Source organism: Ixodes scapularis, unplaced genomic scaffold (genome assembly GCF_016920785.2).
Source record: "Ixodes scapularis isolate PalLabHiFi unplaced genomic scaffold, ASM1692078v2 PGA_scaffold4__175_contigs__length_147842914, whole genome shotgun sequence".
Taxonomy (NCBI): Eukaryota; Metazoa; Arthropoda; class Arachnida; order Ixodida; family Ixodidae; genus Ixodes; species Ixodes scapularis.
The window spans coordinates 122,763,170-122,888,283 of record NW_024609879.1 but is presented as its reverse complement, the minus strand read 5'-3'; the positions used below and the strand labels follow the sequence as shown (position 1 = coordinate 122,888,283).

At 46.8% G+C, this 125,114-nt stretch overlaps 1 protein-coding gene across 1 annotated transcript; it reads left to right on the top strand.

Moving 5' to 3' along the window:
• Positions 1-42,107: 42,107 nt before the first annotated feature.
• LOC8032717 (anoctamin-4) lies at positions 42,108-106,720 on the top strand. Its single transcript, XM_042293697.1, has 21 exons — positions 42,108-42,473; positions 43,010-43,108; positions 44,057-44,134; positions 56,336-56,493; positions 78,282-78,416; positions 79,456-79,561; positions 80,348-80,408; positions 82,047-82,129; positions 82,937-82,999; positions 84,872-84,946; positions 85,987-86,145; positions 86,890-86,926; positions 87,023-87,134; positions 88,362-88,416; positions 89,770-89,864; positions 95,576-95,724; positions 96,304-96,456; positions 99,113-99,165; positions 100,998-101,182; positions 102,217-102,322; positions 106,523-106,720. Exons 1-21 carry the CDS (start codon positions 42,108-42,110, stop codon positions 106,718-106,720), a joined length of 2,526 nt encoding a protein of 841 aa, XP_042149631.1.
• Positions 106,721-125,114: the final 18,394 nt, after the last annotated feature.

Below are 125,114 nucleotides of genomic sequence, written 5' to 3'. Positions count from 1 at the left end.
GCGAAATCGGCGAAATTCGGGTAATTGCGGAAATTAAGTCGTTTACAATATGCAAGTATTGTAAAATAAAAGCTCTTCCACGTGTCTTGTCAGTGCAAAGGAGTGAAATGAAGAAGTCGTTTCAACTCAGCGTGAAGTATTTATTGCGAAAAGGGGGACTTCGTCAGTTTGGGGAAATTTCTTTTTGTAACTAATAACTATTGTGAAAATGTATTTGAAAAAGGTCCAAATATACACAATAAAGGGTCTGTACGTGTCATCTGCAGTGTTCATGAATTTTTGTGTTGAATTGTGAAGGCACATGAATTTTAAGAAATACGACGATTTTTCTTTAAGCTTTTAAAATGTTTTTAAGATGTTTGGATGTTGGGTTACTAATGATAATTTAATCATCCGGTATTTTATAAGAGTATAGTTCTCCATTATTTTCTTATATAAATTTCACAAAACTTCTGAGGAAACCGATTCGTTCGTCCAAAGTTTGTTCAATCCCGAAATTTCTGCCATTTTTGTAAAATGGCAGAAAATCGCGTGTATTCTCTACGGGGCTTGGAGGAGCGCTCCCTCTTAAGGTGACGCTCATACTGAAAACGACAACATGACGTATATCTCAGGCGTGAGCGGGGTACAATGTTACGCATGTTATGTGCCCCCTTCCCACTAGCTTGTGGCTTACTTAGAGGTCAATAACATGGGTCAACATGGCTCAGAAGTCTCAGCACCATGTTGCGGGGAACACACATCATAACGTATCTGCTTTGGCGCTCTTTTATGGGCTGTCATTTGATGTCACGTGTGACCAAAAGCTATGAAAAAATTTGCACGGCCATCTCATTCAGGCATCTCAAGAAGAAAATTTGGACATGATATGAACAAATTTTTCTAAATTATCATTATCAGTTGTTAAGCGCACACTTTGAAGAGAAAGGTAAGTTGTTTGAAAACGGTATTATTTGAAAATATCCAGATTTAGAAATTAAGAAAATAAAAAAAAAAAAAAAACATCTCTGAGGTCAGGTGTGTATGTGGTGACGTTAACAACCCCGAATAAAACTTCGGTAATCATTAACTCATTATTAATAAAAAAAACATGGAGTATTTTGCAATTTTCAAACGTCCTCTTATGTATTCTTCATGGCATCTTCAAGACTGAGATTTTGTCCCGACACGCCAACTGACTGTGTGTTAATATTGAAAGAGGCTAGACTCGTAATTATTTCTGATCATTGTTGTGAAAAGAAAAAAAAAAAAGAAAACCAATTAAAACAGATTCTTTCGGGCTTCTTGCTGAGATAACATTTCGCTTAGCCCACTTGTAGGAGATCAAGTGTTGTGAACTCACAAAGAGCTTTTCAATGTATCGTTATTTTTCTTTTCTTCAGGCGCTCTCGTATAGGCGCCCCTCCCTTTCCCACCCCTCTCCGCAACCTTGTTCAAGGCAGATCTCTGATTGGACCACGCTGCTATCGACCCGTTTTGGTGGTTCACCGCAAGTCCACCAGATGTCGCTCATGGTGGCGGCGGCAGCACCACCTAGAGAGCATTGATTTAAAAGAAGGAGCAACTCAAACCACGGACGTCTCTTGGGCGGACTAATTGCTAGTGCGCATGCGCACGTCGCCGGGCGGCGAGGAGGATAGCGGGCGGAGATGATAACAGACGATTTACACTTTCGCCTCCTCGCATCTCCTACTGCAAAAGCAATTCTAAACCACGTGACGCCTATCGAGCAGTTGGAGACACTCTTCAGTCTAGGCGCTCCAGGGCCCCAACAAAAAGCCGCCTGTTGAGTCCCGAGAAGCGTTGTGACCGCTTGTCTGCGCAGCGTCTGGTAACGTCTCTTCGCGCAGCGGGACTCGTGAAGTGAACCGGTGCATGGTGACACCTTCGTTTAAAGCGAAATCTACGAACTACTGTCCTAGTTATGTAATGGGACAGTTCGAAATATTCTTTCGGGCTAATTAGTTCTTGGAGGTGACTGCATTTTTGCGGCTAGTTGATTTTGGGTGCGGAGGAAGTGACTCGAGGTGGTGTTCAAGTGATTACGTGAAATAGCGTTCCTCGCTGCAGCTGATCCCTGAAATCGGCGCGACGTCTCCAAGGAGTGGTGTTGTGTTCCGCGTTTGGTGAAAAATGTGAAGATTCGATTCTGTGCAAGGCAGTGTTTCTAAACGATCGTATTTCTATACATGAAATAAGGTGTGATCGCGCATTTTATGTGGAATAGGTTTCGAGTTTCTGTCCACGTTTAGTTCCGGATCTGCTAAAGGATTTGTTTTGAGTAGACAGTAACCTTTTTCATTTTAACGCGGAACTTACGGTTGAACATTTGTACAGTTAAGTTTCTAGCCTAGACAAAAAAGAAAACAGAAAGAGAAGGAAAAACCTTTGTTCCTTTAACATTGCAATCTAATAGCGTGCTGAATTTACAGCAGCGATTTAACAAACAAACTTTCATTCGTAAAAAAAAAGTAAGGGCGAAGGGTTAATCGAAGTAAATTAAATGTTTTCATTTTGAAAGAAATGTGTCAGGTTTTGAAATATTAACATGTTTGGACGCATGTGGATTCGGCAATTGTACAACCCTTCTCGCAAGCCATTTGTAAGCCAGGCGAGCTCGCTAGGCACGCCCCACAACACCGTAAAACATTAATCCCTCTTTCAAGATTCATTCGGAACCGCCACCGCCACAAACGACCAGCCGCTTCATCTGACGCGCGTTTCAGTAGTGAGTGTTTTAGCGTTAATAAGCGCCTATACCTTTTACCGGGCATTACAACCCCCCCCCCCCCCAAACACACACACATACACAATATATTATGAGCGCATTGTATCGAACAGGACAGCGAATATGACAGACTGCGCTCTGCTACTATGAAAGCTTGCCGCCCAAAAAGATCAATTTACGAGTCTTACCTAGCGAAATCGCAAGAGCTTTGGAGGTAACTAGGCTCCTTGGAAAGTTGTAGCACGTGAAATCACACGAGTTAATAGCCGAAGAGTCTCGCGCCTCGTGCTCTTGTGGTGAAGGAAGTTGGCCTTGCGTTCCATTTTTCATAAAGACAGCTTTCAGGCGTCTTCGTTATGGACGGAAAGCATTCCGAGCCTTCAAGAGATAGCAACACCAAGACCTCAAGTAACCTAGAAAAGAAACCAAAATACCCCTCGCGTCTCATAGGTGAGCTCATCCTTTGAAACCTTTCGATTTTCTTTCCTTTCTTTTTTTTCTTTTTTTCGCTTCGCGTAGAACAAAGGATCTTAATCTGCAGCGCTCGATGCAAACATTAAAACCAGTTTCGGCTATTGGGGTTATCCGACCAGACAGTACACGTGCCCGAATGAGTCTCCTCAGCAAATGATGTTCGGGTTGATACGATGATCATGAAGCCGAGGATTCTGTCTTTTAGGTCACAAGCGACGCTGATGATATCTCGAGAAATGTTCGACGTAAGCTAGGTATAATGAAGAACGAGGCATTTTCTTATCACTAGAGTCATCTTGATGGCTACTTCACTTTCCTTGGCACGATGACCGCAATGAAGTTTGCGAAAATACCCATGAATACAAATGTTAATGACTTGAGTCCTGACAGATTGTGAAAGCTTTTAAAATAGAACTTCATGCATTTAAAAATGGTTCGTGAGCGAGTTATGTGTCACACAGTGAAATATGTAGTGTTGGTTTTAATATGAATCACTTGATTAAGAGGCAAACGCAGTTGGTGATACATGAATGCGGCCAAGCCCAGTGGGAAATTTGAACGGCTTTGCTGAGTACTTCACGTAAGTTAAGGACAACGGGATTCAGGAAGATTTAAAGCCATTTAGTTGTAAATATATGTAGGAGATTTCGGCGTCGAATTTAGTTCAGTCTCGTGGAACGTTTCGCATACGAAGAGGGGACTGCTAAATACTGAAATTCAGGATTTTTATGAACAATCGTCATAGTTCTTCGTAGTGTATTATGAAAAACAAAGTATTAGTGTCAATTAGAGATAAATTAATTTTAAAATTAATCCGATTCAGCGACGTGAACGTCGGTGAAATGACAATACAAATGCTCTAAAAACACAAAACTCTGAACTACAAAACATTCATCGTGAGATGGCGGGCGTCCTGAAACAGAGGCTCGGATGACGCACAGCGTAGGCACATGTGAAAATCACCACATCAGGTCTATGATTGGATGTCAGGGATACAAGCGTGGGACTTGCGATAGGTCTAACTTAAGATACGTAAAACATGTGAGTTTTCTGAAGTTGGGACAGCAGTGGACCCGATGAACTGAACGTGAGCCTCCAGGTAACGTTCACCAAACAGACCAACGAAGCAGAACTGTTCAACAAACCACGCCAACTGAAATTCGGTCGACGAAAGATTCATACCCTCACGACAAGGGCAATTCCGCTATCGACTGTCTGAGCCAGACTGGGACCAAGATCCGAGATATCGTGGTATAGGAACCTGAGATCGGCTTTGAGAAATGTTCCTCTATACCAATACGACTGACGAAACAGGACTTTTTAACAAACCACGAAAACTGGAATATGGCAGACGAAAGATTCACATCCTCACGACGAGTACAGTTTCGCCATCGGCAGTCTAAACCAGACTGGGACCAAGGCGCAAAGCATGGAGGTTTAAGAACTTTGGATCGGCGTTGAGAAATATCTCCATACCAATACGACTGACGAGGCAGGACTCTCATACAGACAACCCAAACTGGAACATGGTGGACCAACGATGCACACCTTCCCGACCCGTGCAATGACGATATCGACAGCTTGAATCATACAGGGACCAAGGTCCAAGACAGTGAGGCCTAAGATATTCAGATCGGCGTTAAGAAATAGTGCTCCAGGTTGGGGAGGGCTCACCTGAGCCACCCGACAAAACAGTGGATCTGTCGCGTCGTGAGACCACGAGGCCCGTGGCGTTGCGACCGGAGCCGCGACCGCCGGGCCTGGTGAGTGAGGACCAGTCCGCGGAGGCTACGGACGAAGACCTGGAGGGACCTGAGGATCCCATGTCCCTCAACGTGGTCAACTCCATCTCGTTCCTACTAGGTCAGGCCTGATTTCATTATTTTTTTATATATTTTTTTTAAGATACGCCCTACAGTCGCTGACAGAATGAAAACAGCAGGAAGTGTCTTTCGAGCGGCCGGCCTCCAGCACGTGGCGCATACCTTCTCCCGAGCTTTGGATGCGCGCCCGCGCTCGAGATGCACGGAACGCCGAAGCGTTGCCGAAGGCATAAAGCTCGCGCTGAAGGCGGGACAAGTGAAGCTCCTCCCTGCCGTTCTCAGCTTGTCAATGACTATAGTCACCAAACTTAGATCGGATATATTTCTTATCAGTGAGGTCGAGTGTCTTGCGAGATCCTCCTACGGCATCTTTGATTAATGGAAAATCACTTGTCAATTAAATATAGTCGGATGGAAGTCATTCCATCATGAAATGAGTCAAGTTGGTTCTCACCAGATGTACAGCAAGGTTGATTATACGTAGATCAAACGCGTCCTGTACAGTGTGAGGTATATGGCGACACTAGTGCATGCCGTAGATGAGAATTTAGCCGGTGCAGTACGGTTGCAAAGTGGCGTCTTTAACGTGCATCACGACCACCACCGGAACGAGACTCATTCGGATAGAAACGGGCGGAGGTTGGGGTAGTGCTCAGGATACATGTTTTGTGTAGAGCGAGGTCTCTATGCTCCTGTCATCAGTTGGCGACGTCACTGCATTCTTCTCTCTTATCCCCGTCACGTCCGGTTGGTCACTACCAACTGAGTGGGAACCAGCATCACGCGTCCCTGTCCGAGTCTAATCGGTGTTACCCTATCCTGCTTTATTATATTCTCCCCTGCCAGTTGTACTGTCGTATTGGACCGGCTTTCTTGCGATAATACATTTTTCTCTTTCACTGTCTTCTTCACATACTGTTTATTTCATTGTTTGCTGCCTTGTTCTACGTTCTAAGTTCCTGTGTCCGTCAAGTCCTTAGACTGTTGTGCCCCGAACAATGAATTGCATTCTACAATTCCGTGCTACCCCAAAAGCAACAACTACGCTTTTCGACCTGATCTTCTTTAGCTAACATGCCACCTTCTAGTACAAATGAATTGAGTTAGGCATTATCACAATCGTATAAGTTTGTTCAATTTTTGGATCTATTCTTGTTCACTTCATTGATGACGTCATTCTCAGTTCACCGTGCACCCACGGTGATCGCGCCTTTTGGGCAGGATGCAACTGTTCTGTCATTTTTACCGTGCTTTTTGTTGCTCCTGCGTCAGCCCAACCATCGATTAATTGCTTATTTTGTTATTTCGTTCCTCTCTGTTATGCTACTGCTATGCTACGAGCAAATTCGATAGCCCGAGGAACGAGTGGTTATGTCGCTTCGATGCTTACCTATAGCACTCGCGCCACCTGTACAAGTGGTGAAGATGGTACCGACCTACTGAATCTAGTGCAGAACCCAGGTATTCCGGGCTCAATCCCTGCTTTGTTTGTTTCGATCCAGATGAACACCATCCCGGCGTGCGTTTGTCTAACACTATACTGCTTGACGCACGTTAAAGATTGCAAGCTAGCAGTCGTACTGCAGCGGCTATATTGAACCAGCGTGACCAAAGGGACCATCCTCCCGCCATCTAAACATTAAAGTAAAATATTTTTGGTGCCTTATTTCGCGCCTTTTTAAGCAACCGATATGCCCGTGGTATGAAATAAACCCTACGGCAAGAAATGCAGCAATGAATTCTTTTCGCGCTTAGCGACATGTTCATCATGAATGGTTTTCATCTCTTCGGAACAAGTGCTTAAAATACGTCATACTTCAACAAAAAAACGTTGTCGTTCAAACAAGCCATGAGTGCAGTTGAAACTGGCGGGAAGAACTTGAAAACGAACGTCCTATAGCTAGAAGCCTCCGAGTGTGAGTTGATACTTCGCCGAGATCGAGTCAGCTTCTCCAGAGCCCGAATAAGCTGTGCTCACTGACAGGTTAAAAAAAATAAACGCAAGGCGTGTTTTTTTTTTTTTTTTTAGGTTTATGCTCATTGTTTTGCGATTGGTTGTTCGGCTTTTTTGATTGGCCGATGCTGCAATCTTATTGGCTGCTGGGCGATAATGAGGGGCTCGGGCACCGCCACGCCCTTTGTTCCTCGCATTGTCAAGTGACTATACGGAGAGCCAGTGCTCTGGAAAGGCGCGTGTCGCGCGTCGGAACGTTAGGAGGGTCACGCCTATCAGTAGTACACAACGAGAATACGATGACGAGGCCGCCAAGCGACCGCCGTCACTGGCTGAGACCGGGGGGTCAAAGGCACGTGGGCGCAACTGGAAGGTAAACAAACACACGAGGCGCCAGGAGCAGACTAACTTGCAGGCCGTATATAACTTGCGAATTGGTACTCGATTGTCATCCTAAGGCTTCAGAGAGGCTTCGTATCAAATCAATTTGTGTTGTTATTTTTCATAAAAATCTTCAGCCTTTTTTTAAGTAATGGAAGCACTTCATTCTGTTGCCGTTATTATTTATGCCACCAAGCAACGTTGCGACGCCGCACGTGTCACCCCTTGTTTGCAACACAGTATAATCAACTGGGCGGGATGCACATTTTTGAGCATACGATATATAGAGTCGTTTGTCACCTAGCAACACCGCGGCCAGAGGCGTTGCTGGTCGTACCGGGCTCATTTCAAAACACCTTCTACTCTTACTCGCGAATCGAAGTAATTCACTTTTTGAGTTGAGATTGTTTCATGACGCGTACCTGGCGCGGCGTTGGAACCTGAAGCGGAAAGGAGAAATGCGTTCATCAGCTCGTCACGCCATTCGTGGCACGCGACGCGATGGGGTCCTGCCGTCGGGAGTGGATATTCTTGTATAGTGTGAAGCCCAAAGCGGAGGACTGAGAGAAACAAAAGTAGCGATCAATATTCGATTTTGTTTAGAGATGAAGGCTATACATCTGCGTGGAAAAGCGTTGGACACCTCCGTAAGTGAGAGACGGTCTGAAGCAGGGCTGGCTAACGGATCACCGATGTGGCACATGTCCCGTGCTGAAGACGTTTGTGAGTAGGAAGTCTTCTTCCTACGTCGGACAGTCAAAGAGAGTACCACGGGTGTTTCCACTGCATGCTATTCGATCATCTTGAGTGACTCTAGGGTGTTGCTTGCGCTGGGGAAAGCTCCTATTTGCTTGAAGGACAAGGCACTTTGCAGGCCTCGTCATTCACTTGGCTCCTTACCGCATCGATGGCAGTCTTTGTGAGGACGTGGACTCACATACACTTTTCTAGGGTGTGTGTTGTGTACGGCTGCGGCAGACTCACGTCTCCCCTGAAGTTGGAAACGCCGTTTGCAAGCGCCCTCTCAATTTTGTTTCTCGATATTGGGAAGGAGATCGAACTATAAGAGGCGCTTTATCGAGCTTGTTGTCCTGTCAACTCAGTGTTTATTAATACCCGTGTCCCACTAGAGCGATAGACGGAGATAAAAGACAGCGACAAGCCTCAAACCCATGCAGCATGCTCGCGATGGTACCTTTGGCAGGCGTTTAGTCGTTCGGTGCTCGTGAAGTACGTAAACACGAGCGATTGCAAGCTTGCCAAAGATACCCTCGCGTGCATGATACTGGTGTTTGATCATAGCCTCCTTTATTCCACAAAGCCTTTCAAATCACGAAAGACTGGTTTGAGGCTTGTCGTTGTCTTTTGTTTCTGTATGTCGCTCTAGTGGGACACGGGCATAACACGGCACGACAGGGAAAATGAGCCTTGCTTAGCACGGTCTTGGCACGAGGGCTTTGCTCTGACCAGTGCTTTGGTCGCACAAGGATTGGCCTTCGGATCGTCATCTTCGATTTCTCGTATCAAAAACAAACAAGAAAATGCGGTTTGTTGTCTCCACAGCTGAAGCGTACCGCTACAGACGTGACTGTTCGATCTTCTTTCCAAGCGCCGATGGTGGCGTGGTAAAAACAATTTAAAAGAAAGCTTACCTAGTTAAGGGAAGGGAAAGAGCACTTTAGAAGCCGTTGATGAAATTGTATTGGCGATGCATGTCCTATAGCAGTGCCTGTAGTAATCTACAGCTCGAGGTGCAACACCACCGTTTCATGCCGTTTTTTCTTTTTCTTGACGGTTTTTAACTTTCTTACTATGTCTTGTACTGTCATATGGATGATTTCAAATTTAAAAGCCGTCATTTAGCTGTTCTTTAGTGTCGCAATATTACGCTTATCCTCAGCTGTTAGTTTATTATTTATTTTTTTAGTAGACCATAGTATCATATATTGAACTTCTTTCTGCTCCCGAATTTTAAAGTTCCAAAGTCCACGATAATTTATATAAACGGTCCGTTAAAGATTTATAAATAAAAATAAAATAAAAAGAAATGAATTACACAAAATGCATAAATTGGAAAAAAAAAAGTGCTATTACCCCCCCCCCCCCCCCCCCCCCCCCCCTCAGCCAGTGAGGTTGGGGCATCAGCCAATAGACGTATTGCTAAATTGCCCAACTAAGCATCAAGGACAACCCAATGCGCCAAAGACGCGTTTGGGAACACTTTTTTTTTTAATTTCTTTGCGTCTACAGACCAACTAAACTCTCTGACGTCACACCACTGCGGTGGCGCTGCCTTCGGCACTGCGCATGCGCAGTTCCTTCGCCCCACGCGAATCTGGTTTCTGCGCACGCGCAGTGCAGGATTGGGCAAACGCGGATTTGTTTGCAAACAGTGTGTTGGTGTATTACAGAGAAGCCCGCGAGACACGCACACCACTTCCTGTGTAAAAAAAGAAAAAGAAAAACAAGCTTAGTATTTGCGCAAATAATTATCAGATTTCCTTCAATGCATACAGCCTTGGAGTTTACCTTAACGTCCCAAGAAATGTTCTAAAGCGAAGTTTGTATAGTAAATCATGTTTGAAGTGCAATTTATAAATACAAAAGCACGTTGTCTGCGAAAATAAATGGATCACGTAGAGATAAATACCACATCTATATTGGTAATTCCACCCGCGGAGATGGGATCTCAAAAGGACATTATCGAAGTAAAGACTTTATGTAGATTGAATGTATCGATTTAACGGAGTCGTTATTTTTCCAAAGCCATAACGCTTTATATGAGGAAAAGAACATGTGGACAGTTTATATTCTACGTTGCAAGCTCCTGATAAGTCTATCTTGGAGAACATGCTATTTCCTAAATTTAAAATTTGAATGTAAGTTTTCGTCTTTGGTGTCAATACCCGAGTGTTTTAGAGCCAATACTGCGCCACTACAATGGGAATAAAAGTAGCCGTATTTCGAGACAGGCAAATTTTTCGTTGTATAAACATTCGTACAACCTATTTTCTGTGCACGTAAGATCTGACAAAAAATAATAATAAAAAAAAAAAGATTGATAAAGCGAAAGCAGTTTTAGTGCCTGGGTTCACGAGAACTTTACACGAATGGGTTTAACACGTAAGAAAAACCACGTGGCTAAAAAAGAAAAGTACATCTGCGTATCACAAGATTGTACTATGTATGAAACACAAGACCATAGCGAATAATTTGGGCGTAGAAAGTTTTTTTTTTTTCTTTTCTTCAATAGAGCAGTGCTCCACATTTGGCTAGTCCTTTTATAAATGTCCAACCAAGGTCGCACGTTAGACCATCTCGATCATTTATTTTTGTTTATATCGCAGAATGCGCATATAGATAAGTGCTCAATTTCGGACTCAACCGTTTCTATTAGTGGAGTAGACACCGCGAGTCTTCGATTTTTGTTTTGCGCCCCCAATCGGTGGCACACTCCGCGCAGACGACTTGCGCGTTCGAACCCGGCATTGATTCCAACCTGGAGTCGATATACGGTCTCGGACTGTCTCTTTTTTACACCACAAATCGACTAATTGGAGGACGCGATCATCGACGTACCGACTCGGGCGAAAGCCGTTTTCGTGAAGGTCGACATCTCTTATTTTTATTATTATCGTACCGCGAGAACTAGTTCCATCGCTGTTTGTTTGGATGCCTCGAACCTCGGAGCACCTCTCGCCAACGTGTCTTTTGTAACACTGTCACACATACGAGAATATCGTTTGAAATGTTTATGACCGAAGTACGACGGCTGCATAACTCTGTTTCACTTTACGTCTGACCAGGCACCATATATAGTCCGAATGCAGCCGATGCTACGCTTCGAAAGAGCCAATCAAATCCGGAGTGCAAGTTCGTCTGCTTCTTTTAGAGGGGTTGTGGTGGCGTCAGAACGCCGAGCTTTGATTGGCTCTGATTGAAGGATAGTGGGTAGACTTCAATGTATAGCTGCCTCGACGTCTACCCACTATCTTTCAGTCGGAGCCAGTCAGAGTTCGGCGTGTCTGACGTCACCACAACCCCTGCAAAATAAGCAGACGAACTTGCGCTCCGCATAGCGTCAAAAATGCATCGTCATGGCGCTCGTTGTCTTTGTACAGATTTGAAGCGCCACCGCAAATAAACTAATCACGCACCGAAAAAAAAAAAGCTGGCAGATTTGCGGCGCTATCTTTGTGCGGGACTGGTTTCGTTGGTGACAGCAAACCAACGAGGTTGAGGGGCTTAGAGTGATAAGCGGGTATCCCGTTTACCAGGGAAAAGTGACCCCCCCTTGACTGCCGCCATATTGTATAATTTTGACCACTAGACACGTGACCGTACCAAATCCTGAGGATTTCACGCAAAACTGAGCCGAGATTTGTATTGCGATCGCTGTGTAAAACATGATAAGTTATTTTTTTAAAGTATTGTTAGCCCCACAGATCAGTGTCTAACTGCGATAAAAACCAGAGATACAGCACCGCGGCTGACGGCATCTAGCGGAGGCATTGCGAAGCTGCCCGAGATTTTGTCGTAAAAGCACCTTTTGGACTTAAAACAAACGAAACATAGCTTACCTCGTCGGTACTGTTTTTAAAGATCAATATGCAATTATTTGCGCTCAGTACTTCGTTAAAATCTAAACGTAAAACTATAAGGTCGCGTGTCTAGTGGTCAAAAATGTGCGACATGGCGGCGGCCAATTGGGGGTCACTTTCAGACTCGGCAGCCGGTTTATCGCTCCAAGGCCCTCTACCTCTTTGCAGCGAACGCACGGAGAGAGAATGAGCGCCGTGACGGTGCAGTTTTACCGCTGTTTGTTTGGCTCCATCAGATTGTAGCGACGGCTGAGGTCGAACTGAAAGCGAAACAAGGTAGAGTCATCATAAGAAAAAAATGGAAGACGTTTACGATTCTCCGTAATGACGAGTTAGAGCGCAGCTCTTGAGGAGGGGGGGAAGGTACGGAGTGGAGGGTATGCCCGTGTGACGTCACGAGGGTGACGTCACACGTGACGTTACCCTCGTGACATCACTCGTGATCCTCATGACCCTCATGACGTCAGTCGTGACCCTCGTGACGTCACGTATGACATCATTATGGGAAACGTCCTGGAATGCAACGCGCGCTTACGCCGACTGCGACGGTGACGACGACGCCGGTCAACCCGGAAACGGGGGCCTAATAGCTGTGCTCTAAACAAAGAAGAAGAATTGTGCAGGAGGACGAGAAAGATGAAAGCCGTGTCGTCTGCGCGTGTGTCTTTCGTCTATCTACCACATGAGCGAGTCATCCGACAAGTTCAACGTCTTCAGTTTGGTCAGGATCCTATATTTTAGTCGCAAACAACTTAAGAATTGCGGGGCGTGGCGAATCCCGCGCATTTTGTTAACTCTTCCTGGCAGGTTATATTGCCACGGGCGTCGGCGAGCAAGCACGTCCGTGGCCGAGTGGTTACCGCGTTCACTGTCGCGCGGAATGTGTAGGTTCGATTCCAGTCAGCGGACTGTCCTTTTATTTATTCCTTCAACTTGGTCTTCTCGTAAGAACGAGAACATTCTCGTATGATCAACCTCCCAGTGTTCTAAGCACCGAAAGTTCTACACCGAATGGTCCAGAAACCTACGAGGGTACATAAGGGACTCCGCAAGGCGAGCGGAGTCAGTCTCGCCCCTGCGCTCGATCCTGCTGTTTCGCCGACATCGACGCCCGCGACGCTCTACTGTTTTCTTCTGTTCCGTTTTTGTTTTGGGCACAAGTTCGCCCCATTAAACGTTTAGTTTCTTCAGTTATCTTCGCCTCATCAATTGTCATTCGTGACAATATTATATCTGAATCGGCCGATTAGAAGTCCCGGAAACGAATGGACCTTTTTTCAAAAGTCAACAGAGCAACGTTAGAGGTGGTCATTGCCATTGTCTTTTTATGCTTGGGTTAGGTGGCGCAAGCTACCACCTGTTACGAAGGGTATAGCCATCAACATCCAGTCATTCATTGGACATGAAGCGCGTGATTAGATCCGAGTCTTCCCCGAACGCTGACGCATCGCTCGTGTCCAATACATGCTCAGAGTGTGTGAGCAAGCAATGGCGGACAGGCGTTGGCGCATAGTTTCGAAAAGGGTCTATTACGAAGCGAGAGGCCTAGGCTTGACCATAGCCTCCTCTATACTGACAGCCCCTGGTAGATCAACACGAGACGCGGCTGCCGAAAGTGAAAAGGTTGAGCGTCAGACAAGAGGCATGTAACGGGCGACTCGCTGCGGCGAGACGCCGAAACACACTTCTCCCGAACGATGGAATGTCCGCTCGTGCTTCTCGTGTTCCTCTCGCTACAGCTTCTTTTCTCGTCCGGTTTGAAAACCATGTTTCGGGTCCTCGCCGTTGCAAAAGCTGTGCGCTGAGTGCAGGCTCCCCGAGAAATGCTCTGTGCTACCAGGTCTTAGCTCTCCAAATCTGCGACCCGGCACTCTATTGCCCCGTCATCGAACTGCCAGGCTTTGTGAGCATACCTTGGCAAACCTCACTCATGAGGGCCCTCACTCACCCTCACTCACCCTCATCTTCACAGGTGAGGTGAGGGTGAGTGAGTTTCTGAACCAGGAAAATTCATGAGTGTGAGGGTGAGTGAGGGCCGTGAGGGCTGTGAGGGCTGCGAGGGCGGTGAGGGCCGTGAGGGCTGTGAGGGCGGTGAGGGCCATGAGGGCGGTGAGGGCCGTGAGGGCCGTGACGCGGTGAGGGCCGTGAGGGCCATGAGGGCCATGAGGGCGGTAAGGTGTATGAGGGCCATGAGTGCGTGAGGGGCGTGAGGGCGGTGAGTGGCGTGAGGGCCATGAGTGCGTGGGTGGTGTGAGGGCGGTGAGTGCGCGAGGGGTGTGAGGGCCATGAGTGCTTGACGGCAGTGAGTGGCATGAGAGGCGTGAGGGCCGTTAGGGCGGTGAGTGCATGAGGTGTGTGTGGGGGCCATGAGTGCGTGAGGGCAGTGAGTGCGTGAGGCCCCCTTCAGATCGAGCATCTTTCTCTAGCTTCCCCTAGATCGACACGAATTGCTGAGATCGGGTCCGGCTTGAAATAAGCAAGACACTCGGAGCAATTCGAATACGTTTGAAGCCGCTGCATCCAATCAGGGATGCAAAATTTTCACGTGATACCTCGTGTCAGTGATGATGACACCGAAAGACTTGGTTCTAGTTTGAAATTGATTGTTTTTTGGAAATAAACTGTTTTAGAAAAATGCATTAGTATTCTTAACGAGATTTAAATGCATAAAAACACGTTTATAACGCGTAATTGTGTCTAAATAGTGCAAGAAAAATAAAATTTTATGATGCGTGTGATCGCGGGCGGCCCGTGTTGCTGGTGTTGCGACGTAAAGTTTCTGGGCGAGATTGCCCCTTCTGAAGCTGGTCTGAGCGGCGTGAGGGCAATGAGTGCCTGAGGGGTATGAGGGCCGCAAGGACGGTGAGGGGAGTGAGGGCGGTGAGTAGCGTGAGGGCGGTGAGTGGCGTGAGGGCGGTGAGGGCCGTGAGGGCGGTGAGGGCCGTGAGGGCGGTGAGGGCGGTGAGTGGCGTGAGGGCTATGAGTGTGTGAGGGCGGTGAGGGCCGTGAGGGCAGTGAGGGGCGGTGAGTGGCGTGAGGGCGGTGAGTGGCGTGAGGGCCATGAGTGAGTGAGGGGCGTGAGGGCGGTGAGGGGCGTGAGGGCCGTGAGGGCGGTGAGTGCGTGAGGGCCGTGAGGTTCAGTGAGGGTGAGTGAAGGGCTGAAAGTGAGTGTGACTGTGAGGGTGAGTGAGGGGCTGAAGGTGAGTGTAGCTGTGAGGGTGAGGGTGAGTGAGGGGCTTAGGTGAGTGTGGCTGTGAGGGTGAGGGTGAGTGAGGGCGACCTAAAATGCCGACCTCTGTTTGTGAGTATAGAGGCGTTTCTCGAGCGGACAGTGACAATGGCCCTGTCGACATAGCCGACATAGCCCAATGAATTTATTCTGGGCCGCGCACGCACGCACGCACGCACGCACGCACGCACGCACGCACACACACACACACACACACATATATGTATATATAGACACACACACACACACACACACACATATATATATATATATATATATATAAGTGAAAGATGCGTACTGTAGGAGTTACTAATTCGAAGTTTATTACGGTGTTTCGAGCGGGGTCCGCTCTTCATCAGGTTCGAAACGTCCGATTAGACTATCGAAGTTTGTTTGAACCTCGGTGGCTTTTTACTTATATGCGAACGCCTCGGCTCCTCACAACTTGATATATATATATATATATATATATATATATATATATATATATATATATATATATATATATATATATATATATATATATATATATATATTTGTGTGTGTGTGTGTCTTGACAGCCCGGAATAAATTCATCGGTCTATGTCAGCTATGTTGACAGGGCTATTGTCACTGTCAGCTCGAGAAACGCAGCTTTTGTTTGCAGGTGCGACATTATCATCACCTGAAGGTTCGCAACTCGAATGTTTTTATATGACACTATTCTGTATCCTCGTTATAGGCCTTCCTTTGTGAAGGTAATTCCCTATCCAAAACGAGCTCAGGATCTCAAAATATCGAGAGCTTGACACCATTCAATTGCTGCCTATTTCGGAGAACCACCAGAGTATGCGCAACGTTCATCGATTATTGGAAACATGCCTTTGTCCACAAAAAGAAACCGGATCAATGTACCATGAAATATTAAATGTTCATTTTCTCTTTTGAACGTTGTTTTATCATACGTCGCAGGGTGAACTATCATTTGTCTTATTCTTTTCATAAGGGCGATTGATCCTATGTCTGTAAAGGACCAAATGAGCAGGCTTCTCATGGTCGCCAAATCTCTCTTGGAATTAATAGCGGCACGATATTGATTGATATTGATATTTATTTTTAGCTCGGGAGAGCCGCGGCCCTACGCAAAAGCAAGTTGCCCAACGCATTCGGCATGTTTCATTACCCGATCATTTCGATGGCGGTGCGTCATTTTGTTTGCCGCCGTGATCTAACGCAAGCGGTATATGAATACCAAACACCTCATAAATGTTGTGACTGCAGCTTGGCTAATGAATACGGTAATTTATTTCAGGCCTTCATTATTAATAATAAAATAAAGAGACGGGTAAAACCACTCGTTAGGGTTTTGGCGCACTGCTGTAACCGTTAAGTGGATAAAACAGAACGTGTTACTAGGCAAAAAAGTTGAACAATTAATACATTTAGTATGCTGCTACAATTTTCGTTAAACTACGGTCGCAGCTGAAGGAACGTTCACTGTCTCTTTCCGCATGACGATGTCGTGGGGGCGCAAGAAGGAAATGCCCGTGGCTCGGAGTCCCGGTAGAGGCAAATGTGCAGTCCCCCCGCGCCGCCATCTCCGAGGCGCATATGCAGATTTCCGTGGGATTCTTCTTTGAACTCTTCGTGTCGCGCGAGAGAGTCGCGTGAACTGCCCGTGCCACAAAGCACACGAACTCGACCGCTCGGCCGCTGTATAGGGAGTATTCACTGGCGGCCATAGCTGTGTGCGCGAATGCTGAGCACGTGCTGATGGCGAGCTTCCACAGTTCTTTTGTAACGTGCATTCCGCACCATCAAGAGTGCCGGTCTTAGCAGCCTATTGATGTGAGCTCGTTGGGAGCATGCGGTCTAAACAGCACCCACAAACATGGCGTCCAGTGAATACTCCATATAGAGCAATGAGCGAAGATTCTTGAATCACGGCTGCCGGAGCAGCCGTGATTGTGCGTGATGTTTCGATCATGATCATGCAGAAAGATGCGAGAAACGAATGTGCCGCTCAACTCTGTTATGCTCGGACAGTGTTTGACCGCTCGAACGGCAGACTCCCGGCCCTTGGCGCCTGGCGTACGGATTATGTCGATCGTTCGGCTAGTCGCACTCTTCCACCACGATTTTGGATGACCGTCATTGAAAGAAACATCACGTGCACCATATTTTCAATCTCCGAGAGTTACTCCGATGCACTTATTAAGTTTGTTCTCGCGACCACCGCCACGGTAATATTTCCGGTTTCTGGTTGGCCAGATTCGAGTTTGTAAAGACGCCCTGGAACACGCCCAGTCCGCTTTCGGCCAAAGGCGACCTCCTGATTTGTCTCCTATACTTCCGAATGAATTGCCAAACTCTTTACATATACGGCTCTGAGGCTTCTTGGGCGCGAGCCATTATAGACTTCATCTGGTCGAATGCGTCACAGCGTTCGTCGTGCTTTGCGTTCTCACCTGTCGTACAACTGCTTCAAACTTAGAAAAACACTCTGCGCTGCACTAAGCATGATGAAACGTCATGCAGACAGCAGTGACTGGTTCTCCCATGGGCTTTGCGCGAAAGTGGGCGCTCCATTTTTTTTTTTCTGAGTGTTGAAGTCTTTGGTTTTGTAAGAAAAAGGTTTCGGTTACAGAATAGACTGATCTCACCAGGCAGTTTGGTTACGCCACCGCTACCGCAACGCATCGAGAGAAATTTAGTCTTTCTCCACGTGGGACACCCTCGCTGGAGCTCTGCTCAAGCAGGGCACGAGCCGTCCTCTGCACGGCAGCCTACCCCCTGAAAATTAAAGTTATGGCGGCGTCACGGATGCTCTGAACGCGCAGAACTAGAACCACTAAATGAGATGCGCTTAGAGTATCGGCACTCCGCTCCCCGACATTGATTTGGGTGCCGCCATTTTGGTGCTTATGCAGAGCAGACGCGACTGCCGATCGTCATGATTTAAAAGTGCGACTTCCTCCGCATTAGATTAGGTGTTAGGAAGCTCATATAATATTGCTTTGCTTTGTCCCGAACTGTTTAAACATTTGTGGAGGACGGAAAAGCGTTTCTTGGGATTTAAGATAAAGCTTCAGATAGCTGGCAACCATGATATGAAGACACAATACGAGCAAGTGTCGTTACTCTGAAGCGTAGGTTATTTATTGACGCTATGCATAACGTTAGGAAGATACCTGCGGCGAGATGCTTCCGTTCGAGCGCGGAAAGAAAACACGCTTTTCCGACTATGAGAAGTTGCTCGCCTGAGGATCGACTACTGGAAATTGAAGAGCGCTTTGAATTTCTTATGAACTCATGGACTGGCGTCGGAAAGTTATGTCTCGATCGGACCCCAACAAGGTATGCTTTCGATACGCCTGTATTCAAGTGTATTGTTTTGCAAAAAATAAAGGAGCGTGTAGCAGGGTTCATAATTGACGAAAACGACAACAAACAGGTGACCGTTACCATAAAAAGCTACATATAAGAAGAGCAAAACCAATTTTAAAAAAGCAAAAAACGAGTGGCTCTGCTGTTATTAAAATTAATGAGTTAGCAAAGGCTACGTTTCATCACGAATGTAATAAAAACAAAGTGGGAAACGAAGTTTGCACATTTACACAAATCTCAGTCTTAACTATGCAACAATAACAGCAAAACCGGCAAAAAAAAAATCAAATAACGCCAACAGCGACACAGTTACTGAAGTCCCGGCAGCTTCCGAGGAACAGCCGTGTTCCCATTTAGGATTTCTGAAGAAGAACAAAATCGGAGAAAACGACGGGGGTCAGTGGCCAATCGCCCTGTCTGTTGGGCACGCTGCCACAACCATGAAACTAGATTCTGAAAATGAACGTGGAGGGCAATCTCGCGCTGCAGAAGCCAGGACCCTGGGTTCAAAGCCCACCCGTGCCCGTTTCGATCTGGAGGAGCATCGTATCGGCGTGCGGTCCTGTATCACTACTGCGTGATGCACGTTAAAGACCCCAGGCTAAATTTACCATCTAGAGCTCAGAGACTCGTCACCCGTCGAGTCAGTCCAAGTTCTAGGCTGTATAAACATACGCACAACCCAATTTTTGTTTCTTTCTGAAAGTGACTGCAGGGTTTTTGACTAAGTTCGAGAATTCCAGATGATGACCCTTGCACTCTTGTTGCAGAGTGTAGGCAAACTGCTTCAGGGTCCCAGCGAAGTTAGGCAAATAACGGGTGTTGACTCCGGCTCTCTCGGTTCAGGGCACCAACCAAGAACTTTACAGTCCCCATTACAATTTAGGGCTTACAGGTGGTGACTGTAGCATTTTATTTTGAGGGAAGCACCAAGCCCCTCATGGTTTCAAAGGAAAGTTATAGAACTGCGGTTAATTTGGTGGTTTTTGTTTCAGGGCAGAAACACAGTCGGGAACTCTCCAGTCGGCCCTCGAGTGCCTCGGACCTGACGAACCCCGTTGTCGGCGACATCACCACCCCTCGACGCAACGTGAGTATAATTGCGCTTCTATTAGGCGGCCTACGGTCACGGACGGCTTAAGAAACGTTGAGCTTGGTGAAGTTTAAAGTATCGGATCATCGATTATAAGCGATGATAATATACTTGAAACTCTTAGAAATGCCACCCGTTAATGTTTTTAGCGAACCGCGCTGGTATACGTGCTCAGGAACTTGAGTGAGTAAAGGCTTCCGAATGCAATTTTTTAAGTACATAACCTCTTACGAGATTGAAAGTGACACGTCTGCGTGATCTTGGACACCTGTAGTAGCGCGTGAATAAGCATTGAGGGCCCATTCATGCAGTAGCGTTTGACTATACATTACTAACGGTATACGTTGAGATTTGACTACGTGTTACCACGCGAACCAAGCAATGCAACGCTTTGTTGCCATGGTAACCCGCGTTCGTGCCTCGACGTGAGCCAACGGAGCGTAGTCAAACGACGAGGAGCTACAAGGAGAGCAACTGCGGGAGAGGAGGATACGGGGAAGTGTGGGGATGCCAGACTGCCGAGCTGTAACCGGAACGATTAGAGGGTAGACGCAAAGCTATGTGGAGCGCAAGTTCGTCTGCTTCGTTTGCATGAGTTGTGGTGACGTCAGAACGCCGAGCTCTGATTGAGGGATAGTGTGTAGACCTTAAGGCAGCTTGATTTGAGGTCTACACACAATTTTTCAATGAGAGCCAATCAGAGCGCAGCGTTCTGACGTCACCAGAACCCATGCAAAAGAAGCAGACGAACTTGCGCTCCGCATGGCTATTAATAATAATAATAATAATAGCTTTATTTACCATGTATAAGCATGGTGGGGGCTGAGGAAAAAAGCTGTCCTAGCAGCTTGACTGATCCTCAGCACCCCCTCAGGTACAGTGCGCCTCAAACTTAACGCCGCCACGAGATGGTTCGGTTTCTTCACTTTATGAGTTATTCCTGAACATAGCAGTCAAAATGGTTGGTGAGGACTTGCGTCCCCGATGAAAACTTAACCAGGGGAAGGTATTCCAGCAGCTGCAGCGATCAATTCATGTTTCGGTAGCATGCAATAAAATTGAATGGATCAATATTTGCGAAACCGAGTGGCGGCGTTAAGTTTGAGGGGCACTGTACATACAGTGGCGAGAAAGACATTTAAAAGAACACAAGAAATTATATAAAAATACAAGGTACTTTCATCAACAATGAGCAACAGACAACTCTCAGCAATACATCAAACAAGAGTAACACTTGCCGATAAAAGAAATCGGGAAGTTGTACACAAGAGAGGGAAAACTATCCAAAATATTCTAAGATGCTTCTACACAATATATATACATGGCATACATACACATATGTAAACACATATATATATATGCACATACACATACACATACATACACACACATGCATACAAACACACACATATATATTATGCACACGTACATTCGCGTACAGATTTTGTTTTACTCATTGCCCCCTGAATGCGTTCAGGAACGCAAAACGCCGGATGCCGGCGTTTGGCGTTCGGACGCGTTCGAAGAGTAAGCGGAGAAAATGCAAGCTGGCCTTTGCGTGTATACCCACTAATCCTTCCAATCAGAACTCGGCGCTGTCCCGTCTCCTCCTTTCCCTCAGTGTTTCTCCGTTTTGACTTAACGAGCCTTGAGCCGAGGATAGCAGAAAGCCAATTGTATAGTCCTTGAACCTCGGCGTTCTCGATGGCGAACTTGAAACACACCTGCACATCAACGCCGGACCAAATAACCAGCAAGCCTGCGATGAACACAGCCGTTTAAAGACGCGATTAGAAACTGCTAAATGCATCATAAAAAATAAAAAAAAAGAATAAACCAGAGTGCAGACATCATCTTTTGGCTTGTATGGTGGTCCTGTCACGTCGGTCATACAACGACTGTCTGCAAAAATGTACGACACGTACATATATGCACGAAGCAAAAACATGCTCCAAACATGCTTGAGGCGTTTGCTCAGACAATTCTTGTCATCATGACTGCATCAAACACCGTGTCTTTTGGACGATGTTTGAGAGCTGCGACTACGGCTTTATAGGGTTCGTCACATTGTGCACTTGTCAATCCCCTGTCCGTGCACATGCGCAGAGCACAATGGGACCGGGGAAACGAAAGAAGCCGTCCAATTTATCGCACTCCCCGGGGAGATCGCTGCACCTGCACCTTTTCCGGGATGTCAGGCGTACGGTCTATACGACTCGGCGATGCCGTAAAGAAGAGAACGGCCGCTTGCCTTGTCTTTGTTTTTGCTCGGCCCCTTCTCCACTCATCTGCCTTTTTTTTCTGCTTGTGTTTCAATGAGGTCTTTGTGCCGTTGTTAATGTTGTTGTTGTCGTGGCCTCCAGTTGGACTCGACTGGTGTGAGATCTGTAGCCTCGTTCGGCATGAGTCGGCAGTTTCGTCCATGGCGTTCTGGAATGCGGTGTTCGAGTGTGACTCCCTCGACGATCTGTCGCTCGGAAAATGCAGCGCGGTTCCCGAAGTGTCCGATCCTGTGAGATTTATATTTGTTTTTCTTTTTTTCTCGGGTCTTTAATGTGTCTATAGTTGAACGAGACAGAGTTTGTTGCAATGGTGCTCTGGGTGTATCTGCACAGTTACCCCGTAGTAACCGACAGCGGATAAGCGAGGCATGGCGTGTGCTTCTCATTTCAATATTGCTTCACAGCAGACGAGATCGCAGTATAAGTCGATCAACGCAGAAGAAACAAATTAACGAATCAAGAAACGCGAAGATAAATGACCCATGCCTTGCTTTTTCTAAAGTTTTCATTGACATGTAAATGGGACCAAGGTTTAGCAACTGTTTTGCGTCAAATAGATGTACTGTTATGTACATCGAGATGAGGGATAAGTTAAGACATAGTTCACCCTTCGCGTAGGCGAAGTTTGAGCTTGCTAAGATTAGTCAAGCCCATATGGTAAGGGGCACTTGACAGGCCCCGCAGGGGAATATCATAGTTTTTCAGGACAACTCTCTGTAGTTTCTCCGAAGAGACACCGAGAGCCCGAGTTCAGCTTTAGTTGGCGCTGAAGTACGGGCTCCAACACCTTTGACCTCTGCTGCACTGCCTCAGAAAGTGAACCACGAGTTGAGCTCTTCTCCATTTCACTCTCTACGAAGCGGAAGTTCGTCTGCTTCGTTTCTAGGGGTTGTGGTGACGTCAGAACTCCGAGCTCTGATTGGTTCCGAACGAAGGATAGTGGTTAGATCTCTAAAGCAGCTTGATTTGAGGTCTATCCACTATCCTTCGAGCAGAGCCAATCAGAGCTCGACGTGCTTGTGACGTCACCATAACCCCTGAGCAAGAAGCAGACGAATTGCTTTCCGCATAGGTACGGGTGTAGACCGACGTTGCTAGGCCGATTAGGCCAATGAAGCGGCGTCGAAAAGGCTACGTCAACACTCTCGCCGTCGTCAGTTGCGCATGTGCGGTTCTTTTTTTAATCTAATGATGTTTGCAGGTTGTTTCAGCATTATCAAATTTTCTGGCCTTCTTTTACTGGCCTTCGCATTTTCGCTTTTGTTCTTGGAAACATGAAGATTGACTGATTGATTGATTAGGTCTCTCAGAGAAACGTCCGATGCCGCCGAGAAACTTCTAGTGGTGTTTTTGTTTTTATCACACCCAGCAAGAGCGTTTGTTTTCTTTATGATGAAAGTAGGTTTTTGGATTTGCGGGAAACTAGAGCGCATTCCCAATGGGGATTGCTCAAGGGACAGGACCTTGTGCTGATGGGGAAGTGAGTGCTTAAGAAGTGACAAAAAGTTTTAGACAGGTGGTAGAGATTTAAAAATATTAAGCATATGTTTTTGCTTTTATTTCTGTCTGGTTATAAACCTCTTTTGGAGTAAAAATTAATTGAATGCTCAAAAATGACGTCGAAGCTAGTGTGTTAAACTTTTTTCCTATCAGAACTTTTATGTTCCTGTAATTTATCTGGTGGACGTTTCGAGATCCGCTCCGCGGCGCTATCATCGAATGACGATGATCAAAAGTTTGGGCGTTGGGCATTCGTTGCCCTGGAACTAAAACCAAACAGTAGCCTCCGACTGACCTGCGCTGAAGCTTTGAACAAAAACTGGAGCCCTCATTAAAGGAATACTTTAGCGACATTTGAAATATACCCGTCGTGTTCAGAAATAGGCTGAATATGATCCACAATGTCCGTAAATGACAATCGCACGTTTGTATCTTCGCTTGGTGGCTGTATTTCTAGTTATAAACGGCCCACTCTGACAAGTGCTTGGAGGGCAGCCAGCGGAGAGCATGTGAAATCCGCCACAATCGTGACGTAGATTATCTCGGGATAAGCAAAGCTGCGGCGAGGCTGACGTCGAGAGGATGTCCTAGCCGTTCCAGCCACCGAAGCGGCCGAAGCACGCCAGCTATCGGGCCACCGGAAGTAACGCCCAAACTGTTTTTGTACGAATTTTGTGACAGGTTAATCTTCTAAAAACTTGGAGGGACAATAGCGACGTCTAGGACACACAAAAGAGAGTTTTGGGGAGAGGGGAGTCCCTTCTTCCTTTCTTCTCTCGTAGTGGCCAGAGGCGAGACAGTTATCGTCACTACATGTCAAGGTTCCTAGACGGCCATTACAAACGAGGCGTTAGTGACATCCACCAGATGTTCTATGCCGATCGTTTAATTGGCTTTAAAATTCCTTTTCGTGTCTTTTTCAACAAGAGATTGATGTGTCTGATGTGATACTGCTCCCTTCAACACGAATAGACCAAAAAATAGGCGCCGAAAATTTGTTGTAGTACGCCTTTAACAACGAAATTTCGGCGCTTATTTTTTTTGTCTAGATGTGTTCAAAAGAGCAGCATCACATCGAACACACCAATATCTTGTCCAATATCAACGAAATTCGAAATATACACGTCGTGTTCAAAAATAGGTTGAATATGACCCACAATATCCGTAAATGACTTTCGCACGTTGGTATTTTGAGCCTAGTGGCTGTATTTTTCGTACGGCCACTCTCAGCGCCAGAGTGGCCGAGTGGTTTCTACTGCCAAAAAAAGTCATAACACGCCCCTCATTTGCACCGCCCTCTGGGCAATGCGAGAGGCTTATACTTCGTTTCATCATGTTTGGGTGCAGTCGAAGCTGCGAACGGATACAGCTACGATAGTACTACCAAAAGCGCGAGTTGCTCGGCGTTTTCTGTACACAAATGGTTTAGTGACGATAAAATAGCGTCAAATGCATCACGAACACTAAGGCGTTGCGCTTTTGAGGCTGTTTTATTGGTTCGATCGGCTTGTAGAGTCGACTGCACCAGGACTTAGGGTGAAACAAAGCATAACGGTACAGTCCGCTGAAAAACCGTTCCAAGAAAAATCATAAAAAAGCGCCGCTCGCTGCTTCAGTGCCCTATAAAAACAATAATATTGTATTTCTTTCAAAATGTTTGTCCATTTTTATTCAGCATGTGTAAGTAACGTGGAAGGACTGAGTGACATAGCCAAACTGCGACCTTAAAATATTCTATTTTTCTCGCCAGGAACGCTCTTCAAACCTTGAGGTCTACAGATCTATAGGGTCCAATTTAAACAACGGCAGAATCGCCCTAAACGCTCCAACTAATATTCGCAAACAACAAACACCGACTAAAAAAAGAAAGTAAAAAAAGATCGACGCCGGAAGTCTGAGTGCATCCGTGCCGATCGCCCTTGAACCGAGAGTTTCAGTCGATAAGAAGGCCGCATATGCATTAGTGCCTCCAATGACGTCACCAAAATCGGGCAAAAGGCATCGTCATGGCAACAAACACACGAGGGCACGGGAAGAATCTCCATTTGCCCACGAAGAGTGTCGTGCCAACATCTGGGCCGGAAATTTCGGCTGCCGTCGTAAGCGATATGAGGGATTTGGCGTAAGGGGAAAATATTTGTCATGGATAATGGGCTCGGTTCGATCATGACCGCCGCTATTACCCTAATGACCTCCCTATAATCTTGCGCGGAACCCACGAAGAAACGTCGATACAATATCCACGGAAGGGCGGAGGGCGTCCCTCTTGGCAGATGCCTGTTTCTGCCTGTGGAACTGTTAGCGACTTTTGTGGAATCGACAGTCGGCTAGAACAAAAAGCTGCTTATGTAGGTGTGCTCACCGGTACGCATGGTCGACTCAAAATCCTGGCAGCGCCTGGTGGTAAAAACACGCAGCCGCAGTAGCAGGTTCGCAAAACTCCTGCTGGAAATCAAGCACATGTGGTCCCGCTCTTCGACTCCGGGGCGCGCTTGAAGACAATTCGAACTTAAATTGCTTTGAGGACATATATATATATATATATACGCCCTCTGGTAGAAGGAACGCTAGACTATGCGCTATTTGTATTACTGATATGTTGTAAAAAAGCTGAATGCCCCTCGTGGTAGGTCTTTCGATGGCGCCAAGTGGATGACCTCTATTTAAGGCATTTTTATTTCAACGTAATGTCGGTGAGCGCGTAGCTTTGAGCATTTATTGGCAGATCGGTAGCTGCCTCTCACACGATGCAGAATCCGAGTTGATTTGGCAACCACGCATGTATATCAGCTCGTGTTTATGATGTCAAGCCATCGTAGTGGCTCGGGTTCATGGGCAGATGCTTCGCTCTTGGTAAGTGGGATACTGCGAATACACAGGATCCGAACAATATTCAAACGGACTTGTTTTAGAATACTGGGATGCTGCACATACCCGGCATCCAAAGGGGCTTGTTTTGAATTCATATTTGTTGTATAGAGATTTAAAACAGCGGAAAGTACTACAGGGGAGTTTGATGTCTCCATTGTGAATTGGCGATGTAACCACTTCAGAACGACTGCTAATTTGGGGTCATTCACGTGCATCAAGCAGTGCTGATTACACTATAGTGCACATCGGTGTGATGCTCACCCTTATTGTGACGAGCGGCATTGCAAAAGACATACTTATAAGCAACGAACACGCCCATGGTGATTAGACGCCATAGTCCTAACTCTAACGGTGTCATGGTCATCAAAGTTGTTCGACTGTGCATGCGTAGTCAAAACATAAAAAAAGAAAAAAACATCGGCCTCGAAGATGGCAACTGTCGGACCGGCAGTTTTCTACTTGTAGGTAATTCTTGTTCCATCAGCTTGTTCCACTATAGCTTGTTCTGTCAGGGCTGCCAACCTGGAATCACCAGTGTGGTAGCCGATGTTCTGCTTCAGCTTCAGAAAGCACAAGGGCTGGCTTCATAAAATCAGCGTGGCTGGCTTGATAGAATCAGCGTGGCTGGCTTGATAGAATCAGCGTCTTAGCTAAGACTGTGTAAAAGGGAGCCTGCCAAGTCTGGGGGGTGCAGGCGTTTGAGACTGATCTTCACTTGCCACTTCGCTTGTGGGTTAACATTGGCAGTGCTTTCTCTACAGAGTCTTAGCGACGAGTCCGTTTACAGTATATGAACTTCTTGTGACATCATCGCGTCATGCTGGTAGTCATTCCCAGTTATTCTCAGAGGGAAAAACAAATTGAATGGTGGGAACTCTGGGCTTCCGAAGGTACGCGCTTAACAGCAAGGACACCGCAATGACCGATGATGTAGCGTCGGTGCAAGTTACGTATAGCGAGCCGGCCCAGGAAGTGTTTTTTTTTTTTTTTTTTAGGTTTTGTTTTACCGGCTTATACCGCCTACGTATTTTGTACGGTCAGTCCCTGTGAAAAATTGACACAGGTATGACGTACCCAGCGGAAGCACCCACTTGCACGCTGTCCGTGCCACGGCCCACGGCACGTCAGCGAGACGCGCCATAGAAATCTATGCGCGCGAAGCCGGATCGGTAAACACCGAGGAATAAAAAGAACAGCACCGACGGCTTCGGGGACGTGAGAGGACATCACTGGGGGCCTCATTGATGTCGGAGTGTCACGCGACGAGGAAACGTTTGTAACGATCGACGCCCCCTGGACCGCTTCAAAGATGGAATGCTGGGAGAGCTGGTACTTTCCGCTGTCCGTCGCCGGCGGGAGTCGTGATATCAAGTGGGGCGGTTTCGGTGAGATGTTCAATGAATTCAGTGTTTATTTGATGAGTTGGAGAGTTTGGTCCCATATCGGTAAAACCGGCTCCTTCTAATCAAGTAAGGTACAATATGAATGGTATAGTTTTCTTCTGGTTTGGGTCGCGTGAAATGACGATTTTGAACGGAGACTCTTGACACCCAGAACAATATCTCGATTAACCTGCCAAGGGCTGAGCACGACTTGCCATATAAGGCATCCGGAAGAACGCGGGATGCGATCTCGCAGGCGCGAGATTGCTTGCGATCTTCGCTGGCAATCTGACGGCTTTGGGATGTATTCCTGTGTGTAGGCTCTCAAGGATTTATAGCTCGCTTTTCACAATGTGCAACAACTTAGGAGCACTCACTGAAACTCGGCCAACGGAAATCAACCACACAAACCTGATCCTCAGTTCGTTATAAATAAACAGAAGCAAGTAGGCAGAACCTACATCCTGACGGCTAATGAAGCGGTCGTGCGACCCTGCGTGCCTACATCAAAATTGGTGCATGTTTATCCGTGCTTTCTCACTCAACACCAATACAAAAAAAAAAAAGAAAAAAATACAAAGCGCGGAGGTGGAAACATAGCACATGGTGGACAACCTAATTGAAGTACAAAAACGTTTAGCCCTTCCACTCTGGTGAAGAAGGAAGACCGGGGAAGCTGTACTATGGTGGCAATGAAGTAATGACCGGCCGAAAGTCGGCAAGCCAGAGTGGAAAGGCTCGAAAGGTTGCCGCCATCGCTCATAGATGGCGGTAGCTGTCCAAAGTTCTGTGTCATCATTTTTTGCTGACGGACATGACCCTGGGTAAACTATCCCCCCTCGCACCCCCTCTCCCATTCCTGCATCCTTATACCCTTCCCCTTCACGACAAGGCATGAAACCGGTCGCGTCGTACCCCTTCTAAATATGAATGAAACGTATCCAACGACAACAACTGTTAACAGCTACGCTGTAAAAAACACGCGACTGCTTAAAAGCAAGTGTTCTCGCGTGATTGATGTCGTCGAAATGAACTTTTGAAAGGAAGTGTCTTTTCAATCGGGCGAAAAAAGTACGCCAAAGCTCCGATGGGACATTTCAGCTTGCCGCGTCCCACAGCGTACATTCTCACCTATTTTAATTGGTGAACTGATCTAACGTAACAATAAAAAATAAAATGCAATGAAGAGCGCTAGCTCAAAAGAAAAACAATATAGCTAACTAGCCTGAGTTTTCATTGCGAAGATCCGGAAAAGGCGGCGGTAGTGCAGCTCGCCGCTGGCCGCACTCGCTCCTCGCTTTCGTCGCCGTTCTGGGCGCTTCTGCGTACCGATTCCTACTTAACATATCCAAAGAAGTAACTTTAGATGCTCAGAAATTCGTAAGTAACCCGGCAGCAGAGGGAGGTGGCTCGAATTAATAGGGTTCAACGCCCGCACACGCTGCCATAGCAGTCGTGGTGCTGCGTCGACTGCTAGCTACAAACCGGAAGTGAATATTACCCAGGTTGCTTTGCGGCCGCTGCCAAGCGCCGGTCATCTGTCGTTCTTTTCGGCTTGTCGCTTTGCATGCCGGGCCTCTTTTGTGACCCGTCGTGTCGTTCGGTGGGCAAAGTATATTCGTGTGCAGTCAACTTCCCTCAGCCACTTGATGGTGTTCCACCCAGGGTTCAATCCACAGGACTTCAAAAATATTGGCTCGTGCTTCGCTACCACCATTGAATGAAAGAACAGCATCTAATGTCGCCATTTTGTCGTTCAAAAACACGGGCGCTTGAATGTAACACGTGTAAACAATGGGCACAGCCTCTTGGGATTGTTTTGGTTGAAAAAGAAGTTTTGCAATAGTTACAAGATAATCTTTAAGATGTAGTTAATTGCTAACAGGTTTTTAAATCTGGTGTTAATTTTTATTGTTGAAAACTTTATCGTAAACATGGAGCCTATTCCAAAAAGGTGCGTGTTCACGGGCTATACTTGCTTTCGGGAAAAATGTTTTTCAGCCTGAAACGTAACTTTCCAAGGAAAGTGTGACAATAAAATATGCGCAGAGATAAATAAACTTTTCAAAATGCAAAAAAAAAAGAAAATCGATTTTTTTAAACATTTTTTTTTGCCTTGTGTTCTTAAAGGAGCGATGCAACAATATTTGTACTTTGCGCAAAAACCGCTTAAAACGGATCCCTAACGTTAATGAGCTATGAAACACGCGTTCGTATTTCACCCCACGCAATAGAAGTCCCAGAAAAAAATTTAAGAAAAACGAGCAGCGTTCACCCCCTCAACTCGCAGTCAGAACAAGCGGCCACGTGATCTGGAACCGATTATATGCCGCCAGTGTTGATCATAGCCACGCGCTGGGGTTGGCAAAGCGCAGGACACGCGCTGAGTTCCAGACATTGTTATGGCTCGGCTGTTGTCGTCGTTGCAGCGATTGGACGCGGGTCACAACCCGAATGCTTCTCGAGCTAGCAATTATCACGAGCCCAAGTCGAGTGCCCACGCAATGCTCGGGTCTAATCTATGAACCGCATTCAAATATCGTCACTTGGGTGTACTGCGATCCCCACGTCACGTCATCAAATTTTGCAAAGGAGAGATTGAATGAAAATGATCGCTTTAGTCCTTGAAATTGCACCGCAACAAAGGAGTTTCTTGGCCAATGGCGTTGCGTGTGAGTATCCTTGAGTCCCAGGTGTGCCAGTAAGCTCGTGTAGAGAGAAAAACATTCCAATTAAATATCGTTGCACAGCTCCTTTAAGGCCCGTTCACGCTCTTGCGACTGAGTACGATTGAGAGAGATGAGATCTCTTAAAACTTCTAAAATGTTTTTAGAATGAGGGAACACACTGGCATTGTGGCGCCATCTATGCGGTGACCCTGGAACTGCATTTCACAAGAGCGAAGGTTTTGCGGGATTTCCGAGGTCAAATGTGCGTAATACCCATAGAAAGGCTCGTTTATAACATTGACAAAAGTTTTTCAAGCCAAAAAAAAAAAGAAAAGATAATGCGCGAGAAATAAAAAAAAAAAAAAATATACCGGACCGCCGAGTTTACACTGCTTTCCAATAGATGGCGCCAGTGTGTTCTCTGGTTTAAGAAGTTTTAAGGAATCCAGGTTTAAAGGGCAACTCCGCTTCACTTTTGATTTTGAAAAAGCAATACAGTCCTCTTCAGTATCGCCTAGGAAGACCACGCGTCAAATATTACGACGCAGTTCTGTCTAAATGTTTCTTAAACGGTCCGGCAAACTTTGCAACTCGCCAAGTTGCCGAAATCGGCTGACTCGAGCGGGCGAATTCAGTCGCAACCAACAGCGCAGTCAAGGCTACGGCATGGGCGGAGCCAACATTGAGCTAAACGTCATCATCATGGCCCCCTTTTGCATGTTTTTACTTCTCCGATCGAGCGTAGCGCATGACGTCAGCAACGTTGACTCTCGGCGCTCAGCGGTGTCCACGTGATTGGCGCACGCGCCTGCGCAGCGCGCTTCTTGGGAGCAGACCAATCGCCCGCCGTGGTCCCGCCGTTACCGCCGTCTTCCGCGTCACAACCACCATCGTCGTCTCACCGTTTGCGATTATTGTCTCGGAGTTTCGTCCACACTATAGACACCACGTGCGCAGAGTCGCTGACTTATGCCGCAGTTGTGCAAACGTCGTCGAATGCCGTAGACACCAAAACGTGGCGAAGGGTGCGGTGCAGACGACACTCGCGCCTGCCGCACGCCCGCCCGCCCCCATCCCGCCCGTCGTTGGGCCGAGGTTCACGTGACATCTCGTACCACGTGATGGCCATGTACTTGGCGGCCCGAGGCCAATGTTGCCGGACGGAGCCGAAGTTTCGGTTTTGATCTCCGTTCGTGTTTAAAATCATATTTAAAAATATATATCTCATTTGATGAAAATAATCCCTGGAGAAGGGGAACAAGGGGGACAGAGGACAAACACAAATCTCCAAACACAGCTAGGTTAACGAGAAAAGAGTCAAAGTATAGGCTAGCTGGTTGAGGTCAACCATTTCGTCGTTTACCCTGAGACTGGGTTTTTTTTTTGAAGAGCAGAAGTAACAGAAAAAACAGACAGGTCTCAATGCAATTAATTGCAAAGGTGCAAGCGAGCTGGACAAGAATGATGAAAATAATCCCTGGAGAAGGGGAACAAGAGGGACAAAGGACAAACACAAATCTCCAAACACAGCTAGGTGACTGGTGCGCGACCAGTCACCTAGCTGCTGCATTCTAATTATAACCTTCAAATTGCAAGGTTCACCCTTGCTGGTGTTAGACTGGTGGTGGCTGATATAATCCGTTTGCTCTACAGACGTGTTGGGAGAGCGCTCCACCTGTAATGGAGAGGTCCCGGGTTCGATACCCGGACCAGGCGGATTTTTTTCGGTCGCGCAACAGTCACCTAGCTGTGTTTGGAGATTTGTGTTTGTCCTCTGTCCCCCTTGTTCCGCTTCTCCAGGGATTATTTTCATCATTCTTGTCCAGCTCGCTTGCACCTTTGCAGTTAATTGCATTCTAAATTTTTTCATTTAATTTATTTCCACCTTAAAGGCCCAGTCAGGGCATTACATAAGGGGGGGGGGGGCAGTACGACACAATAAATCAACATATAAACGCAATAAAATACAATAATATGCAGTCAGGAAAAATTGGAGTAGAAATTATACATGATGAAAACAAAAGACAACACTCACAATACATGGGTTTGAAGCGTATTCAGGAACGCTGTCGCGTCGCTAATGGTGACTATCGACGATGGCAACTGATTCCATTCGGATCTGGCGAGAGGAAGAAGGGATTCGTTAAAAGCTTTGGACTTACCAGAAATGTGTTTGATGGCACAGGAGTTATTTAGACGAGACGACATTCTTTCTGGGGGTGATAATAAGGAGTCCCTGAGGTCTGGGCAGTGGTAGTAAATTTTGTGAAGGAGGCAGAGTCGAGAAACTTTCCTTCGTAGGAGCAGAGGCGTCAGTCCGAGTTGATTTTTCAAAGAAGACACACTGGTGAAATGATCGTATGATGATAGGATGAAACGAGCGGCTCTGTTTTGCACTGCTTCTAATGTATTGATAAGGTATGCTTGATGGGGGTTCCAAATTGCAGCGGCATACTCTAATTTAGGGCGAATATACGTTTCGAAGGCTAATTCCCGGACATGTGCGGGTGCATCTCTTAGGTTTCGTCTCATGAATCCGAGGGTCCTGGATGCTTCTGCAGAGATGGCTTCAATATGAGTTTTCCAAGTGAGGGAGGATGTTAGTCTGATACCGAGATATTTGTACATGGGAACAGCTTCAATCACATCGCTGTCAATGGAATATTGATATGTTAACAAGGACTGTTTTCTAGTGAATTGAACTAATTTGCACTTAGCTTTATTGAGCGTCATCAACCATTTACCACACCAGTGGCTAACCTCCTTAAGATCATTCTGAAGCTGGTGGCTGTCGTTAACCGATGAGATCTTGTTATATATGACACAATCATCGGCAAAAAGCCGTATTTTAGAGGAAATGTTACATGGAAGATCGTTAATGAATATTAAGAAGAGCAGAGGGCCGACGACGGAGCCTTGCGGAACGCCTGACGTAACGCTCGTTAGACTTGATTCAGGATCGTTAATGGCTTTGTATTGAACACGAGGTGCGAGAAAGTTTCTAATCCAGGAGAGTACTAAGGGGTCTAAATGCAGGGACGATAACTTGGAAAAAAGACGGCGATGCGGAACACGATCGAAGGCTTTTGAAAAGTCCAAAAATATGGCATCTGTCTGTACATGAGAGTTAAGGTTAGTATGTAACTCATGAACAAATTCGCACAACTGAGTCTCGCAAGAGTAGCCCTTGCGGAAGCCATGCTGTTGTCTAAAAAGAAAACTGTAAATAAATATATCCCATTTTTCGCGAAGCAAATGACGTAGTGTCTTTTACTAGGGCTTTTTCATTCGAAATCACTCATTATCCCGAAATCTTCGGAATTGAGTGGAGTTGCCCTTTAAGAGGTCGCAAGAGTGTGAACGGGCCTTTAAGATAAAGCTTCGGACAACTGGCAACGGTGGTTTTGAGCAACACGATGGCTCAAGTGTTTATTTCCACTAAATAAACTCAAGTGAAGTTTATTTAGTGGCTCTAGGCACTCATAGAGCCACTCGATATGGCAGCGTAGCTGCCAGAGTAGCGCCACGCTTTTCCCTGTGCCGCCTCTCACCGCGATTGGTCACACGCGGTACCATAGCAACGAGCTGAGCTGGCTCGGTTTCCGTAGCAACCAAGTGACGACTCGTCACGTGACCTCTCGAGAGCCTTGATGTCATCGGTTAGATGGCAGCGCCCAGAGCTCGTGGATGCGAGTTTGTTCGGTTCGGGGAGTCGTGATGTGCCGCAGCTTGCCGACGATTTAGGGCTTCTTCGTGCTTTCTGACGTAGGTATAACGTGAAGATCTGAAAGAATGATACTTTATACCCTTTCTGTGCAAGGTCGCTTTGGATATTAGCAGGTGTGCGACAGCATTAGTAATATCGCCTTAGCGGTGCTCGGGTTTCCGGACGTGTTTGAGGATCGATAAGACATTTAGCATGCAATTTTCGCATTCTCTTAACTTTATTTGAACGTTGGAGTGTCTGAGAATCGATGCGAAATCTATGCGTCGCATGTTGGGGCTTGGGAAATTTGTTTTTGCCTCAGATAACCGCATGATCACAAAATTTTACCGAGGAAGCTCCTGCGATGTTTACGTTTTGTACTAATCAACCAGGGAACCTGGGTTCAATCCCCACCCCTGCCCGTTTCGATCTGGATGAGCATCGTACCGGCCTGCGGTTGTGTATCACTACTGCGTGGTGCACGCTAAAGACCTATAGACCCCAGGCTAGTGGTTAAACTGCATTGGCTAAATTGCTCATCTACAGCGAGTCACTCGTCGCAACTTTGAAATGGCTGACCAACTACACGCTGTATAAATATTCACACAACTCTTAAGTATACTAATCAACAATTTTACGATATGCGCAGCGCAAGCTCGTCTGCTTCTTTTAGTAGGGGTTGTGGTGACGTCAGAACGCCGAGCTCTGATTGGTTCTGAATAAAGAATAGTGGGTAGGCCTCAAGGCAGCTTGCTTTTAGGTCTACCCACTATCCTGCAATCGGAGCCACTCAGACCTCGGCGTTCTGACGTCACCACAACCCTTGCAAAAAGAAGCAGACGAACTTGCGCTCCACATAGCTTTTAGGATAAAATTTTCGCATTTTTCGGGCTTCCTTTGAAAGTCTGAATTTCTGAGAATCATAACGAGAGGTATGCGTCGCGTGTAGGACCTAGGGGAAATTTTTTTCAGCCCCGGGTCACCGAATAATCACAGCATTTTTTAGCGAGGAAGCTCCTGCGATCTTGAACTTTTTTTACTAATCGCCAATTTTACGAATTGGCATTTCTGAAGGTTTTGATATAACTTGCTTTAGTTGCAATAGCTTGCATTTGATCGCAGTGCTTTTTGGTTTGTTTTTGAAGTGTAAAACTGGCGTTTGATCAAGTGACGTGTATGAAATGTCCTGCTATATAACAATACATCAACACATACTTCTAAACTTAGATGTTCAGAGGTGTGTTCGTCTTTGTAATTAACAAGTTACAGAAGTATTTATTTCTTACGAGTGTAATATTTATTTCTGTAGCTGGGCCCGTTTTGTGCTCTTTAATGTCAGTGTGTTATGCCATTATCATCATGTATGTATGGTTCTAAATATCCTCTTTGCAATGCCTACAAAGGCCAAAATGACGTCAGCCGACCCCAACTCACGCATTGGACACGAAAACTGCATCGCTCGGATGTATGCACTCGTCAGCAATCAATTCGTCCATAGATATTTGAATTCGCGTTCCTGGCCAAAGAGTGTCCTGACAAAGTTATCACTTGCGAATGCCAAGTTCTACGGTGTGCTTAAAAAGCACGGTGAAAGCTTCGGGTCATCGCACCGGTGCCCTAGCATGTCACGACTGCGTGATTTCACAGTTCTCTTTTGAGTTGAGGATCACAGGTAAAGAAGAAAAAGTTTAAAAATAATTTCGTGGCCCCTTTAGCACGGATATGTGTGCTACACCAGATAAAAATATTGACTTTTGAATGCCGGTAAACTTCCGAACAACCATTTGGCCTGTCGGCAAGAACACCTCATATCCGGCGTCCGTCTCTTTTGATGGCGTCAACAATTCCCTAGAGACCACCATGCCGTCCTTCTTGGTTGAACCCCGTCGACGTCGCTCCTCACCAGTCGGTGAGAAAATCTCATCTTGAAGGGATGTTCGGGTCTTGAAGAAGTATGATGCTAAACATATACTCGCTCACTATGGTGGAGTCGAGCAGCAGTCATGTCCCGAGCCAATCGTCCTGTCGTGGCCGGCGTAATCGGATTTTGTTCCATCGGAGCGAAGTCCGAAAGTACTAGGACGGTACGTTCGTCCCACGAAGCGGCCGCCATCCCGGCGGCGCCGAAAACCACTTGCCTTCTCCGTGCACATACGATACCATAGCAGCTCTCGTCGCCCGACAGTTCCCGGGCTGCAAATCGTCTCACTTTTCAGAAAAAGCAGGCACCGTTCCTCCAGAGGTTCTTGCCGTACAAAAATTGGCTTGCTTTTTATGTTTATACAGCCTTGATGGAGATGCGCCTCAACGGGTAATCGGTCGACATCTGGCCATTTTGTCTCACACTTTTATTTTTATTTTTTTGTTCAGAAGCGCGTGAAAGAACGCGTCTCTGCACGCGCTCGTGGCGCTGACTGTGCTGCGGCGACATTTTGTTTTCGTCGATTTCTTTGTATTTTACCCGTGAGCACGTGCTGTCGGCATCGGGTACTACAAAGGGTGGCATCACCCTAGACAGAAGGACATTGAGGCACCCTAACCCGGGGTTTTTAACGTGCATCACGCAGTAGTGATCACACGAACGCGTGCCGGTACGAAACTCATCCAGATCGAAACGGGCGGGGGCGGCGGGGATCGAACCCAGGAGGTTCCCAGCGCAAGCTTTCGCTCCACGCTCCGAGCTGAGACGCGTTAGCCCACTCGGCCACTTCCTCCCCTTCTTTAATAAAGTTCTCTGTTCTGTTCTATCCGGTGTTCTATTCTTCTATTCGGATAGAACAGCGCTCTGTTCTATCCGGTGTGTCTCTTCCTTTTTGTCCTTTTGCGCTGTGTATTTGTCATTATGTATAATCCTCCCCTTCTTGCCGTACCGCGATGCCAAGCGTCTTATACCAGGCCCGTTTGCTCGAAGCGCTAACCGCGGCTAAAGTTAGCCGCAGTACCTAGGAGAGGGATTTTGAAGTCATGTGACTGGCTCGGTAGGGATGCGGGGAAACATGGGCGGCGTCCAAGCGAGTGAGCGCCGCTCGCTTTGGAAATAATATGTCGTAGCTGCGATATTGGGCGCGTTAGTCAGCAACGAATGGTGCAGGAGGCTTTCGCTTCGCTTTACCTCACTTAAACCGCAAAGCATAGGCAATGACATCGCCGCATTTTTTGGATAGTCTTTCGATTCTGGGCATTTGTAAGCCTAAATGAACGCGATAATTGTCGGCATGGCAACGTCTTTATCAAGGGGCTTTAGGCGGGTATGGACACGAGCGCAGCTATGCGGCAGTGAATGGCAGCGCGTCACTTCTTTTCGCAGCTTGTCAACTTCTCCGATCCAGTAACGGTTTTCCTAGGGTGCCTTCATGTGCGCTTTGCTTAGGGTGGAGACATCTGGCCATTTTGTTTCCCCTTTTACATTTATTTTTGTTCAGAAGCGCGTGAAAGAGCGTGTCCCTGCACGCGTCTGTGGCGCTGATTGTGCTATGGCGACATTTTGTTTTCATCGATTTCTTCGTATTTTCCCCGTGAGCGCGTGCTGTCGGCATCGGGTACTACAAAGGGTGGCATCACTCTAAACAGAAGGTCCTTGAGGCACCCTAGTTTCTCCAGCCCTAAATAACACTGTACCTCAATTAGAGTGTAGTAGAAGGAACGATTGGGGCGACCTGAGTGGCTATTTAGGTACCTCCACATGTGGAAAAAACCGGCTAATCCAACCCACTTTGCTTGTAGCGCCCTCTCGGGCACTGCGAGCGAAGCGGTTCGGATTAGCCGGTTTTTATGAAAAACGCGTAGCGTTCCAACGCAAAGATCGCTCCACAAGCGGCGGCGCCGAAAAAAAGCTTCGATCGTCTCACTCAGCCCTTTCTAGTACACTCTACGAAGGTGGCGCTGCGGTCGAAGTGGCTTGGGTCCACCTGATCGCTTTCCACATTTTGAGGTGCAACTGATAACATGAGCGGAGCCTCTAGCTCGTCCCACTCGTTCCTTCTAGTACACTCTACCTCAATTCTCTTGTGGGGTGCCATTTTGATGGGGAACAAGCGTCCATGCTTCCACGAGGTGGAAGGATGTCAAGTCCCTTTATAAAATTGACACTTCGCGTGAATTTTATTTTATCAGTGGGCTTCAGAAGCGCATGCTTATTTTCGCAACCACAACCGCTTGACTATGCGATCAAAGTCAAGCGATTGTTCTGTAGACGCTTTAAACTCGCGCCAGACTGAACCGCCACTGCCGACCTTCTCTTGTCTTACCGAGATGCGAAGCCACTGAAGCGGACGTTGACGAGCCTCCACAAAGTTGTTTGGGCGAAACCAGCTGAACATACAAATATCAACCGCCCATACAAATGAGGGGAGAAATTAATTGCTCATTAAACCCAAATTTACATTACCAACTAGCTCAACTTTTCCCCGTCGTAAGTTATCCTCAACAAAGGCTTATGCTATGGAGGACACAGTAGCACATAAAGTGGTAATAAGGGGAACCAAAAACTGAAGGTGGTTATGGTGGAGCCTACGCACAGCTACCTGAGAGCGTCTATATGGTTTATTTTATAACTTTTTCTTTATTGATTGATTGGTAGAACCACTGAACGATTGATGAAGACGAAAACTTTGCAGTCGTTTCGCTTGTCTTGGTATTTGGATATTTGGAACCACATAAAAAAAGTGCTGATGTAAAAAGTTTAGAAATGTATTTGATATGGCTTAATTCCTAATCCCCGTCGCACGCTGAAGAACACGTCAGTACAAAAAAGAACGACAAAAATAAAGCTGAAATTAAAAAAAATTTGTTGAAATCGTCGTTTCGTGAGGCTCTAGTGGTGAACGCGTGCACACACCACGAATGCCGGCACGAGCGCCGGCACGAGCCTCTCGCTTGATGGTGCACACTCAAAATCTCGTCAGATTGTTCTTCAGTTCGAGGCCATTGTGAAATTTTCAAGCGACCCGGTGGTTCCGAGTAGCGCGCAGTGACAGAGACGCCGGCCGTGACGAGCCTCGCCGCCCGGGGAAGGCATGGACATCCGTCCGGTAGTCACGACTCCCAGGACCGAGAGTAGTTCATCTGACTCGGCCACTCTGAGCCTGCACGAGTCGCCCTCCCAAGTCGGGCGGGTGAGTGCCAGCTGCCTGAAACCCTCGGTTGATCCAATGCAAGTTCGTCTGCTTCTTTCTGATTGAAGGATAGTGCGTAAACCCCAAAGCAAGCTGCCTTGAGGTAGACCCACAATCCTGCAATCGGAGCCAATCAGATATCGACGTCCTGACGCCGACACAACCCCTGCAAAAGAAGCAGACGAACTTCCGCTCCGCATACCATTTATAATTAAAAAAAAGACAAAAGAAAACATGGCCTGCGCCTTTACTCCCCTCCCCCAAAACGTCGCCACTACCGGATGCACGCAGCGCCGTCTATAGCTTGCCTCAGAGTCGTGACCACCAGCGCGTCTTGCAGCGTCTCACAGGGAGCGCGACGCTAGCGCTTGGCGACGCCAAAACAGACGTGTCTGCCTCTTTGCGGCGTCTCTCGTTGAACTTCAGCGTTTTTGCCGCTTGGGGCAGACCCACAAACGATGACGTCACGAGCAGGCCTTGTCTTTTAGGTGCAGTTTTGCCGTTGCAACGATAGGCCTGACAGCCTAAGACACGCGCAGCATGGTGTCGGGTTCCAAGCATCTTATTATTGTCGCTCCGCATGATTCCCATAAGGTTAGAGAGTTTTTAGTGGATCGTTCCTGTATATCCTCCGATAACGAAACCCGATACTCTGTCGACAACGCGTACGCATGCATCGTACCCTCATAGGATAGCGTTGAATCGGCGATGTCGGGTCAATCTACTAAAACTCTCTAGTAGCCGTTGTGAACACACCGAGGACCAAATCACAAAGAAATAAAGCGTGAACACGATAAGCCACAAAATGCGGATCCTTTAAGTTGTCAGTTGACTGTGGTGACTCCAGCGAAATCGACAGCACCTAGCGGCTAAAACAGACAGCTGTGGCGGCAGGCTTGCTTGCCAGCCTTCTCAAGCGAATCAGATATCCTAGTCCCCTGACGGTCGAAAGACGAAGCCGTGAAAGCAAGTTCAAAAACACGCACAAAAAATACTTTTAGTTTTTCCACTTTGGTCGCGAGGGAAGACCAGCGAAGCTGTACTGTGGTGGGAATAAAGTAATGACAGGCCGCAAGTCGGCAAAGCCAGAGTGGAAAGTCGGGAAAGGTTGCCACCATCTATGAGTGACGGCGGCAACCAGACAACCGGCCAGCCGGTTGTCTCGTTGCCGCCGTCACTCATGAATGGCGGTAGCTGTCCAGAGTTTGTTGTAGTAGTGTTATCCTTCTTCTGCGTATAGCGCGATACTGTCACGCGGTACTGTAACACCTCGATATGACTTGCGGAAAGTGTACCGTGCTCGTCTATCATCATGTGACCGGACATCTATCACCCCTCGATATGACTTGCGGAATGTGTACCGTGCTTGTCTCTTATCATGTGATCGGACATCTATCACCCCTCGATATGACTTGCGGGAAGTGTACCGTGCTCGTCTATTATCATGTGACTGGACCTCCGTATATATTGGATTGCTTGAATAAACTGGGGCTTTCTTGGGCCTGTCCGTCCTGGCCTGCGGCTGGAAGTCTTCTATTCATCCCGGTAGAAAACACGACATGGGTGTCAGGAGAGGGGTTAGATACCTGCCATTCCTTGTGGTCCGTCGCCCAGTTTCTGTCGTGGCTGTCGTCCAAGGGTAACCAGGCATGCCCGGCGACGAAGACAAGGTTTTGTTCCAGCCTGGACCTTTTCCGGTACAGCCGCCGCCGAGCTTCAACTTCGAAAAAAACGTCGGAATGACCTGCTTGCATGGGTTCAGGACTTCGACGATTACCGGTTCGCCTCTGGACTGTACGAGCAGACAGAGGAAGCTCAGGTACGGACCCTACTGTACACCATGGGACGGCAGGCGCGCAAGATATTCCAGCCCTTCAACCTGTCGGAAGAAGACTCGAACAAATACACCGTTGTCAAGCAAAAGTTTGACGACTACTTTGTCGCCGCACGCAACCTGGTTTATGAAAGCGCGTGCTTCCATCGTCGTCGTCAGGAACCAGGCGAGACGGTGGACCAGTTTGCCACAGCCCTACATGTGCTGGCAGACCGGTGCGACTACGGCGAAGTAGAAGAGCGGATGGTTCGCGGCCGCTCCGTTGTGGGCCTACGCGACGCCAAGCTCTCCGAGGCTCTTCAGATGGATTCGACGCTGTCACTGGCAAGCGCCCTTGTGAAGTCACGTATGAAAGTGTGCAGCGACATTAAAAGGAACTTCGCAGCGGTCCCTCCTGTCTATGCGACGCGATCTGGCCGGGTAGTACGCCAGCCTGAGCGGTACGGAATTTCTGAATGCACCGTACTTGGTTCTTGTCTGTTTTGAACTCGGCGTGTTCGATTGATTCATGTTGGTTGTGAATGCTGCGTTGTTGTGTGAGAGTGGATCCTCGAATATTGTCAATGCCACGTGTTGACCTTTTGATTTTTTTTTTTTTTATTGTTCGGGGACGATTCCCTGTTTGATGGAAACTCTGCCTCTCACTCGAAAAAAGGGGGATGTAGTGTTATCGTTCTTCTGCGTATAGCGTGATACTGTCATGCGGTACTGTAACACCTCGATATGACGTGCGGAAAGTGTACAGTGCTCGTCATAGCATCATGTTACCGGACATATATCACCCCTCGATATGACTTGCGGAAAGTGTATCGTGCTTGTCTATTATCATGTGACCGGACCTATTTATATATTGGATTGCTGGAATAAACTGGGGCTTTTTTGGGCCTGTCCGTCCTGGCCTGCGGCTGGAAGTCTTCCGCTCATTTCGGTAGAAAACACGACGGTTGGCATCATTTGTTTGCAGGACGGACACTATACTGGGGAAACTAGCCCTTAACGACTCCGTTGTCAAATTGCCAATGGCCACGCACCTTCAAGGTTGCGCCATTAGCCGTGAAGAACAGCGACGAATGAAACGCAAAGCAAGAGATGTGGACGTAATGGCGCTTGCGCTTCCTAAGCTGCCGACAACAATAGCTCGTGCGTATGTTATTCGAGGGTTGATGTTGTTTGCCGTCCTGCAGAGTCCCAGCGTCGTCAACCATGGGTCCGAGTCCGTGGCCCAGGATGCCGAGGGCGCCACGGACCAGACCAGTGGCCCGGCTCGTCACGTGGGCGTGGTGGCTCCCCGGTTGGCAAGAGACGACCATTTACGCACGTTGTACTTCGAGGACGGCCGCAGGCGCATCGACTTCGTGCTTGCCTACGAGAAAGACGACGACGATCCAGACGCCGAGCGACTCCGCAAGGTCTTCGAGGACAACCTTCTCACCGAGGGACTTGACCTGGAGCTCGAAGATGCCCACGTGCGTTTGCTTGCTGGCACACTGAGCGCTGTCCTGAAACGTCCGCGAGTAAACCCTAGACGAATGTGTGGACCTTCCTTTACAACTCGAAACAGCCAATCGATGTGAACAACACAAAGATCCATGCGAGTGCCAGAAAATTTGAATACGATTACACTATAGACCTGCGATGTGCGCAGGAACGCTGACGCTGTGCACGGCGTTGGACTTGTTTAATGTCCAGGTGCACAGCCCATTTTCAAAATCTAATTTATTTTGAGTTCGTCATGGAAAGTGAACTCACATTTTTAGAGTGCGACTCTCTGAAATAAACGTATTTACACTTCCCTGCAATGCCCTTGGATCGAGAGTAAATGACCTCTCTTTGGTCTGCATAGGAAGAGGAGTGCCATTGGTATTGCTCTAATCGACAAGTTTCAACGACTTCGACATGCGCCATGTCTTATGTCACGGCAATAAAATCGAAGAGCTTCTAGACACAAAAATGAAAGGTTGGATTCATGTGTGAAACATACGGCTTTGTATTTGCCTCACAGAACTCCCGGGATGGCGAGACCTACTTCCTCAAGATACACGTCCCCTGGGAAGTCCTTACAAAGTACGCCGAGATGCTGCACCTTCGGATGCCCATCAAAGTAAGAGATCTTGCAAATAAAATCGAAGCAAAGCAAAGCGGTTTATTTTTTATTATTGATAATGCAAATTGAGGAGCTTTGCCCTTCGGCAGTTTCACGAGTCTACAGTTTCCGTTTCAGCATCATCTCAGTAACAACATGGTGTATAGAAGCACTTGGATTTCCAGTTGAATCGAATTGATACAGACAAACGGGTCTTTGACAGGTCTGTTAGGTGTCTGTCCTATACTTGTTATAACTCAATGTTGCCGGAAGGGCGACAAAATACACCAGAGGAGCAGTCGAGGGCATGCTGCAGATCGCCGTGATCCTGGTGGGTGGTTTTGACAAGCGACAGCGTAGCAAACGAACGGGCGTCGGTGTCGCCGGCGTCACTGCGTCCCAACCCGTGGGTACCGGAGTTTCCGTCGACTGGTCGGCTGCAGTGCTTGCTAGAACTAAACAGGCGTCGGCTGTATTCACCTCCGCTGCAGTGCCACCTCCAGGATCGCGATGATCTGCAACGTTGCTCAACTGAGACGTCACAAGGCGGAGAATGAGGGGGGAATATGAAGACGTAGTAAGCACGCCAGTCGAAGATGCGTTCGAGGCGAATGCGGAGCGCGAGTCCGTCTGCTTCTTGCGGTGGCGTCAGAACGCCAAGCTCTGATTGGCTCTGATTTGAAGGATAGTTGGTGGACCTCAATGCTAGATACCTTGAGGTCAACTTACTGTTATGCAGATGCATAACAGTAAGTTCAGCGAGTTCGTGCAGCGAGTTCGCCTGCAAGAAGCAGACGAACTCGCGCTCGGCATACCACATAAAAGACAAGGCCTGCGCATGATGTCATCGTTAGTAGCAGACGAAACTTCGCCACTTTGGGTTGTCTGCTTACGAGGCTGCATCAACAGCCAGTTACATTGTGAAACGCTTGTACTGTCTAAAGCTTTTTTTTTGGTTTCTTTCAGAAAAGGGATCCGACAATGGATTTTCCTGTTGTCACCGTGACTAAAGGAGAGAAGCCCGTCCTACCCGATGTCAAACAGGTGAGTTTGCAGGGACGCAGTTTCCTCGACATAGAATGTTCGGTCTTATAGTGTGACAATCGCGTGTTCGGTTTTATGGTGTAACAATGGCGAGATGAGTAGCTCTTTTTTCCCGTGTTCCCATTAGATTCGCAGGAGCCGGTCGACTATAAACCATTACTATCTTTCATTTCGCTCTCGATGACTTCCACTTTGCTGTATGTTTGAAAGAAGCTTTGGCTAAGTCACCTATAAATCTTAGAGGAACCCGAGACCGAGGACGTGCAAAGACAGAGAGTCAAGTGTTGTCTTTTTTGAAAATGAACAACCACCAGCTAGCTTGCTTTTTAAGCATGACTTTAGTGACTTATGTGCTCTATTTGAGTTACTGTTTAAACTGGATTGTCGGTGGGCTTGCGATAACGCTCGTTATAATCGGGTTGTTATGCCTAATGACCCTGCGTAAAGCTCTGCAAAGTAACACATAAGATTAGCTTATGACGCGCTTGGACATGTGAAATGCCATTCAATTGTGAAGCTAGCGCTTGATGGGGTTGATGGCATGTGGTTTGCTCGTGTTGGTCGCACCCTAGAAGAGAGCAGGGAGGAGGGCTAGGTTGGAGGGATTAAAAAACGGAGAAGGGGCCGGGGGTGGGGGAGGGGGGCGTAAAGGCTGGTTCACACAGCACCGTTTTCTTTTGTTTTCTTATATTAAGTGTTACTCAACCGAAACATTCATGTCTCAAATGTCGCGAAATAAAATTTTTTTTTTTTTTTGTATTTGCGTTGTTGTAGCAATTTTGCTGGAAGTCACGGCACGCTCTAAGCCCCGCCCACAGATCAGTGGGCCGCCTATTACTACTGGATTGGCTTGGTTGCTCGGTTGAACACGCTAAGAGATCTAGTGTCTCCCTTTCACGACATCCGGCACGTCTGGTCTGGGCACCGCTTGCTAGTCGTGCGAGCAGACGCGCGGCAGCCACTGGCATCGTCTGCCTATTTCACCACCGTCCATCGTCGTCTGCAGTGTCCGTGCATAGCCTTCTCTATACTCACAAAGCCTGGCAGTTCGGCAACGGAACCATACTGTGCCCGGTCGCAGATTTGGAGCGCGAGGATCTGGTAGCACAGAGCATTTCTCGGGAACCTGGACGCCAGCGCACAGTTTTGGCGGCGGCGTGGACCCGAATCCTGGGTTTCAAATCCGACTAGAAAGGAAGCGGTAGCGCGAAGAACGCGAAGAGCACGAGCGGACATTCCATCACTCGGGGGAGGCGCGTTTCGGCGTCTCGCCGCCGCGGGGCGCCCGTCACGTGGCTCTCCTCTCATCCGTTGTCTGCCGCTCTATACCTTTAAACTTCGGCGGCCGCTTCTCGTGGCGATCTGCCAGGCTTTGTCAGTATGGAGGAGGCTATAGTTCATGAAACGCGAACACGAAAGCTGCGCTTCGGCGTCCGTTCTCGCCTCCGTCCGTTCGCTATTCCACCACCGACTAAAAACGTCGGCAACGGTTGCAAGACGCGTACATGAAAGGGGCGTTCTAGCGTTTCATCATTCACGAGCCCTGGTCCAATATATAAGCGTCTGTCAGCGTCTGTCGATGTGTGGTAAAATGCGACAGAGAGGACTAAGAAAAATATGCAAAATGAACAGCAGTCCTTCCAAATCTTCTGTTGTTGTTATTTTTTCGCATGGCATCCGCGAGCAAGGTCAGTGAGCGTCATGAAGCACAACTAAAACGCGACCTAAAATATTCGCATCGGCAGGCCAGGTGCTCTGCAAAACGTAGAGTTACTTTTCTTTCGAAGCAGAATGACAGAAACAAACCGTGACAACCTTGATGCGATCCGAACGCCCGAATGCCTCCAGCCAAATCTCTCGCAAATTCTTACCTGTGCAGGCATCTTCTCGGTATTAAAACCAAGCTTGCAATCACAATGGTCGCACAATTCGCAGAGCAGCGGGGCCGCTTTTACGGGAACCCATATCTTTATTCAGCATCAACACGCTCAAAGGAACAAATCAAGCCTGATCAAACCAACACAGTTAAACTGGGACGCAAGGTTTAGGCCAATTCCGCTACGAACCCAAGCACCCGCTCACCAGCGCTTCCGAAGGCTTTTAATTGAGACAGATGTTTGCTGCAAACTAAACCGGTTGAAAATATCTTCGTCGAAACACCTCAGTGAATGCAGAACGACTCGCACTCATTACAATAGACGAGCTCGACGAGTCGCTCTCGTTGATCATTTTACAGACGCCGGCAGCCATGTTTTTTATCGTTTGAAACCGAAGCAGAAAGGCTGTCTCGGGATATGTTTGAATACAATAATGACTCTATCTAGATTACTTGTTTCTCAAACATAAAATATTCTCGATTAAAATACTATAATATCCTGTAGAGACGCTTTTACAACCAGCCTTTCATACATTAATCATATCTTCAGCCAATGAGAGATGTAAGCACTTTGTAAGCACGGGGCGGGCATAGCGGGCTGTGACCTCCACATTCTGCAATTAAATTGCGTCTAATGGCGTAAACATTGCTCTAAAACGTTTTTAGTGAAAAAAAAAATTAAAGCCAATAATTTTCTTTTTAAGTCTTTCTTCAACAACTGGCCTACTTAACTTTTTTATAGGGAAGGCACTGCGAAATTGTATTTTTAACAGGCGATTTGCATTAAAATGAGACGACACAATTTATTTGACTTTCCGCTGTCATATCTTGCTCTAAATCAGGACTTCTGGTCTGCGTCCCACTGACGTGCAGACACCGAAGTTCATGGAATGCTTGCAGAATTCCCATTGTTTTCATCCTTCCTGCCACTACCCATCAAACTATCGCACAATTCTTTAAAATCGGAAAGGCTGAAGGATTCGTTGTCGCACATGCCTGAGCATTAATCCCTTTTAAAAAGAAAATTTTGTATCCCTTTGTAGGCTAAAGCGGACCTCCGTGCCAAATCTATGTTGTTTTAGCGTAAACGCTCACAAGCGATTGCTTTTTTTTTTTTTTTTTTTTGCTAAACGGCGCGTTTTATTTTTTGTTTTTTTAAAGGAGGAATACAAACGAGCAATTTATCCAAGTTCGATGAAGCAACAGGCGTGATTTTGCCACCTGTTAGAGAGCGTACTAAACAAGCACCGAAACCGAAGCGCGAGTCACTCTCGTGGTCGGGCTTTATATGGTCCGTAAAGGGTGGCACGAGTGACACTTCTTATTAGCAGGCAAGGGGTTAAGCTGGGAGGCACTAATACACCCTTCACCCCCCTACCTCTTCCTCTTGAACACGGGGGATGTTTTTAGGGGAGTGATGTGCTTGACGTCAGTGATCCGCGGAACCAGCGAGGCTCACTCCTTGACTTTAGCATTCACACGAACGACGGTCGCATTCTTGGTCGCATTCTCGGCAACAGGGATCGATGTGTGCTGACGAAAGTAGGAAAATGGAAGCGTACGGGAAGCAGCGACACGCGATTACAGTGGCAGCAACGTACTTAGGTGCCGAAAAAGACAAACCGCATCCCAATAAAACAAACAAACAAACAAAAAATATATGTTTTTGAATGGGCCGAGGTGAGACACAAAGAACTTGGAATCGAGAACAATGTGTGTGAGGAGCGGCTTGACGACGGCAATGATGAATATCGAAGACTCTTTCTGGTGTCTCGCGGACGACATGCGCAACAGCGCAAGCCGCAATAAGTTAGGCCATCCAGATGCCACCCCTGGTATCCCGCTGAGCGAATCGGTAGAATTGCCGGACATGCGAAGAAAAATACCGCCAATTGCGAAGAGATTCCACTCCAAAGCGGGTTGTTAGTGCCGCCCGAGCAAAAAGCTCCCCCATCCCCCTGGGATGTCTCGGTCAGCGCAACTCACTCTCAAAAAAAAAAAAAAAAAAAAAAGGGTTGTGCGTTTACTTTTCCGCAGAACTCTCGGAGAGCCAAGAACCACAGCTTACGGAGACAGCTCAGCGAATGACGATGCCAAAACATGTTTAGACCAAAAAGAGGCAGTCTGAGTTATGACATTAAGCAATGCAAGCGTGACGTTTTCGCATTGCTTAATGTCACAACTCAGACGACGTTTTTTGATCTAAACATATGTTTCGGCATCGTCATTCGCTGAGCTGCCTCCGTAAGTTGTGGTGATTGGCTCTCCGAGTGTTGTGCGGGGAAGTAAACGAACGTTTTTTTTTTTTTTTTAGAGTGTTTGCGCAAAGGCGCGACGTTGTTACCACCTGATGAGTATACCCCGGGGAGGAAAGCGAGGAATTTTCCCTCTGTGTGAATACCCCTTTTCCCCCTTAGGTGCGACCAACACGGGCAAGCGAGGTCTATTGACGGCTGCCACTCGAATCTACGGCTTTAAAACGGACGGTGAACTCGGTGCATCTTTGCTTGACTTGCTACAATCTGAGGGTACATTCTGGAGCTGTGCTTGCCTAAGGAATTCAATGTAAACCCTTTGGTGCTAATTCGCAACGGCAATCAAGACTAACACAATGTTGTCATAAGTTCGTTACCAAAACACGCATAATGGCGCCGCTTTCAATTGTGCTTCTGTTTACCGTCATTCTGACGTAGGTTGAAACAAAACATAATAGTCTTTGACTTCTAACCGGTATATTACTCGATATTATTTTCAAATGAAAGGCACAGAGACCGCTTGTTTATTACCTTTATCACCAAGATAAGGCCAACACTGTACCGCATCGGGGCTGTTTATAAAACACGAAAGTAGACACGTATACAGGATGTGCACCTATACTTACTGATAGGATGAGGACGGCAGGGATGTGTCTCAGTTGTCCCGTCTCCAGCCTCAAGCTTCCTAACTTCGACAACACTTGCGCGCCTGGCGGGCTTCGAGCGTGTATGCGCAGTCAAAGCACGCTATTGAAAGCGTGCGTCAAGACAGTGGCGCCACGGTGCAAAAGCATCTCGCATTGAACACGACCAGACTGGGGTAGACATCCTCTGTGGTAGTCAACCTTAGCTTCCAAGTAATGTCAACTAAACACTAACCTTTTTTTTTTTTTTTTTTTCACTCGAGGTTTAGAAAGGAAGAACACAGATCCCCTTTATGCACCGGCGAAAACCGCCGCAATCGTTTTATTAGGGAGTTTTCGTAGACCGCGTTTCTCCCTCCGCTAAGCCCCTCCGCTACCCGGAACTCCACAGCCAAAGACATCGGCGCGCAGGCGCAGTGGCGATTCCGCGCTCCACTTTGCAGAGCGGCTGCACGAAAACGATCTACTAAAACTCCCTAATACCTGCACGTCTACTCGATCCGCCAGCGAGCGAAGAGCAATCTGGAAAATAAGAGGAGCGAGAAATACTTTTACGTTGGTTTTATCAATTATTGGATCTGATGGACATCGTCTTGAAGTGATTTCCGGACAGTCGAACTCGCCAACGCTTCGCAGAGGCATTAGGGAGTTTTAGGGAACCGTTTTTGCATATCCCATACGGTATACGATGGGCCCTCTGGTACGAACTGCGCATGCGCGAGTCTTCTGCAGTAGCGCATGCGCAGCGCGTACCGGAGGGCCCATCGTATACCGTATGGGATATGCAAAAAACGGTTCCCTAAAACTCTCTATTATCCGGCGCGTGCTTTGCAGTCGTTGCCGCTTACAACTGCGAAGACACACGATTGAACACGAGCTCCGAGAAACTTGTGCGACTCGAGCGGCGTGAAAACGCATACAGGGCAACGCTGGACCCCGGAAGATACGTTTTCGGATTTCAAGGTGCCAAACCTTTACTTCGGAGCGAGATCATGCAACATGGCCGCGTCATGGCCGCAAACGCTGCCAAGACGCTGCGCGGTATACTATATGGTGCCTGGAGCGCGCCTTCGACTGGTGTGTTTAGCGTCGTATGCTGCCCGTACACCAAAAGGGGTTCCAAAGTGGCAACAAATGACGTCACAGAAGCCGGAATATTCTGCTTTTCTATGTCGCGATCCTGGCGGTTGGTCGTAGAAATGCTAACAAGAAGCTGCGAGTAGCGCACACGAACGCGAGTGTCGCTATCGTCACGGCGTCCCAACCCCTGGTTGTCGAAGATTCCGCGGACTGGCACACTGGAGAGCGACCCGGAGCAGGCATCTGCCACATACACCACGGCTGTTGGGACTCCTCCAGGATCGCGACTGGCGACTTCATGACGCTTCCATGACTTCATTAAACGGAAATCGAGGAACCACTTTTTTGGACGCGGTAAACACACCAGTTGGAGACGCGTTCCAGGCACCATAGCGGTACTGCAGGCTCGTTAGAACTTAGAAAAGGTACGAACGGGTTTAGCTTTACTACGCGACGCAACGCGGCGCTGTCGTTGGTGGCGCTGCCAATTTACTTCCAAGGCAGAGCGGCTCGCCCCCTTTAGGTGTCGCAGGCTGCCAATGGTCATTAGGCGCATTAAGCCCGTGCTCCTTTACTCCTACTCAACGCCCCGAGTTTCGACCTCCAAGCGCGGCAACTAAACGGAGCACAGCGTACAGGAGCGCGAGACACCGAAACTATTGTTGAACCGCATGAGCCACCTCCGATCGCACTGTCATGACGAACCTGGCATCTCATGAATACGGGTAGCAGAAGCCGAAATAATTTCAAAGACAAATTAATGAAGGCCTCTGTGGGACGGCAAAGTCTGAAAAAAGAAAAAAAAAAAGACAATGAATACGGTGATTTTAGAAAGTTTCTACAAACGTTTTGATATTCGGGAAAGGTTTGAAGATTCGCTTCGAGCACATACGCGGAAACTTACCTTGACGGATCTATTTATTAATGCAACAGCATTAACTGTCCGATGGAGCGAGCTGACGTCATCAGTTTGAAGCGCGAAAACGGCACCTAGTTCCCCCGATCCTTCGGTTCCATTGGCTGGCGCGCGTCGACGGGGCTCCCATTGGCTGCTGAGCTCGTCAGTTTCCACGACCTTTCACACCATGGCGCTGCGTGTCTATCAGCGCGCCGTTCACACGGAGCGTTCAAGGTCAGCGTGCCCAGGGCAGAACGCACGCTGTCCGGCGACGAAAAGTACGCAGCAGACGGCAAAGGGAGCGGACAAGCAGACGACAAAGGGAGCGTACGAGCGGCTTGCATGCTTTCGCATTCACGACTCATAAGAAGTGCTTAGGCGTACCTCGAGCTTTTTGACCATGCATGCTGTTCTGATTTAGAAGAAAGGCAGCACTCTTGAACTCGCTCGTCAACGCAGGAAACTGTCAAACTTGTCAGATGTTCCATGGTTCCGTCTTTTAGTGCGAGACGGAACCCGTCGATGTGCCACGCCGATACCGGCACACCACCGTCCAATAGATAGCACGTCAATTCGTTTTCATTCGAGATGCATGGATAAACCTTTTTCGAAACGCAATCTGATGTTGCGCCTTTCCGATCGATTTATGTTTATTCGCTCGACGAAACATTCAAAAAAGGGCAGCGGTCCAACGGTCCTCTGATCTCGACAACTTTTTTTTTTTTTTTTTTGCTCTGTGCTATCGGCACTCGACCGTTTGATAGATGAATTCGTTTTCGGTCGAGATGCAGGAGAAAACCTTTTCCGAAGCGCTAACTGATGTTTCGGCCTTCAAATAAAATTGTTTTATTTGATGTATTAAGCCCGTTCAACTAAAAAAGGGGCGGCGGACCACTGCGCCCTTCGTCTCAACAACGTTTCTGTCAGCGCAGCCATCTTGTTTGTGAACCTGACGTCACGGAGCGCGAAGAATTCGCTCGAGCTCCGAAAGATACTCGGTGCACGAAGAGCGCGCTCGAGTGTGAGTGTCCGGTGGCGCTCCTGTCGGTTTAGTGAAGAGAGCGTCAAATTCTCGCGCTCCGGAGCACTGGCTTAAAGACCGGCGACCAGTTCGCGCTTTACACTTTTCCCTTCCTTCCTCCTCTCCCCCTTCTACCCTATCCACCGGTACCTGTTTTCTCCTCCGCCATTGTGAATAGATCTTCTGCCTTGCAGGATTTCGAGTCTGGTCGTCGGCGTCTAACGCGCCCATTGACAACTTGAAAGACGACGGGCGTTGCTCATTATGTTCATGCTCCGTGATTTGCTCGTCGGCGTTCTTAATGGATAATGCTGCAATCTCATTGGCTGCTCAGCGTTAATAAAATGACCGGAACTCGCCTCGCCCGGCGTTTCTTAAATTGTCGGTGACTGTTGAAGGCCACGGGGGCTTGTCGCCGCGTGGGAAGTCAACTTCCACCTGCTCGTGGTGCGCCCCTCCAGCTTGTACGCTGCAACGGAGGCCCTAGCGATTATCCCTCTACTGAGGGGTGGCCCCCTGACAGGGGCCTGCCGTTGGGAGGGGGGGGCAAAGCGAATATCACTAAGGCGACGGTTGTCGACGCAGGGATGCCCCCGACCGTCGTCGACCCACTGCTGTTGCCCTTGAGTGCCCCTTTGTGGGGTTGGGCTGGTGTCGAGCTCTGCGGGGTCCTATCTCCCTGTCGGTCTTTCCCGGGCTGTTTCTTGGTGTGTCCCAATTTTTTCTAAGTACAGTTCCCAATCTGCTTTTTGGTGAAATTGCCACTTCATCCAGGGATCCAATTTATTTATATCGAATAGGCTTTAAATCGGGTGTGCCCATTGAGGTGGTACCGATCGTGGCAATTTTTATTTTTCAATATTTTTACAAGCCTCACCTTACCAATCTGTTGAAGGCCACGAGCTCGTGCTGGAACCGGGGCTTCCGGAAGAGCCGCCCTGCCTTTCTCATCTTGTCGAAGACCATACGGTGTGCAAGTTCGTCTGCATCTTGTTCAGGGGGTTGCAGGGACGTCATTACGTCGGCTTCGATGGGCTCTGATGGAAGGATACTGGGTAGACTTCAATGCTAGATGTCGTGATGTTTTCCCAACTAACCTTCGAGTCGGAGCCCATCGGGGCTCGGCGTTCTGTGGCCACCGCAAACCCCGCGCAAGAAGCAGACGAACTTGCGCTCCACCTAGTCTAAATACCGACTAGTTTAGCCTAGCCGGACTTCTGACGTCCCTAGGGGACAATGTTGCCGACCAAAAGGTATCCTTTGTCAGGCACAAAGACCGCGGTACATGTTCGTATAGACGATTAGTGTTCGTGTCACATTATGTAGACAGGAGTGCCTGGAATAGGGCCCAATGTGTTTTGCTCCTGTTTCGACCGCTGCTCAGCCTTCCTCTGCTGTGAGCTTGCGGCGGCCCAGAAATACGGTGGCTTGGGTACGTTCGCTACTTATCTGCTCGCTGGCTGACGTCCTTTCCTTGATTTGCATGCTCTCTTGGATGGCCCCGCATGAGCCGAGTCCTGTAGGATGACTCCCTGGTTTTTATTTTCAAACCCCTTCTTGTTTTGTGCGCATCGTAGCTCTTTTTTGTGTTTTTTGCTCCCTCTCAATTGCTCTATACTCTAAAACCTCTGAAGCGCCTTCTTTGCCAAAAAGCTATCGGGAGAGGCAATTGTTGTTACCTGAGGAAGGAGCTCAGATAACAAAGCTTAAAGAACAACTAAGATAAAAAAAAAGACGTTGACAACTTCCTGTAACGCCGAATTGGAGCGCAGCTCTTAAGGAGGAGGACGAGGGAGAGGGGAGGGTACTGAGGGGAGGGTATGCCCCTCCTCATCCGTACTGTCTCCTCCTCCCGTCCTCCTCCCTCCTCATCTCCTCCTCCTCCCTCTTCTGCTCCTCTTCATCCATGCTCCTCTTCTTTTCCCTTCTACTCCCTCCCTTCCTTCCCTCCTCCTCCCTCCTCCTTCGTTCTCCTCATTTTCCCCTCCCCCTCCTCCTTCACTCCTCCTCCCCACGCGTTGCACCATGGGACGTTTCCCATAAAGCAACGCGTGACGTGACGTATCGTGACGTCAAGTGACCCTCGTGACGTCACTTGTGACATCACAAGTCTCGCGCATTGCATTATGGGACATTTCCCATAATACACCGCGCGGTTACGCCGAAGCCGCTCAAGCCGGAAACGGGCGCCTAAGAGCTGCGCTCTAAAAAAACCTGCGCTGGCCCAGAACATGGTGAATCGTCATGATCTGTGTTGCAGCGCAGACTGCTTTCTTAGGCGTAAACATAATTTCAGTCACGTCGGTAGCTGAGCTATCTCAGTAAACTGCAACGACTCGCTCTCTCAAATGCTTTGCGGGAAAGCAGACGCTGCTGACTTCTTAAAGTTATATATGTGTTGTCTTAAACATTATGCATTAAAATAGGCTGATGACTCGTTGCCCCACGCTTTGTTTTATAGTGCTTGTGCTACTCCACGATAAGTAGGTTTAGTGGTCGCACACACGAATGTCATCAACACGTCGTGCCGGCCACGTCACGATGTGTATAGGCTGCCTTTATAAATAATGGCTCAACAAACCTGCGTGACATTAGTGGGGTGATTCAAAATTCCATAAATTACCCCCAAAACTACCGAAGCAGTTGTAATTGTATTTTAACAAAAAGTGCATCTAGTCACGTTGCTCTATAAACTAGAATTAGCAAAGACTAATTCTTCTTGTTAAATCCTTACAAAATTACTGTCGGGTATCTATTTGCCATTTTTACTACCACCCTAACATATTATTTAAAAATATATTTCCCATGAAAAGGCTTAATTACTTTTAATATTTAGCGGATAATACAAATAATGATCATTATAGTCTACAGTCTAACTTCAGCGTGTTTCTTGTTAATATCTGCCGTAAGTTACAAAAAAAGGAAAAAAAAAAAAACCCTACCAGCTATCATTAGAAGGATTCTCCAATAAATACAAAAATATATACCTCAAAACTAAGGTGCAACCTTACGATAAACGTGATCTTGTACGTAGTAAATTATCACCCACTGGTTATAATTAGTTAAGGGTGAACCGCCAATGATAGCTAGTGTGTCAGCTAGTTTATTATGACTTAGGAGACGCGTTTTTAGCCAATACGCTGTTTTCTCAACAACCAAAAGGTGATGTAATGCATCCATGCCAGATTACTTCGTTCAGTAAACATTCATCCGCCATGCACGGGACCAACGCAATCTTTTTATGAGGAACTATCTGTTCGCTGTCGCGAAATGTCATCAAAGAACAACAAAGGACAGCCCTCTGGGATCAGATTGGTTAACAGCAGAGCGTCATCGTTTGCGCTGGTGCATTTGTATAATCAGCACATTGGTCTAAGTCATAACGTACTGACGTTTCAAGTAGGAATAAGAAGACACTTAAAAATGCGTCTTGTATGGGTCGCACTAAACAGAGCTGTTTCTTAGTTGCGAATTCTCGTAAAGCTAATCAATGGCTAAAAAAAAGCTAGAAAGTGTGTGTGTGTGGGGGTGGGGAGTCATGTGCAGAACTTTCTGAGCTGCATTACATTTGCTAACAAAGTAAAAAATGTAATATATACTTTACACGTTCGCTAGTTGTCTCTGAGTGTTGTATTTTTTTTTTTTCAGTTAGTATGTGTACATTTTACATAGCAAAACATTGAGGCTTTCCTAAAACTCCCTATTGAATTTGCGGGTCAATTTGCAAACTGCCAACGGAATTCCGAAATCTATACTTCGTTTCACCAACGCTGCGAGGCGATGAGCCCGACCAAGCCGTGCCAAAAGTGTGCAATGTCACGGCGTTCGTCTTTTTGCTCCGCATGCGCCATCATCAACTAAGCCAGTGGAGCGCAGTGAACGTGCAATGACATTGTACTTTCACAATGTCTGCTCGCGTTTGTGACAGACCCTTTAAAAAAAGCGCTATCTAACAGTCGTCGCGTCAATTACCCAAGTAGCCATTATTCGGGCACGTACTCTGATCTCGTATTGAACACGAGGGTGACGTCAGCGTTCGGCGAAGACTCGGATCCAATCACGCGATTTGTGCCCGAGAAATGGCGACCGCCAATGTTGCTCGATGAAGTTTCGAAAAGGGGTCTATTGTGTTTGCCTTCTAGCCTTCGATTTGCCTTCTGACTTATGGTGAAACACGGTATAGACCATTTCAATAATTACCTTCTGCAAGCTGCCATCTTTGTCTGCTGGGCTGCGAAGCACGTTCTGCACATGCGTACTAGCGTTCTTAGACGGCATATCACACGTCGCGCACGCGTCCGCAGCCTGGTGACTCAGAATTTTCCGCCCGGTTGACAACTTCTGGAAAGGAGCATAAAAAACTCTGGAGAAACTCAGCTCGCTGGAGTGCCATTCATCGCGTGACTCGCGGCGACGCACCCATGCAGCTGGAAAAGGACTTCGCCGCCAACGGAGCGGACCACACCTTGACTAAGCTACAGAAGCTATGGGAGAAGTTGTGGACTCCGTTTCCGTACGACCGGAAGCTGATCCCCGACGACACCTTGTTCTACAGCGCCGAGTTCACCAGGCAACGGGAGCAAAGGTGAGTGTCTCCTCGTGAAATCTTTGCTTGCCGTTTTTCGTTTGGTACTCGACCTGCGACATGTATCGAGGAAAGCCTCGGGCATTTGATGAGAAAAGCCGAGTCTTTCCGGTCGCCTGAAGTCGCCATTATTCAGATTACCAGGACACCGGTGGCTGCTTTATGACACCTTGCGAATAGACTGATCTCACCAGCCAGTTTGACTACGCCACCGCTGCCGCAATGCATCGAGGAATCTTTAGTCTTTCTGCGCGTGAGACAACCTCGCTGGAGCTTTCCGCGTGCAGGGCACGAACAGTCTCGTGCACTGCCGATTGCCTCCTGTGAACTAAAGTTATGGCTGCCTCGCTCATGCTCCGAACGCTTGGTGAGATCGGCCTATTGTTTTTCGGCGATTTTGGTCGACTATAGGGTCAACGACAGCTTAAGAAACTAGGTGTGTGTCAAGTCCCGAGCATCTGATTATCTCTCCGCAGCCAATGAGAATGCTGCATTCACTGCTTAGAACTCCGAAGAACCAATCACGTAGCAAGAATCATAGTAGACCAAGCCCACCGTCTTTTAAGTTGTCGCTGACTTTATACGCATTTTGAAATCAGCGAACTGCGATGGTCTAAAGCAGGCCGGTTGACATAAAATAAAAAATTAAACGCTAAAGCCCAACTAAACTTAAAGCATATTTGCCCGTAAACGCCAGCTTAAAAAAAAAAAAAAAAGAATACCTGCGCGTCCACTTTCCCCACTAAGCACAGCATAATATTTTAGATGGACTGAGGGAGCTGGGAGGATAACGACGTTGAAGTGATGTTTAGACCTAAAACTGACGCCTGCAGGATGACGCTGATCGCGGTGCTTCACATACTGGCGTCATGATCAGCGTCATGTCGCAGACATTGGAAATACCGGGGGTCCTAATCCACCCGGCGGGACCGAAGGACCGGGACAAAGCCGCCTGCTGCGATTGTCCAGGTCATCCCCGCTGGCCAATCGCAGTAGGCGGTGATGTCCAGCTTCCCTGGTCCAGCCCTGTATGTTCAGAGCCCGAGGACTAATAAATGCCGGAACTAATCTTACCTGGTCCACCTGTCCCTAGATTAAACTTGGCCCTGTTGCCGTAAAACACCCCAAGGAGCATGATAAACGACAGATTCGCCGGTTACACTTGTTTCTCGATGTTAACATCAGGCTTGAATACTACACTTCAAGAACTTCCTGAGTGTATACTGTACCTTAATGCACTGAATACACCAATCATTGGCTTCCATTGTATTCGTTTAACCATTAAGAACAGCGACCAGTACCATCTTCCAATGGCAAAGCTGTCTCAGTGGCCAAAGGCGTGAACGCTTTTTTTTTTTTTGTCGCCCGAATTGGCGTGACCATTGGACAACGCAAATTATTACGAAAACCAAATCCCATATGAATTAAGGGTTCACTTTATTGCAGAATCTCGCTCACGGACAAATTATGGTGAACGACAGGTTATATCACCCTCGACTTGTTGAATAAATACTCCGTCATCTCGAATCTTCTACACAGTTCTATTTCAATGGTACGATTTAAGAACAGAATAGAAAAGGTTTCCTTTTAGGAAGGCTAACGCCAGGGTTACGAGACAGCCTAGCACACAATTTGTCAGTTCATTTCACGTTTCTATTACAGTACAAATTACATAATCTACCTACACCCGTTTTCACCTCAAGAAGAAAGCAAGTTTTGCGCATTGTTCATACGCGGCGCGAAATAGTTCTTCCGATATTTAGTTATCGGAGGAAAAAGTGATGCTTTTGGCGTTCAAAACGTGTACGTCTGGATAAGATAACATATATATAATCTAACGTTCACCCACATATATCTTAATTATCCACTTAAAAGGGTAAATTAGTAATGGTCCGCGTGGCGCCGGACTTTTTTTTACTATGGTTCTTGAGGTGAAAACGGGTATAGTCTGGCAGTTTTTTTCCTTGATATATATATTTCCCGTGTCTTTAGGCTATTGTGAGCTTAGGCTTTGTTCCGAGTTCTTGCCAATTTATCGTGTTACGTTTTATGTCCCGCAAACATAGATATTTGTTTTAGATTGCTGTAACGACGTACTGGTATCTTTGCTGCCCATTCCTTTAATTATTTTTGTGACGTGAAACTTGTTTATAGCTTACGTGTTTCACCACGTCTCTCAGGATTTCTGCAAGTTGTTTATTTTTGTAGGTTGATGTTATGTTGCTGTATACCTGAAGCGGTGACAGGACCCCGTCAGGCGTTAATTCCGCCTTTGACCACGTCACCGAAGACAATACCTGACATTGTCCTGAATAAAATGCAAACGAACAAACAAACAATGAAACACGTGGCTCTTCTGACTGGATTAGTTGCTTAAGAGGTGGCCAATGGTTGGTGTAAGGTCGTATACATGCACGAGCTCCTACATTATGGTTCATACATTTCTGTTTGAGTTTGATCATCTGCGTTTCAACCGGCTGTAACAACTTACGTCAAGAGAAAGAAAAAAACGAAAAAAAAAAATCGTGGCACCATTTATCGGAGAGTTCCTGGAACACCACTGATCTGCGAATGAATGTCTTGTTGTGTTTTCGAGGTAAAATCTACGCAATCTCTCTGATAAAAAATTGTCGCTTATAACACAGTCCTAATCATCGGAAGCCCATGGTAATAGAATTGCGCTAACAAAATAAGGAAATATACGGAGACCGGAACAATTTCGGCGCTTGTGAATGGATGGTGCCAGTGGGTTCTCTCGTTACACTAAGCGGCTACAAGTGGTTGAAACGCAGCCGATCGCCATGAAACGCCCATGTGTAAACCAGGTATTAGACTGCAGGGTAAGCCCGTAACGTTAATATTACCCCCTAGGATGTTGCTTTGCGATTTCTCACTCGGGAGTATTCACAACTGACACTGGAAAAGTGCAAAGTTCTACGTCAGCTGGAGGTGACTTTCCACTAAAGAAGTGACCGCATCTTTTGTCCTCGGTTGTGGTGGATTTCCTTCGGCGGGACCAATCTCGTGGCGATGAGCAAACCGATCTCTCGTGCAGAACTGATCGGCAAGATTCAAAGTCGTAAGTGATCATGTGTCCCCCCTCCCCATCCCCTCTCTTCGTCCTCCATGCATGGTTAGAGGCAGATCGCACGCGTGACTTAAAAAAAAAGAAATGTAGAACTTTTAGAGGCACCTTTTGAATCAGTTGCCGCTGCGTTGCCTGAAGCTGAAACTCGTTCCATGGTAAAATTGGGAACACGGGCAGCGTACCATCAGTAAAAGCCTCTCATGAGATGATTCCGTAGAGGCTCCTTCACAAAACAGCGTTTGACGCTGCGTTGTGAATCGATATCAAGTGCTGCAGCCTGCGTTAAAACTTAAAGCTAGGCCAGTCGATACGACTGGAGGCGTTTAAAGGGGCACCGACACCCCCGAAATAGCTCTTTTTTTTTTTTTTTGTCAGGCGATTTTATATGATGTTAGGAGACTACACAATAAACATTTTGCTGCAGAGTCATGTATATTTTTAATAAAGTAAAAATCTCAACTGCTCAAAACCGCGAAACACGAGCACGGAAGCTCATGGCCAGGAGTCACGTGGCTACACCTGACAGCGTTTTTGTTTCGCCACTTCTTCGGCGTGTGAAGCAAAACGACGACAAATTTGCGTACACCATTTGTCGTGCTATTGTTTCGCACTTATATCCCTTCCGCTCGATGTTCTGCGCTTGAAGATCGATTGGCCGGTACCCGACAGTTCCGAAGTAGCGGCCCACGTCTGTCGTGCGCTGCCATCGCGTTGTTCAGTCAGCGGTACGTCGCCACAATGAGAATGAAGTGTACTTACTTCCTGTGATCTGTGTAACATATTTTTTTTCTCGATCAACGTATTTGCGGTTCTTTGGAGGCCACAAAAATTTTACTTCGTATTCTTTGCAGTTTTTAATATTGATTGCCTGCCTTAGATGACCTACAAATTTGGATATCATTGGTATATATAGTTTGAACGCCACGTGACCACTGAAAAAAGAGTGAGCGCGACTGAAACCGGCCAATTCTCTACCAGCTCGCCTGCGCAATCACTACATTATCTCTACCGGGTTTTTTTTCTGGCGAAAAAACAAACGGGAATTTCGAGCCCCAAATTGTGTTCTGGGTCGTTGGGCCCTTAAGGCCTGTTCACACATGCAGCGGAGCGCTGCAAGCATAGCGCTAACCTCGCGCTAAGCACGTGTCGACGGGAGCGTTCACCAGCTTTGTATCGCACCGTCCAAACTGTTGCTCATGGCAGTCGATAAGTAGCTGACGGCACGTGAGCAGCGCTACATCAGCGCTTCGCTGCATGTGAGAACCGGCCTTTATAGGTCATGTTCAAATAAAAACTTCGGCGAGCATAAATATCCTGCCCATGTTTCCTTACGTCTAAACGTTGACTCTAAATTAACCAAATAAAACTGAAAATACGGGTTCCTTTGACGATGTGGGAAATGGACAACGAAATAATCCAGAATTGCTGCAAATAAACTTTCTGCTAAGTATTCCAGGCAGCCAAACCTGTAATCCCGTGCCTCTCGTCTTTTACATGTTTACTGTCAACTACCTACATGGTGCTGCTATTTAGACATTTAATGTACACTGAGATAATTCATTTGCTATTTTAAATTCTCATGAAATACATCATTCAGATGTACTCGAGAGTAATTAAACTTGCACTTGATCTTGAACTATAATATTAGTTTAAGCGATCTTTGATACTAACCCAGATATAATGATTTCTGGTTTAACATGGCAGTAAAAGTTCTAAACAGTATTCCAGACAGTCAAACTTACAATAGTACTTTGAGTAATCCTTAAAACTAACCCAGGTGTAACGATTTCTCGATCATATGGCATAATACGCCTACCGCTATGCAAAAACAAGAATCTCCACGCATAGATTTCAATTTAACCGAGAACTTCAACTATGCATTAAGAAAACAGGAACTACAGTAAGTAAGAGTACTTGCTGCACTCTTTATCTACTATGAAATTCCAGTAGGCGGACGTATCTATGGTAGGTTGAGAGTCCAGGAGAGTCTCCTTCCACCTTCTTCTACCTTACCAGAGCGAACGCGCTGGAGAATTGTGGAAAGTAGCCTCAAGCTACTTTCCACAATTCTGTTTCTGCGTGGTGCTAGTGCATAGTTCCTGGTTGAGGGCAACGTCCGTTCGTGACATATTGAGGTAAGAACAATTCTCCGGACAAGCACGAAGAACAAGAAAAGACGATACTCAGCGCTGATCATCAACTAATTGTTTCTTTTCTTTTCACCCTATGTATACACACTTGAACGACGCAACAAAAGCAAAGTGCGAAAAAAAGAAAAATAACTTGTGAGCAATCCCGGCTTGCACTTTTGAAACCAGGTATAAAATCTGTTACAAGAACTTTGCTTATCTTAACATGACGAAGTCGAGTACTGCAATTCCTTAGATAAGGAATCGAGGGACATGCTGACAAATTTGTCTTTTTCCTCGTTTATCGTGTAGGCTTCCATTATTTCTCTGGTCAGTTTATATCTACTCTTTTTGTATCATCCTGCTTTTTTAAAGTCGGGTGCATCTGCAGTGGCTACAGTGAATACCAAGATGACCAGATATTGGTTTACTGGAGTTATACTAAGAACAAATAAATAAGCTGCGCTTCAGAGTAACGACACTTACCCATCCTGGTGCTTAAAATCATGCTTTTCATTTATCTGAACCTTTGTCTGAAATCACAGGAAATGGTTTTCCGTCCTACACAAATGTTTAAACAGTTCGCGACAAAGCAAAGCAATATTACATGAGTTTCCTAACCTCGAAATAATTCCGAGGAAGTTGCACCTTTGAATCATGATGGTCGGCAATTGCATTTGCTCTGCATTAAGCACCAAGATGACGTGGAGCACAGTTCCGATATTCTAGGCGTAGCTCATGCAGTGGCTCTAGTTATACTAATGGTCTTTTAATCTATCGTTTATGCAACGTCCGGTCTGTCCGGTATAGACGTTTTGGCATGACAATGGTCCGAAACTTGCACGCGTGCGATCTGCCAGCATGTATGTCGTAGCTTGTAGCTAAATGTACTCCCAAGTAGTCTCCCGGTAACCCCCAAAAGTCCCTAGCAGTCCTTAAACGCTCCAGCGGTCCATTGTATTGCTTGTTTGGGTGTTCCTATGACCCTCACAACTTTTTATTTTCTTACATGTTCTGAAACCCCAACGAATTGCCAATTTCAGAAGCCACAAGAGCATTTACATTCCCAATTTTTCAAAGCATATCAGGTTTTATTTATATCCGAGGCGCTAAGAAGTTTAAATGGAACACCACACCGGTATTCAGTACATTGTCGACTCAACCCCTAAACTTCTGCTTAGGAATTATTTCTATCAAGAGCGTGAAAAATATGAACTTCTAATTTTATTAAACAACCTGCTGCCAGTCAATTATCTTTTTAAATCCTTCCAATAAATAGACCCCTAAACGATTCAATTGAATTAAACACTACAACAGTACTTCTGTTGCACTATAACCTATACTCGCTCTTCATTCTGAAACTTGTCTCGAAACGGTCTGTGCCTAATACTTGTGCATTGGTTTGTTCTAAGATATATCCGCAAAGAAGTTTCGGGCAAGATTCTTACTAGGCCGCGTTGTATAGCTTTATGTTACTATCTCTTCTTGCGATTTTATTTGATTTATAGAAGTCAACAGATTCCACGTTCCCAAACGTTTTAAGGATTGTCAGCCGCTTGCACGGATGCAGTGGTTTTGTCGAGGCTTACACGACACAGCCAAATAAACAAATAAACAGCCCAGATGCTGATATCAATACGCCGCATCACACTGAAACGTTTCTAAAGTTGTCACAACCTCATGGTCACAGCTGTCTAAAAACACTGAATGCGTCTACAACAGTTACAGTGCCTTCACAATCAAAATTAATTTTTGGGCTAATTGCTTGTACATTAAAAATACTGAAGCGCAAAGGACGTATTCCTTCCCATCTCTTCTTTTACAGCGGAGCTGTTAAGGGCTAGTTTCCCCAGTATCGTGTCCGTCAGCAAACAAATGAAGACACTAAACTCTGGGCAGCTACCGCCATCTATGAGCGATGGCGGCAAGCAGACAACCGGCTTGCCGGTTGTCTGGTTGCCACCATTGCTTATAGATGGCGCAGCCTTTCGAGCCTTTCCCCTCTGGCTTGCCGACTTGCGGTCGGCCATTACTTCATTCCGACCATAATACAGCTTGGCTGGACTTCCTTCTTAACCACAGTGGAAAGGGTCAAAGTTTTTTTGTCTTCCCTTGTCTGTCGGTTAGTAAACGTCAGTTGTAAGTAGCCTTGTCCTGTGTCCTTTTCGTTCTTGTGTATCCTCCTTTGCGCTTCAGTATTTAAAATCTTAGCAATCATATCTTTCACTACGTTTTCTTTCTGCGTAAAAGAGTTTGCGATTCCAGTAGGTTTTCTACCACACCCTTCCTCATAGACACAGCTCAACCAGAAGACACCAGAAAAAAAGCATGTCCTTTTCTTATTTTCTGTCAAGCATGTACCTTCCCACTATTATCCCACGTCTTGTAGTAGCACAGCCATTAGGTGTGGTCATCCCATACTTGCTACTGTTTATTGTTGATGGCGAATGTGGTAATGTTATTTGTGTTATCCTTGCCTCTGAAAGCTTAGAAATAAAAAAAAAGACACCTTCGTTCCTCGTAACTTTGTGTTTAGCTGATTCTTCTGCATCGACATTTACTTATGCTTGTAATATAAAAGTCGTTTTATTTAAATATTAATTTCAGTGGTTGGCGAATCGATTTCTATAGAATTATTTTCACGCAATAAATCTTGTTGTAAGTTATCCACGAATGTCGCTATGTTTGTTGTAATTGCCAAGTCCAAAAATAACGGTTATGTTCAGACTTGTACAGTATCATCAATTTGTTTGTGTACACAAGTTGCATTTTTTTAAAAGGTATCACTGTTTGTTTAATAAAAGGAATGAAATGCACATTAATAGCTTGTTCACGATTCGACAGCCGTAACTTTATTGTGTCTTCTGTAAGACTTCTAGTGCCGAGTAGGCAATCTATCCTTTTCGCCAGGGGCACTACGTAGTAGCGTAGTAAATAATATGTTCGCTGTTAAGTATGGTCTAATGTGACACTTGCAAAACTTTCCGGCAGTACTTTGGTAATGTACTTACAAAATGGTCACATGTAGTACACGTTTCTGAGTCTATAAATCTCGATGCAATCATTTATCTACCTAGACTCGTATCGCGACTACCGACAGGAACGTATTGGTTGTCGCTATTGTTACATGATCTCTTACGCTAGCCAATAGGAGTGAGACGCCACCCGCAAATAAGTCCTGCTACGTCGGTGACATTATACGACACCGGCGCAACAGGTAGAGAGGACAATAGCGCCCTCCCGTTGTTAAGACCGAAAGGGCACTCTTCTCTTCTCGATCGTAAAGCTGTTTGCGTCTCGCGTTTGCCTTTTCACCAAGTTACTTCCGCCAAAAGCGTGTAAGATGTAAAGACAGAATGGTGATTTAATGGCAACCTGATTCGACAAAGGGCTGCGCTTCATGGAGCGCATATACCGCGAAAAAGCGACGATTCTCGCCCGGCGGAGTTGTCTCTGAACCTGACGTCAGAACGATGGCTGTTGCGCCGCGTGCAAAGCAAACGTGTCGCTTGGCGAAGTTCGTCGGTGGTTCACCGCATATTCGCTCGACGAAGCCTTTCCCCAGTCAAGGTTGGGCGATTCGCGTCTTGATCATGCATCCACCGGGAGACATCCCATGCGTCCTTACGCAGGTACCTGCTTCATGAGAAGGACGGCTTTTCCCAAGCCACGAGAAGCCGCATCGCCTGGGAAGTGCTGATGCGGACAGTGTCGGACGAACATGATCGCCAGAAGGGTGCGTATCCTCTCCACGCGGGCAGAAACTTGGGAGCGGAGACGAGCGGGCGATGTGACGTCAGAACATCGAGATCTGGCTGTAATGATTAAAGGGAAGACGCAAAGCTTGCTTCCTTCGTCTCCACTGCCATAGCCTCCTCTACACTCACAAAGCCTGGCAGTTCGACGGCGGAGTCATAGAGTGCTTGATCGCAGATTTGGAGCGCGAGGATCTGGTAGCACAAAGCATCAAAGAGCCATTTCTTTGGGAACCTGGACGTCTGCGCACAGCTTTTGCAGCGGCGAGGACCCGAAACACACTTGGTCTCTCGGGAGAAGTGTGTTTTGGCGTCTCGCCACAGCGGGGCGCCAGTCACGTGGCTCTCCTTTCATCCGTTGTCTGCCGCTCCACTTTTCCCATTTCGGCGGATGTTTCTGGTGGTGATCTGCCAGGCTTTGTCAGCATATAGGAGGCTATGGCACTGCATTTGAACGCGGAACACCGGCGTCTACCGTTTGGCGTTCGAAAGCGTTTGACCAGTACTGTGGAGACAATGTCGGCTATAAATCATTTCATCTTGCGTTGAACTGCAGCGGAAGATTAGGAGCCTCCACAGTTAATCAAGTGCCACTATAAAAGTGTCGTCATCTGGCTCCCCTGGTGTGTATCAGTGCGTGAGTTAAATTGCCTTTAGTTGGAAGTCCGGCGTGGACGCGTTGTGTCTGCTCTGTTCGAAAAAATTTGAACTTCATGTACTCTGCTAGATTTACTGCACAAGTTGGAGTGTCTTTGGTAATTGTGGCTGGAACCTCTTGACGTACCGGGGTTGACCCCCTGCTGTACAGTCTCCATTTTGTGAGTGGCATCGGTGGGATGGTACGGTACGCTGTCAGAGGCGCCTCGGACGTCGAGCGGAAGCAAGATCCGCTGAAACCCTTCGCCTCTTCTTGTGCCACACAAAAAAATCAGACCTTTCCGTCACGCAACGAACCAGGTGGTCCTGGATAATGAAACTTCGACTCAAACCTAACACCCTTGAGAAATGTCTCGCCTGCATGGACTCGCAAGCCAGGGCTCGTGTGTGGGATTTAAAATTGACGATACCGACTACAAACTCTGCTAGCACTAAACTAGAGAGCTGTGGGGAAGTGACTGACGAAGGAGCGCGGCGGAACGATATCAGGGTTAGCTTGCTAGAAGTAGTGTCTCAGTTGAGACTGCTCAAAGAAAGCGCTGCCAAGGCTCGGGCGCGCGAGCGTCTGAGACTCGGCTTAAGCTCGAGCGCTAGCCTTGACAGCGCTTTCTTTGAGCAGTCTCAACTGAGACTCTGCTTCGAGCAAGCCGGCCCTGGCGCCTGTGACACCAGACAGGCTGCCACTGGCACTTTTATTTTTTTCCTTTGTGAATATGGTAGTTTAGACACATACAAGAGGGAAGAACAAGGACAACACAATGCGGCTAACTTCAACTGATTAATATTCAGAAAAAAACATGGGTATAAATAGTCTGCGCCATCGCGCCACTCAACCAGTACCCTGCCCTGCCGCTATTCGCGAGAAGTGGGTCTCTTTATCCGCCAGATCAAACGAAGCCACGCTGTCGCTCCGTTCCCCATAGCTTATTTATCGGTTCTGCCTCTGATATAGTTAAGGGGGTCGGTGCCTCAGCATGGCTTCGATTGATCTGGCGGATAAAGGGACCCTGCAGTTCTTGCGTACAGCAGCAGGGCAGGGTACTGGTTGAGTGGCGCGATGGCGAAGATTATTTATACCCATGTTTTTCTCTGAATATTAATCAGTTGAAGTTAGCCGCATTGTGTTGTCCTTGTTCTTCCCTCTCGTCTGTGTCTAATAGCGCTACCATGTTCTCGAAGTTTCAGCAAAATCTCGCCCTGCAATCAGCATTGATACACTTTTTTTTCCGCGTTCACAACAGTTCAGAAGTTATTTGAACGATGGCTCTGTACGACTCGCAAGGAGGCTCAGAACGAAGTTTGTAGTACACGTTGAGTACAAGTTTCCACGCTTCTCTTCAAAAATCATTTTTTAAATACTTTTTTGCAAAAATTGTATGAAGGCGAGGGGGCGAACGAAGCACAACAGCCCCAGGCGGAAACGGGCCTGCAATTCCGCGGCCATTACGGCGAACGAAAGTGATAGCACAGCTGGCGCAGTTACGTCTGTCAGGTGACATTCTAGGCAAACCGCAAGGTCATAATAAAGTTCAAACTGTTTGTTCCAGTCAATATCCAACACGGGTTCAGTTCGGACACGATGACTTTTAAATAAAAAAAAACTTTCATTCTGAAGACATTTTTCTTTGCAGTACGTCACATCGGCCATGGTGACATGAATGTTGAATAGACGAACTCGACTGTAACGACAGCGTTGCCAACCGAACGTCTAGCTTCTCCAAACATGCTGCATGTTTGTACATTAAGTATCCCGTTTGAGTGCTTCGTTAGAGCATAAATTATGCGTCACCGGTACAAAAAACGAGTATCGCGTTCAGCACGAAGCCTACCCGCCCTCTACTATCAAAGTGTTCTGACGCACTATACCTTGCGATGCTTAGGGATATCTTGTCAGGTCGAGGCACACCCCTTATGCCCGTGCCGCAATAGAGCGAAAGACAGAAACAAAAGACAGCGACAAGCCTCAAACCCATCCAGCTTACTCGCGATGGTACCTTTGGCAGGCGTTTAGTCGTTCGGTGCTAATGAAGTAAGCACGAGCGATGGCAAGTCTGCTAAAGATACCCTCGCGTGCATGATGCTAGTGTTTGAGCATAGCCTTCTTTATTCCACAAAGCCTCTCAAATCGCGAAAAACTCTGGTTTGAGTCTTGTCGCTGTCGTTTGTTCCTGTCTGTCGCTCTAGTGGGACACGGGCATTAGCTTTCCACTGCGGTTCAACAACAAGGTCGGCAAAAAAAGTCACGAATAAAAACATAAACTTCATTAATATAACTTAAAATGAACGTAAAATGAGGCGAACTTGCTCCAAGAAACATAAAGTAACAAAGAATATTGACGGCGACGGAAGGACGACTGACCAAACCAGGCCATGCGAAGCACCTTTTGCAAGCGCGTGGGTATCTAGAAGTTTCCGAGCTCGAACAAACAAGAAGATTCTCGAGTCATCTGGATGCATTCCAGTCAGGCAAATAAGAGAACAATAAAAAGGACAAGCACTGGCGGGGATCAAACTCTAACCAGTGCCGTGGGAGTCGAGCACGCTACTGACTCAGCTATTCGAACGCGGCATTACTCCCCTATCGAAAAAGACCTTCGTCCCGATGCAAAACAAAATGGAACTGACAACTAAAAACAAGAAAAGCGCAAACTACAGAGTCACCTAAAACACAGACTTTCACAATCCTATCGAGCATAGTTCAGTTCGCCCGTTACCGGTAACTGGCGATATTCAGCTCCGTGTTCGAAAGCTCCGTCGGCCGCCATTCTCCTTTTCAAAAATTGCAGAGGATTCCTTAGAACTTTTAAATGAGATAACGGCTTGTTCGTCAAACTTCTGCATTTGGTTCGGAACCGTGCTAGCGCTATATTTCGGCGGAGAATGAGCGTTCGGCAATGCCTAACTTTAACGGATAAAAAAAAAAAGAAAAAAAAATACAATTTTTTTTTGAGAGGGGGGGGGGGGGGGGGGGCAGCGTGTATTTCACTGAAAGCACCTGCAACAGTATTGTATAAGATATTTCAAATTCCTTTTTAGGAATCTACAGGCTTCTGAACCAGAACGTCTACTTGGCAGCCTATCCACTCCACGACGTAAGTGAATTTCGCGTAGCCACCGACAGGTAAAAAAATGCAGGGCGTGGCTAGCCACGTGCATTTCATTATCAACCCGCAGTCAATATAAATGAAAAATCATCCAATAAAAATTCTTTCAGCTTTTTTTTTTTATTTTGGTGAAGAAGGAAGATCAGCGAAGCTATGGTGGGAATGAAGTAATGGCCGGCCTCAAGTCGGCAAGCTGTAGTGGAAAGGCTGGAAAGGTTGCGCCATCTGTGAGCGACGGCGGCAACCAGAGAACCGGCAAGCCGCTTGATTGTATGGTTTCCCCCGTTGTTCATAGATGGCGGTAGCTGTCCAAAGTGTTGTGTCGACATTTATTTACTGGCGGACACGATCCTGCGTAAACTAACCCTTAAAAACTCCGCTGTAAAAGACAAAAAAAAAAAATCAGTTTTTGAAGATCAAATTACGAAGCATGAAGCGTCGATATAATAAACTATGTCGTGCCTTTCTTAAGTTATCGATGACTGTACCAGTGGCCGGCTTATTCCAACGTTCTAAACAAAAGCGTTCGAGCTCCGTTTCCTGCAGAACACGGAAACAGCCGGTGTTGGCGGTAACGACTTACATTCGTAACGGTGTGACCGGTAACGCGGTAATCTTTTGCTGTAACGTAGTATAACTTGTTACTTTTACAAAACAGTAACGCATAGCCTATTTACGTTGCTTATTCCGAGTAGCGGGTAGCATGGTTACGTCACAAATTACAATTTATTCCTAAACTTTGAAACAAAACAAACACGCTTCCATTGTTTTGTGTTTTTAGGCGCCGAGTCATATCAATTCATGCGCTCATCCACACACCTTCAAAATCAGAAGCGTAAAAAAGAAAATAAGCAAATAAAATAATTATTTTACGTTTCTCCACTGACAGGATGTTTCTTGAAATGTGGCGTTTATGCATGCCTGTAATGTGAAACCAGTAAAACTTTCTAATTCATTACTAACAAAAAGTAACGCAAAAGTAACGCCGGTGTCTTTTTTCTCGCAACGATAACGCGCTCCCTTTATTTGCAAATCACAAAGAACGTATTTCGTTACTTTTTTTTTTTTTTATTGACGCCTACAGCGTTGGAATGAACCCATCACAGTGATCAGTAGAAAGATCCTAGTAAATAAAAAAAAAAACAAAAAAAAATGGGCGCAGGGGTTGGAGGCGTAACATTTCACTTGTTTATTGTCCCTGTTGGAGATGTCCCGGGTTCGATACCCGGACCAGGCGGATTTTTTCGGTCGCGCACCAGTCACCTAGCTGTGTTTGGAGATTTATGTTTGTCCTTTGTCCCTCTTGTTCCCCTTCTCCAGGGATAATTTTCATCATTACTGTCCAGCTCACTCGCACCTTTGCATTTAATTGCATTATAATCATAACCTTGAATTGCAAGCTTCACCCTTGTTGGTGTTAGACTGGTGGCGGCTGATAAAACCCGTTAGCTCCGTTGGTGGAGCGCTCCACTTGTAATGGAGAGGTCCCGGGTTCGATACCCGGACCAGGCGGACTTTTTCGTTCGCGCACCAGTCACCTAGCTGTGTTTGGAGATTTGTGTTTGTCGTTTGTCCCTCTTGTTCCCCTTCTCCAGGGATTGTTTTCGTCATTCTTGTCCAGCTGGCTTGCACCTTTGCATTTAATCACATTATTTTCTTTTTTTTTTCAAACGTCCTGTTCATGTCTGTATGAACCTACGCACTGTTTACAAACGAGCCCGCGTTCGCCCACACCGGACGTGGGCATTGCGCGTGCGCAAAAACAAGGGTTGCCCGACGCGAAGCGTCTGCGCATGCGCAGAGCCGACAGCAGCGCCTCCGTATCGGCGTGACCTTCAGAGAGTTCACGCCTCTCACTTTGTGATTCCTTGTTCGGCCTTCTCATCGACTTAAATCCATAACCTGATTGGCTGCGAAAGGATAATAAGACGCTAAGGCACGCACCATGCCTCGCGTTTATTAAGCCACTATTCATACCTTTCTTTGGTGTAGGGATCGTGCGGAAGCGGAGCATTCGACCCTGCAACCGAAGTAGCCACGGAGCGGAGGGTATGTACTGAATGAAATACGTTTTACATGATTTGGCAAAAAAAAAAAAAGTATCGGTTATAGGCCCGTAGCTCTCAAGTTTTCAGCAGCGCTCCAGGCGATAAAAATAGAATATTTGGTTCGCGTTTGGAACGTGCGTCATCGCGCGTCCCCACTACAGTTTTCTATACTCCGTTCCATCCTAAGTGCCAGCGTAGCAGAGGCTACAAGAGTGAGCTCCGGGCTTGCAGTGTTCATTCCGAGCACGCGCGCTCGTGCAGTGCAAGCATCGTTCGGTGGAACATGTTTTTGCAAGTAGCTTCAGCCTGGCTATCACGTAAAAAGAAACATACGGGCTCACGGATTCTATGAAAGAGCGCAATAAAATAATACAGCTGAATGGGACGCTGAGGCCACGAGCTGCATAATACTTCTTTTATTTTAGTTTTTCTTTTTTTAGGCGTTTTGTTATTGCGCGTCTACTGATGCTGACAGATGCTTGCATTCGAACGCTACAGCGCCGCCTGAACGTTACAGCGCCGCCTGGATAGTGCTGCCAGCATAACATGGTCGCGTCTTGCGGACGCGCTCGCGCCCCCTGCCCAAGAGCAACGGGTCTATTGTTTTATTGTTTTATACCCACGCTCACCTGCGGGTTGGAGTTGAAGGGTTATGGCTAGGGTTCGGAGTTTTCGGTTTAAATCGATGAAAACCGATAAAAGTTACGCCGAATCCATTTTCGTAAATTCAGTTTTAACCGAAAAAGGTCAGTTCGACCTTCCAGTCGTACCGCAGAGCCGTGGCGAAAAAGTGGAACGGCAGTGCCTATCGAAACATGTCCGAATGTATGGGATACACGGGTGCCATCACGACGTTTTGGTTTAATTCGCGCATCATCGATCGGAACGGTGAAGTCCGAAATGCCCCATGACTTAAGAGCGTGTTTTCGAATTCGTTGTAGGAAAGACTGACTTGATGCAAGCTCTGGATGTTTTGTTGTGCTTCAAAACGTCGCACCGTGTCTCCTTTGGCGGTCACAATTGGTTGATTGGCCGATTTTGGCTCAGGCAGCGCTCTATCTCCTCAGCCTGCCAGTGTCCAGTGTTAGCGTTGAGAGGGCATTCCCGAGGCTCAGGGCCATATTAACAGGAAAGAAAGAGTACGAATCAACGAGGAGAACCTGGGAAAGTACATGTGTGTGTACTATTATAAGATCACGTAATCCGGATGTACAAAAGGTGAAGTGTCATGTTTTTTCCGTTTAGGCTTCGTATCTGACTTGTTTGTACTTCTGTGTTTTTTTTCTTGCTTCTTTTACTGTTGCACATATTTGCCAAATAATGTGTCCATTTATTCTTCAATGTATCTGTGCCGTTATTCTTTGACTGATCACAAATATCAGAGCTAGAAGGATCATCTGATCAGGTGTCCGTTGGTGTTTATTTTATATTCACTGAAAAAAGCCGATAAACCTTTGTGGGTATAAATATACGCCAAAAAAAACCCGAAAATTGATTTTTAAAATAAACACCGAAAAAGGTACGCCGAATTTTGAAAAAAATAGAAACCGAAAACGGCGGAACCTTAGTTATGGCTAATCCAGGATTAAAAATACCTAAAGCCTGCTTGACCTACGCTGTGAAACGCGTAAGGCGATGTAAGTCACAAATATTCGAGCGCGTGGGCCTAGAATATCTTGCCATTTGTCTCCTTGAGGTCGGTTGTTCACCGTATGAGATTTATCTCGCCCCATTAGAGATCGACAGAAACGGTTTTTGGGTTCAAAATAGGCCTAATGGTCAAAGAGTAAATCAATACGCTTGTATTGTCAGACTTTCTGATTCGACAAACGATTTGGGTCTGAGGAAGCCTTCTTTACAATCTAATAAACTTTCGATTCGTAAAAAAAAAAAAAGCACTTTGAGGTTGACGCTATGTATATTGCACATATCGACACAGTGCGTTCAATCGGGGAATTCATGAGTGCGTCACGGAGCTGACTTTCCTTTTCGAAAGCAGGATTAATGCGTTCCTAACGATGACACTATTGCGTCCCTCTTTGCTTATCGAGTCGATATTGCCGAAAATGGCAGTTTTCTACTTGTTTGCCAGCGCAGCGAAACTTGTACGGTTGCTTATCGCCTGAAAAACGTTCCCCTTGAGACGGGGTTGCCCTGTACTGAAAGTATCTTGACAACTTGCGTGAACTGCCTGTTATGTAAACTCTTACCAACCATCAACTATTTTGGGAATAAAGAAAATTAATTTTTGGTTATCTTATAAAAAAGTCTAAAGAGAATTAAAATACTTAGTGCCCAACGGGAAACTCCCACTTGCATATCTTGAGAGCATTTGATTGCTGAACCGTCCATCGATGCTCCTTAGTTTTTCTAGAGCGTCAGAATGTATTTATTTGTTTAGTCAGACCACCCCTGAAGGCTCTCAAATTATTTAGCTCGAACTGACATTTGATACAATTCATCGCTTTCTTCGGCGTGCCAAGACACAGATCAGTTTACCGTTGAATCGACGAGAGCGCCGTACTCCGGCCGTACGCGTGACGTGTAGGTGGAGCAACGTATTATCTTGCCCGAAGCTAGAATTCTTCAACTATGATGGCACTCACCTTCGGTCGAGGCACTCCCTGACGCCATTGCCGGGTTAAGTTTAATGCAGAATGGGATTTTTCCGGGAAGTTAACTCTAATTTTGCGAGCGTTGCGTGGCAGGTGACGGGGCACAGTCGAGTATAGGAATTGCTAGCAGGGGTTGTGACGTCACTTGACACATCACGTGACTACGTCCCGTAGCGCCAGGTTACGTGACTTAAATTACGTTACGTGACGACTCGTGAACACGTCGTGCGACGTCAGGTCACGTGATAATAGTTAGGCCACTTGACACCGCGACTTGACGCCGTGACGTCACGGGACCAGGTCACACGTACCCAAATCATGTGTCACGTTGCGTCACTAATCAGGGCTCTAAAAGAAAAAACCGCGAAAATAAATAATTTCTTATACATTTCCAGATTGCATAAATAAATCGAAAGAAAGTCAACATATTTTTTTTTTCGCGCCAACTAAAGTCGATTTTCGCACGCCATTGATGTATAAAGTGCTTGGGCTCCGAAAACAGCGATAGATAAAGATGTCCCTACGACGAGTCGACGTGGCATCAGAATGCCAGACACTCGAAACTTCCACTCTTGCACGACAACAATAAAAAGAGGAAGGAACAACGAAATGACAGACTTCTCATAGATGGTCCATATCGATCGACTAATGCAGCAAAATCGAAACACAATTACTGCCATCAGGTGGTCAGGCAAGTGGCATCGATTGTGAAGTTACGGGAGAAAAGAACGGACTGAAGTCGACTCCATCCGAAGTGCGTGGAGAATCGATCGGCTAAACTCTCGCCCCACGATTCAGTGTTCTCGAAACGATTTCTTTCGCAGCTGCTGTACAGCGAGTGGGCACGTCCTGCGGCATGGTACAAACAGCAGCCGTTGGTGCTCATAAGGTGAGTCAACATACTCGCGCTTGGCCTTCTCCGTGTGCTTGCATTTCCTCTTCGGCTGGTGTGTTTTGATGGAGGAAGGGCGTGCTGGTGCCGATCAAGATTGAAGAAAAAATGAACACGTGAGGACAAGGACGACGCAACCACATATTTCATGATGTGGTTGTGTCGTTCGTGTCTTACTTGTTTATTCTTTCTTCAGTCCTGCGTGTTTAGCATCCTATGGGCAATTCCATACTCGTCACATCAAGAAAAAAAAAAGAAGGAAAGAAAGGTTTTTGAATTATTCCTTTGCTGTGCGAATTAGTTCTTACAAGATTTGGTTGTCGCGGGGCAGAAACGATGAAGTTTGCGTTCGAAATGTGTACGTCTCGATAAAATAACATAATGCTAATCTAAGAGGCACATTAGTAATGTTCCGCAATGAGCCGTACTTTGCTTACTTTCTTGAAGTGAATACGAGTATAGTGCCTCGAATTCGAGAGCGTTTCCAGCTGTTCGATTGTGGTCACGTGGTTCACGGGCCGCGTTTACAATAGAAGCTGCGAGAAGGAGGTGATTGCGTCGATCGTTTGCCAGCGCCTCCGAGCTGGACTATGCCTATCCGTCGGCTATCCTTCTTGCGGTCTATGTGGGGTAGCGCTCGCCATGGTTGGAGTTGCTCTACTCTTTTAAATCTAGACTCTTGAGACAACTCCTAGGTAAGCAGCGCAACCAAGCGGAAAATACGTGATAGAGAGGAGAGGGGCTCTGGTTAGCACCAGTCCTAGAGCGCAACCAAAATCGACCCCACCTAGCGGGCGAAATGTGAAACGGAGGAACGAGGGTTAAGTGTGCACCGTTGGAGTTGCAAGTACAACCCCGCGCTTCGAAGCGTTTCCGAAGTGGCAACCAAATGCGCCAATAGAGTCTGCATGTTGTGGCGATCCTGGCAGAATTGGTTGCGGAAGTGGCGGAGAAGGCGAGAGGACGGAGGCGTCGTTGTCGTCGCGGAATGACAACCCGTGGCTGCTGGAGTTTCCGTCCCCTGGTCGTCTGCAAAGCGAGCTAGGGCTAAATAGGAGCCTGCTGCATCCTTCTCCGGTGTTGTAACACCACCAGGATCGCGGCGATCCGCTGAATTGCTTTCTAGTGATATCATCAGGCGGAAATCAATAAAAAATGAAAGCCGTTTACAACTCCCTGTAACGCCGAATTAGAGCGCAGCTCTTGAGGAGGAGGAGGGGAAGGGTACCGAGGGGAAGGTATATCCTTCCTCCCTCCTCCTCACCTCCTCATCCTTTCTGCTACTCCTCCCTCCGAGCGTCGTCGCCGTCGCCTCACAAGGGTCACGTGACCTTACGGGGGTCATGTGATGCCACCGGGGTCACGTGACCTCACGGGGGTCACGTGACGCATATGAGGTCACGTGACAATGACGTCATCTGTGACGTTATCAGTGACGTCACTGACGACGTCATCATCACTAGTGACGTCACCAGCGACGATGACGATGCCGATGACGTCATCAGTGGCGTCACTGATAACGTCATCAGTGACGATGACGATGGCGATGCGGATGCTGATGACGTCATCAGTGACGTCACTGATGACGTCACTGATGTCACTGATGACGTCATCAGTGACGATGCGTATGCCGATGACGTGATCAGTGACGTCACTACGCGCTCTTAATGATGACACTATGACGTCCCTCTTTGTTTATCGAGTCGATATTGCCGAAAATGGCAAGTTTTCACTTTGTTTGCCAGCGCAGAAAAACGTGTACGGTTGCTTGTCGCCTGAAAAACGTTCCCCTTGATACGGGATTGCCCTGCACTAACCGTATCTTGAGAACTTTCGTGAACTGCTCTTACGTAAACAGTTACCAACCATCAGTGACGTTATTGATGACGTCATCAGGGACAATGACGATGCGGATGCCGATGACGTCACTGATGACGTCATCAGTGACGTCACATGTCCCATAATGCACCGCACGGTTACGCCGATGCCGACGGCGACGGCGACACCGCTCAAACCGGAAACGGGTGCCTAAGTGCTGCGCTCAAAAAAATGGTAAGACGCCTAAACAGTCCAACCGGAATATGACTTCTAGGCACATGACCATGCTTAGATGCCTGCAATCTTAAAACACCTTAGAAATCTTAAAACTACGCTTTTGTGCGTTTTTATTTTGTATATTTCTTTCGTTTTTTCAGTAGGTGTGAAATAATTGTCTGATTTCTACTCCTCCGGCATTTCAGTAATAAGGTGGTATTTGCGGTGTGTACGACATATAATAAGAAACGAAAGTATACATTAGATGTTTCTATAGCATTGCTTCGTGCGTCACAGTATGGCGACAGCATTCCTCGCTGTAGATGAGAAACGTGGCCAGCACAGCATGACGGCTAACCTGGGTTCTAACGCGCATCACGCAGTACAACATCACGCAGAAACAATGCTCACCCAGATTGAAACGGGTTGGGGGGGGGGGGGGGGGATTTAGTGCAGGATCCCCAAGTTACTGCAGCGCGAGCTTTCGCTCTGCTTACCCTGAGATGCTCTATTCCAATTTCTAAGTTCTAACCGTAGCCTCCTATATATTGACAAAGCCTGGCAGATCGCCACGAGAAGCGGTCGCCGAAATGGAAAAGATGGAGCGGCAGACAAAGGATGAGAGGTGAGCCACGTGACTGGTGCCCCGCTGCGGCGAGACGCCGAAACACACTTCTCCCGAGCGAACCAGTGTGTATCGGGTCCTCGCCGCTGCGAAAGCTGTGCGCTGACGTCCAAGTTTCCCGAGAAATGGCTCTTTGATGCTCTGTGCTACCACCTACCAGATGCTCGCGCTCCAGACCTGCGACCGGGCACTCAATAGCTCTGTCGTCGAACTGCCGGGCTTTGTGAGTATAGAGGCGGCTATGTTCTAACACACTAACCCCCCCCCCCCCCCCTTTCCCGCACACAAACAGAAACACACACAAACACAAACCCGCGCGCTCGCAAACAGTTTTAGGGAGATCGTGAGTAGTAGGTTCAGCAATTTTACTTGATACGGACTATACAAAACTGTTGACACGGGTGCTTGTAGATTAGTTTGAAGTCGTTACCTTGTACAAGTAAGTGCTTGGTACGATCGTAAGCAAGAGTAAAGCAAGAGGTACTGAAAACATTGTATCACCAGAGACAAATCAACGACACAAAAATGTTCGTGCTATCATGTGCACTGTTTACTCTGGCCGTACCATTTATAATGAAAGAAAAACGCAGTGCAAAAAATAGGTATACCAGTAGAAGAAGTTCACACGAGGCACTGTGTATTACTTCTTCAATTCCTTGTCTTTTGCGCTGTTTTTTTTTTTTTTTTTTCATTACGTGGTACTAATTAGTTTGCCAGTTGATTTTAATTCAGTGCCATGTATAACAGCTTCTCGCTTTCATCTCGGGTGAGAGCAGGGATATGGAAGAGCCTGTTTGTTTTTTAGTTAGACGATGTAGTAATCAAACCCTCTGTGCCTCAGGCGCTACTTCGGAGAGAAAACCGGCCTGTACTTCGCCTGGCTGGGCTTCTACACGTCCATGCTGTTCCTGCCAGCCGTGATCGGGCTCATGACCACCATGTACGGGGTCTTCGAGATGGCCACAAACACGGCCACGTGAGTTTACCCAGACCCTTCCCTCTTAGTTTGGTAAAAAAAAGAGAAAAGCTTACTTTTGGTACACAGAGTGTAATAAACCGACACACACACAAAAAAATACAGTGCATGTGCTTTGTTACAAAGCCCTTGGGAGAGCCAACCGCTGCTATCTAAGAAAGACAATGATAATTATGGTGTATATATATATATATATATATATATATATATATATATAACGGGCATGGTGGCGGAAGGCCGAAGGCGTGGGTATATAACTGAGAAGAAAAAACCCTTAGTGAAAACAGCAACAACGGACGATTTAATCTTCGACGTTTCGGCCGGAGTCCGGCCTTCGTCAGGAAGAACTTTTACAGATGAACGCGGGTGGTATTTATACAGTAACACTGTATAAATACCACCCGCGTTCATCTGTAAAAGTTCTTCCTGACGAAGGCCGGACTCCGGCCGAAACGTCGAACATTAAATCGTCCGTTGTTGCTGTTTTCACTAAGGGTTTTTTCTTCTCAGGTATATATATATATATATACAAATTTGAGCTATGACATCGAGCATGGTGAAAAATCATATTCACTGTCATGGCGTAGACCGTCTTTTTACGTCTAAACAGTTTTTTCAGCCGACTATGTGTGATACGGTCATCACCTTTGTTATAATATTTTAACAGTTGTTAAGCTCTGCACTATGATGAATTCAGCTGCACCAAACTACGAGATGGTGTACACCCCGATGTACAACTACAAGCTTCGGAGCTGCAGCCGAAATTTCGCTAAAGGACTCCACGCATTTATGATTTTCCAAAAACGCCTCGAGGCGTTTTTGTTTTTCACGTTACTATTTTTAGCTTTGATTATTATCGTGTATTTTTTTTTCGTTAACATAACATGCCGGTACAATGAGTATGATGAGCTCTGCGTGATTTGCTGACATGCTGAATTCGCCGGGCGCCGCGCGTTTTCGCGGCGGCCGTTAAGTCGTCTTACGCTAAACGTAAGGGTTTGAAGGATAGGATACAAGAGCCGATGCGTTTAATCTGCAGGATCGAGACGTGCGATCCTGACATCTTTGGCCGCCTGATACTGTGCCCCGGATGCAAGAAGCGCTGTACCTACGATTACCTCGCCTCCAAGTGCACCTTCAGCAAGGCGAGTCAGCGAGTCGACCGAGCTTTAGTGGGAATCCTCCCCTCTACAGCCCAAGGAATCTGGATCGTATAATTTTCCCGAAAAGCACTAGCAAGTGCCAATCTCTGCCAATCTGCCAAGGAAGCTCAGCAAACGATAAGGCTTGAAATATGTTTAGGCCTAGAAAAACAGTCTGCGTTGTCGCACTGAGCTTCTCCGCGTGTTTGACTGACATGGCATCTCAACTTGCGCTGTGGGTTTAAATATACCTTCTGTTTGGGCGGTCTGTTGCGGACGCAATCATATTAAATATTTTAGTTTAGCGGCGTCGTAATATTTTCAAAGCCTTCACTGATCCTAGCATATCCTAGAATCGAGCTTCGTTGCATTTTTGAATCTAGCTGAAGCTGAAGCTCTGTCCTCGGGTACACCACAGTGCTTCCTCAGCGCTATCAGTGAGCGCTGAAAACAGCGCTGATCTTGCTGGTGCTGTGTCGCCTTTGCGCCAGTGCTGCGTGCTAAGTTAAGTTCAAGTCAGCACCACTTCAGCGCTCTTCCTAATGCTGATCTGACGCTGCGAGCTAAACGTGTGAACCAGCCTTCTGCAGCATTCACTCTGGTGGCTGAACCGCCATTCGCGAAGCGGTTGCGAACTCGGTTCGTTCAAGATGCAGTACCAATTCACGCGCATTTGGTGATGAAAACGAGCGGATCCGCTTGGCAGTTGCGATTCGAGCGCCAGTGGGACTGCAGCAGTAATGGTTCATGGTGTTTTTGACGCTGTTTATTTTGAGATGCTTTTTACAGATCGTCTACCTGTTCGACAATGCAGCTACAGTTGGCTTTTCAATCTTCATGGCACTTTGGGGTATGACGCCTTTGTTTTCTTCCTAAATCCACTTCCGTTCCTAAATTTACCACCTTCTGCTGGTCCCATAGTCTTAATCACGGGTCGTGTTCTTTCTTTAAAGCGCCTTAGATTGTCTCATTATCTAACCAATACTTAGTCATTATGTTTTCCCAAGTGTTTAAACTGTCTCAGTTTACGCGTACACACTTCCCCCTCTGTAATGCTTACGCTCTGAGGGTAAATTTTTTGTTTTTGTTTTCGACCCTGTCGAAATACTGAAATTAGAAATAGCTCGAAGCAGTTTTTTTGTCGGCAAATTTCGCAAGAATTTTACAACCCGAGACGGAGGTCCGCAAAGAAGGACAAACACAAATGTCTGAAGAGAACGGATATTGCATTATTAATGATAATACCCATTTTCATGAATAATGAGTGCATATATAAATTCAAAAGAATGGATCAAAAAGGTGCATATTGTGTTCTTAATGATGACACTCATTTGAATGTGTAATGATTAAACTGAAAAGAACTGATATTGAGTGGGTAACGATGAAACTCACTTGAATGTGTAATAAGTAAATTCAAAAGAAAGAATATCGAGTCCGTAATGACAACACTCATTTGAATGTTTGTGTTTGTCCCTCTTTGTAAGCGTTTGTAAACTCTTTCTTAACAAGACATCTTTGTTTGTCTTTCTTTGTGTTTGTTCCTCTTTGTCTAGGCTTGGAGAATGTCTTATAATAACCAGCTCGCCTGCTTAGTCCCGTTGTCGTCAAACCTTGCAAATGAATAAACTTTTTCCGGCTCCCTGGACTTCACGCGACGTTTACAGAACCTTTGGAGCGAGCCTCATGTTAAAAGACAAATCCAACGGTTCAGCTTTGAAGATTGGCTTCAAACAGAGTTCGTTAAAACGCACTGTTTTGAACGAACAAGCTCGCTTGCCCGCAGGAACCTTTAGCACTGCGAATGCGCAGGAACCTGTTTTTCAAGAGGTGAAGCATCGCTCCGCGTTCACAGTCAGCGCCACCGCCTTGTCGTGACGTCAGAAACATGGGTTCGTTTGTGCACGTTTGCCCGTGCGACCCCTGGGCGCAGCCATCTTGCCGAGGGTGCGTGTATACTGGTAGAAACGGAGGGAGAGCCGGATACCTCCTCCTCTCCCCCCGTTCCTACCCGAATATTCACTGACAGTTTAGGAAACGGAGGGCGTGGCTAATCATTCTTATCGGCTGATGCTGCAACTTCACTGGTTCCCGGGCGTGCCCACGGCTGTAAGACTGGCGCCTCAACATGGCTGGATGGATGGATAACAACGGTTTTAGCCTTCATAACGGGCGGTAGCTCGCGCCACCTTGCGCCACAAGGCGTTCCTTGCCCATGGTGGCCAGACCAGCTTTTGAAGCCTAGCTGCTGGGAAACGGGTATACACCAACGCGCGGCTCTAACGATCAAGCCCACTGTGGCGTCGCTCTTGTCGGCACGGCGCAAAACGCGGACTTGTTTTGTGAACGGTGTGTTGGTCTTTACGGGTTTTGATATGTGATCTATGGCGAACGCTCCTGCATTGACAACTAATGTCAAGATTATTACATGCCAGTAGGACTAAGAAAAATAAAAATTGATTGTGCGTGATAATTTCTTACCACCATGCAGCGACAATCTTTATCGAGTTGTGGAAGCGAAGGCAATCTGTCCTCGGCTGGGAGTGGAACCTCACCGACATCGATACGATCACGGTGAGACAGATCGCGCTACCTGAAATACTTGAAAGTTTTAGTAGATCGCTCCGATAACTCCGATTACAATAGTCGATGCTCCGCCGGTGGCTTGGCGCATGAATCGTATCGTTATCGGGGTCATCGGAATCATCTACTGAAGCTCCATACTAGGGAGTTTTAGTAGATCGTTGCAGTGACGATAGCCCATACTCCGTCGGTGCTTTTGCGCATGCGTCGCATTGTTATCAGGTATCGCTTTCGGGGTTATTGGAACAATCTGCTAAAACTCCCTACGTAAGCTATTATGCTAAACAAATCATGATAATTTGGTGTTTACTTTCATGCCTGCCTACGATGAAGTCTACTCAAGTAAGTAATCATGCAACGGACTTTCTTGACGTCCTAATGTTAAACATCGAGCCTTTGTTTTAAAATTCGTGTTATCATTTATGACACATGATTGTCTTGACTTTTTTTTTATTTTAGAACAAATATTTGACCGCGTGTATGTACACGACGCATGTAAGCTTGCGCACTCATGTGCTTATATGAAGCTAGTGGTTTAAAAGATCACGAGAAGTAACACTAATCGTACAGACGAGAAATTGCATTGCCTTTCGATTAAGAAACATGGTCCAGCAAAACTTTGGCTGTTACATACAATCATTTTCAGCATCTTTCTATCCACGTGTTTATAATTATTTTTTTTTGTTCTTTAGATCGTAACGTTTTGACGTAATATGTCGAAATAAAACGCCTATGTAATCGCACAAATTTAAGAACTATATATTTTACGCTTTTTTTTTTGATTGATCTGCCCTTCAGGAAGTTGTCAATCCGGAGTACGAAGCAAAAGCGACAGTTTACAAGCTTAATCCCGTCACGATGGTAAGTGGGAGTCGTCCTGTTGACGTTGTGTCGAGCTTTCAGCAATGAAGATACTCTTCTGAGCATCCTCTTCTCCTTAATTGACAGGTTAGCGAAGGAGGGAGAAAAGAGTTGATTAACGTTGCAGTTTGGGCTATTAGGTATTCAGACATAATATGAACAAAAAGAGGGCGAAGACGAGGACTAAGCAAAAGGTAACTGACAGGGTACAGTACTGTGTCCTGTCAGTTACCTTTTACTTTGTCTTCGTCTTCGCGCTGCTTTTGCTTTCATTATGGAGAAAAAACGATTAGGAGTTAAGGACATATTTTGAGGTCGGGGCTCAATAAAGGAATGTAAAATAATTGTCCCCTGTGTCCGCTCCCGCCGTGAGGCACTGCAGACTTAAGGCCAATTCTAATAAAAATGAATTGGATCATGTGATAAAGTGGTAATTTGTCAGAAAAAAGCCAATCGGGGACTAATACCCTAGTTACACGGGCGCTTTCAACTGCCATTGAGTCAACTGTCGTTGACTCAATCGGGATCGGCCGCAGTTACACGGCGGCGCCAACTGTCATTGAGCCGCTAATGACAGTTGAGTTCAACTGAGCTCCCCTACCTCAGTTCAACTGAACGGACTTCCCCAACTGAGGTAACATGGCGTCTGTCCGCGGGACCGCTGCCGCCGACCATCGTTTCCGAGGCACTTACTGTTTCGGAATGCAGGGGGAGGCGTCTAGAAAGAATCGTAGCAGCAAAATATCCGGGAAGGAATAGCTTTAGGCGTCCGAGCTGCCGCTAAAACGATCCCGGCTAGCCGGCAAGCCACCAAACGAGCGAAGATGGCGGCGGGGCCAGCTGTGTGAATGGACAGATAGTAATGGGTGCACCCATCGTAGCGGGTTGTAGCTAGCTCCACCTAGCCTAAAATATGCGCAACTTAGCCTTGCATTTGCTTTGGTACTGATGTAAACGCCGCTAAAAAGCAACAATGTATTGAACATAATGTACAATATACTTATAGTAAATAAAATATGTTTCTCCGAGTAGATTACTTTAACAATTAGACTGATCACGAGGCACAATAACTAGTTTCGTTTTAGCTTCAACTGGGTTCTAGAGAGCCGTGTAGCACCATCTCAGTTCAGTTCAGTTCAATCACAGTTGGGGCCGATAACTGTGATTGAACTCAATGGCAGTTGAGAGCGCCCGTGTAACTAGGGTATAACTATTGTAAAAAAATAAATGTGGGCGTCGCCAAGCGAACGACCCAGGAAGGACCCGCTGGGAAGAGGGCCCCCAGACCCCGACCCCCGTCCGACCCTGTACCGGGACGAAGAGGGCGTGAGTGTGTTGCAAAATGGGTCGACGAGAGTGCAAGGCAACCATAACTGAACCGGGCGGTCCCGCCGCAGTGATCACTTTGATATCTCTCGGCTCCCCTAGGAGTTAAGGACAAGGAGAAGAAGATAAAAACTTCCGAGGTAACAAGGCCGCTTAATGCCGGAGTGTCTACGTCATCTATCAAAGGCCGGCGCAGGTCGCACGGGTTGGACGCGAGAGCTGTGCCAGCGTTCGGCTGGGACTCGCGTCCAGTCAGCGAGGACACGAATCTCAGCCGAACGGTGACGTCATCACTCGTGGCTAACTGCGTAACCCGCGCACGCCTCCGGTACGTGGCGTAGAAACACCAGCACCAAGGCTTTTCCTATTCTAGGGTGTGTTGTAACAACCATGTTCTTGAATAAAGTAAAAGGGGAAGAGTAAATATAGGAAAAAATAAAGTCTATGTTAGAGGAGAATGTAAGGCAAGAATGTAAACCGAAAAGTGTATGTGTCTGCTTTTAGATTGTCTAATCGTGCTCTCTCTCTTTTTTTTCTTTTTTTTAGACTTACGAACCTTACGTGCCGTTCTGGGAGAAAATCGCCAGGATATCCGGTGCCAACTCTGTCGTGTTATTCATGGTAAGGAGGATCTGTTTGATATCAAATGCGGAGATAGCTTATGATTATCTTATGACACGCGCAGTTTGTTGATCGTTTACTTATATATACCTGTTCGTATTGTATGATCGCAACGATGCAGCGCTGCTTATCAGCACATACTCCAAACAATGAATGACGTGAATCTGTTCATGGTACCGATGAAATAAAAATGCACCATCTTACGTTTGATATTTTGCTGACTCCATAATTATCCAGACAATATAAGAAATCATTTCTAACTGGACAGCTTTTTGGTGTTTTTATAGTGCGACATTTTCCGGCAAAGAGACATTTTGTGCTTGCCTCCCGAATCTACAACGTAGCTTACTGTCAAGACCGGTTATAACGAAGGCAACGGGAATGGGAAATCACTTCGCTATATCCGCTAATTCGTTATAACCGAGTTTGGTTATAACCAAGTGCAAAAGGGAATGGGAAATCGTTATGGCTTCGCTGTAGCCGCTATTTCGTTATAACCGACTTCGGTTATAACGTAGTGCAAAAGGGAATGGAAAATCGTGATCGTTTCGTTGTAACCGCTTCTTCATTATAACTGACTTCGTTATAACCGGTCTCTACAGTTTAACGAAGACGAACTTGACCTTATCTGACAGCCCTATGCACGATTGGATCTGAAACGCACGCTCCCGTGTGATCTCGCTAATAGCTACGGCACATTTGACGTCAAGGCTGGTTCGCACGCTTGCGATTGACAACGACCGATTGCGCTACAACCGGTTTTTAAGCCGCTTGTGTCTGTGCACGACCGGCTGCGCATGCAGAGCAGCCGGCGGTGAGCAGTCACAAGCGGCGAAACGGCCGGTTGTAGAGCAGTCGATCGTGGTAAAACGCAAGTGTGGAAACCAGTGTTTAGTATGACGTTGTTGCAAGTGCAACTGAACATCGTTTTATGGTCCCAAGGAATTTTTTTTATACTTGCGGACAAGGACTGCTAGCTCACAGAGCTTCAAGCTTTCTCGTTTTACGCTGGTGATTGACGATATGGGTTGCCGCTGCAGCTGTGCCTCGTGATCTGCACGGTGTTCGGCATCATCGCTTACCGCATCATCCTGGTGGCCCTGCTGTCCCGTGACCGGAACTGGCGAGCGCTCGCCCACGTGACGACGGCCGTCACGGCTTCGCTCCTTAATCTCGTTATCATCTTGCTCATGAACAAGGTAATCATAGAGTTGCCCTTGGGATTATCACTCGTGACTAAGAAAGCACCCGGTATCTACTGTTGCATGACAATACGGACGCAAAAAAAAAAACAAAAAAAAACGCCATTCGCTTTTTGAAAACTCCGTGTTAAAGTAATCTTGTAATCGATTTTGAGCTTCATTGTTTTATGGCGACAATTTTCACCGACAATTTAAGAAACACAGGGTGTTTATTAAGTTGTGGCGAGTCCCGAGCGTGTTGTTATGGCTCTGCAGCCAATAACAGCGCAACAATAGACGACAAAAACGCTGAACAACGAATCAAAAAGTAAAAAAGTAAAACAAAAAACATAATACGTCGTGACCTGCGTCTCTTGAACTGTCAGTGACGATAGCTATACTACGGTGGCTACACTCAAGCGCCAACCAGCGAGGTACAAACGACACGTATTCATTTTGTATTGTTTTCTTTTTTTTTTTTTTTTTTTTACTGGAGGGAAGCTATATCGGCTCGAAACACTCAAATGGCTACGAAATTAAGACCTCAGATAATCTTGTCACCGCCATCGGTTTTCATTAACGCACGTGTTTTAAGTATTATTGAAACGAATTAAAACGGGCGTTCGAAAGACACTTCCAACTCTTCTCATTTTGTGACTAGTATAGTAAACGAAAACAAAAACCAGGATGTTTTTTTTTTTTTTTTTGTAAAAGTCTATTGAAACGGGAAAACAATAATTTTGTGTTCTTCATCTTTTCTAGGTTTACTGCAGACTAGCCACCCGGCTGACAGATATCGGTCAGTTGCCGCGGCCAATCGCTTCGCTATTTGCTAGTAAGGGCTATCACATTTAGGCATTTAAGTCAGTTTTTGTCGATGTCCGACCGTTTCCAGAGAGGCCCCGCACTCAACGGGAATACGAGGACAGTTTCACCTTCAAGATGTTTCTGTTCACCTTCCTCAATACCTACTCCTCTCTCATCTACATCGCCTTCTTCAAAGGCAGGTGAGAAACTTGCGAACGCTGTAATTTGTTCTCCCCAGTACGATTCTCTCGATTTTTACGTTTGTTCGAGCATCGAGAAAAATGTGCTTGTAGTCGGCGACGGCTCAAAGGGCGCATGGTGTGGCAAGTTTTTAGCATCTCATTAACGTGAAACGCTACTTGGCTAGGTGCTCGACATTTCGTGAGGCCACGAGTCTCGACGCTGATTGGTTGGCGGGTGTCAGAGGAGGAGTGAGGTGCTCGACGCTGATTGGTTAACGGGCAGGTCATATGTGACCAGAATGGTCGGCGAGGAGGAACTCCACCACCTGTGCGCACTGAGGCAGAGAAACTCACGAGTGTAAAAGGCCCTTCCACCGTGGGTGTCAGCGTATGCGCGTGACGTGATTATTAACGAGCTTCGAATACCTAAAACGTATAAAATATTATCTAATGTATGTTGACTGACACATTCCAAACGAAGATTTGTAGTCAACCTTCAAAATAGGTTGGAACTGTTGTTAGATTTAAGAAAGTAAAGTTTTACATCGATCGTGATTTCGAGAACTGTATCTAGGCTATGAATGCCCAGACGCCGAAACTAAGACATAGCACTAGCAGAGATGTTTTGCTGCCAAGTGACGTCGGTAGCCATTTTGGGAGCTGGTGAGGACAAATCGCGAATAGGTTTGGCAGCGTCGCGATACCTTTGGTTCGTGGGGTCTTTGAAAAGGTGTTTCGCATTATGACGTCTCTTAAAATGCGGATCTTTGGGCGTTTTGTTTCCCTATAGTTTCGATATGACAGGCTGTAGACAACCTAAATTGTTCAAAAGAGGTCTAAGTTGTCAAAAATAGAACCAGTTCTAAAATTTCACTCGTGTAGTTTTAGACCTGTTGCGCGATCTTTGGTACATAAAACGTCATTTGGTTTTAACCCCAATTTCTGGAGGTCAGCACCATTTTGCTCGATTTGCGTGTTCCTATACTGTGCGTTGTAGACATCTGAGCTGTGACGCGCGAAAGCTATTCTTAACTGTATAACATCTATAAGAATAAAATTCTAAATCTCTCCTCGACCATGCTCTGATGTATTTATAATATTTCGATGCCACTGACGGCCTGGAAATAATGAAATACGCTCTTAGAAGTTATCCCAGTCTCGCGATGGGGCAAAGCAATCCCGGATTCTGTGTTGCAGACTCGTATCCTCGGAGTTCTCAAGCATATATATTCCACCCCCTTTCAGGTTTGCCGGACATCCAGGAAAGGAAGGCACATTGTTCGGCTATAGCCTCGACAAGGTGAGGCGACGCAAGACCCTTCGCGTTTGATGCACTCGTGCCACTGCTTGGCACTTACCGAAGTCCGTTACGCAACACACACGAAATGCGATCTATTTATGGAGGTGATGACAAAACTGGATCCAAAACCCCAACGGGCGGAGGGTCGGTTTCCCGCTGTGGGCTTTTTGGGGCGCAGTGAGTCGGTTCCTCCACACACGCACTCATGGTTTCTTTAAACTGGTAGAACAAAAACGTTCACAGGTATTCGACGTACAAATCAACCAAAACGCTTCCCATTGTGAATAGGAGTGGCAGCCGGCCTGATAGAGGAGGCGTGTTGAGACAGATTGATCAGGTGTGCGACCAAGCTTAGACCCCCCCCCCCCCCCCCCCCTTCGTCCAGCTGCTAGCTGTTCCGTGTGAAGAAAGTAACATTTCAGCCGTGGGTTCCGAACGTCTGGTAGTTGTTAATCGACTAATGCATCGTAACCCCCCCCCCCCCCCCCCTTTCCCCCCCTTTTTCCGAGGAATTTCCGCCCCCATTTCTCCAAGGCTAAGTCGTTTGTAAAGGATCTGCGAATTTTTGCAAGCCGTAGAAAGGTGAGACAGCCATTGGTGAGAGTAGCAGGCGATGCTAGAGCTCGGTGCCAGCGAACGCCTCACCCTGATGCCGCTGTTCCCTCCTCGGAAGGAGCAGACGACGACCGTCTCTCTGATTGGTGGGATATAATAGGCAGATAAAAAAGCGAGAGACTTTGTGTGCACACACTCCGTTTTTTTTTTTTTCAATCCGATTGTGGTGCTGCTACGTCCCTGTACCATCTGAGCAAGAAACAGACGGACGCACTCACCCTAATGACACTTGTGGTTACCATTTACTTTTGAGGTGTCGACCTTAAAGTGTGGTCCCAGATGGTGGAAACTCTACGAAATAGGCTGTTGCGATTGAGCAGGTGGGTTTTCTGGCCGAATAGGGGCCAATATCACACAGAAGAGACGCTATGCGATTACCGGTTCCTTGTAGGCAAATGAACCACGGGCAGCGCAGTCAGCATTTATTGATTAATTTTTAATCAAATTATTAAACATTTTGATTAAGCTGAAAACAGCGGCGAGGACTTGTCTTAATGTGCGACTTGTATATTTGGTGCAAATCATATGATAATATTTAATTAAAAAAAAAAGAGGCAAAAGCGTTTAAGACTTTGCGAATGAGGATATCTACAGGGAGCATTCTAGCATCCGCCATGCTGCGGGAAGCAAAGACCACTCCCTGTGTTGCGACTGCGCAGATTTAAAGCGTGGAAAAGAGCGAATACTCCTTTGGTGCGTGGTGGTGCTAACAAAGTTGTTACACGTCTCGCTTTCCAGTGTGAAGGCGGTTGTCTCTACGAAGTCTGCGTCCAGCTCGCCATCGTCATGGTGGGGAAGCAGGTCATCAACAATATCCAAGAGATCGGGCAGCCGTGAGAAACTTCCGTACATTGCAGCGTTATATAAACCTGTCTAAAGGGTGGTTCAAATGTTCGTGTGGAATACATTCCATGAAGCCGAGACGATAACAGAGATGAGTCCGCAGGAAAGCCGTGCGCGGCACACCACGTGACAAGTAGCAATGCGAGTAACTGCAAGGAGATAAAGGTCCTAAAGTGCTTTTTTTAGAAACTTGTTTTTTATGGCATATTGTTTGTTGGGCTCTAGTAAACAAAAATGACTAGTTCTAGATGACATGACATCGTAGTAAACTCACAGCGATAGAAATACACGGGCAATGGAGAGGGCATTATCGGATATCCATCACATGAATCAGAATTGACCTATGAAAATAGTTGATGGCGTAGAGATTCCGAACGTTACTATTATTTACTAAAATATTCAGATGGGCTAGTTGGTTTCACATATTGAATGAAAAAGAGCGAAGGACAGACACTGTCCTGTCCGTCCTTTGCGCAGGGCGCTGCAAAGAATAGCGCTGTCCTGTCTACTTCATGTCCGTGTCGGTCCTTTGTGCTTTTTAATTCAATAAGTTACTATTATTGCTATTTTCAGGCGCGTTCTGCATTGTATCGTAACGCAAACGTCAAATATTAGGGTGTAGGAGACTTTTTAGAGCAATTGATTTAAAATTCCATCCGACGGCACCCCCTTGGTGTCTGCTCCAATTGGTGCAGAAAGAGGGGCACGTCACGATCTTTGATTAAATTTTTAATAAGGAAATCGGCCACTCATGTGTGTAATTTCGTTTCTTTAGGATGCTTAGAGCCAGTAGATTGAGTTATCACTATAAATAGACGATCATAATATCCACTTGAATTTCCCCTTAAAGGGACACTGGCACTTCCCAAAACTTTTGCTTTATTTTTTTGCCAGACGATTCGTTATGATGTGAGAAGACTACGCAATCAACATGTTGCAACAGCGTCACGTATAGTTTCAATAAAGTAAAAAAACTCAACTGCTGGAATCATAAACCAAAACTGGACTGGGGAGGAAGAAGAGATATAGAGGAGGAGAGAGTTGGCGGAAGTCATGGCTGTGCAACTCTTTTTTTTTTTCTCTCAATCAACGTATTTATGGCTAAGTTAGAGGCCACTAAAAATGGGCATCATATTTCTTATCTATTTTTAGTACTACATGTGGGCCTTCGATAACCCACGACTTTTATTATATTTGGTGGTTGTGTTTAAACCATCACGTGACTACGGAGAAGAGAGTGAGAGCGACTCGAACCGGCCAGTTCTCAATCGGCGGTTTTCGGGCGGAAAGAAAACGAAGTTCGAGCCTCAAATTGCGTTCTGAGTAGTTGGGCTCTCATATCTCACCTACAAATAAGAAACTTGGCGAGCATATATACCCTGTCAGTGTCCCTCTAATTAAGAGAGGTGACACCACCTAGCATAAAATATATTGAAACATATTGATTTATTTCTATCCACAACGATGGGAAAAAACCAAAGGAAAAAACAGCTTTTCGCAGCTTGACCAGCCCTTGGTACACCTTCAAGGCAAGCAACACCAAGATAGGAGAGAAAGCAGGTATATAAAAAGACATCAATCAATAAAATAAATAAGCAAACAAATATATACAATGCAAGGTATGTTTAAGTAGCAAATATTGAATAAATATTGCGTATATATCGTTTTCTCAACGACACAACTTCAATTTCTAGTGACACGATATGACTTAGTAGCTCGGGAAGTGCATGTTTAATTTTTTGACGTCCAAAGTTTCTTCGTGCAGACTCGGTGGACCTAAATTTTCTAAATATAAATTGAGGTTCTATTAATAGATTATGGTGTTCTGAGGGATTGGTAATCCGTGAGTGCATAAGGCTTTTTTTAAGGTGTTGAAAAAAGATTCGAGGAATGGATAATGGACGATAGTTCTCCATATGTGAAGGAGTGAAGTGGGAAGCCTACCAAACGGGCTGCAAACACTGACACGACCTGGCGGCCGAAATGTGAAATAGAGGAACGGGGACTAAATGAACAAGGCTGGTGTTGCGAATATTCTACTTAATTTGTGGCTCGTTGGTCGGAAGTGGCGTTGGTCGGCCCATCTCCAACGTGTCCGCTACCCCCCCCCCCCCCTCTCCCCCCCCCCCCCCCCCTCCCCCCAGAAAAAAAAAAGACGCACAAAAATGATTTGCAAAATTTAGTGACTTGTCGTATCAAGCTGTCATTTTTCTCGAAAACCATCTTTTCGATACTAAAATTTCCATTCTCTACTCCCAACCAAACGAAAATGACACTTCAAAAACTGCATTGTCTAATGGCGGAGCGGCACCTGTTGGAGGAAGATTGAATGACGGCTATGTTTTCCCAGTTTATTCAGAGATGGCGCCACCAATGCCGGCAAGCCGCGCAGTTCAAGCGCGGGTTTCCGATTCGCGCTTCTCGTATCCGCAAAAACGCAAGCTGATAATTAGATTCTCAGCTCGGGCTTTCAGCACGGCCAGCGTCACCCAATAGATAGAGATAGATAAGCACGCTAAATGCTGCTTTACAAATCACTTACCCTCATTAACAACTGTTTCTTGCTTTCTGCACCTGAATTCGCAGTTTGGTTTGTCTCAACAAAACACGAGAGGCGTTTTTCCACTGGCATTGGTGAGGGCCAGCTCCCCCCATGCCTGTGCTCACTCACCTGCGCTTGTTGGCGTTGGGGGCGGCATCTCTGAATAATCTGGAAAAACATGGCCGTCGTTCGATCATCCTCAGACAGCTGCCGCTCCCCCATTGAAAAAATCAAATTATGAATTATCATTTTAGTTTTATTGAGAGTAGAGAATTTAAATTTGAGTGCGTTCATTGGACCAGTAAAAAAGTATTTGAGAAATATTACAGCTGTATGGTTCTAGTCTTTGACTTTTACAGGCCATTTTGGTGTGTACTTTTTGGCTGTGGTGTTGGTTGGGAAAGGGGGCGAGGGGGTGAGGGGGGGGGAGGGGGGGGAGGGGTGGCACGCTGTAGGGTAACCCTACCATGCACTGCTGTAAAACAGGTTGGAAAAGTTGCCGCCTGCTCATAGAAAGGTAAACTTTTCATCAAATGTGCATTGAGCTGGTCAGTTTTACGTTGTATGAATTTCAAGGCGTAGTTCTCTTTCTGTTAAAAATGTAAGCAACAAACGTGCCGCAATCAACATTAGGTGCGTTTGCAGACGAGAAGTTTAGCGACTCTACGGCGCTATTATCTTGTGGCGCAACTTCCCAACAGGTGGTTCACCCACGAAATCAGAGAAGCCAGATCAAAGCTAGCATATATGCGTAGGCTTACGTTTATGCCCCAATAGAGCAACGCACGAAGAATGTACTTCCACATCCGCTATCAGGGATAAGAACAAGTTGGATAAAAATACCAAGGAATATAGATGCGCAATTCAGTGTAGCACTCGGAGACAGCTGGCGACGACGGATAGAGAGTGGCCGAAGACGGTTCTAGCCGAGGTGACGCAGGCTGAAATTGAACAATGGCGAAAATCAACAACGGAGAAACAGAGTCTAGCGTTCTACAGGAAATACAAAAGTGAACCGGCACCATACGGACAGTACAGGGGGGATAGAGCCAGTGCACTGTTATTTCAACCTCGAACCGATTCCCTCCTGACTCAGAGGCGGAAATACGAACTTTACGGTGACGACCCAAAATGCACACTCTGCGATAAAGGAGAGGAGACTGAGGAACACGGTCTTGACCCAATGCAGACGCCTCGCGTACACTGAGCGAAACGACCAACGGGAAAGTCTGGAACGGGCCCTGGGCTATGGGGATGAGGGCGGCGAAGGTGCCGAAGATCCCGAGGATCGTCGTTGCACTCGGAAGGATGCGCAAAAGATGACAGAAGCCACGAAGCGCCGCCTGGTGGCATGGGAAAGACTTTGCCGCAGTACCAAAAGGGGACTCTGAAACGCTTGAGATCGTGCAGTGTGCTGTGCCCTGAGCAGTGCTCACCAGAAGTGACTTTATTTTGGTTTACTACGGTACCAGATGCACTCTCAAAAGCGACAGCTCTATTCTAAAAGGGTTTTGGTCCACTTAACTTGCTTGCTTGCTTGCTTACTTAGCAGACAATGAGTGCGCCGTCTGCTTGCTGCGCCTATCGGGAGATGGCGCCACGAGTTAATAGTGTCGCTAATTTGGTCATCTGCAAACGCACTTGGCGTTGACTTTAACAAGTTTGTTGCTCTCTCTCTCTTTTTTCTTCCTGAAAGATAACTACGTTTTGAAATTACACAGTGTCGATCTGGACTGTTTAGTGTTTATTCGCAGAAAGTTTGGGTGTTCGATGTGCACCAATTTTCCGGCTTATTTTACAGCGTCGAATCCTCCGAAGCCACCCTATACTATTTCTTGAGTTGCTTGCCCATGCGAGCATATACCATGCATGGTTGTCCCGGTGACACTAGTCGTTGTTGTCGTTTCAGTTACAGTGATTGCAACTGACGCAAACCTTGGTGATATAATTAAAGGTTCTAAGTTTCGTCAAATTGCGCCGTGTAACCCATGGTTTTCGTAATCCATTAAACACGCGTTCCCTTTTATATCCGCGACATAAGTGTCACAGAAATCACCACGGGAAATCAAGAAGCATTAGCCTTCTCTATTCGTGAAAGGAACCATCTGTTAAACGCTCGTTCATCGACTGGTGCCACCCATGTTCGTCGCAGTTACGAGCTTGTGTTTACAATGTTCTGAGCACGCGCTCCGGCCATTGACATAGAGGGACCTGGCCTTTCGGCATGCGCATTTCGATTGGTGTTCCTGCCGCTGTAACGAGACCATACGCTTGTTTTTTTAAACAATCAGCTGTTGTATAAAGGACGAACACAATATGTTGTTTTTAACACCTAAGACTGCGGTGCAGAAAGGAAGGAAACTTTTAGTCGAAGGAAGAGACACAGAAGAGAACGTCTCAAGACGTTAAGAGGTACCCTTCCGTGTCTGTTCCTTCGATTAAGAGTTTTGTTTCTTTGCTGCACCACAATCTCAGGTATTAAATGACATGATTAGCTACCACCAGCTCGCATGTGCACTTACTGTCTGAACACAATATGTACATAACGCGACATTGCTAACGCGAAGAATGGTTGCCGGCTTTATTTCTTCTGTTTTTTTTGTTGTTGTTTTTTTAAATCGAAAAAATGTCATCAAAATTACCGGTGTGAACTGAAGTCCTTATTTGGGGAACTCACTGAGCGGTATAACTTAGTTTAAGCCAATATCCTTTCGAAGTATAATGCGAAGTGCCGATATTGTGTTCGCGATAGCGGTGTATACTATATTGACAAACATGCGGTGTGACTATGAGCCGCACGAAGTAATCTATTTTACAACCATAGCTGTTGCGGACTCTTCCCCCCACTAAAAACGGTGTTGACGAAGGGCGTCGTCTATTGTCCCGTGGCATCGGATTGCCCCGGTGCCACTTAACATCACGGTGCAATGCTACCGAATAAAAGAGTATAACTTTTCGCAAACTGGATCATGGAACAGAAAACGAAAAGTTATACTGTTTTTTTTTTTGTTTTTTTTTTTGGTAGGGGACGTGAGGTCATGATGTCCTGTGATGTCTTAAAGAGCGCCTTTATTTTTATGTTTTTTTTTATTTGGTTAGAGTGTTTGTAGGATGTTCTGACTGCGATCAAGACCAGGTCTGGCTCGCCTTTCCTTCTAGTTTGTTCATGAACTGGTGGCGCTCCTGGCGGCGGGACCGTATGCGCCGAGAAGTGGGCGACCAGAGGTCCTCTCTGTCTCGCTGGGAGGCCGACTACAACCTACAACCGTGGACCACGCTTTCCCTCTTTGACGAGTACCTCGAGATGGGTGAGCGCCATTTTCGTTTTTTTTTGTTTATTTATTGAATGATTGGAATACAAGTTGACCCGCTACATTTACCCTTTTTGCGCGAGCAAAGCGAAGCACGGAAACAGTTGTGAGTGTCTTCCATTGACTGTAGGCTAAAAAAAAAAAAAGTATGTGAGTTTACTGTACCAGAACAAGCCGACAGCTAATCACGGATAACAATAGAAGGATTCCAGAAAACGAATCAAGCCTGACTCACGTGGTGCGATTTTACTTGCGATTTCGCCATTGCGAATTCGTAACCAAAATCGCACCATGTGAATCGGGCTGCACGCGGCAAAAAAAGCGAGTGAAGATAACATATCACGCTCCGCGTTTTTTTAAGCTGTCAGCGAGCAGCGTTTTTTTTATAAATAAGTATACGAATCGACATTCGCGATGACTATTTTACGCCGATTTACGCGACGTCACCTTACGAGTGACTGTTTTGCAAGCAGCAGATTTCGGAAGGTGTCTTTTTCCTGCTATACGCTCGGGCTTCGAGTAGCGCGCGAATGTGAGCTTCATCCGATGGCGGCGTTTTTCTGTCGTGTTTTGCAGCGATACAGTTCGGCTTCGTCACCCTGTTCGTGGCCGCGTTCCCGCTGGCCCCGCTGTTCGCGCTCCTCAACAACATCGTCGAGATCAGGCTGGACGCGTACAAGTACACCTCCCAACTGCGCCGACCGCTCGCCCAGAGGGTGCCCAACATAGGCATGTATTACACCGGAGATTCCTGTCCCTTTTTGCCACAAGAAATAGACCCCTTTCGAAATACTGCCCTCGGTTAGCAGCTGTGGAATCCTTGCACAATGGCGGACTAAAACCTCAACGTCCCACGGTACACTGGAAAAACAAACACACACACAGACAAGGTGATGAGCGCAGTAATGATGCACTTTCGACGCTGTATGAATGGCTCGTCGGCTCGTAGTGTTGGCCGCACTCCGAGGTTCGGTATCTTATGGAATGACTTGCACGTTCCTCGACGCAGTTGTTCCGCCATTTTGCAGCGGATGTGACCTTCTGATAATCGGCACGTGACTTTCGAAAAGGGTCTATACTCCATAAGTTGAACTCATGCGTCGCCAACTTACGCAAGTGTGTACTTGACTGTAATAATGCGCGCACTCGGCAGTTATATAGTGTAAATGTTTGCGGTATTTTTTTTTTTTTTGTAAGTTGTGTGGTGTGAAGTGGAACTTACTTCTTTGTTGTTATTTTTTTTCCTCATTTATTAAGCGAAGATTTGTTTGTTTTCTTGTGGCCGCTAATTTTGAAATATTATAATATCCGGTTTATAAGTAGCACTCTCCTCTCAACGGTTGTTTCGAGAAGAAGATGGAAAAAAACGTGCGTACATAAAGCGAACTTTTGTGCAATCTGGGATATATAGTTGTATATATGGTCGGCATGGCGAAACTGCACGAAGAAAGCCCGCCCACGGGTAGTATGACCGCACTATGTGACAATTGAAATGAACGTTTAATGAGGCAGACTCTTAACCTACAAACATAAAGAGCAAGGCACTAGCACGTTGCGCCGGAGATGGAAGGGCGACATGGTAGGTTGGGGAATGTCCTCAACCAGAACACACGATGACAGACGAGGATGGGCTAGAACTAATTAAACAATTTATTTAAAAAAAAACACTCCAATCGGGGTTTGATCCCTTTTATCTGCGTGGCAACCGTGTGCTTTGCGAACTCCACCAAGCAGGCGGCGATAATGAGCAAGCGGGCGCAAGTGTCAATATCCTAGAGTAGTGGCTCTCAATCACTGATGTTTCGCAGACCCCTTGTGGATCGGCAGAGATGATGGAGGACACCGTTCGTGGTGAGGGTAGGGGAAAGGTTTAGGTTAAATATAACGAGGATCTGATAAGAGGATGTAACTAAGGGCTATTGTGAAGTAAAATTGTCTTACTGATAGAAACAGGAGAAAACTCACCCGAAAATTAGAACGTTTCATCTAAATCCCCCCCCCCCCCCCCAAAAAAAAAAAAAAAAAAATCTTTTATTGCCGGGTTTGACAGATGAGGCGGGGATTCGTAGATCCCTAGAATCCAAGGACAGAACGAGCAGGTTCGTAGGGATACAAACACAAACTTCCAATAACGATATAAGGACAGAACGGGCAGGTTGGTTTGTGTTTTGTGTTTGTGTTTGTCCGTCCTCAAGTTTAATTATCTCTAGAATGCCTTCGCGGACCCCAAAAGGCCCGCGGGCCCCGATTTGAGAACCACTGTTTTAGAGAAGGGGGTGCTACCGAGCACAATGAGCTTAAACACGAAATTGCAAATCTATGGTTGTGCTGCACTAAAAAAAAAAGAACGTGGGCAGGAAGGAATAACCCGACGTTTTGGGCGGACGCCCTTCTTCAAGTGACTTGAAGAGGGGCGTCCGCCCGAAACGTCGTTTATTCCTTCCTGTGCGCGTTCTTTTTTAGTGTAGCACAACCATTTATTTGCGATTTCGTGTCAATATTCTCGTCAACGAATCGAACGAAATATACTTAAAGCTAGAGAGAGGAGAAAAAAAAGAAATCAATCGCGCCGTTGTATAAAAAAAAAAAAAAAAAAAAGAAAAAACGGGACGTATTTAAAAGAGGTCATGTACGTATGACCTATGGCAAACAAACATTAGCAAAACGATTTTCCAACTTCTAAACATGCGTCCTCAAATTTTGGAAATGGCCGAAATAGTAAAATCGATAGATATATAAAAAAATGTTTAAATAATAAAGGGTCAGATTTTCGATCATAAATAATATCTTGCATAAAAATGTGCTAACAATCTTTTTATTTCATTTGTGCGAGTTTTGTATCTGTTGTGCCGCTAAAAAAGAAAGAAAAAAATACTGCATGGAGCACGGGATCTTAGTCAAGTGCTATTAAGCACCTTTTGTCCTGGCAACCCCACTTCAAAATGACCAATAAATGAAATGAAAAGAATTAGGGTAAGATGCGCGCACGAATGCTTCCTTCCTTACGTGATATAAGCGAAATTATGCCTGTGCACTGGGTAGCGCAGTGACATCATTTCACTCTAGGAACCCGGAGGACGAGGTCTCCCGTAATTCTAAAAGTTATTATGCTGCGGCAGACCTTGGGAGTTATTTTATGATCGATCTCGCTACTTGAACATAGCTTTATTATTTTTATTTAGAGAGCAGTCTCCTCTTTTTTATTTAAAAACCAAACATTAAATTTGTTTTGTTTTGCATTTTACGTGTTTCGCAATATACAAAAAAAGAAAAAGTTTGTTATCAGTTTTTTTAAACCCAACCTTTTCGCCGTGCTGAGTTAGTGCTTGTGCGTGCTTAGAGTGACATCAAGCTGCCCGCTAATTTTATTTTAATGACCGCGCAGGTGCGTGGCAAGTGATCCTCAAGGGCGTTTCCATCTTCGCGGTTGTCTGCAATGCAAGTATTTCCTGATTCCTCTTTCGAGAAACCTTTCCGACCGTAGCTCCCGGGTCGAAAACAGGGAAATGACGAGGTTGTTTGAAAAACTCAAGGCCACCGACAAGGTGAAAACGGCCGGGAGGAGCTTCAGTGGCCCTGCCTCCGACGCGAGCTCTTTATACTTCGCTAACACTTCTCTCCTGCACCTCGAGCGCGCACGCACAGCAAAAGCACGGCCATAGACTCCAATATACTGACAAGGCCTGGCACATGGCCACGAAAAGCGGCCGCCGCAATGGAAAAAGTGGAGCGGCAGGCAACGGATGAGAGGAGAGCCACGTGACTGGCGCCCCGCTGCGGCGGGTCGCCGAAACACACTTCTCCCGAGCTTACAAGTGTGTTTCGGGTCCTTGCCGCTGCAAAAGCTGTGCGCTGACGTCCTGGTCCCCCCGAAAAATGGCTCTTTCATGCTCTGTGCTACCAGATTCTCGCGCTCCAAATCTGCGACCGGGTACTGTATGGCTCCGTCGTCGAACTGCCAGGCTTTGTGAGCAAAGAGGAAACTATGGCACGAAGCACGTGGCAGAGTCCGGGTGCTCGGAAGACGCCCTGCCGTTCTCGAACAGAGTTTTGAGTGAACCGCGGACATTTTGTGTGGCTTGTTCGTTGCTAGGGAAACAGTGGGATTCTTGAAGCACTGTCTTTTGTATTCAGTGTGAAAAAAAACATGGGATGTGCCAACTTATTAAACTAATGCTTATAATACGCAGACACAAAACCGCAAGAAGAAAATATGAAAGGCCTTATTCAGCTGCACCGAACTCCCAAACAAGGCAGTTTACGATGCCTGGATAGGACACGCATATATGTAAATTCCACATAATTAAATTTCCAAGAAAAGCGTAATATTTCTTGTAGACCGATTTTGAGAGCAGTTCCGAAATATTCTTCTATTTTAGGGTGGAATCTGGCAAGACAATCATGCTTCGGAATTTTTTTTTTTTAACTCAAGATTTGTATCTTAACAAAAATAATGCGTCAGATACTTTTTTTTTTAAATAAGGCTAATACTGTAATATTCGTACCTTATTCTGGCACTTAAAACGCGTTCTATAAAGCAAGTCACGTTTATGACGTAGCACTTGAGTACGATTCACACCTTGTGACTGCTTATAACCGAGTAAATTACGATTTCTTGTGACATCTTACGACTGGACAACACACACTGACACGCTGGCATCATCTGTGAGGTGGCCCTAGAAAGGCTTTTCACTAGAACCAATGTTTTGCGGTATTAACGAGACAAAATGTATACATAATAAATGTTCGTTTATAACATTGTCAAACGTTTTCTCAAACCGAGGATGATGCGGGAAATACTGGCGAGACTGGTTATAACGAAGTCGGTTATAAGTTAAAACGAAATGGCGGTTACAGCGAAGCGATCACGATTTTTCATTCCATTTTGCTCCTCGTTATAACCGAATTCGGTTATAACGAAATAGCGGATATAGCGAAGTGATTTCCAATTCCCGTCGGCTTCGTTATAACCGTTCTCGACAATAAATAGGAAATATAAGGAACAGCCAGATGTTCCACGGCTACACAATAGGTGGCGTATCTGTCTTCTCGTGTCGTAAATTATCACAAGAGGTCGTAATGCACTTGGTCGGTCGTAAGAGGTTGCAAGTGTGCAAACGAGCCTTTTCGCCTTGATGATGACGTCAGGGATTTTGGTGTATAAGGTCAACCGTAGTGCCTATTAGAAAACTAAGTGTATTCATCTCTGCGTCGAATTTCGATGATGATGATGATGATGATGATCGTGATGAGAGCCTCCTTCGTCGCAGGCATTTCTCATCGCCTACACGAGCGATTTCACGCCCCGAATACTCTACCGAATGGTACACTCGGGAAGCCACTCGCTCCGAGGCTACGTCAACTTCACTCTGGCCGTCTTCGACACGAAAGACTTCGACGACGACGCCCGTCCCGAGAACGGTACTCTGGACGGTGTTGTCGTCAAGCAGTGCAGGTGCGAAATGACTTTTTATTCGTTTCATTTCTTCGCTGGCACGCGACGGTGGCGTGATCCGAGAAGAGAACACATGCAGATGTTCGCTCATGCCTAGCTGCGCATTCTTCGAAAATGTCTAAAGACACTCTTTTTTTATTTTGTGACACAAGAGACATTCTTCAGACAGTAGAGAGTCTTAGGGAACTGTTTTTGCACATCCGATATGGTACGATGGACCCTCCGGTCCGCACTGCGCATGCGCAACCACAGAGGACTAGCATATGCGTATCGGGCGTGCAAAAACGGCTACCTGAAACTCTTTAGTGTCTGCATACTGCCCTTTCTATGGTGTATTAGCGGTGGAACCGCGGCTTTAGATTGTATAAAAAGCTTGCTAGACAAAAGAGGGCGCACTGTTTGCGAGATGCCGAGGCATGCCTTTTCGCGAACTATTGCAAGATGGCGGCACGCTGGCTTCATTCGAAGAAACCTCACGTCACTCCAGCCAATAGTATCATACGGTCTTTTACGATACAGTCTGTTAAAATGCGTTCTCGATCGGTCGCGTACAACTTCTTCAACGCATCGTTATCGGGTATTGTTGTCGGAATGCAGAAACGATCGACCCTGTGCTCTGTCTCACTTTAAGGTCAGACCGCTGCCGTTGCTATGCGAAGCGCAAGTTCGTCTGCTTCGCGCATAGGAACTGCAATGATGTCAGAACGCCGAGCCCTTATTGGCTGATTGAAAAAGAAAAAAAAGTAGTGGCTAGACCATAAGGCGTCTAGCATTAAGGTCTGCCCACTATCCTTTCAACCAAAGCCAATCAGAGCTCGGCCTTCTGACGTCACCAGAACCCATGCAAAAGAACCGGACGGACTTGCGCTCCGAATAGCAAACACACATATCAAATGAGCGCCGTTACCGTGGCATGTTTTTGAGCTTCTTTACTGGCTATATTGAGTTGTAGTGTCGGCTCCAGTCGGACACAAAGTAAAAGAAAACATAAAACTCCCTCTTTATTATTATTTCTAATTCGCGAAACGGGGCAGGTATTTGGACTACAGGGAGCCCCCCGGTGGACCCTCCCAGTATCAGCTAACCCTCACCTACTGGCACATCTTTGCTGCCAGACTCTTCTTCGTCGTTGTGTTTGAGGTGAGCCGATGCTCTTTCCTACTCCCTTTCACTCCAACGCCGACCGCTGTCGACGCTACGATCATAACGGAGCCAAATCAAGCGGAGCCAAAAAGGTGTACCGTCATGGCGCTCGTCGTTCTTGTGCGCGTGGTCATAGAGAGATTAGGGAACCGTTTTTGGCACATCCGATACCGTACTACGGGCCCTCAAGTATGCGCACTGCGCATGCGCTGCCGCAGAAGACTTGCATATGCGCGGTTTGTTACCGGAGGGCCCATCGTTCCCTAAAACTCCCAATTACCGGCTAAATGAGTGACGCGCAGACAAATTACCGGTATCACGCCGCGTTCACTGCGCGTGATTTTGTTTCACCTGCGACAACAAGTGCACAAGAGCGACGAGCACCATGACGACGCACTTTTCGAGCTGCTTGATTGATTCCCATCGGATGTTTGCCTTAAGGTGAAACGGACTATTACAAAACATTTTTTATTCTGTCCAACGCTGTACTGCAGCTTGCTCGTTTCGGGTGAGTCTCTATTCCCGTAAAGCCTGTTCGTGTTCGCGTTTCTCGCAAATTTGATTTCTTATCGGTCAATGCCATAATTTGATTCAATCCGTAACCATAAGGCTCTGCTCAAACTCTCGCCACGCGTTAAAGGGGCCCTGCTATCATATTTAAGCGTCTACCTTTTTTCCGGTTTCCACGTCTCTTGGGGTTCAGGCAAGCCAGCGTGCATGGAGAGAGTAACTAAATATCAGTGCGTCATATCTTAAGCGGACGACGCGAAAACCTCCTCCACCTACGGAGACGAGCCGCGGTGCCGAAAGCGCGCAATATGTGACAAAATCGTGACGTTTTACGTCCTAGCCTTTCTACTGGTCAGAGCCGCTGAAAGCTTCTTTTCAGTCGAAATACAAAACATAAGTAGCGCGAGCCGTTTCAACTATGTATAAAGGTATAGTTTTTGTTCACTATTTTCGATCAGAAAAGCAACAGATGCAGTTTAAAAAGTACGGAAACAAGAAATGACCCGTCCACATACCCGCCACCAAGCGGTGAAAAAGGCGGCGCATACTAGAAAGGAGTAGTGGGATCAAGCGCCGACGAGCGGCGAGCGTAGAAAGGTCCCGGATATACGCGGCGGCGCTGCAGTCGAGGATCTGACAGGTTCCGACCGTGTCGAAGGGCTTCGGCAAGCAGCTTTGGCTTGTGGTTTGGCCCTTTGGCGGTATGGCAGCGCGAAGTGGCTCCAGTTCTGAACTGATCTTTACCCCGTGTTTGCTGTCGTTTGTGGCCAATGAAGTATCATGCCGAATTGGTGTTAAATCGCGCAGCACATGCAATGCGAGCCGCCCTGGCTGCCCGCTTCATACGCCCTATTCAACGCATGCTTTAGTGGCGCCCTCTGAAGCCGTCGAAACGGAGTGCGGCTGCCATGAGCGCTCGCTGAGCTCACTACCCGTCCTCTAGTTCACGGCCGCTCAAGCAACCAAGGACGTCATGAAGGAGGTTATTTTTTGCTTGTTTTTGTAATTTTAATTGGCCTATAACTTATAAAATAAAGCGAAATTCGAGTAAAGAAAGTTTTAATTAAGTTGCTAAGTTCAATGCGCTCAGGTTTTGTGCAAATTGAAAACCAGTAAAAAGAGTCCTGCAGGGCCCCTTTAGAGGGACACTGACACCCTAACCCCCCCCCCCCCCCCCCCCAATTTTTTTATTACTATTTTGCCAGGTGATTTACCACGGTATCAGAAGACTACCCAATCAATATTCTCCTACAGCGTCACGCGTATTTTTTCAAAAAGTAAGAAAAAGAAAACGCAACTGCTCGAAACCGAAACTAAACTGGGGAGGAAGAAGAAACACAAAAAGAGAGAGCGTTGCCAAAAATCACGTGGCTGTGCAACTTTTCTTTTTTCCTTCAACATTTTTGCAGCTTTTTAGAAGCCACGAAAATGAGTATGATATTTATTTTTCTTTCTTAACTTTGAATGTGTGCCCTCGAATGACCCACGACTATGATTACATTTGGTAGTTGTGTCTAAACCATAGAAAACGGCACGTGACCACGGAGAAGAGAGTGAGCGCGACTCAGACCGGCCAGTTCTCGATCGGCGGTTTTTGGGCGGAAACAAAACGAATTTCGAGCCGCATATTGTGTTCTGGATATAGTAGGGCTTTCATATGTCATGCCCAAATGAAAATCTTGGCGAGCATAAACCAGTGTTGTACGGAAAGGCGTTCCAAGGAACGGCGTTCCTGGAACGCGTTCTTTTTAGAAAGAACGAAGAAACGCCGCCGTTCCATTTTGCATCGCTGGAACTGGAACGGGAACGCGTTACATTTTTACTGGAACGGAAAGAGTAACGGCGTTCCTTTTTTTCGTCCAGTGGGGTAAATTTTATTTTGTTTCGAACCGGGAATTTTGAAAGTGCCAAAACAATATCTCTACGAAGTGCAGAATGTCGTTACCTTTTTGCCTAATAATATTGTGGATTATTTTGTGTGGTCCTCGCTTGCTAACACTTTCGGGTGCAGGAGAGCTGGTGGACATTGATTCTTTTTTAGTGCCCGAAACTGCGGTACAAAAAGCAAGGCTTTTAGTCGTAGGGCAAGACAAAGAAAGAGGGTTGTTTCAAGCTCAGCTACCTTCTTTGGTTCCACGAATCATCATGCACCCAGAAAGCTAAGGCCGACTACAGCCACTTGTGAGCTTCCATAGCGAGACCTACAGTTACAACAAGATCACAGACTGCCAGACATCGAACGCACCCTTGTGTCCCGAACATTGGTCACATAAAAGATACAAAAAAAAAAAATATTTCTTCTCTTGTCCCCTTCACCTCCAAAATGAACAACAAAGCCAACCTTACAAAGAAGTATTTGTAGTTTTTAAGACTGACGTTCCAAAACGCTTCTGGTCAAGAGATCCAACGAGTCAAAAGATCTAACGAGTCAAAAGGTCCAATACTGGATCTTTTGACTCGTTGGACCTCTTGACTCGGAATCCTTCCAAAAGCCCTACCCTCTCCTCGACTTGCTCGTCTTGCGGACAGCAACATCGAGAAGCAACTAGTTCGAACAAGGGACTTCGCTCGATCGAAACGTGTGAGGTTGCTGTAAAACTCTCATACAATGTTGGGTAAAAGTACATTCGGCTCGTCTGAATCGTCCACTACAAGCATGAATTTGGTTAAAAGCTGAGATTTTTAACTTGAATATATCAACAGATGAAACCCTGCTTCCGCTTGTTTTCTTCCCTGGTGCCCTTCCATCACGACATACAAACTCGTAAGTTGACTCCTAATGGGACCGATAAAAAACAAACAAAAAAACTCTGCTTGAAGAAAGTAAATATAGTGATTAGCAAAATACAAATGTAACGTATATGTAACGATAGGTTCCATTTTTGAAACTGTAACGGGAACGAGTTCCTTTTTCACAGATGTAACTTGTAACGGGAACGCGTTCCAAAAATCAGAAGGAACGAGGAACGAGCTTTCGTTCCTTTTTTTGAGGAACGCGTACAACACTGGCATAAACTCCCTGTCAGTGACCCTTTAAGCTCTCGGTGAGATTTAATACTCCAATTTTCTTCGGAGCAAACGACGTATAAGTTTTGGGCAGTTTTCATTAGTGTGTTGGTGCGTCTGACTGTGACTTCATTGTAACTGACACTACCGAGGTTCAATTTTGGTCGTGTCATTCTCTGTAAGTGAATTAATAGTCGAATAGGCCCTCGGATGCAAATCTAACTTTATAGTTATGTCGTTATGTACGATTAGGTTTGGACCGGTGTGACCAAAACTGCCTTACTGTCAGCAAAAAAAAAAAACAAAAAAAAAAAAAACAGCGATGATTTAAAACTGGGTGGTGGTTTCGACAAAACATTATTGACAAGTTTAGATAAAAAGTGTTTAGTATATCATCGAACCACATTTCGTTTTCTACGCGAACGATATGTCCATCCACAGAAGGCAAAGCGAGAACGGCCGCAACACAGACACGACTTTTAAGAAAGTCATTAGCTAAAATTGGAACGAAAGAGAGAGAGAGGGGGAAAAAGGAGAGGGAAGGAGGGACGAAGAGAGAGAAAGAAAGAGAATAATTGTTTTGGAGAGATTGTTCCTATCTTTGACAAACGATGTACGAAACGCTGTGCAGTTCCCTTTCAAACTTTTCTTTATTTCTCTCGGGTCTGTGTGGATTCTTAGCACGTGGTCTTCAGCATCACCGGCCTGGTGGCCGCCATCATTCCGGATGTCCCCCGCTCGGTGCAGCAGCGGATCAAGCGGGAGCAGATCGTCTCCCAGGAGGTCTTCAACGAGGCCGACCGCGCCTCCGCCAGCGGCACCACCCGACGGCAAGGCTCCAGAAGCGCCAGTGCTTCCGTCCCGAGGAGCAAGGAGTAGAAGACAGTCATCCGGGACAGGTCCTCGTCGACCCTTCTGCATGGCGTCTTGCTGAGCTGGAGCACGCGGATGTGCCCTATAACCCGAACCAAACCTTACCATGCATATGGAACAGTAATCCGCTTAAAGCATTTTTTAATCAACTTCGTTTGACCTTAAGTACGAACGCAGCCGATGCTACGAGCTTATGTGGCCAATCAAACAGCGTCAAAAGTCCACCAACGTGGGGTTCGTTGCGTTTCTGTGCGTATTCTATCGTCGCTGAACCAATCGGGGACAAGGAATGCCCAGTGACTTGCGCTCTTGACACTGTTTGATTGGTACAATCAAGCTCGTATAGTGTCAGCTGCGTCCAGACGTAAGGTAAAACGAGGTACCGAAGGTAGATAAGCAAATACCTTGGTATGAGCGTGTCACGACACCCAGAACAGTGGCCAAACAGTTGTGTAGGCATTTTCCTTCCTATCTGGAGACGACTATCAGTAACTCAGTCGTGGAAGACGGCTGTTACCCCAGTAACAAACAATTTATCTGTGTTTGTCGTTCAGTGTGAACACTCTGCAAATTGTTTGTTACTGAGTCTACTTCGAATGGAACGTGAACATGTACTACTTTGGCGTAATTGTTGTGCCATTTCGGCGTGTTCTCTTTTACGCATTCCTTCGCCGAGACAATTAAGAGCCTTGCGTGTTGTTTGATAATAATAGTGTGCACCGAATGTCATCTTGAAACGTTTGTCCTGTTTAAATGTAGTCTGCAGTTGGCATAATGAAACGTAGCAAAGCATTAAATTCTCAATTCTTGTACAAAAACGAGTTTTACATTCTTAAGATAATGTATATTATTTATTGCTACCGTAACCCCTACATTTGGTGTAAAATTGATTATTGTATGATTGACGAGAAATACGTGTTTTCGAAAACAAATTTGTCTTTTAATCAAGTTTGATAAAAAAAAATTGTTTGACAAAAAAAAAAAAAAAAAAACACTTACGTTTGCATTTAATCGCACACGCTTTAGATGCACTTTTAAATGTTTTGGGACATAAAAATTTTGATAATAAGCTGGTTCCTAACATCATTGCCTGTATAGTACTTCTTAAAAAAACATGCGCAATACGAGTGCCTCAAACGAAAGTTAGCTAAACGACACTTGTTTTCATACACTGATATTCAGTCGCATATTTACCTGTTAATAAATGACGGCCAACAACAGGTGCAAGTAATTTTTTTTCACATATATAGAGTGTCATGAATCAATGGGATCGCTGTTAAATGAACCAAAAAAGTCGGCGTCTCCATGTAATAAGCACACATTTTTATCAAAGGCGTATTTTAGTGGTAGAATTTTACATTGTCTAATTTCAAGGCGTAGCTCTATTCCACTAGTAAATTAAAATAACATTCTTGACCCTTTCAACGACGGCCTCACTCGAGACGACCTAATAGCACGAGAGTCGTGCCTGTAGCGCCATCTCCCAATAGGCGATGCAAGTAGTTTATTCGAAAGCCGACGACGCCGAACGACGCGCCAGAAATGCGACTCTCGGGTTACAGTTAACTAGAACAGCGGTAGTGCAAAAAGCTGCGGCCTATGCGTTAGGCCATTCGTGCGAAACCTGCCAGGTGGCGCTGGCGCTTCATTCCGGGGCCCACTTTTGAAACTCTCAAGGTTGTCGTTCTGATTTTCCAGGAAAACAAAACTACACCTTTAAATTTTAGAAGGCAAAAACCGCCTCTAAAACCTACTTTGGTTAAAAATTTGTGCTCGTTATGTTCTGACAAGGAGTTTCCGGCATAATTTACTAGGGCACCTTCAATTTATGACACCCTATACAAGTGGGCTTTATATGCGACAACATGCACTGCATGTTTATTGCAAAAGTTGGTTTTAAACCGCATTTCATGATGTATACTTATAAAACTGTGAGTTCGTCACAAGAAAGGAGATCTTTCAAAGTTTTATCTTCAAGAATAAAAATTGAGCACTTAGCTTCAATGGTAATAACGCGGCTGGTTTATTGTTTGTATGAATAGCTGTTACTTTCTATGGGTGTGACGCTTGGCGCATCAGAAAATCTATCGGGACAAAGCGGTTGCACCTAAAACCAGTTGCAGCCCATACGCGACCGGGCTACGGGTCGTCCCGTCGAAAAACAATTCTTAGCTGATCAATTGGGAGCAGGGCAGTCCGTCATATAGGGCATTTCGTCATGGAGTAATTCGTCGCGGCGACAGTTTGTCAGACTATTGAAAGGACATTGTTTTTCCACACCATTTTTATAGTGCCGAGCCTATTGCTTCCTAATGGAAAACCTTGGGTTGAGGCCCTATTGATACAAATGTTTGGAGTCTCTTATAATAGCTGGTTGAATCGCCGTTACGTTTTCAATAGACGCTGTCTGATTTCCTTGAACTCCTAACAAAAACTGGGTACGAGTCGTCCCGGTAACTAACAGGAAGACATCAGCAATTATGCAAGTTTGTCAAAAGAACTTATTAAGAAATGGTCACTCTATTCAATAGATACATCTACTCATAGCGAAATGTTTCGGGCGCACGCCTCCAGCACTGCTGACATCTGTCGACTGTTGCGCCAATCAGGCACCTTTGGTTAGCAGGTGGTCGCCGTGGTAGGGTTTTCAAGTTTTTTCTACCTGTTTTTACAAGTACGTTTGTTCAAAGGAAATTCTATGCCCTAATGCACCTTCGTCGGCCACCTGTAGAAAATCTTAACTTGATACGTTTAGAAACCGATGTATGCCGTCTCTTCAAACTGCAATCGATCCCTTTGATCCACCCTGTATGTTGCTTGATCTGGCTTAATTTGTTTGTTCTTCGCATGTTGATGCTGAATAAAGATGTTGGTTCCCGCAGAAGCGACCCTGCTAATTTGTGAATCCTGCAACCGTCGTGATTGCAAACCTGATTTCAATACCGAGGAGATACTAGGACAGGTAAGATTTTGCGAGCAACTTGGCTGGAGGTGATCGGGCGTTTGGCTTGCATCAAGGTTCTTTAGGTATGCACCCGTAATTTTTCTTCGGAAATCGAGTAGCCCAAGTTCTTGAGTGCAACTGACCCAACAGTCTTAGATCTATACTCTGTCCATCCTTAAGCAGAGCCTTTTATACTGGGAGAGTTCGGCGGGTGGGAGGCGCTTACGGCCCGCTAGGTCTAGCGGACTCATCGGGCACCGCTTCCGCCATGATGTGCCTCCCGGCGAGTGGGTCCCCATTGACATGCGATGTATACGCGTGTAGGTTTTGCCGTTTGCGCTTTTCTTGGCGTAAGGAGAAAGTCGAAAAATCAATAATTTTGTTACGTTAATCATACGTTAATCATAAACTTACCTCGCACAATCGAGAACTCGGCTTCCAGTCAGCCCTTCTTGGTTTGGTTTCCCAGATCTTGTGCCTTGCGCGGTTTTCTTTTCCTTGCGGGAACCGGTACATCCTGAACCCCTTTTTCGCGTTGTTCGAGCACCCAACGGCACTGCAGCCCCCCATTTCTTTTTCATCTAACGTCTGGCAGAGCGCAGCGCAGAACGATCATTTTCATCGTCGTCTCTCGCTCCATGGACTATAGCGAGCCGACTGCCGGCTCGAATCAGTAGGGCAAACGGGTTTTATCAGCCGCCACCAGCCTTACACCAAACAAGGGTGAAGCTTGCAATTTAAGGTTATAATTATAATGCAATTAAATGCAAAGGTGCAATCAAGCTAGACGGCAAGGCACATCATGGCGGATGCGCACAGTTGCCAGACTGTTTGATCAGTGCTGCCAGACTGGCGGCTGGATCAAAGAACCGCCGAACTCTCTCAGTATAAAAGGCTCTGTCCTTAAGCTGAGACAGCACGAGAGCTCGAGGTTGCTGCTTTGAAGCGTTCTTCCGCAGAACGAGCACTCGCGCTTGAAAGGCACGTCTCAAAGCCATGGGAGCGCGGGCTAGTTCGCGCTCGTAGCTTTGGCTGCAGTCTGAGCTTAAGGGTGAATAGGGTATATTCGCCTTAAGCGCGCGCCGAATTGAGCCACCCATTGCCGACCTTTTTTCTTTCCGAGATGCCGAGGCACTGAAGCGGGCGACAAACCTCCATAAAAACCTATGCCATTAAACAAACAAAAACTTAGTTTTTTTTTATTTTGATGAAGAAGGAAGACCAGCGAAGCTGTGCTAAGGTGGGAATGAAGTAATGGCCGGCCGCAAGTCGGCAAGCCAGAGTGGAAAGGCTGGAAATGTTGCAGCCATCTATGCGCGACGGTGGCAACGAGACAATCGGCTTGCCGGTTGTTTGGTTGCCGTCGTAACTCATAGATGGGGTAGCTGTCCAGAGTTTTGTGTCATCATTTGTTTTCTGGCTAACACGATACTGGGGAAATTAGCCCTTAACAGCTCCGCTGTAAAAGGAGGACACGTAGTACCTGAAGTGGCACCAACCTGTCCCGCTGTGGCAACGATGAAGTGAAGCGAACGCAATCGGAAGAAACAAAACTGAAGGTCGGTTATGGTTGCGCCTATGCAAAGCTGCTGCAAAACGTCTTTATCAGTTGACTAGCCCTACGGAATAGCAGGGTGGTGGAACAGCAGACGATGCCAGAGGCTGCCGCGCGTCTGCTCGCGCGACTAGCAGGCAGTGCTGAGACAAAAGACGACGCACCACGACTTGCGAGCGTGTTCGGCCGAGCAGCCAAGCCAATCCAGGCGTATTGGGCGGGGTCATTGATCTGTGGGTGGGGCTTAGAGCGGGGCGTGACCTCCACCTATATTGCGTCTAACGGCGTAAATATTGGCGGAAAATTGTTTTTTTCATGGAAAATAACCTAAAAGATATCTGTCCGATATATAGCCTAAGAAAACTTTTTTCCTATTTTAGTGTTGTTTTTTTAAGGTGGAAGCATAGTAGCTAAAGTTTCGAAGTGGGTAACTGGAGTCACCAACAGCTTAAGGAACGCCGGGCGACGCCCGGCGTTCCTTAAGCTCCGAGAATCTAATTATCTCTCCGCTGCCAATCAGGTCGCAGCATTAGCCGATAAGAACGCGGATGAAGGAATCGCGAAGCATGAAGTGTGAAGCGGGTTTCACATGCAGCGATTTTGGCCATAAAGCGGCGCGATTTCTGCCGTCGCGGCGCTCGTGCCGCAGAATTGCTGGTGCTAGCCAGAGCGCCGCGACGGCAGAAATCGCGCCGCTCTAGGGCCAAAACCGCTGCATGTGAACTAGGCTTGAACGTGAGCCACGCTTGCGTTTTTTTAGGCTGTCGGTGACTGTATACAGGCGCCGACAAAGGTTTTGCCACTATTTTATTTTATTAGAGCAAAGCAATTAAGAATACGGGCCATGTAGGACCAGGGCGTACACTTTATGGGCTTCGAGTAGAATAAAATATTTGTAATATGAAAATTTTTCCGACTAAAAGCCTTCTGGTACTCGAGCGGGTTGAAAAAAGAACGTATGACAGAAGTGTATTACATTACAGTTATAAAGCGGAATATCAGCTGAACACATCAGCTCAAGTCAGAGTCTAGGCCAACATCTGGGTGATGTTACTCATTCCTTAGTCAGTGTGGATTTTTCGCGCCTATAATCTAAAAAAGAATATTTTTACGGCGTCTGGAACGAAGCAGCATAGAAAGAGTGCCCTTCAAACGACAATACTAATATTTATTAAAAACTGGCGGACCTTCGCTGGAAAGTATGAGGCACGGTGGAGTAGTGGTCGCAATAAAAGTCTAAAGAAACAAAATAAATAGCCTTACGGTCGGCGGCGGCGTCATGAGGCCTCGCCGAGTGCGGAGTATAATGGTCTTGCAGTACGGTATATATTGTGCATTCATACTTTTCAAGAATTTCAAGAAAACAAAACGCGTTGTTCTTTTCAAGAACAACGCGTCTTTGTTATTGAATTAACAAATCAGCTTCAAATAAGGGTCGTGGCACCCTCTAGGGTAAGGAAACAAAAAAGAAAACAAACAAGTAACCATTGCGAGCAACACTTCTCATCAAAGAACACGCCGCCCAAGAACGGCTCCCTTATTTTTTTTTTTTGTTCACTTTGTGACTTTACTTTGTTGTTGGGTCCGACAGTTCTCTTCTTTGTAACGATGCCGACCGTGGCAACGTTCTGGTCATACGATGGGCGTTTGTTTTGTCACGCGATGACATGGTCCGACCGCTTAACCAAAGAGTCTGTTAGAATGGTGTCACGAGGTATAAAATGGCGGATCAAATAAAAATAATAAATGCAAAGAAGCGCGAAGTTCTGCTCGTTTAGCCCCCTCGGCGCTTTATTCTTCCATAGGCGAGCGTCGCAGTGCCATGGCGTTTAACTTGTGCTGTCTTCATGACGCCATGAAAGTCCCTCTTGAAGCAATTAATTTGCTTCAGGATATGGGCCTGCTTCTGGGTTCGTGTGCGTGCCCAGAGTGCGAAGCTCCGATGGCACTGCAAGTCCGCGCTAGATCTGCGGTTGGTTATTCGTGAAGGTTCGGTGTGTGGATGACTCGTGAGGTGCCCAAGAGGAAGCTGGTCAAGGTTCAGTGCCGGGGCGAGGTCTCGGTACGGAGCGGTTCCTTTTTCGAGAGATCGCACCTGACGCTTCCCCATTTCATGAAGATCATCTACCTCTGGTGCCAGAACCTACCGTGCGCCGTCATTCAGCGGGAGACTGATGTCGCAAGTAAGGCAATAACTGATTGGACGAGCCTTTGTCCGGAGGTTGTGGTAAATGCCGTCTTTACGCATTCAGAAATGATTGGCGGCGAAGGCACGACTGTAGTACTAGAGGAGGAGGACAAAACATATTTATTAAGCGTTTTACGCTGTGGGGTGGATCCTCAATTCAGGTACCCATGTGCCGTCCTGGCTCGATCGGCCCTCTCCACCAGCAAGAGCTGATCTTGAGGGAGGGAGCTGGACAGCAGTGTCTCCCACTGCTCGGGGGTAGGGGAAGGAAAAGGGGGTGACATGTCTGGGTTGTTGTCGCACTCCCATATGATGTGTCTCAGGGTGCCGGGTTGGTTACAGAATTGACTTTGGGCGTCGAATTGTGTGGGGAATAGCAGGTGCATCCTAATTGGATGGGGAAGTGTGTTAGTCTGTAGTAATCTGAGTGTGGTTTCCTGACTTCTCGTGAGGGAAGGGTGTAGTGCGGGTAATGTTCTTCTATTGAGCCTGTAATGTTGTGTAATTTCTTGATAGGTCGTGAGGGGTGTGGGTTCCAGTGTCTCCTCCGTGGCCTGGTGGGCGAGGTCTCGGGCCGTGAGATGGGCGTGTTCGTTGCCTCTCATGGAGGAGTGGGCTGGGGTCCACACAATGTCGACCTGCCTGTCCGGTGCCTTGTTTTCTAGGATACGTAGCGTGACAGGTGCCACCCAGCCCGACTGGAAGCTACGGCATGCCTCTTGCGAATCCGTGATTATTGTGGAAGTTTTGGTTTGTGTGAGGGCGAGGGCGATGGCAAGCTCTTCTGTTTCTTTAGCCGTTTCCCGTGGGACGGAGGCGCTGGTCAGGTACTTGTGCCCGTCTGTCACCACGGCCACCATGGCTCGTTTGCCGTTGTAGTTGGCTGCGTCGGTATACGTCGTCGTGGGTATTCGGGAGTATGTCTTATTTAGTGCTCTTGCTCTTGCTGCTCTGCGGCCCTGATGGTGGTTCGGGTGCATGTTTCGAGGGATTGGGTAAACAAATATGTGTTGGCGCCACGATTCCGGGAGTGCCAGCGGCAGGGTCTGGTCCCGCGGAACCTGCTTGAGTTTAATCAACACGTTGCGGCCGGTTTGAGTGTGAGCGAGTCGTGTCCTTTGACTTGACAAGTGGCCCTCGATCAGTTCCCCCACGGTGTTATGTAGCCCCATACGAAGTAGCTTCTCCGTAGATGCGTTCACGGGTAATCCGATTGCCTGTTTCAGCGTCTTGCGTATGAGCACGTCGAGCTTGTCTTGTTCCGCTTTACTCAGGGTGACGTAGGGAGCAGCGTAAGTTATGCGCGACAGGACGAAGGCTTGAACTAACCTGACCGTATCGCTCTCTCTCATGCCTCTGTGTCGGTTCGTGACTCTGCGTATCATATGCATGACTTGCTCAGAGGTTTTACTGAGCTGTTGCACCATTGCGTCGTTCTTGCCGTCCGCTTGAATTAGCAAGCCCAAGATCCTGAGGGACTTGCTTGGCTTGATGTCGTGCCCTTCGAGAGTGACGTGGATGTTGTCGTCGTCCTTCTTGGTTCGCCGTCTCCTCACCACGAGAAGCTCGGATTTCTGTGGCGAGCAGGACAGTCCGCAGCTTTTTGCGTATTGATTCACCGTCTCGGCGGCGAGCTGGAGCGTGTCCTGCAAGCCTCCGAGGGAGTCGGTGCCCGTCCAAAGGGTCACATCGTCCGCGTAGAAGGCATGGCTTAGGTTCGGTATTCATCCCAACTGCTCAGGGAGGCCCAGGAGCGCGATGTTGAATAACAGGGGGGACAGGACCGAACCTTGGGGAGTCCCTTTGCATCCCAAGTTGATGGGTGCTTTGGAGGTGATGTCCCCGATCTTAAGTATGGCTGTGCGGTAAGAGAGAAAGTCACTCATGTAGTTATATGTCCTTTCCCCGCAGCCTGTCTTGACTAAGTTTCGGAGGATCGCCTCGTGTGCTACGTTGTCGAACGCTCCCTTCAAGTCTAGAGCGAGGATAGCTCTCGGGGAGTTACGTGTGGCTGGGACAAGGATGTCCTCTTTGAGTTGAATGAGCACGTCGTGGGTACCGAGGTGTTTCCTAAATACAAACATCGTGTCCGGCATTTGTTGCGTTGCATCGAGGTGGTTCTGAAGTCTCTTCAGTATGATTCTCTCCATGATATTGCCGATACAGGATGTAAGAGAGATTGGTCTTAGGTTCTCAATATGTGGCGATTTGCCGGGCTTTGGGATGAAGTGTACCTCCGCCATCTTCCATTGGTCCGGGATTTTGCCTGTCGTCCAGAAGCTGTTAAAGTGGCTGAGCAGGGTATCCATGGTGCGGTCGTCTAAGTTGAAAAGGAGCTTATTAGTGATTTTGTCTGGACCCGGGGCACTGTTCCACTTACTATCCGCTATTGCCTCTCGTAGCTCGTACAGTTGGATATCTTTGTCTAGTTCTTGATTGGGCGATCCGTCATACGAAGGGGAGGAATAGACTCCCCCCGTCGGGAGGTACTTCTTTGCCAGGTCCTTCAGAAGTTCTTCGCTGCTACCCGCGTAGGCATTGAGTGTGCGCGTCATGTTTGACTCTCCTCTACTTTTCAGGGGGTCGATTAAGTGCCGAAGCAGATGCCATGTTTTCTTTGTGGTCAGGGTGCCTTGTAGGCCGTCGCATTCTTGTAGCCAATTCTCCTTGCATAGCGCAGCTGCGTATTCAGCAACCTGTTGGTTTATGAGAGCTATACGCTTCTTGAGCTTTCTGTTGTGTCTTTGCCGTTTCCATCTTCTTGTGAGGCTGTGTCGTGCTTCCCAAAGATGAAGTAGTTTAGGATCTACATACGGTGTTCTGTATGAGGTGGCAATAGTCTGAGTGTGCGTTTCGGAATCTTTTAAGGCCTCTTGGATCAGTTCTTCGTAGGAGAGATTTTGATCGAGGTTTTGCGAGTTTCTGTCCTTGCGGAAATTATCCCAGTTGGTTATTCGGGCTGAACCGATGTGGGCCTTGTAGCTTTTGTCTTTAATTAAAATATGGATTATGTCATGGTCCGATCCTAGGTTATCCTGTGTATTAGTCCAGGTAATGTCCAGAGTTCCTGCCAATAAAGTAAGGTCGGGGCTCGTGTCTCTGGATAGGCTGGTGCCCGTTCGGGTAGGCGTTTGGGGGTCATTGAGCAGGGTTAGATGGTCCTGTTCAATGGATTCGACTATTGCGTTTCCTTTTTTGGAGTTGTGAGTGTATCCCCATAGTCGGTGTGGGGCGTTAAAGTCCCCCACGATTAGAAGGGGTGAGTCCTTTGCTATTAATAGGGCTTCCCGAATAACTTCTCGTATTCCTGGTTGCTTGCGCGATGGCCGGCAATACATATTGAGTATGAACAGATTAGATTTTTTCTTCGTTGACTTCGAGATAATTTCCACGAGCGTGTGCTCGCAGTCCTTCTGCGTCGTGAGATGTTGCATTGGCGCAATGCAACCTTTTATGAGAATGGCTGTGGATTTTTCGGTTGGGTCAGCATAGGTAATGTATCCTGGAAGATGAGGGCTTCTATTTGTTGCTTGTAAGGCAACTATTTCTGGCTGAGGGTCTAGTGAGGAGACGTATTGCTGGAGTGCCCCCTGCTTGTCTTTTATACCTCGGCAGTTCCACTGGAGAGCCACCGTACCGTTGGTGTTATTGTTTGGGCGAGTCGTCATATTGCTTGGTTGGGTCCTTGCTTTCCACCAGGGATTCTCGTTCGTACGGGGTGGGTCTGCGGCTACTGCGTGGGTTTACTGTTTCAAGGCGTTCGATGCGGATGGTGTGGCGCTCTATTTCTTGCTTAAGAGACTGTACATCTTGTTTTAGGTCGCGCATATCTTGCTTTAGGGGCTGCACATCTTGGTGTACTGTATGTATATCTTGTCGTAGGGCATTGTATTGTGCATCCAGGCGTGTGGTAAGCGGCTCCAATATGGATCTTATGGTTTCCTGAAACCACTGGGGTTGAGCAACTTGTGAGGCATCTGGCGTATGGACCTCGCTCGTCGCGGGAGCCTGGGGTGCTGTTTTTTGTGCGTCGTTATTTGGGGATGGTGGTGGTGGAACCACATCCATTTGTGTTTGATCCCCCTCTGGGCGGTTTGGTTTCTTGCGTTTGTCTGTAGTGTTCCTCATCTGGGCTTTCTCTATTGTCTCTAGTCTAGCATGGAGTACTGCTATTTGTGCTTTGAGTTGTGTGCATTCCGGACACGGTACGGGTATGGGTGGGGGTGGGGGTTGGACTGGTGCTGGGGGTTTAGGAGTACTGGGAGCAGTGGGAGACACAATTTGTGTCCAGCTGACTTGCTTGTTGTTGTTCTCGCGGGGCCGGGGTTCCCTGCTCCGGGAGGTAGACTGGGACCTTGGGCCCGAGCTGCTACGCCGCCTTCGAGTCGGGGTCCTGGAACAGTCTCTGGGCCGCCCGCGTTGCGGTGTCGGGTCCCTCCGCACGGCTCGCTCTCTCGCCTGCCTCGCGAGCGCTCTCCGTCGGAGAACGTAGGGCTCAGAAAACCGCTTGGGACAGCCCCGAGCCGCCGTGAGGTGAGGTCCGTCCCAGAAGGTGCACAAAGGTTCGCATGTGTGGCCCTCGTGAGGGTCTCTGAGGCCGCACTGGTGGCACACATTGACTATTGGTTGTGGACACGCCGTGGATCGATGTCCGGCTTCGTGGCATACGGTGGACGCGGGAATTGTCTTTTTATACAGCGAGACAGGGTACTCCCCGCCGACTAATGTCACGAAGAAGGGTACCTTTAGCCCCGCAAAGGTGAGTATTACCATCTTGGATTGGCCCAGTCTGCGGCAGGTGTAGATTTCGAACTGGCTTTGGTCGGAATTCGCGAGGATTTCGGCGTCGGAGAAGCGCAGCGGCACTCCCTGAACCAGTCCCTTGGATGAGTCATCGGGCGCCAGGCCATACAGGGTGACCGTATGAATGGTGTTGCCGATCTTGAGTTGTTTCAAGTTTCCTAGGGCCTTGGCTGCATCCGAAGAGGGTGTGCTGATTGTGGCCGTATTTTGCGTGGCATCCACGCGAACCCTAAGATTGGCTTGGCGCCACCTGAAGTTGATCGAATTCAACAGAGCCAGGGAAACCTCGGCTATGTCCAGATTTGCAAGCTTGAGGCCGTCTTGTGGGCGCAGAACTAATTTAAAATCATCACGGGGAAGTGGATTGGGCCTGGGGGCGGCTTTGCGTACTGGCAGGGGAGTTGGAGGCTTGGGCACGGCGGTTGGGCCTACCTCATCGTTGAGCTTGCGCTGGCGTCGCTTCTGTGCCTTGGTGACGACATCGATCCAAGTTGAGTCATGTTCTGAGGAGAGCTCTGAGTATTCACCTTCGTTGGAATCGTGGTTCATCGTGATATCCTCTTCGTCGTTTGAGTTTGGGCTAGGGGAGTCCGCGATGCGGCCCCCGTCGGCGGCGGACGAGCCCGACGTTGGGAGTAATCTTGCGAAGTTGGTCACAGAAAAGTTTCCGCGCATACACTACAATGAGCTGAGTCGGCTGGTAGCGTTGAAGGCTGGCTGGAATCCGATTTTCCTCACAAATCCACTCCGCGTCCACTCCGCCGTGAGTCTTTGTCTTTGTAGAACTAGACGAGAGTATGTTCGGGCGGCGAAAGTACCATCGCGGGTATTTAAGGCCTGGCCAGTGGGTTTTCGGCGGTGTGGAGCGTGGCAGCGGGTGCTGCTTTCTTGTTCCCGTGGAGACCCGTGACGCTAAAACCCTGCTAGGGCTAATAGCCAAGTGGGTCTACCCTGGAACAAGAATAATCACTGATTGTTGGGCGGGCTATCGCAAGCTTGCAGATGACGCTCGCTTCACACACCTCACCGTTAACCACAAGCTGCACTTTGTCTACCCGAACACTGGTGTGCGCACACCAATACGGTGGAGGGCACCTAGGCCTACGTCAAAAATTCTCTTCCATCTGGACGGCGCGAGAGCCACTATTTCACTGGTCACCTTGCAAAGTTCATGTTTTGGAATACGAGCCAATCATCGCCGCCGCCCGACGTCTCTCTGCCCCTGGTAACACCAGGGCCACATAAGACGACGAGATAAAAGACCATACAGCAGAGCGCATAGGGCGCTCATTCATTTGGTCTGTAAATAAAGACGTTTGAAAGAAGAAGAAGGAGGAGAGAGAAGGCGCGCAGAAACACTGACAGATTCCAGTCGTTCGTCGCCGCGGCCGCCAAAATCTACAGCCCCGACGCAAACAGGGACCTTCCCTATTGTGCGGAGGACGAGGATTCTGACGGCCCCGGTGACTGAGTGATCCGCTGCGCTGAGCCCGTCGCCCGCCTGCGTGCATAAAGACGACTTATGCGCCAACCGCTCGTCAAGTGCTCGTTACGTCAGTTATAGGTTCTGGTAGCAGTCTAAACGGCCCTTTTCAGGGCCCCCATATTTTGCAAACGGAGCTGTGTTTTGAATGCGGCACCCCGTGTCTCTGTAAAAAGTTCACAGGAAAGACCCAGCAAAGGTATGAGGTCCCCAACTTGGATATCGCGTGTTGTGATTCAAATAAAAATTGTTCTTGCTTATTTCGCGCCTTTGATCCCAATAAATGCCGCAGTTGCAGTCGTCCCGCGGTGCTGTTGCTCGCCCATTTTCCGTCGGCGTGCCTCAGCCTCGTCGTCTTTGCTAGCGGCGCACCGGCGAAGCCGGCCTTTGATCCGAATAAATGCCGCCGTTGCAGTCGTCCCGCGGTGTTGTTGCTTGCTCGATCGCCGTCGGCGTGTCTCAGCTTCGTCGTCTTTGCCAACGGCGCACCGGCGGAGGCGGTTGATCTGACACCGCGTTCGGCTTTGGCTATGGACAATTGCAAGCATGGCGCCACACGTGGTGCCCCATGCGTGCATGCGCGTGCAACGCGCGGGTGAACGTAGCTTTGGCAAGCTCGTAATCGCACGGGCGTGCCTGCTCGAGCAGAGACATGGCGGCGGCCAGTCGCCCAGCTTGCAATCGTCTATACTTCGCTTCACCTCATGTGTGAGCGAATTGCAAAGCTGGAAGCGCTAGCACGAAAGGTCCGTGCGTTCAGCCTTCGCTCGAGCGCGCGAGCTGGGAGAAATGCAAAATGCGCTGGTCTCAGCCTTCTTTCTAGCTTCGGCTTCGCTCGCAGATAAAGTGAAACGAAGTATAGCAGACGGCGTTCGTAAAATGGCGTCAGCTGTTGCTGGCTTCACGCGGCGGTATCGTGCGTGCTTCTATTCATTCGGCGTTCGTTGCCATGGTGACGGCGAGGAAAGCAGACGAACTTTTTGATGCGGAAGAACGCTGCGGCGCAGCGATACCAGGTGCGTTCTGAGGCCCTTCCCGCATGCTTTTCAATGGGCGGAAGGCGAACAAAAAGAGTGCGAAATAAGGACTCACCGCAGAGGGCTGCATTTCTCTAGCGCCTCATAATTTGACGAGCCTTAAACGAAAAACGCGTTTTTTTTGGCCATCCCGCGTCCTGTTTTTTTTATCCGTAACATGGGTCTAAAGTATCAAACTGCCGCGAGATGTTTTGGTGGCGCCCTCCTATGGTTCCCCCTTGTGACGTCATTACCTTGCAAAGAACAAGTTCGATGGTGTTTGTAAATAGCATGGCGGAAGCCTGAAATCATTGCGCTCTCAAAGCAACACTGCCAACACCGTCGAAATTTAAGTTCTTTCATTCCTCTTGTTTCCGTCGATGGTATACCCTTTCCGACGTCATAGTCAGCTTTTGGGCCAATCGTGGAAGGCCGACCACAGCGACGCTTTTGGTCGCGCACGTCGCCAATATATAGTCACTTTATTAGCACCACCAAGGGATCCGGCATGTTGAGCTGCTGGAGCCGCTTCATCAGCAAGGAATGAGGAACACTGTCGTAAGCTCTAGCAACGTCCATAAAACAACAGATTAGATTCCGCTTTTCCAACCGAACAATCTGAATGCATTAGATCATCGATTCAATTACTGCTTTTTTTTTTTTAAGATATTACTTCTTTAGGCAAGTACTCTGCTTAACCCTGCCATCTGGTGGCGAGCGATTGAACTGTCTTTCTCCCTTGGCCGACACGATTTTCTGGTTGCCGTGCAACCATGAGGTAGGCTACTTCAAATTTGCTCTTTTGAGAGTGGCTTTTGGTTTCGCGAATGGTTTACCACTCTTCCGTGATGTGGGGTGCTGACGAAAGATTTTGGACTCGAAAAATAGCCAAGGTAAGACATAAAGTGCGTAAAGTAACTGGGTATCGGTTGTCTCCGTCTAACATCGCAGTGCTGACGACGGGAAGACCGAGTAACTGCTTTCGAAACGCGTTTTTTAAACTGGGGGGGAAGCTGGGGCTTCGGAAATAAATACATCTTGCGGAACGTTTGTGTTACGCTTTTATCGGCAGCTCCTCTCGTCTCATATACAAAAGACGTAGCGCCTTCGTTAAGCCTTATTGAGCTCGCTTCGCTCAATTCGAGGCCGCCATAATATGATGCAGTCGACGGAGAATTCCAAATAAACATATCGCTCGAAATTAAAAAAAAAAAAAACCTTTCGCGACCCTTTTAACTATCTCAACAGTGAAGCAGCGGTGTGCTGCGTTTTGACATGACCTGAAGGCGGTGACTTTAGGCCGGAGATGCTTCACTCAGAACTGCCACTCTGCCCTACTTGCAAAGAAAATGTGTATTTATTTAACGTCCCCTCTGACCTCAGATAACTGGAACTCGCATGGACCGTCCACTTGGCCCTAAGGATATGCTGTTTGTAACAAGCATTTCACCGACGGTAAGATCGTGAACAAAAGGTACTTCGCGGAGCTAGAAGGGAAAATCCTGCTGGGCCTTCCGAAACATTCCGTCCCTGCAGATATAGGATGCCATTATTTTTATTCTTTCGCCTCCTTCTGCATACCTGTCCCAAGCCCCGAAAAAAAGGAAGTCCCCCATGGCCAAGCACCCACCATGCCCACCCACGGCAACAAAATGGAAAGGAACAGCTGACGCAACCCGTGTGCCCAAGGAAGAACCTGAAACGCACTCGGGGCGGGAAGAAAACAACCAGGTCCCATGTGATCCTCCAAGAAACGAGGCCTCAAGAGAGACATTTCCAAAATCAAACACTGCCGACACTCACGATCTGACTGCAACAAAAGACACAAGTGTTGCGAAAAGTCAAAGGTGCACCAGGAGCGAGTGTCCACAAGCGTGCTTGCCCAGTACTGCGAACGCACACTTGCCCAGCACTAGACAGAATCGCCACACACTCAGTTAGACGGAATGCACAACCCCCCCCCCCCCCCTTCTTTTTTTTCGGCCATGCCTGACACGTGATTCAAGAAATGGGAGAGAGCGAAGGCCGCGTGCACGCCACTCTCTTTTTTACCCACACGGGGCTTCTTTGTGGGGTGGCGTTCCTTGGAACCATACATGGGTAAATTACTTTCAAAATGTAATTTAATTACAATTACAATTACTTAGCTCCAAAAGTAGTTTAACTACAATTACAATTACTACTACGCAAAAGTAGTTCATTGCAATTACAAATTACTTTTTAAATTACTTATTTCTGAGAGTTACCCCCCACATTGGGCCATATAACTGTAAACGAGTTATATGGCCGCTGTATAAATGTCACGCATTGTACTTTCCTTTTATGAAATTTGTTAAATGGATTATAGAACTTATTAGTTTGGAGTAATGAACTCCTGCGTTCATATATTCTCAAAACATAAAAAATGGCGACAAAATTCACAGGTGCGAGGTGAATCTCCTTAGAGCTTATGCAAATGGTATCCAAGTCAAGCCAAGAAAAAATAAACTTAAAAATAATACAAGGAAACAAATATGCGACAGTACTGGTATCATAAAACTCACGTAAAAATGGCTAATAAGAGAAACTTGTAAACGACGTCAAACATTTAAAGGATACGACAACTTACGAAAACATTTCAGCCACGATGATTCGCTGCCTCTCCCTGTCTGTGGACTTGTAACATGCCGGATGTGGGTAACCGTAGCACACGAACTGTGGTTGCTTCCACAACACTAGTGTCACAACAGCAGCAACTCTATTGCCAGGGATTCTGGGTTAATTCAGTGCACGGTAACACCCAAAAAGCTCTTGAGATAAATAATAAATTTAGGATCGTCATGTAGCTAATCATTAGGATAGCAATGATTGTATCGATGTTATGCGTCTCATAAAGAAGACCGATTTGAATTTAGCATGGCAAGAACAACCTCGAAAAATTCATGATACACTGCAAACAACTTTATTTTCGCGAATTTCGCGAATCGCCTACAATTCGCGAAAAAAAATGTAAACACATTGGAATCTATATCGCGACCGCACCGCGTCGCGAAAATTAGAATCCGCGAAATATTCCAAAACTGCGGCCTCTTGGACGCCTCGATTTCACGATTTACTTGAGCGTGTTTCAGCTGGAAGATATAGACGAGCTATTATTATTATTTTTTTATAACTGTAAGTATTATTCAAAGTAACAAGAAAGTTGCCTACCTGCAAGTGTTTCCGCAAATTGGAGGTCGCCTTTCGGTTTATTGAATTTGTTTTCAGAAACGGTCCGGAGAGTTTGCTCCTCACGATTATAGTTTTTTTACATTGGTGCTAATCTGTTTACAGAATTTTTTGCAACAAGGCCCCGGCAGCCTTTCCTTTTCCATTGTAGATAAGACTGTTGCAGCTTCTCAATGCAAAGCAGCACTGCCCGCCTCGGGGCGGCTCCACAGGCCAAGACGAGAGGACAACGCGTGGAGGGTCACGATAGAGGTGTAAAAACAAAGTGCAAGACAAGCCCTCTATAAAAAAAGAAGCCTTCAACGAACAACAAATGCAAAAACAAGCTCCCTACAGCTAAAGCCGCGGTTTGTAAGTTTTGGAATCTCGTCCAATCAGGCTGACAAACGGTTGAAAGGGTTAGGAGGAGCGAACACTAAATAATGAAGATTTATACAAAAAGGTAGACGAGGATTGGGAGAAGGAAGAGCAGTGTAGCAAGAACAGTTGGAAGTAAGGCAGGGTGAGTCGTGTTAATGAGACCTGCTGCTTCTTTGCTTCTTCGCCTCGATGTTAGAGTAGCACGACTTACTGTTAGTGGTATCAACATACGAGATAGAGGAGAAGGACGTGAAAAACTCATAAAGAAAAGAGAATAATTTCATGAACAAAAAAGTTCCAAACTTGACTGAAATATGTAAGCGAATATGTTAGCGGCGAAGACGCGTAAGGAGAACCTCGAACCTCCCCGCCTCGACCGGATGATGTGATCGGAGTCAACCAGCTCGACTTCGACCTCCGATGCCCCCGTGTGGGAATGAGAAATAAGAAAGACCCCTAGAAGCAGGAGCAACAGGAAGCAGACGAGACGAAGAGTCAGATTCAACTACGACAGGAACGAAAACGGACGCGAATGTAGCCCTCATTTATCAAATTATCTTTCAAATTCTTCATTAAATCGTTTTACAGTCTACAAAATCCTTCATTCCGTTCTATCCCAGCCTCTCTTTCCCGTCCCTCTTTTCCATTTTTTTTTTTTTAGCAGGTTGGGAGACGCTCTCTCCCCTGTCGCTTTGGCTGTGTTGTCGTCTCCATGGCCAGGGGGGAAAAGCGCCGCCGCCACAAAATCTTGCAAAAGTAATTGTAATTGTGCCTGAAATTTAGCAATTACTGACGCTAGAAAGTAATTAAATTACAATTACAATTCCTTTTAGCCAAAAGTAAT

Coding starts and splice junctions, on each gene's coding strand:
- LOC8032717 (XM_042293697.1), top strand. CDS start 42,108: ATGGCGCTTGCGCTTCCTAAGCTGCCGACAACAATAGCTCGTGCGTAT. Junction 43,109..44,056: donor ACCTTCGGATGCCCATCAAA/GTAAGAGATCTT, acceptor GGTTTCTTTCAG/AAAAGGGATCCGACAATGGA. Junction 88,417..89,769: donor TCGGCTATAGCCTCGACAAG/GTGAGGCGACGC, acceptor CTCGCTTTCCAG/TGTGAAGGCGGTTGTCTCTA.